Raw genomic sequence first — 142756 nt, 5'->3', positions numbered from 1 at the left:
CCAACTCGTGGACCAACACCCGTAAACAATCCTTTCAAACCTCCATCTCTGAAAGAAGATATGAAAAATTAGTTCAGATAAAGCATAACATTGATCATTTATATCAACACACTGATCAATTCAAACAATGTTTACCCTGACTACAAGTTAATACTATAAGTAAAACTGGTCAATAACATTCGGGCCTTTTCTCACTGAGGTCGTCAGAGAAGAAAAAACCCTTGAACTTTATGTGAATATAATACATCTCAAAGGTATGTCCAGCAGGCACCAGAGCAGAGGGAGGGAGAAAAAATTAAGCTGTTAAGCCACTTGGCATCCAATTTGTATTATTAAAACATGGAGAAAGTCAAAATTGTAACATCTGGAATCCAAATTATGGCATACCTCCACACCTCCATCAGTGTCTGTCTTGTAGTCATTTTCAATGCCCTAACAGGATCCCTCTGCAATTTCAATATTTGGAGAAAATATGATATTAGAATAACGCCAACTTAGCAAATAGATATAAAACAGCTGTCAATTCAAAGAAAAAGTTATTTTAAAGAAAACAAAGCTCGAATGGGGGAAGCAAAATCTCCTGTAATGGCCCCCCAGTTTGAATGATAGAAAATACCAGGGAATTTTAGCGACTTAAAAACAAAGGAAATAGTCATGAGCCAAAAATCTCAGTTGTAGTTCAAACTTCCAAGGGAAGGACACATGAATGGTCTTTCATTATGTCTCTAACACATCCCTATGCAAGAGCCCTATAGGCTTAAGTATGGGTAATACATATGCCCCCACCTAACTTGTCATCAAATTTAGCTTTTTATTACAATAATAGGGGCAACAAAGATCAAACTGTAGACCACCTGGTCATAGAAGCTCTGACTAAAAATCATGAAAGGACAATCCCAAAAGCTTAAATTTTTTGGTGAAGACAAGTAAACGGTTAAATATACCTCTATCTGCCTTCGAGTTTTTGCAACATCTAGTGGACATGTGGCTCCAGCTGCTAAAGTTCCTGCAACAAACCCAGCTCCAAAATTTGCCCCAAGAACACTCAATGCATTGGCATCATCACCTCCAATCAAACCAAGAAGTTTTCTTCTAGTCTGCAAAGCAAGAGTAATTGAGATGACAAAACAAAAAATAAGAAAAACAACTTCATGTGTCAAATGATTCATGGAGGAAACTCACTGGTTCAAGTGTTGACCAACATATGGCAGAGAAGGGTACATCACGGGCAAGTTGAGCCCCCATGCCAGTCCACAAAACACGATAACCTTGCACTGTTATGAAATGAAGAGATTCAATGATAAATAAATTTTAAATGATTTTACTAGTAACTTTGTTAGCATTTTAATTTATATATGTTATACAGTCTTGCACTGTTATATTAATAAATGTTGCAGTCTGCCCAATGCCACAAATGCCACAGATTGAAAAATCAAATCAAACAGATGAGGCATGTAAATAATTCTAGGACAAAACTTATATGCAGTTTCTTTGGTGGTTTTGAAATTGTTCTCCAATCAAAATTAAAATTTCACTTTAATAATATGCATAATAAATGTTTGCACTAAAGCAATAAAACTCTACAAGTTACTTCAATTAGAGGGATTCAAGTTTTGTCCATAATTACATCCCCCCTAACAGTGTTAAATTAACCTAGATTTAAATTACAAGTTCATTAATAAAGAAAAGCAAATGTTAAATTAACCGAAACTTTATGTCATAGTAAACTCTATATAACCATATTATGCTTGTGCAAAAACTTTGTATTACTAACTACTCAGATAAGAAAACACCAGCCAGTTCAACAAATTTACAAATCTATGTACTGTAAACACCAAAGCAAGTAGATTCCTTTTGGTTTACATTTAGTATGGCTATTTGAGGTTCATGTTGTCAAAAAAGCTAAGCACTTACAGCTGTTCTGTGGCGTGTTTGTGCTCTTGACATTTGAGACAACACCTAGCAGAGTCTGGATCACTCCAGGAGGCTTTTTACCAATTTGAGTCTCTTTAAATGCCTAAATCAGAAATGAATAAATAAAAACCCAAGCATTCTCCAAAGAACAGTAAGAACACAGAAAGTTTATGGAATAGCAAATATAGCTAGGAAAAAAAAGAAACAGAATTATTCTTAAAACCACTAAGCATAAAAAAACATTGGGGAAATTAAAATAAAGCGTAAAACACTGCTACCTTAAAACAAATATCAAAAAATCAAATTATAACGAAACAGATACGATCTATAAATATGGAAGAGAACCACATGAATTACAGCAGAACAAAGTGAAATTGTAGCCTATGTTTGGATTGGTGAAATGTGATATAGTAGAGGGGAATGGACCATAAAAGAATGGAATGAACTATAACATAATAGAATAAAATCCCAATAATATTGTTTGGATATTTTATAACGGAATGGAGCAAAACTCTCATTCCATCATTTGAATAATAAACCAAATGGAATGAACTATAACTTTTTTCATTCTTATATAAACCTTTCTTTGAAAGCACTTATCTCCAATTTAGTCCTTATACTTCATTGTATAAGAACTTAAACAATGATGATGAGAAAATGAAAAGCAATTATATGCATACAGATTAAATCATAACCTTTCTTAATTTAGCTAAAATTCTTACTGGCATGTATCATGAATTGAGTTTGATATCTGAGGAAAACTTGATAAATTTACTGCATTTGTTTTCATCTGTGCTATTGCATTTCTTTTACAAAAGCTTTTGGCTTATATCAATTGTTATAGCTAAAACATAGTTTTGATGGATTGAATATTCATTATGTTAATGAAAGGATCATTCCGTAATATAGCAGTTACTGCAACAGCCAGGAACCACTGGCCATTCAATGTCTCTGGTTTTTCCTCATTCTATCAAAAATCTTTAGCCTCTAAAAGAGCTTTACTTGTTGCGACCCTTTAGCTTTGTCGCAATTGCAACTATGGCTGTCTATGATGGTTGTGGGGGTGACAAGGAGACAAAGATAATGCCATCTCACAGGATGACAGGAAAATTTTAAAAAAAAAATGGTAGAGCATGGGGAAAAGAGGAGTGAAAGCAGCCGGACTTACCAAGAGAAGGACAGCTACGACCAAGAAAGTTAAGGGTTGAATAATCAGAAAACTTAACTTTGGCAAGGACAAAACAATAATTTTATGATTTTATAAAAAAACATATTTTAGGTTCCATCCCTTTCCTCCCAAATTGGGAGGGAAGAGAATTTAGAATAAATAAATAATATAATAGCAGGAAATGGGTTCCAGAATGTTCCATTATAATTCACCCTCAGTTTACCAATCCAAATAAGGGAATAAGATGCCACTTCAAGCCATTCCTCTCCACTCCATTGCCTTCCACTAATACAAACATAGCTTAAGGGAAAAAGAAGTTTCCGTATCAGGTATTCAAATAAACAAATATAATATTACCCAGCTACAATAATAATAATCATTTTAAGACAAACAATGCTCATTCAAATTTTGAATTGAACTATGATAAATCGAGGTAACTTTGACTTGGCACTAGTGAAATATATAGAGCAAAATAAACCATGCATTCTTGAAAGCAACAAGAGCAATCACTAAAGCAAAATAAGCCCTGAATTGCAGGTTAACCTGCTCACTGACATAAATAGATTCAAAAGAGGGATAATAACTATGCCTTAAACTTAAAGAAGCACTGCACTTCATGAATAGAAACTCCAAAAGCATAAACTTTTACACATTGGGTGTCAAAATAATATGGATAATTATCTTACAAATACCTGCATACGAGTTCTAGCAAGTTCAATAGGGTAGCAAGTAGCACAAGCTAGAGAGCGTGCCAATGAACCAGCTACTAGAGGTACATAAGTAGTTGTGGTTGGTGCATTTTTAGCTGTAAATTCCTCCAACCAATTGCGGAGTATGTCATAGCAAGGAAGGTAAATTCCCACCTGATTTAAGCATATGAAAGTCATGTCAGTCAATTCCTTTGCTTTCAGACATAATGTCCAATAATTAAACAATCACTGTTGATTGACTTGTGAACCTACAGTTGGTACTGCAAGAGCCAGGCCAGCATTTGTGCCTCTCCATAGCCTAGAAAATCCCTCCTGTAATACCACTCTTGCATTGATAAATATGTAGATATGTAATACACATAAATGTCCATTTCAAGCACAGATGTCCTCAATACACTCAAATGATAGCTTCAACCCATGAAATAAAACCACCAACCTGCTTTATAATTTTGTAGATGACATCTAGTGTTCCTTTGTAGCGAAAACACTCAGGAGGACAAATGGACACTGTGCCCTGGAATCCAGCCCGGTGGCATGATGGTGAACATCTTAAATCGGCAAATATCTGATAATATTAAAAAGAACAAGTTAATTGCATGGGTATGCCAGCATGTTAACAACTAAATTGGATTCAAAATGATGCAGAGTCATTCAACCACACAACCTCTAAAGAAAATACCACACTGCATTAGTTTGTTTTTGTGGCTGCCACAAATACATACAGAAAGAGAAATTCAACGGAATAATGATTCTCTCAAAGAGGGGAGAAACAACAAAATATTGTTCCTCACGTACCATATTTGGCCCAAAACAACCCATTCTACTGGTCATATTACTGAGTGGATGGGAATACGCGACCCCTGCCGCTTGTGCTTGCAACCTTGTCTGATAAATGGGGGAAACAAATCAGAATACACTAAAAGTTAAATAATTACAGTATTGATATACATAAACAGTCTTATATATCAAACAACTAATCAGCACCTATCATTTCTATCCGTTTCTTCCTATCATATATTACATCACCTATGGAACCTATACTTCTCTCTTTCTCCCTCTTAGTGTCAATTACTCAATTAACACCTAGTTGCCCATGGATGATTTTCCATCAATTAAAGTGAACACAGAAAAAGGAGGACAAGAAAACATAACCAAAAGAAACCAGGGAAAAATCACATTGTGTAAAGTATTGTAGTATTGGCACAAACTAAACATTCTAAAACGCATTCAAGACGCTCAACAACGAATAAAAAGAGAGAATAGGAAACCTATATCAGAATTTCAGCTCCATAACAAAAAAAAATTGAGACGGTACCTTGGCAACGTCGAGGGGATTGACAATGATGGCGGAGAGGAAGGCGGCGCCGGCGGCGGAGAAAGCTCGTGCTCCGATTCCCAATTGATCAGAATTAGATAATTTTAGCGGCGGCGGATGAGGAAGAGAAGAGCATTCCCTGGAATCGGCGTTCATTTCAATTGCAGTTTGCTCCGAAGCCATCCACGGATTTTGGATTCGCTCAGAATCCGCCATTCTGGTTTTTTCGATTCAACGACCAAGGAGGACAGAAATGGTTATGTGTTTTTTCTTTATTAATACTAATTAATGGTAATTAGTAATACGCCCTCCAAAAATAAGGAATTAATTTGTGTGCGTTCGATGAACAGAAAAAATATATAAAAAAGAAAAATAGGGTGCCAAATATGTGGGAGGGAAGAGGAGAAGGAGAGAGATGCGTACGTAAGTGCTTATGTTAAGAAGCGCGCCACGTTTGTTGACAAGAATGGGGCACGTCGTTTTCAGCAGAAAAAACCCTAGAAAACGCTTGAGTTTGAGCAAAATATTCAAACTGGCCCTACCTTAGCCAAGCCAGTACCTTCCGGTACTGAGTGAAGTTATTAACAGTCCAAGCTTATTAGGGTTTATTAGCGGCGGACGGAATCGGAATTTTATTTTAGCATCAAACTAGTATATATGTTTTTTCAGGCTCTCTCTTTCTTGTTGCTGTTAACAAATATAGAAATGGAAATGGCTTTGCATTCTTCTAGAGCTTTCTATTGCGTCACCGTCATAAGGCGCCACTTACCATCTCATTTTCTATTATTTTTATTTTCCTATGTCTTTGTATGTATGTATGTGTATTAAGGTGAACAATCCTGAAATACTATGGCTAAACATAAACCTTCTCTTTTATTTCTTATTTTCTTGATTTTCATCTATGCCAATATGCCATCATGTATTTCTAAATTAGATTAGGATGAAATTTTATTCAATTATTGTTTAATATTCTTCCATGAAATCTCACTTTAATTTCATATAATTTGAGTTTCTATTTCTACTTAATGCTTTCTTTGAATTGATCATTAATTAAAGGAGAATGACAATTAGTACGAAAAATTATAACACGAATGCTAAGGATTCACTAGATACCTGAATGGTAAGACAATTACTTTGATGGGTTGTTTTTGAATTTGTATCAATTCATGTTAGCAATATTTGTACTAATTAGCACTACTCTTGATTATAAGTGAGTTGTGGCTCGAACTTCATTGGGTAAAAATAGATTTTGAGTCACTTAATCTTGATTCTTAGAAATGAGATCTTGAACACCTGTATATGTATTGGTTCTTAAATATAATGTTTGTTTTTTATTCATTTCACTTAACGGAATAGGACTTGATCAGGGATAATAGGCTAATTTACCATGAATTTGGGTTTACTTTAAATTTAAGAACTTAAATGTCAATTGCATTGTAAAGATAACATGTAAAATACAAGAACATCGTCAAATTGTGTTTTACAAATTCTTTTTTTATAAAACCAAGATAAAATCAAGTGGGCACAAAGTCCTTAAAATGAATTTTGCTACAAGGACGAGATACATACTAATGTAACGTAGTCCAACAAATGCTAATCAACTTTATATAAAAACAAAGTACTTTATTTTAAGGTCAACACAACAACCCAGAGGTTTTAAGATAAAAACATACCATGGATTATCATTTCTCTAGTAATAACTACAATAAATGTTAGTAGTCTATCCACAAATCTCATGGTTTACAAACCAACTCAGACCTCAGTTTCAAGGGCTCCACAAAAGGGAGAACTTTTAGGCTTTTATTTCTGCACCTCTTTTATTGCTTACTACACCCCTAAATATTCAAATATCTCCAAAATACTCCTTCTCTTAATATAAATTCTTTCTTTCTCTCTCTCTCTCTCTCTCTCCTAATTCTTCATGCCCCATGAATCTACTTTGAAGCTTCTTTCATTGTGTTTCATTTGTGCACAGCTCCACTGTCTTAGCCTCCAAATTAATTCTTCACACCCCATGAATAACTATTCTAAAAGCTTGCTAACAACATATTTTTGGAATAGTTATTTTGAAAGTTTGATGATAGTGTTATGGATTGAATAATCCGGTAATCAACAACCATTTCAGGTTATTTTATTCGGAAGAATGATAACAAGTTTTTGGAATAACTATGCTTGAATATATATATATTGGTATTTTTGAATTACATATTTCAATATTGCGGATTTTGATTTTTGGAAAAGATACATTCCAAAATGTATAAAAATGCATGAATTGCTTCTCTTTATGGACAAATTTGCAATAAATGCTTGGATGTTCAGTAACATGGAGAGTTACTTCTCAATGATGTATGAAACAAGGGGTAGATGTCAAAATTCAAAACAATTGCTAGAACACCGGTTCAAGCTTGCAACAAGGGTTTGGAAACGGGAATATGCTAAATGATAGTGGACTCATACTTGTGCTCCCCATGGACTAGATAACTGTGGAGGAGGCTGTGGATAGGGGTGCTCATGATTTAGGTATTTATATAACTATAACCGTACCTAATAAATAACTAAATTATAAGTGGGTATTATAATTATAATCATAATTAATTTAAAAAATATGGATATGTGACTAGTTATGAATATATTAGTTATATAACCAATTATATATATAACAAGTTATATCTAAAATCAATTACATACTAGTTATGAATGAATAAAAATAAGTTATTTGAAATAATATATTTTTTATAAAACTAGTTATATTTTTATAATTATAAATATTTTTTAAATAAAAATAAGTCATTCTAAATACCCATAACTATAAAATTGGTTATAATTTTATAATTACTTTAGTTGTTAATATTTTTTTAAAACTAGTTTTTTTAGCATCCCTAGTTGTGGAACTATGCCGCAGACGGGATGTTGTCATCGTCAATGGTAGCATGGCAAAGCTGCGGCAGAAGAGATGGTAGGGTTGAAAGGGAGTGCTGAGTACAAACGGAATGAAGGGCAATTGTGTTCAATCACAACCTTAAATGATTCTTGTAGGGTGCAGCAAGCGAAACATGTGTGTAGGAAGTAATTCCTGAAATTTTAATATAATACATTACGGTTGTACAAAAAAAATATTGAGCCCGGATTCTGGATTTCAAAGGAATTCGGGCCTTGTTTTTCTCGGCCTGTATAAATGGATAACTCTTTAACACATTATTACGGCTGGACCATAAAAAAGACGTATGGGTTGCGAGGCAAATGGGCCAATTTCGAACCACAATCCCCTTCCTGATAACAGAGATGTTGACGTCTCAATAGACAATGACCCGATTTTTTTATTTTTTTTTTTAATTCTCCATCATCAATTAATTCATCATATATATGTAGAGTAGTTGTAGGTGTAGCGAAAAAGATTTTCACAAATCTCACATAATCTTCATATATATAACAAGATTGACTGCCTTACTGTATGCCCAACTTAAGAAATTTCAATCACTTTTTTGTTTTTGTTTTATGAAGTAAAAAAGGTACTACCCTCTAATGTAATAAAATCATGGTTAACAAGAACGGTAACTGATCAATGAGTGGCTCAATTAGGATTTTTTTAGGCAAAATTAGGATTTTTTTTTGGTGAGTTTTAGGATTAGGATTTTTTTAATTCATACAAATCGAACATATGTAGATTTTGTAAATCAATTCATCTAGACTCTTTGATTTTCTCAATTGTATGATTAAGGTTAAAATAAAAAAAGCTCTATTAGTAGATCATTTCTAATTTTTGTGTAAAAAAAGATCATTTCTATTTTTACTATAATATTTTTATACTAAAATTAACAGTCTGACATAACCTTGAAATGGACTCTCCTTTTTTATCTTACACTTTTTTCATTTAAAAAAATACTCTTAAATACTAAAGATTTTTCTAATATATTGAGCAATAATTTTCTAAAGATATTTGTATATACATGTATCATTTCTCTTATCACGTGCATGTTTAACTGTTTGACCAACCGTTAATTAACTAAACAAGCTAAGAGTCAATACGTGATTTCATGTGTTAACCATGCAACAACTTGATGAAAGGAATGTCGGAAAGTTTTCGACTTTTCCTTTTCTCCTTTTCTTTGGAACTTTTTGACTTTGCCTTTTTAATTATTCGACCAGCTTGCGAACTAAGAGGCGATGGCCAAAAAAATTAAAATAAATAACAATTAGGAAGTAGAATGCAAAACAACCAAGTAATCGATTTGGACCACATAATTAGCCTGATAACATATATTCACGTACATCTAAACACTTCATTGTGATTTCCCATTGGATAAACATAATTAGAACACAATCAAACCTTGTGCATCGAAGAAATTCTCCTAACTGAATCCGGCATTAAGATATGATCCACATTAGACAACAACAAACATTCCTCCTTTGTCCAACTCTTTTTCAACATTCTCTTGCTCTCATTTTAATTTTTTGTCTTGCGCCTTTAATTTGTTATAGTCTTTCATTAGTCATCTAATGCTTTTATGATCTCCAAAGGGGCTTTAAAGATTGTGTTTTCGGCAGAAATGCAAAGTAGTTGGAGATTAACAAACTCTCTCGCTAAAATCATATAACTTTTATTATGTTGGTGGATAAAGTGGCAGTTTTTTAATATTGTAGCTGACAAATAAAATACAAGTAAAAACTCATATTGGTGTAAACACTAAAATTCTGTTCATACTCATAATTTGTAAATTAAAATTTATTCTCATGGAAATGTTTAAATAATTACTAGATTTCTTTTGGCACACTCTTTTATTTTACACGTTAAATTTCATCCATTATAAAATTCTTTTAAATTGTGCATCCTTATATTATTTACTCTAATGTTATTACAATTTTTAAGAAACAAACTTATTTGTCAATTTATGTCTAAACCTTATCGGTGGATATTAATCACTGAATCGTCTATTCGTCCATTAATTAGGTAATCACATATCCCAATGACCGTTATAAATCATCATTATAAATAAGAGGATACACAACATATAATTCATTTTCTAACTCTATTATTTATTTAATGATTTGGACGTGGAAGTAACTTAATAGATATGATTTTCACCACCCAGAGAAGCTCGATATGCCGAATAGAAGAAGATCAATTTGTTGATGAAGATGAGTCTAGAGAACAGTTCAGAATATGATAATATCAATTTCTAAATTATTAATCTAAAGATCAGTTGCCAAAATAGTTATAAAGAAAAAAGGAGGAAAAGGAAAGGTAAGTAACAGGGTTATGACTATTCCACGTGTTTGCTGATGAGCATGCTGACAAACCCTCATGATTGCCACGTAGACATTCCGGAATGATAAAAAAAGGGTAATAAAATTGGAAGACAGAATGAGTTTGGGCGCAGAGAAACGCCATATGCATTTCACATGCTGGCCAAACCGCTTTGTCTTGCCATTTCTCATTTTATCATCATCTAAGATTTCAAATTTAAATTACTACCATGATAAAGAAAGAAAATATACTGAAAACAAAGGGAAAGAAATCTGATTCAGAACATGTGACGGTCATCGACGGAGCTGATTTTGTGGGCCCCAGGGGTAGCATAAGTCAGAGTTGCATAGGTGTCCGTACGAGGGACACGTGGTTGGGACAGTGTAAATGTTTGAAGAGGAGTTTAGTTTTTGCACTAATGATGCATGCATCCATCGTATTCATGAATCATACCCTATCATACAGTTTGGTATGTGTTGGTGGTATGGACACTGGACATTGATTGTATTTGTATTTGTGAAACATGAAATGAATGATCAACGGTTCGGGTTCAGTGGGGGCTCCAATATAAGGTTGAGATTTAGTGTGTTTAGTTGAATGCAACACAATTTTTTTTATTTTTTTTTATCTAAGGCTGTTTTTACTTCTCCTTTTTATGCATTGGAACACACAAATGAATTTTTGGTGTCTCAAACGACAATTCAAACATGTTCTTAAATCACCCTTATGTTTAAGAATTGATGCTTAGACTTAGAGTATTAATAACTCTATAAAATATTTTTACTATGTTTTATACATATTTCTAAAATAGAAAATAAAATAACGTTTTCTTAATTAGTTATAACAATGTAAGATTATTTACAAATTTTCATAATGTTTTTCTCTAACGAAACAGGCCTTGATATTAAATTCGCCTAAAATGTTATTTTTTTGAAATATTATTTTTTAATTATAATGATAGAAAAGGTAAATGGCCACAAACGATTTGCGTGCTAATTATATGTACACTCTTTAAAGGCGCAGACAGGGATTGGTGGGCCTTCACTTCACCAACCGCAATATCAATCAAAGATTTTTTTTGTAAATCTTTGAAAATTTATCTTCCCTTGCTTGGATTCAGGTTTTGTTTCTTTTTCTCAAGAAAAATATTAACTATATTTATTTTTACTTAAAACACAGTAAACTATATTTAGCTCGACTTATGTCATCCGTATAACAAAAAAAGAATGATACATAGCTAGATTCACAAAAAAAAAATATAGTAAAATATTTGAAAAGAGAAATTTATGGTGCAGACTAGACCAAAAAAAAAAAAAGATTGAAGTAAAAACACTGTGATGGTTGAAGAGTTAAATGTATTATGCTTAACACACATATAACTTGGATGAATGAACAAGACGTGGGGGGGACCAAGCATTGTAACAAGCACAGGGCAAGCTACGCTAGCTGTGGTAAATCAAAGCTGCACAATGTTTTTGTTCATTAAATAGAAGTAGCCCACTGCTAAACTGTGTCGCAGAGTATGCAAGTTGGAGAGATTTCGAAGTCTTTTCTTTTAGTATTTACATAAGATAAAAAGCCTGAAACCATTAGCCGTGACTTGTCCTCAACCCCAACAAGTGGCTTCCCATTTCCCATACAGAATCATCTTATTTTCTCTGACAAACGTAGATTTCTAAATGCTAATAAATTCCGAGATCTAGCATTATCAATACTTCGTATACTGTACATACCCACCCTTTCTAACTTGTTAATTTCTACTCCTACTTGTCAATGCCGCACAATATTTTCTTTTCACAAACAAGTAACCTACATGACTTATATTAGGATAACAAAAAAATGAAAGTTGTTTGAATGGCTCTATCTTCATTTTTTTGTTTTCAAATTAATTTCTTACAAACTAATAGATATTGGTCCGTTCAAGTTACAAACCTTAAATTGAATCAAATTAACATAAAAATTCCTTGCTATTGTCTCTTGTAGTTTATCACAATCAACAATATATATTGTCCCCGCTATCGAAAAGAAAACAGCAGAAAGTTCAAACTGAACGCTGTACATACACTGCTCGTCCCTCTTGTGACTCTGTGCCTTAATTTGTTTATTGTTGTGGCAAAATTTAGCACCTGCCAAAAGACACATTTAATGTAGCCTTTGGATTTTCTGTTACATTTGTTGCTTAACCAAAAGTTTGTGATGGCTTTAAAGTTACTACTAGCTTACAATGTGCCAAGTACTATGCTAGCTGTTAAATGACCGACAATAAGTTGTTGCCTTCCTTCAAATACTGTATTTTTTCAGGTAAATCTTTTTTTGTTACCTTTCCCAAATTTCAAATACTCATCATTGCTGCCTCAAACGGAACCCAACAAAGAAGATAAAAGTGGCTCTCGAATTAAACCAAATTAGTGATGGTAACCTGAAGATAATGCATCTTTTCATTTGTTTTCAAGTTAATCATGTTTATTTTATTACTTACTAGCATGCGTGCGCAAAGTAATTGAACACGACCTGCATTCATGCCATGCTCAAATTTAGTATATAAGAGTCAAGAACATTATCTTGTCAGTTAATCAAATTAGACTGTGAAGCCATTCCGTGAATTACACACAAAGTGGAAATGTGTTAACCAAAGACCAAACCAAAATGTGTTAGACATTCTAATTATTTAATGTATAACTATAATGTCTATACTAATAATTTAAGTTTTTGCTAACAGAATTTTATATTAACGAAAGCAAACCTATTGTCCAATTTCTTTCATGTAATTTAGTATGTAACATTTTTATTTTTATTATTGTTGAAGTTATTATCATCTTTGTGTATATGGACAGTGGCAAGTAACTGTAGTTAGGAATAAAAGGTTGGCAACAAATTAATGTATCACCTACTCCGTCCGGGTTCATTTTATTACTATTATTTTGCAAACCTCTTCGACAAAAATGTAATAATAATTGGCCCAACTTCTACAACATAATAGAACCAGCCTATGGGCTGTGGCAGTAGGGCTATCAATGAAACAGATGTTAAAAATTTGGTGAACTGAACCCAGAGTAAATTAAAGTAACTTCTAAATATATTTAAATCGCAAGTGAAATAAGATATCAGCAGGAATCTTTGACAAGTAAAAATGGTAGTAACAATATTGCATTAAATACTTAAATAAACCGCGTAACTGCAAAAAAAGTAATATTTAAACTTCCCATAAGCTGTTGCAATCATGAAGTAATTATTTGGAACAGGTCCTTTTCCCCAACCATGCCTGAAGCTAATGAATAGTAGTAGCGACAGAGTGCTGGAGGGCAATACTAATACGGTGACTTGCTTTCAACATGCATAATATTGTGTCTCTATGGCTAGCTACCTGGCTCTATGACTGATGTGTACACCTTCTGCATTTCGTTATTTATTTATTACATTATGATCTTCTTATTCATATGTGTCAAGTGCATATCAGTCTAGCCGACAGCTTTCCATCACAATAAAAACAAACTATAATTTTAAACAAACTTTATTGATATTTTCATAAGTTTTAAACTTCGGTTTTATTTTTATTTTTGCCTATTCATGATTTTCATTTTAAAAATTAGTCTCTTTACTATCATGTGATAGTTCATTCTTTATTTGACGCAATAGAAATTTATGGGTTTGTTCATCAGAGTAGTATACAATCTATTAGACATAAAATTAATTTAGTTTGTTATTATAAGTTATTTGAGTAAGTTAGTGTTGATTACTCAAGTTAGTTATTTTTTATCTTTGTATAAATATATCAATTTTGTAATACTTTGAATGAATGAATGAATTGAATGAATCCTAAAACTATTTTTCATCTATCTTTCATTTCTTTCATTCTTAATATGGTATCAGAAGTTTTTGCTTCCGTGTCTCTTGCTTCCTATTGAAGCTATTTATGGTTCTGTCCAGTGGTGTGGATAGTGCTGCTAGCCCTCGCTTTGTGGCGTCGAGCCCTGACTCGAGGGGACGTGTTGCAAGTCCCACATCAGGTGGTTCACGAGGATGATTCAGTTCTTATATAACTGGGTAAACCACCCCTTTATAAATCGTTTTTTAAGGGGACCTTTCGGATGCCTGGTTGGTTCTTTTTTTTCTCTCATGTCCATGGATGTCATTGATGATTAAGTTCTTATATAACTAGGTAGGCCACCCCCTTATGAATCATTTTTTAAGGGGACCTTTCGGATGCCTAGTTGGTTCCTTTTTTTCTCTCTCATGGTCATGGATGTCATTGATGATTAAGTTCTTATATAACTGGGTAGGCCACCCCCTTATGCATCGTTTTTTTTAAGGGGACCTTTCGGATGCCTGGTTGGTTCTTTTTTTTCTCTCATGACCATGGATGTCATTGATGATTAAGTTCTTGTATAACTGGGTAGACCACACCCTTATACATCGGTTTTTTTAAGGGGACCTTTCGGATGCCTGGTTGGTTCTTTTTTTTCTCTCATGACCATGGATGTTATTGATGATTAAGTTCTTATATAACTGAATAAACCACCCCCTTATAAATCATTTTTTAAGGGGACCTTTCGGATGTTTGGTTGATTCTTTTCTTTTTTTTTTCTTTTTTTCTCTCATGGCCATGACTGTCATTGATGATTCTAACCCCTTCATTCTTCTGACAATCTTGGCATTGCTTTAGTTTCTCATCCTTTCATCGTGTTCTCTGTTGATGTGGTGTTGTGGATGAATTGGAGTGGAGCGGTTGCAGTACTCGTTTATGCCACCGCATTGTGGTACCTCTTCGAGCGTGTCGGTTACAATTTCTTATCCTTCATCACCAAAGTTTTTGCCAACAAGCTTTGATGCTTGCTTTGGACTCTTGGAAGCAGTCAAAGATTTCTCGAAGTTTTTATTTTGACCAATGTCTTTCTGACATGTTTCGTTATATTTCATGTTTTCATATTTTTCTTTTCTTTTTTTTTTCTCTTTCTTCTTTAAGGTTGATGTATTGTATTCTCCAAAGTTAGAAGTGTTTTTCAACACATTCCAGCTTGTGGGGGTATTAGACATAAAATTAATTTAGTTAGTTATTAAAAGTTATTTGAGTAAGTTAGTGTTGGTTACTCAAGTTAATTATTTTTTATCTTTGTATAAATACATCAATTTTGTAATACTTTGAATGAATGAATGAATCCTAAAACTATTTTTCATCTATCTTCCATTTCTTTCATTCCTAATACAATCAAATGGAAATCATGTGAGGTATAAGTTTTGAATTTAAATTGAGCTTATATTATGGTTTATTTCTAGTTTTATTTATATTCTAAAATTAACTCCGAATGACTTAGTATTTGTTTAAAAACTCATCTACGTCGGTGCAAATAAAATTTTCACTTTCTAAATATAAAAATGAGAAGCAAATATGTATGACTTTTCCGTTCAACGGATGTTGAGAGGTTTCTAACTAGAAACCAAACACATATGGTTGAAAAGGACAAATTTTACTATAAGTGTAATCAGTCATTTTTTCAAACAAAAATTAAATATTTTATACAGTAATATAATGATCCAAAAAAATAATTTTAATAAAATATCTAACTAATGTTTTTCTTTTATCAACAAACTAATGTAGTTTCAGATAAAATATTACGGACAAGTACAATCTCAACGATCACAACCTTCCAAAACTATAGTTGCATTCTTAGACTTACATATTTTCTGAGATGTAGATATTAAAGAACTATTTTTCATATGAGAGTGAGAATGGATATTAATTAGTTGATATTATGATAAATGGTTAAAATTAAAATATTCATGAGACTTAATTAAATATCGATCCCTTCTAAATAAGAAATGGTATGTCAGTTCATTTTGTAGGATTTACTTGTATAGATGGTAAAATAAAAATAATGTTTCGTGATTTTTTTAAAAACTCGCATAATTTGTTTTAATTTTGAAAATTCATAAATCTACCCCTCAATGTTTTTGCCAGCAAAGTGAAATGATTAGAATTATGTGAGTTTATATTCTCTTGGATGATGCTGGCATTTTTCTCTAATTAAAATTGTAATTTTTACCATAATAACCAATGTTAAACTTATTTATGCTACTCTTAAAAACATTTATTTTTGATAATTATTAGGTGAAATTAATTTTAATTGAAAAATAAAAACATTTAAAATATTTCACTGACTTTAGTCTTATCACCAATTTATGCCTACTTTTATAGCTACGCATACCAGAAAAGATTTTGTTAGGATAGTTATGAATAGTGTAGTGTAGTTGTTCTGGTGAAGGATTCAATTCTGAAGGCGACATTCATATAAAACGTGACAAATATAAAAGAAGGACACTAATTAACAAAGTCTGATATTATTTAATGTTATAATATATATATATATATATATATATATATATATATATATATATATATATATATATATGAATATAATTTAATTTGATTTTTATTAAATAATTGAACTCACTCGCTTTATTTGATGAGCTTACATAATCAGATTTCATCAAATATTATAAATAAATACTAAAAAATGTAAAGAAAATTATTGATAATTTATTATTATCACTCTTATTCGCTTTTTATTTAAAATATGATTTTAGTTTCATGATCAAAATAATTTATAAAAGATTATATAAAATTTAGTTAAATAAGAGTCTCAATACACATACTTTTTTCTTTCAAAAAAATATATACTTTTTTTAAAAGGAGCAATAAATATACTTTAAGTCGCAACAGACGTACACTGAACTCCCTAATTATTAAACAATATATTCATTGTTTTTTAACATGCATTATATTTCTTGTTTGTGGGGAATAAAAAGTAAATGAATAATACGTACGTTATTGCTAAAGATTTTGAATACTTCGTGAAGCATATGACGCATGGAAGTTATTACAAATATTTCTTTTCTATGTGAGAAACCCTTAATCTATTATGGAAGAGATTAATCTTGTTTGTGGTGTATGTTTTTTGTTGGTCTAAGAAAATTTTATAGACAATGAAAATGAAATACGAGTTCTTCCACTAAATAGATTGTTTTTATTCATGTATATTTTATTATGCTTGACAAGTTTATACTTTGACGGATGAGTAGTAAAATTTTGGCTTAATTAAAAGTATATTCTAAAGGATTTTAAAAGACTTTTTTATAAAAAATTTAGTAATATTTAATTAAAATTTTTGAATGGTATAAATAAGTCTTATGATATTCAATTAACATTTTTAGGATTTTTTAAGAAATGTGATTAACAAAATTTGGTGGTATTCAATTAGGATTACTTATAACTTAAAAAAGTCTTTTCATATTAAAAAATATACAAATTTCGATGGACTATTTTTTAAGATAGATTTTAATAGATTTCATATTACTTTTTAATATAAAACACACATACCTTGAAATTTTGTTAGACTCTTTTTTTTTCTACTAGTCTTCAGACTCTATTTTTTCTCACCACACATACCTTATTCTCTCTTCATTATCCAACACAAAAATGAGATTTACTCAATTGAGAGAGATAAGAAACAATTGCCAAAAAAAATATTCTTAAAGATGTGTGTCATATATATTTCTTCTATTCTTTTGGAACTAAAAAATGTCAAATATACTTCTCTCCTTTGCATTTTTCTATTTGCTTTTTAAATTAAATTAATGTTTATCTTATGTGTCAAAACTAATCATATTTTTCTTATATTGACTATGTCCATCAACTGCTCATGCAATAATTTCGTGATTGTCGTCCTTAATTTGTTCTTCGATAAATAACTGAGTAATCCTCCTACAAATTTTCACTCTCTTCTAATATATGTTTATTATTGCATTCAATTTAAACATATCATTAAATTTAACATGAAATAATTGTAGTAATTAATTAATTTTTTATTCTTCAGAAAATCAATGTATAATTTTAAATTTATTATTCAAATCTAAAAGTAACAATGAGAAAATGTTGTTACAAAAAAGATTAGTATAAGAAGACTTAAAGTTAAAAGTAATTTAGCTATGAAAAAATTAAAAAAATTATATTGATTTTACTTCTTTTTTTTTATCCAAACCTCATCTTCTTATAACTTTTTTCACTATATGTTAGAATTTTGAATATATTTTTAAAAAATTTACAGAATTCTTTTAAATCTTATAAATTTATAAAATCTTTTAAATTGTTATGATATAAATTTATTAAATTTTAAACTATCATACTTGTAAATAAATATGATAAATCATAACGTTCTTAAATAATTTTTAAAATTCACAAAAAATATATATTAAAAAAATCTTTTAAAATTCTAATCTAATACATCTTAAAAGAAAATAAAATAGATTAGGTATATGTACAGTAGGCGCTTTATCAGAAAAGCCTTAAAAAATGAACGACACGTATGTTGAGGTAGTAAATACACTTAATTATTTGGATAGTGAAATTATTTTTTTAGGGAAAAATATTACTATCGAAAATTATTCTATTTAATAAATGAGAGCGATGTTTATTATTTGGATTGAAAGCGAATTAATTAATTAATTAAAATAAGAAAATTAATAATTAAATTGACTTAACATTATAAATAAATCTTAATCTAAAGTAGATAAAATTAGATGAAATTGAGTAATTAATCATTCTCATTGTGTGCAATGTTGCACACATTAGAGCATCTCTAGTGCTACTTGTTTAACAAGTTGTTTATTCCTAAATACGGTTGATTAATCTTTTTTTATCATTAGAGGTGATCATGTGATATTGGATTGCTTCAAATTAAGATTTGGTTGCAACGGGTGCTTATGAGTAAAAAAATATTTTTTTGTCATTTAATAATTATATAAGGAGGTAATTTAAGAGTTGTTTAAAATTATATCATTAGAACAAAAATATATATAAATTGTTTAGCTATGATATGACATTATAAAGATCAATTAACATAAAATAAACATCTTAGCAAGAAATTAGTAAAAAAAAAAAGAAGAAAATAATTGCAATCGAGAAAGCAACATATATGTTTGTGTGGCTCCATGTTGGGTAGCATCAACAAACTGCACTTTAGGGACCAATATGTTGATACAATATACATATGGGGAACCTGCACTTTAGGGACCAATGTGTTGATACAATATACATATGGGGAACCTGCAGGTGATCATTTTCCAGATATGACACATGCCATGGGACACCAAAGCAAGCACATAACTATGCACTTATATGTATGATACAAAGACAAGATGATTTTCCCTTTTACCAACCGGCAATCACCACAAAATATAGCCCAACTTCTGCAATGGTGGGAAAGAGCTTTCGGTTCATTATGTCCACACACAACACAAGCTCATGTAAATTTGACCAGCTAATCTAAAGCCATGCCTTTAACTCTGTCATGTGTGTATGGGCATATGGAGCCCATTTGGCAACTTCATCCATCAAATTTCAAAAGCCAATAACTTAAGATATTACTATATCAAATTGAAATACTTCTAAAAGAAAATATTTGCCCCGCTGACTTTCCTATTTTAGGTTCTAATAAAATTTTAAATTTAAGAAATATAATTACACCAACACCAAATTAAAAGAAAAGATTTGAATATCTCCTTTAAATTATTATTTTTATCAGTATCTCCTTTAAATTAATTAAGTTGATCCTGTAACGAATCTGCATAATTTATTAATTTTCACTCAATTTATTGAATTATCCCAATAATTAAAATCACAGTGTAATGGCATAAACTAATATATGAAAAATCTTTAATTGATTTACGGTCTCAATTCTTAACAAATCAATGTAAAGCCAGTAGTTAGTACCTCTAATGATATCAGTTTATAATTATACACGTTAAATCAGTTGATATATAAAGTATTATTATGCTGTTAACTAGAATTAAAACATCAAGTTGGAAACACAATTATGATAATGGAATTGAGAGAAAATATATATGTTTGAGACTTGAGAGAGAGATATATGGATTTTGGCAGCATGAGATGTGTGTGCGCGCGAGTGGAGTAGCTGATAGAGCGCGTGAGACTAATGATAACGCCAATTGGGATTGTAGCATGACGACCATCACTGAAGAGAACAAATGTGTGTAATTCTAATAATCTTGCTTCCGAGTTGCAACATAATCATTCAGTGGAGCTTATCCCTTATTCCCTTTTTGCTGTTGATTCTGTTCTCTCTCTTTCCCCCCCTACACGCACACACACATGTTATGGAGTAATAGTCAAGCAATTCAAATACTTTTATGCTATATGCTCATAGTCTCTCACGAGACATGGCCTCTCTCCCACCACGCATACCACTGTAGCCATGACATAGATACTACTACTTCTTAATTTTCGATATGGCCGCACCATCACCACAACATATCAAATCTTTGTCCATCCATGATGCAAATTCCCTAACGGATATTTCCTGCAAGAGAGCAAAAAAAGGATTCCATGGCTAATCATAGGGAAAATGCTAAACACTTTACTATATATTATTTTTTCGGGGGGATCTAAGAAAGTTCGCGCGTTTAAGCGCATATGATGGTTGTGCGGTCAACAAAACTAATTGATCAACAACGAGATGTATAATGGTAAGTTCGTGGGTGAAATAAATATTGTACATACATACAGTATATTTTATGATTATTAAACTGTAATATCAATGATCAATCCTTAGGTAGAGGTATTAAATTCCTTCAAATAAAAAAAAAGGTAGAAGTATTAAATAGTACTCGTATATTTAGTTTTTTTCAGGGAAAATTTATTAAATTAGGAATCGTTTCCTTGATTTTCACCTCAAAAGGTACAGCTTTAACGGGGTGACAGCAGAAAAAAAATTTCTCTTAAATTTGTCTAAGTTATTGAGATTTATTCCTTCTATTTTAAGGATTTTTCAATTAAGATAATTGTACAGTAATTAAGAAACTGTTAAATAGTATTGTCTTTTTTACAAAAAAAAATAGTCACATTTAAATAAATTGCCCATTATTTAAAATTTAAATAATGTATAATAGCGGAGGTATTCTTCTTCTACTCCAAAAATGAAATCCTTGCAATATATAAATAGTGTTTTAGTTTAATGAAGTGAATGCAGACGAAATAATTCAACCACTGAAAGCAACAGAAGAGCGATACTAGGAATCTCCAATTGTGTCAATTTTAAGCTTCCTCTTTTGTCTGGTACACAATCTGCACCGCAAGGTTTTTTTCTTTCCTCCCTCTGCATGTATAAATAATTTATCTCTTTTACGATCAGAAAAACACTTTATCTTTTATATTGGAATTTATATATTTTTTCTTCTTCAAATTATTAGTATTGCTACTTTTTGACAATATTTAAATTAAGAACAGACTCTTTAATGTTTTAAAAATTAAGGTATTAAAAGAACATTATATTATTTATGACTTCTTACAATTAATTAATCTATTTTTTAAAAGATTAAATATTATTAACTTTGTTTTTTTTATTAAATAATCTCTTAAAAATATAAAACACATACAAATTTAACCATACTTTTAATATTTGAATTGTTATTTTGGCCATAATTTTTATAAAAAATACGCCGTGGTCCTATTAATGATTTTGCGTCATATCAGTTAAACTCATTGTTCATTTTGTGTCATATCAATCGGATATAAATTAAAAAAGAAGAAGAAAATTATATGCAGGATTCACCTCTCCATCATTCTTCGGCCAGCTTGTTGAACCTGACTTTTCAGCCCCACCTTTGCATATTTTATGGGTTGACTGAAAGAATTATAATCCAGTAAGGATTATTTAGATCGAAATACTTCTTACTTTGAAACGCTCCGTATTGTGTGGGGGGTTAAGTGTTAACAAAAATAAACGTATTAATTTGTAACCATCAATTTTAAAATAAAGGCAATTCAAACTAAACAGGGAAGCGGCTGTGTGAGAAGTGTTACATTAAAACGAAATAAATAAATAAATAAAACTAAACAACCATTATAAAAACACTTTAAATGCAATGCACTTGTATAAGTAAAAGCAAATTCAATTGTGCTAAAAAAAAATCATTCAAATTGGTAAATACGACACCATTCATCTTCCAAAAAAAAAATGCAATTATTCGGCATTTTTATGCAATATTTGATTTGTTGAAACTTTTTTTTGTGTGTTTATATACGAAATGGTAGTAGTAATATATTAATTCAAGACTTTTAAATAGCGAGCCATGCCAAAATATCAAACGAAGACAAAGTCCTCGAAAATGTAACTTAATTTGAAGGCAGTTAAAATCTTTGCCGAAATAAATGGTAATTACATCTTAATCTTAATTAGTAATTAGTTATCATTATAATTGAAACGGCTCAATAGATGAAAAGATATAAAATTTTTAGCGCTTAGTTAATTAAAACGGCTCAACAGATTAAAGATTGTAGAAAATTTAGAGCTTAAACAGTTTTTATTCTTCCTGACCGAAAATTGAACAACTCTTGTGCACTGAAAAAGTCCAATCCCGACAATTGATACACTCTTCTTCAGTTCCACCTTTTGATGTACACACTACATACAATACACACACACGCACTCGTTTTTTCTCTTTAGACCTTTTTCTTTGCGGCATGGCTCCAAAGATTTTCTGTTCGCCCCGCGTGCGCTGCGTAACGTTTTAAACATTTTATTTTTTTTGTTTCTTTCGAAAACATTAAGACCAAACCAAAACCAATTAATTAAAGTCAAGTCTCAATTTCACATTATAACATAAAAAGTCATAAACAAAACAACTCTTACTCTGCTGCTCCTCACCGCACCCAACCGGCCCGACCGCAATCAGCGCCCCTTCACCATTTCCTTATTTTCTTCAAACCAGAACGCAATTTATGAAAAATTAGAGGGACAAATATACATTACATTCTCAAGTCTCAACGTACGATCCTACTTATTAAGCAAAAAGATTACAAATATAACTAAAATTTAAACAAAACTTCGCTCACAAGTTCTCAACTCATCCCCCCGTTAGCTATTTGTAACGGAGCATCTAAAACATCTAAATAAATACGCAAATAAAACTATATATATATATATATATATATATATATATATATATATATATATATATATAGTATTTTAATTAAATAGAAACTAGGCATTTTTTTTTTTACCACCGGAAGCAAAAATCTGCCATGAATATTGGGCAAGCCGTGAAGTGGACGATTGACGATTAACGAATGACAGTTTAGTAAGTTTTAAGAGTGTTCAGAGCAGAACGAGAGGATCAGAAGCAAACAAAATGTCTTGGAAGAAATCGTCCACTTGGCACAAGGAGGATGGTGAAGGGCAGGCTCTGTCGAAATCTATGAGCGAGTCGGCCAGCATGATACTGCTTTCATCACTGAACCCTTCCTCCGAGGAAAACTGCACCGTTTCGCCCAACATCTGGGACTGATGAAGTAGATTCAGATTCTCCTCCTCTTGAAACAGAAGAGGAGGGTACTCTGGCGTTTCGAAATTGAACACGTCATCCCAGGCAGGCAAAGGCATGTTATCCAGCGCCAAAAACTCACCCGTTTCCTCGAACAAACTCGTTTCTGTCTCACCCTCGCATTCTCTCAACACTTGTTCTGCTTTCTGCTGAGACTCGGAATTTTCTTCGCTCGAGTTGCTTCGGAACTGGAGAACCGAAGTCGGAGAGGAGAGGTTGTGGTGGCAATGATCCTCGCTGGAGTCGTAGCCGGAGCCGGAGGCTTCTTCGGTGACCACAACCTTCATCTCGCAAACCTCCGCCGGAGTCTCCGCCGCCGCCGGCGGTGGAGACGGAGACGGAGAATCTCTTTTCGGCGGCGTTACGAAGTTTGTTAACGCGTCAGGGCCACGAAGACGAATAGCGGCATTGTCGTAAACCATAGCAGCTTCTTCGGCGGTGTCGTAGGTTCCCAACCAGAGACGCACTCTTCTCGCCGGATCCCGAATCTCCGCCGCCCATTTCCCCCACGGTCGCTGCCGGACGCCGCGGAACTTCTTCCCGGAGTGAAGCTTCGCCGGCCGGCGGCAAGCCTCACCGGCGGGCCTTTTCCGAACAACTTTTTCGGCGGCGGCGGTTTCTATTTCAATCTGGTTAACATAGCGCTTCATTCTTTGGCGAACGAAGGGGAAACCTTCCTCGTCGCTGGAGGAGTCGGTTGCGTCTGGATCAGTGTATGAAATCCGCACTATTCTGCGCTCTGTCGTCGAATTGGTTTGGGATGATTTTTTGGGGGAGATGAGTTTCTTGGTAACGGTGTGATGCACTGTGTGTTTGCATAGGATACTGTCTTCCATATTGCGTTTCTTATTCTAATGTGACGCGAAATGAACACAAATAGGGGCTTGGTTTGGGAATAAGAGGGAGAGAGGGAGAGAGAATCGTGAAGGGGAAGGTTAAACCTTTAGGATAGGCACTCCACGGGTTTTATGTTGGAGAAAGAAATCTTCCAAAAAGGTTAAAAGAAGGAGAAAGCAAGAAAGAAATATTAAAAACGGAAGGGAGTCGACATGGTCGGGACTGATGATAGGAATAAAGAGAAAATAACAACTTTTGACATCATGGGGTGTGTGAGAGAAAAAGAAAGAGAAAGGGAATTATTGAGATGATGGTGATTCCAATAGTGTTGAGAAGAGAAGGTAGTAGCTGTTTGTTGGGAGAGGAGACTTTCGTTGAAACTTCTGGTTGCGGCCTTGAATGGAAAGGATATCTCCCGATTCAAAGTGAAGGCAAAAAAAGTGCAGATTCTGCAGGCTCAAGGGTACTACCACGTTGAATCGGTAAAGAACAACAACCAAGAGTTCAGTTTCTGCTCATAAGTCCGTAACACTCATTTCCCTCTTTTATAGGATCCAACACCCCAAACCGGAAAGGATTACAATATCAGATTCTAGTTAATCAAATTTAATACTGTCAGTACTATACATACACTATTTTTTTTATTTTAATTTTTTTTCGTGTATCAAATATTCAAATTTAATTTTTCTTTTTTCTTAGGAGAAAAAAAAAACGGTACTCAAAGGGAGGTGAGAAGGTAAAAGAAAGAATACGGCTCGCCGCATCCATGCGATTGAAACACGTTGCACATATGGTTCCACATAAGCGATCGACACCAATGATACAAGATCTAACGGTGATGGGTGTGCTGAATAATCATATGCCACAGTGTGATGTGAATCACGTGAGGCCCAAGATACCCGGCTATTTAGCATTAATCGGTCAAATTGCTTTGACTAATCAACCGGGTTTTTTTTTTTCTTCTAATTCCACCTTTTCCCTTCGGCTATGCAAAATCAATAGGGAGGGTGTTTTCGGGTTTTGGCTCTGGCCAACGGAGGAGAACACTTCATTTTGTGCTGGCCAGACACTGGTGGTGGGTGAGTCATGTGTATGTGTGGGTCAATAACTTTTTTTTTTTTTTTTTTTTGTGGCAGTGACAAACTGTTGTTTTTTATATTATTATATTTAACTTTTTACAGCTAGAGGTAGAACTTAACGTGGCGGGCAACCTAGAATTTGCGGCCATTTACAATTCGACTCTGTACGTCTCTGGGTTTTTTCTGCTCAGTGTTACTTCGAGATAAGCCAAAGTCTACGCGCCATATAACCCCGTGATAACTACACTCTTTTCTTTACTGGAAAGTAGTCGATAAGGTCGACTAAAAAAATTCTACAACATTTTTTTGTTTTACTGCTGAGGAGGGTAGCACACTCCAAATTTAAGAAGCATTTGTCCTATTTCTTTTTTAGTTTTCTCTTCTTGTTTTAACGAAAGTTAGATCATATATAATTTTGACTGAACTCTAAACACTATATGTAGTCAAGCTAGATCTTTGAAAAAAGGTCTTTGATATATAAATAGGTCCTAGGTCATATATTTTTAATTTAGATCAGACTCAAGTTTAATAAAGGCTAATTCTTGAATTTTTTGCTCGTCCGAAAAAATAAAATAAAAGAATAACTCTTTTAGACACATGGCGCCTTACAAATACAATCCTCATTCCAAAGCTACAGTACTGAAGATGGCGGAGGTGATGGGCAATGTGAACATTCCACATAGCTAATAGAGGTTTTTTTTTAAAAAAAAAAGAAAAAATTCTGATATATTGGAGGGGGTGCAACCCTAACCATCATGTTTGGCTCAATGATTGGCCAATGGTCATGGTTTATTCTTTGCTTCCATATATGCACTTGTTTCCAGAGCAATAGAATTAACCTAAGCTTTCATAATTGAAACTAACATCTCGAAGTTCAAAGGAAGTGGAATGGATGAGCCAAAGAAAATGGGAGAGCAAACGCTTTAAATGGGTGATACAAAAAGGAGACTTCATGTATTTATCTATGAAGAAAGACACAGGAAAACTATAGAAATCTAGCTATAAAAGTTAACTACACTCAACTCCAATTGAAAATAACAATTATGCAACAAATGGCCATAATTGAATGCAAACTATATCTAACTAACCACCTTAACCATAGGTGGGGATATCTTTGTTATAAAATCCCTTACAAGATGAGTTCAATCTTTTATGAAGACTTTTTTCAATGACCAACCTATGTGTGTCGTCGATTCAAAGTTGAGTTACAAATTTGACAATTTAATTTTGATAACATTGATTATAATGAAAAAAAAAAATTCATTTCATTTTTTTGCTTTGTTTTGTTATGTTATAAAAATATGTTACTATAACTCTCTAAATACTTATTTCTTTTAAAATTTACAACTTTAATAAATTTTTATACAAAATAAAATATTGATTATTATCGTATATGTATATTCTTGTGTGTTAAATTCCACACACTCTAGTATTTTAAAAATCATGGATGAAATAAATAGAATATAAATTACAAAAAATACTTAAAATAAATTAGGCACCTGATATTTGTACGTAGACTCTAACGTGACACAAAACGACATTTATATAATTGTTTTAATTAAGAGGTAAATATCAAACAATATTCATTTTTAAGATTGAAAAGATTTAGAAAAAAGAAAACTCATAACAATCTAGAATGCTATTTTAAATATTTCTATTTCTTTAGTAGAATTGTTGGTGGTTTCTTTAAGGATTATTAGATATAGTTTTTAGATAGAGACAAACCAATATATATTTGTTGTATTAATATCTCAAGTTTCCTTATTCTAAATAAGAAAGTTAAGTATTTGACTAACTAGGTTATATTTATAAGATATTTCAGTTAATTTTTTATTTTTTTTATTAATTGAAAGTTTATTTGATTATTTGATAAATAATTTTTTTTTAATGATTTTTAGTATTTTTTGAAACTCTTCTTGAAATAATATTTTTTAAAACACTAATTTTTTATATTTTTTTTCAATTTTTATTCTTAATATATTTATTCATATTCTTTGTTTTCTTTTTAAAAAATAAATCATAATTTAATTATTTTTTTATTATTTTATATTTTTCAACTATTGAACAATTAGTTTTTCAAAGTTGATTTTTCAATTTTCAGCTAGTTTTTGTCAAACATAGCCTAAAGCCTTCTATTTTTTTTTTAAACTTTTTTTCCTTCTAAGAATGTTGCTTTTAACAAAGACGAAACATTAATCTATTATCTAAAAGTGGTTCCAAAAGATTCACAAACATGTTACAAGAAATACTATTCAACCTCGATCTTGTGTTTTTCAGCATTTTACATATTTTTTATAATGGAATAAGAAAACTATGGAAAAATTTATATATTCTGTTTTTAAGAAAATAAAATCACAGTCATACTAATTAACGTGTTAAAACTTGTACTTATTTTACTAACATTATTGATTATATGGTGGCTATTTAGTAATTATATCCAAATAATTAACTACCTTATGACATGTTTTTTAGGGCGGTGAATAGAAGTACTGAAAATAGGATGGACAATTCACGAGACCTATATAATATATCTAAAGAAATATCTAAAATATAATATATATAAAAAAAAGAGTTTTTCGATCATTTTTTTAGTACAAGTATCCCTTGAATCCTTATGCTAAAGTACATACTTACTATAATTCTCCTTAATATTCCTATAGATTGTTCTTAAAAAAATAATTCTAGAGACAGAGATTCTTGTTGAGTACTTTAGACTTTTTTATGTTACAAACAGTTGATAAAAAAAATTAATGCATGCAGGCTAGAACTTCGTGAGTTATCTGTTTGTTCACCAAAAATTGAGTGAGATCGGCTAAAACGATAAAGTGAATACTTGGAGTTAAAAATAATAAATTTCTTTAAAATTATAAAAAAAGTTTAACAAATGTTTGTGTATACCCTCATCTTATAAAACTATTAAAATTATAGAAATGTCAAATAGTCAAACCAAAAGATGTCATAAAAATAAGGAGTTTTTTTTAACATAAGCTTGTTGGTACATGATATGTGAATGTGATACTCTATTTAATCTTTAAATTACTTAAAGAAGGGAATATTGAGCGATTTTTAACTTTTAATAAGATAACTTTAAAATATTTTTTTTGTTTTTTTATTTTTTATTAAAATGTGTCTATAGAATAGATCAAGTTTACAATTTTCATAAAAATTTAAAACTATTTAATACTTCATTAAATAACTTTAATCTAATGTGTAATATAGTAAATATCGATAGTAAGATTACATAAGTATAAATGTTTGATTTATCTGAAATTCGATAGTTGATATAATATTAAAATATTTAACAGTTAAATCAATAAAAAAATTATACAAGAAGTAATTAATAGAGTTACTTCCAAAGTAATTTGATTCTTTTCCTTCTTAATCTCTTTCTGTGTGTGTATAATATGATAATAGTTCTCATTTTAAGAAAGTATGAATTATTCTATCAAAAAATGTAAGAATTACAAATATATGAGCCATACAACTATCTCAAAATTAAAAGTAAAATGTTAAAAATACTAAAAGCTTGGTTATATTTTGGAATTTGGATCCTCTCCCATTAAAAATAATTGGAGAGTTTCCAATTTGAGAAAAATACATCATTGGATTAAATGGATGGCTAAGATTTGTTTAGTTAAACTCACAGTTTTACTAAAGTCTCTCCAATGTGACTACTTCCCATGTCTCCCCCAGTGGGAAAGGATATTTGGACCGTTAGGTATTTATTTTTTTAGAATGATAGTCAAGATTTTTTTTTGTTGGTGTACTCCTTTATTCTTTCTCCCCACTTTAATTTCTCCTTTCATCTTTCTCTTTCTTACATCCGCAAGACCACAACCATGAACCATTGTCACATTATGCAATTGTTAGTGGTGAATTTGTTTTTTCTGGTGAATTTCTTTCTTCATTTCTTTCGATTCCAACTTCAGATTTGTATATGCATAAATCGAATGGTTTCAAGTCCCAAAATAGATCAAATTTCAAAAAACAAGATCTAAAACTTGGATGGTCACGCGTCGATTGACGACGACGAAGAAGTTGATGAGGGGAAGAGATCCAATTGTTTCGCCCAAACTAAGTTAGAACTCACAAAACCAACCATGGCACAACTAGATTTGCAAAAAAAAAAAAAAAAAATTGTGATAGATGCGCCACACACACGGGGTCGCACTTGCGATGACCATGGGAGGTTACAAGCACAAAGATTGACATATATAGTGCGGATGAGTGGTGCAAGACGGGGTGAAAGAAAGTTGACCGTTTGTGATGGTTGACATATTTTTGGTGGTTATTGAAACAATAATTATTGTGATTGAGTGTTGAGTCACAAAAAAAATAATTAGGTTTGAGTTAAGTGATAGAGTGAGTTTAATTGGTATTTCTATAATTTAATCACAACCGTACACTTGATTCAACGGTGAATTTAATTGAACAAATCTCAACCGTTTATTTGATTCAATGATATATCTTTTTCAAATTGAAAACTCTCCAATTATTTTTAATGGGAAAGAATGCAAATCCTATATTTTGCTGTTTATCTTAAGCCGAAATTAAGTTCAGGGCACATCTACAAAAATATAATAAAAGCCAAAGAAATTTTCGTCAATATTAATTAGTAATACTTTGTATAACTGATCAAGTGGCTTACTTGACGACGGTTGCTTTACTTTCTGTTTATGAGAAAAATCCAACAACAAGCGAACTAACTGCTAGTTTTTTTTGGTGACACTAACTGCTAGTTTAATATATACACAACTATATGAATGAGAGAATAAATACACCTTATGAAAGCAATTTTATGCTTGGAAGTTGGAATATACCAATTTAAGTATAGCCATATATGTATTTTGTCCTGTAAAATGAGACAACCATGGCTAAGCATTGAAGTTTTGACCTCAAATATTCTAGTTAATAACAACTTAAAATAAAAATATAAAACTAAACTTAGAAATTAGAACGTAAATTCATGGGCATAGCTAGACTCCAAGACCGGCTCCATGGAAAGGACACAACAGTACGTGCAAGGCTAACAGTGGATAAAACAAATTGGCCGACTGTTTGGTTTCATTTCAAGATAATAACCAAACCAAAATAAAAGAAGAAAAAAAACACAAAAAAATTGTACTTTGTAAAGTTTAGTGTTAATGCCTGTGACTGGCTGCTCATAGGCCAACTATGACATACGTCTTTATGTGTCAGGTAAGTACTAATTGGTGGTTATGCTTTCTCAATAACCATTAGACATCTTTTAAAAATAAAAATAAACGCAACAACATTTAATTTATTTTTGTTCAAACTTAAAAATAAAGGAACTGCCTTGCCGTTTTGGAATTGAAAGGCAGTTTTGGTTTTTGCGGCATCCGTTCTTGTTAGATGGATGTGCTACTCTAAGCTGAAAGGTATATTAATACTTTTTTTTGTTAATATTACTGGCGGTTTCAAACATATTAGGTGTAACCAAACTTAAATGCATTACAATAATCAGATTGAAATCCTTAAAGAAGATGCATTTTAATTTTAGTTAGTAAGTACAGTTCAGAGTATTAATTAAAAATTTAAGGGTTAATTTTTTTTACTGAAGGGTTAAAATTTTAATAACAGCATAATTTGTTTTATATGTGTATATGCACATAATTGCATTATTAATCGTTAATTTTTCAATTCAGTTTTACAATTTTTCACTTGATTTTTTAAGTAAATTCCTTAGAATGAAGAAGAAGAAAAATCTATAGATTGCATACATATTTGACTTAATTTGTTTTAAAATCAATCACATATTTTTATTAATTTTAATAAATAATAAATAAGATATTACTTTTTAAAAAAGTTAAACCAATCGTTTCCTGTCATGCATTAATTAATATTAAGCAAATTGTACGTGCATGTTGGTCTAGTGGGAAGTATGTAATTGTGTACCTCTGCAGGGGAAAAACTGAAGGGTACGTGGAACTAAAATTTTGGAATGCTGGTTTGTCACTTGATTGTGTGTATATGTAACCATATATTCATATTTATTAGTTCTTGGAATTACTCACATATATCATATTAAGTATTAATTAACACATAATGCATGCAGGAGTGACTCGTCGTACGGTTGTTTGTGCTGTAAATGAGTTTATTTCACGCGGTTCATTTGTCTAAAACAGGTGGAGCTTATTAAGACTGTAATGCCCTTTTAATACTTTTAGATAGTTTATATTGGTTTACTTATTAACTCATGTATACTATAATAATTCTGATTTGTAGGTACTATCATTTAATAAATCATAAAGGTCTACGTTGTTTTTACATTATGAGAAAAAAAATCATTTTCAGTTGAAAAATTACAAAATGATAATAAAAGCATTTATAAGGACATGAAAGTGACAACTTCATATAAACCAATTTGATGATTATATTTAGTCGATCTGTATCCGAATACACACACATTTCTAATTCTGTTATGTAAATTATAGTGGTAGAATAGGGACTTCGAATATTATTGATTTTATTCTGGACAAATAATACAAGCAAACAAAAATTGAGTAGTATAAGACAACAGACGTTATATATACTTGGCATCAAGGAATGGGATAAAGAGGTATCCAACACATCTTTGGTTTGGACAAGTGGACACATATGAGATTTTCCAAAATATAAAATGATGTTTGCTAATTTCCTATCTTGTAAGGCTCTTTCCAGTTTCAATAATACACGGAAACATATTACTTTTTATTATTTATTTACCTCATTTGATAAAAGGAAAATAAAAATACAAGAAAAAACATTTTAATTCTATTTATGGAATAAAAAAAATTTCAAAGTTGACCATCACCCTTTGGAGTTTTTGAGAATGACTTTTTACGCTCACATAAAATTAAGCCTAAACTTCACTCAAACAGTATATTGTGTTTGTGTAAGTTATTGAAAGATCCCATGATATAGGAGAGGTAACCCAATCCAAGCCACCAATACAACAAGTATATATGGATCATCAAAGACAAAATCAGTGTTGAGAGTGATTCTTGGAAAGTGGTCCTATTATCAGTCTCTTCCCCCATTGACATTGAGCCAAGTGAAACAAACCTTTAGGCCAAGGCAGACACACAGCCAAGAACACCGAATTCGACAAATTACTCGGTGGGTTGTGCCCAACTCTTTCATTTATATTAAAATTTAAACTTAAACTCAACATCTCTTATCACGTTCTAACTTTTACATTATTTTATTTACTTAGTAACAAGATATGGGTGTGAGTCAATGAACATAATATCCAAGATATTTTCTCTGATTTTTGGTGAAATTGATCAGACTTAATCTACCATGTATGAATTTAAGTAATTCGTTGTGTGTCCGTATGAGATTCGATGCCCTTGAATTGAGTGTGACCGGCACATCACGCTCCTTTGTGTTCAGTGAATTCAACGCTAGCTAATCTGATGCATGCAACTTGAATCTTCAGCTGCCACCCACTATCCTGCATCCATTTGCATGTCCATAGTTTTCACTGCTTCTTATTTTGTAACTGTTTTCTGGTTTTTTTTCTTCTTATATATCTATTTTTTTAGCCATACATATACATATTTTTTATTTAATACTCATTTAATTCTCTCGTGTTAGATCAGTCCATTTTAAGGTAAAATAATATTTTCAGTTTTAATTCCGTGGTCATGTTTAGAATTTTTTAGGTCTTAAACAAATTTTGTATTTAAAAATTTAATAATTAAGTGATTTAAACATCTCATTCAATAATAATTTATTTAATCAATATATTTGCAATATATGTTATCTCATGTTGATTTTAAAAAATACTTTTTTATTTATTTCTAGAATGACAATAATTTTTACCATTATTAATAATATTATGTAAACATAACATGCATGTAAAAAAATAATTTTTAAATATAAATTAATATTTTTAATAAAATATTTTTTTTGGCTAGTACTTCTTTGATTATGTTTGCTTCATGAAATAATTAAAAATCAGTAATATCAAATTGACATTTACTAAAACTTTTAAGATTAATATAATATTTTTTTAATTTATTTTTTAAAAATTTCAACTCTTATGAACTAAGAGCTTGGAGGGATCTAAGACAATAGTCTTATTGGCCTTGTCATTGCCACGACTTTGCTCCATGCCCAAGTTGAAAATCAAATCTTAAATTTTGGTTAAGAAACTCAAGTATCAAACTTTTAGTTCATATATTTATTTTACCTATGTAATTTTTTAACTAAGATATATTTGTAGTTTCTATTTGATATCTAATTAATTTTATCCTAAAAACTCGACCCGTTTAAAAATAAAGTGATACTCAATTAATTTGAAGCAGATATATTGTTTATTTTTTCATTTTACATAAAAACTATATGCATTTTTCTCTGCTCAACGATGGTTGCATTCCATTTGGTCAAGTTATAAGCTTGGAATTATAAATTACATGGAAATAAAATTATAGATAGTTTAAGAATTGAATGATTTAATTAATTTTCATCATCAGTGCTTGTGTTATTTAGTTTCGATCGAATTAAGTTGGCATGGATTGCTTTACAATATACTATTATTTTATGTAAAATAATTGTATAATTTGTTTAAATTCTATATCATATAACTACTTTATATTTAAATTCATGATATATTAATTATAATAATTAATTAATTTCATCCATTATAAATACAAATATGATGTATACTGGAGTTTCTCATGTTACTGCAATAAATCCCAAACATAAACTAATGAATTATATAATCTGTTCTAAAAAGCTGGGCCAATTGCCGCATAATTTCAAGCTTTAATTAGTATCTTGTCGGTATTAAAATTTGTTTCTCTGTTTGAGATCGAACAACATAGCTCGTATTTCCATGGAAGAAAAAATTTAAGTAACGGTGGCAAGCCTTCTGGGTTGTGAAGCTTAAAATAATACAAATGGTAATAATATTATTACAGAATGGAATGATATTAAATATTATCTTCGCTAAGAACGCGTCCATAAGCTTCTCCCCGAAGCAAGAGATGTTGGTTTCATGTGTCATAATTTTGATCCATATCAGAAAGAAATCAAATAACAGAAAAATGAAAAGTAATTGCTTCCATTTTTTCCTACTTAAGACTGGATGAGAACATCACACTTGTTGCGATGATTCGTTTTCTTTACTCAGCAAGTTAATTTCTATCACGTGATTCTTCGCACGTTCACAAATATTTAAATAGGAGAACAATCAAATCAAGCTTTTTTTTTTTTGAAAAAAACATGACTTACAAAATTTTAAAAAAATCCCTTAATAGGAAGGAATTTTTTTGCTCTTGGAATATAAAGATGCTGCCTGGATGACATATTGCAATGAATATATTTGCTAAAAGTAAACCAAACCAAAAGAAAAGCAAAAAAGTAAAAGAGCTACATTATGAAGTTTTCTCTCAAAGATAAAAGAATCAGATTTGCCTTGGTAAGCTTTTTTCGGGTGAGGGAGGAGGTAGGGTTTAGGTTAACTTCCTTTTTCTTTCTGATATAAAGTTGTTCTCAAACTTCAAATTTGAGTAAAAGTGAAATAAATTTATAAATTTAATAAGATTTTTTTTCTTAAAATATTAATCGGAAGATTTTTTAATTGTATTTTTTTATCAGCCAAAAGTTTATTTAATAAATAGTACGTACGGGAGGTACTCTAAACTCACAAAACAAAAAAGTTAGAAAAGGTTCAAACTCATTTACACACACGACTTTAAACATAAAAAAGGATTGTGAATCCATAGAGAACAAAAACTAACTTTAAAGATGATCAATAACCAAGCATGACCAAGATTTAATTTGTATAAGTTCCAACACTTACTCAGTATTCAACTGCTGTCCCTACAAAATAATCTCATTTCTATAAATCAAAATAAATTAAAAGTTAAAATATATATTTTTTTCTTTTAAAATTAATAAGATTCAAATTTTATATCTAAAAAAAATTTGGTCGTTTTCCTAGAAATATAATATGTTACTCTTATTTTTTTTTTCTCATAGCAAGGTTTCGGTTGTTGGCAAATTTACAATAATAATTTTTTTACATAGACCATTTATATAATTGATATAAATATAATATTTTTTTACATCGATTATACATATATAATTGATATTAAAAAAATTATACACATAGGTTTAACTATGTGAATCTTGCTCTTTTGCTCTAGTCCACTAAATAATGATATTATAAAATTATAAAAACAAAAAACGATAACTTTTTTTATAACAAAAGAATAAAAACATATGTGAGCAAAAACCGAATTAACACTAGTCAAGTCATCATCAAGACCTTCCTTAACTTTCTCCCTTTTACTAATAGACCCCCAATTAATGACTCTGCAAATGAGATCCACGATCAATCAATAGACGAAGTAGGCTCACATAATAACCGTAAATATTCAATCAAACCTGTGATGAGAATTTTCAGCCAAAGAACATGATTTTTTATATCTGAAATATCACCTGTCCACCACATTCTCTATCTCTCTCTTCCCTAATTGCCATGCAAATATGCAATGACAAGTTCAATGGTTTAACCGTTTCATTTGACAATTTCAAACAACCACACTTTTTCTCTCTCAAAAAGTATACTTTACGGTCTAAAGGAGTCTAAATTTCACCATTTGAGTTTAAAGAGAAGAAAAAAATATAATTAATTTTTTTTCGAGGTAATTTTTTTTTTTTAAATTACATCTCTTTAATTTGCGATTAAAAACACAAATATGGACTAACATTTATTTCTCATAAGCTAACGTCCACTCCTCCAAAAGAGCGACTGGCTTATTTGAGTTTTGACTCCTATAATTAAATTTGATAGCCATCTTTTAATGCCGAATTGTGTTTGTTAATAAAATATTCTAAATTATTTTCATCCTTTTGGAAAAATAATTTCGAGTTTCGAATCATGAGATATAATTTAAAACATTAGTTATATATGATCATTTTCAAATAAAATTTGGTGTTAATTTGAACTTCAGTGGGATCAATCCTATTCTTTCACAAAAAAAATTAAGTTGTAATGTTCTATCTTTAAAAGTACTGGAAGTAGATTCATGTCAACTTCCATCATTGTTTATTGATAGATCAAAACCTTATTACACTTGTTGATATGTTCTTTGACTAACTCAAGTTATTACTTCTCTTTTTACCAATGAGCATGAAGGTTTTTTATTCATACGATTAAGGATCTTATCTAGCTAGCTATCCTATGTTGATTGTTCCTATTTTCATCCCCATTATTCAAAGAAGCCTTTTGGTGATAACATTAATTATACTGGTGCTCATATATACATTCGATTTTATACAAATTCAATTCGTAGTAATTTTACCTGTTCATTTACCTTTATACATATAAACGGAATATTGTCAGAAATCAAACCCTTTCCAGTTCAATAACTTACATATATTTAAAAATTAATAAGACCAAACTTTACGAAAATTTTCCAAATATCTACTTTAACTTTTTACACATCTCGCATCAGATTATTCCCGCAAGCATCACGTAAACATTAATATTTGAGTAGATGCAACGTTGAAGCTTTAAATCAAAGGCAATATGCTTTGCATATGCAATTTGTATACAGAATTGGGGGGTACATAAAAGCAGATTGCTGGTTGCTTTATATGTTGGGTTTGTTTGAAGTTTTTTTTAATGTATTGACTGAGGATGAAAGATTAACTTATATTCAGGCAGATCGATCACGTGCCTCTCTATGGAATTTAAGTTACTTGAATAAAAATATCTTGTAAGCATTATTCCAAATTTACTAATGCAAAAAGAGACGTGTATGGGACGTGCGCATGAATGTGTCAAGACGAAGATACCAGTGTTTCAGTTGCACTTAGTCAATCTCACATAATTTATTACAACATCTGATGAAACACACAAAAAATCTTATACTTCTCAGTATAATTTCCCTTTACTTTTTTCCATTCAAATTTTAATGTAGAAATATTTTTCTATTGTTAAAAATAAACAAAAATCGGTTCCTCTAAGGTTGTATTATTTTTATTTTGTCTCGTATAGTATAAAACACTATTATTTTTTTGTCTGATCTAGAAAAGATCGCGTCTGGTTTATCTTATCAAAGCATCCTTGATAGCATAATTCGTTCCCCCAAAAAAAATGCTGGAACGGCTTTGACATGCACGTATCATATATGTAAGTGATCTTAGGAAGATTTCATTTGCTTAGAAAATATATTTAAAATTCAAGGTTTTTGGTTGGTATTAATTTCTAACATGCAGTGCAGTGCATAGTAATACGGTTTGCATAATAATATCTTGTTTTAAATAAAGTTATGTGCACTGTAGAGATAAATGAGGGATGAAGTATGTATGGAGTGTGGTAAAGGCTGCAACTGCAAAATGAAAGTAGAGAAACATGGTCGCATGGGGTATTTGTCTCGAGACTAGAAGACACAGAAGGGGTGAACGTTGAACCGGTTGGCCCCACTGACAATTCACCGTTTATTACCGGCTATCGGCACCGTTTGTGAGTGATACCTGCACTCATAGTGAAAGTGGAGACTATGTGCTTGACATCTACTTGTCCAATCAATAACAATTAATTATTAGTATTTTGGCTCAGCATCATGATATTTGATATTTATGTGAACTATCTATCAGTTAATTTTATTAATAACTAATCTTTTTTGAAGAATTATTTTTAATTATATTTTTTCATTCACATGAGTTAAAATTTAACATTTTACATAAAAAGATTGAGTCTAATATTAATATTATTCGGATGAATGATTTATTGATAATTAATTATTAGCTTAATGTAACAACCAAAATTCCAAGAAAGAGCATAAGGGAAATGGGCTGAAGGGATTAGGACTTTGTGTTGATTGGTTTGGAATTTGGAATCCCAATCTGCTCTGAAAAATAGGCAGAATGGCGAGGATTTGGCGGCAACACAAAATTTTCTGCATCAAAATGGGGGTGGTGGAAGGAACATGCTTTTGCTCTCACTAAACTTTATATTAATCCCATCATCATTCAATAATAGTAACGGATATGTTAGAAATTGGGTTTGGTTACAGACACTTAGAATATTGTGATGTTTATTTTGGTGAATTACAAGAGAAGGGAAAGAGGCAAAAGAAAGGAGAAAAATTAAATGAAAAAAGGGAAAGGACGTGGTAACAAAGAACAAAACGAAAGAAAGACAAAAGTGAACTCAGAGAATAAGGGGATTTGGTAGAGGATAAGCTCAAGTCCAAAAAACCTGTCCTGCAAAAGCATAACTTGCTCGTGCTTTCCTTCACGGTTTCTGGTTTTGTGTTTGAGAATTAATTGCCTAAATGAACCAAGCTTTATTCCCTTATAACAGCATATTGTATCATTAGTATGCCGTTTCCTATAAACTGCAAGACATGTGATTTTCCTTTTCTTGTCTCGGGGAAAAAAAGTTGGTTCCCACTTCAAACTTGTCACAATTCATTTAATTAGTCACTATTATTATTAGAATTTTTGAGTGGGCTGCATGAGAACCAACTTCATTCCTCATTTAATTGTTCGGGCCAATAATTTCAAGTGAAAAGCTATATAAAATCTAGATGATCATGTTATTAATGGAATAGATTACAGCTCTTAATAAATAATAATGACAAATTATATAATAATAGACGACAGTTCCAGCTAAGGAACTGCATGCATTGACTCAAAGTGATGACTTCAAATGACAAGTGAAATTCCACTGATGAGAGAAATTCAGGTAGCGAAAAATTCAACCGTGCATTGTGGGCTTGTCCTCACAAAGAGACAAGGCCACTAGCAGTTCATGGAACTGAGATTAGGTATTTGGGTTTTAGTTTTTTCTAATTAATCATCCGGCTTTTCAGGGGCCTTGCTCTCTCTCGAAACCCACCCGTGGGCACGACCCATTCGCAGAACAAAAATTAATCATATTATTAGAGAAAAAGGATTATATATATATTTTCAATGTAAAAATATTATTCTATTCTTTAATTATAATCTATCAGCTATATTATAATAAATTTGTTGACTTTATATTAATTATACTAAAAGATATATTAATTATGAATTGTGATTAAATAATAGAATAAAAATATTTTATTTTGTGAAAGTTTTAAACGGACCGTTTATAATTATTAATAAACTCATATTATTACTATTATTATAAAAGTAGAGTATCGAACAGATTCATGTTCATGTTGGACACGTATACTTGTGAATATAAAAATGAGATATTGAGTACCTTCACTCATTAAAGAAAATATAAAAGCATACACGACATGGGTCACGATGTCCCTAGATATTTATTAAACACCCAAATTGTTGATATAGTCGGAAAAGCTATGCTATGTCTTGGCTTTTTCTGAACAGCGGCATATATATAAAATAAAGCACACAAGGAAATTGGAGTTTGAATTCCCAAAGTATGTATACCATCGTTACATTGTTAAGATACTTATCATTTTTCACGAATAGCAAGGCGACATAATATATACGTATAAATTCAATACAATAATAACGTATATACATATTAATGCATAAGGATCGACTAATACTATAAATTCAATTATTTTGTTAGCTTAAATTTGTTACTTATTCGCTATTATACAAGAGAAAATATCATATACGTTTAAATATTAAAATAACCTCCAGTGTTTTAGCTACTCACACATGACATATAACACAATAACCCATACATATTCTTAATTAGGACTGCGATCTAAAATTTATATATATTTCAACAAATACATTTTTAAAAGTATATATTTGGATAAGTTAATTACTTTATTCAAAGCATCGCAACTTTTTTATGAATTTTTTTAAAAGTATATAAACTTATAATTCTATATAATCTTTTAAAGATGTTTTTTCAAGATTATAACTGTATCGGGACAAGATTAGATTTTGTTATTATTTTCCTTTATGGTGTTTAATTGTTATAAATTATAAATTTAACAAACTTTAACTCGAGGATAAGTGTTAGATATCTCCTAGTAGGTCTTTTATGGGTACTTAAGTTTTTTAAAATATTTTCATAGGATTTCATTATATATCATAAAATCGGTAAGTTATATACTTAAGGAAACAACCATAGTTGCTACTTCCTCATCATTTTATTTTCTTAAAGATATATTTAGTCAGAGTTTGTATTTTTAATTATTATGTATTATATCAGTACACACTACACACCATATTTATTCAAGCTAGTGGCCCGGCTTAATACAGACAAAGGGGGCTGATGATGAAACTATACTAATCAAGCCGAGAGACCTAGAATAAGGCAAACATGCCAGTAGATCAATCGTACGCCCACTTTTATACTCATATATCATTAATGATAAATGATTAATGAAATTATTTACCTTACATAACATGATAATATGTTTATATTGATCTGATTTGTTTTGAACTATAATCTATAAAACTTGTTTTAGTTACAGTTTCACATTTCTACAGCTTCTGACTTAACTATGCATAAAGGCTCATTTTATACATTTTGTTTAAATATCAAGTCAGCTCAGTCAATGGGTAGAACACGACTAAGTTAGGTTAATATTTAAAAAATTAAGAAGCTAAATTATCTCTTCTTTTTTTTTTTCCACTAGGACAAAATTGTAACTGATGCGGCACCTGTGGTGCCATTACATAATATTATTTCTTTGCATTAAAAAAAAAAACTAATGGAGAAAAGTGTGTGGATGATACAGGCATAAATGATAGTTCATTTTTTTTGTAATATTTTTTTTAGCTGTAAGAATTAAAGACAATTATTTGAGATCCATGGATTTATTTGAGCTAATTTTTTTATTTCTTATAATATAGACTAATTCACAGTGGCAGAAAGCGAATCCAGTTTAGTTAAGTTTCATCAGCTAATTTAGTATATATTACACATCATTAAATAATAATATACAAAATTCGAAGATGCTTTGTGAAGACTGATTAACTGTTTAGAATTTACAACTTGTAGGTTGAAGCGAAACAAGAAACATAGTTTGGTTTGGTTATACTCTGCTGAATATGTCATCTTTGATTAACTGAAACTTTCTATCTACTACATGAAGAAAACAGCATAGAACCCATCCATGAGTGGTTAGAGGGGCAATTCCGGCTAATATGGCGGATGTCATTTGATGTCGCCGCCAGAATGTAGCTATCCTGTTTTTTTATACTTTAATTGTATATTAGATGGTATGTCCTTTATTAGGTTCTTAATTAGTCCTTTGGAAGTTGGGGCATCAACGGTTCCCTACTCACATAAAATAATGCTCATTGTCTCCCCAATCCTCCTTTCACCATGTAAATGACATGGCACGTTGCCTATTCTTAGTCAACAAATTTTGTTGAACAGAATTTATGGAGACAAGTTAAAACAAACAAAAGATAATCAAAGCATTTGAATAAATACCTGTATACATAGTATCTTTTTTTCAATATCTACTTTTTTATGAAAAAAAATATTTAAACAGTTTTTAGGTATTTTTCTAAAAATTATCTAATTATCTTAAATTTTTTAGACATGTTTTTAGTTAACTAAGTTTATTTTGCTTTGGAGAGGAAGAGTTTTGTTGTCTTGTACAGACAAGTAATATCAATATGGAGGAAAATGTATTTCCACACAAGATTTTAGTACAAATGCTATTGTAAATAATCAAATAAAATTGCTACACAAAGTTTTAACACAAAAATAAGTTTTAAAACATGTACTATGTACCACTTAATTGCTCAAAGAATTACATCTATGATATTTTACTTTAGCAACAGTGATATGAAAAACAAAATAAAAGAGGTATTTAATATTACACCAATGTTATTGCAGAACTTTATATATGTTGGCCGGTGGCTCAGTTTTCATCTACCTCCCCTGACATTGCCAGGCAATGCAGGTGAGGGAGTAATTGAACTGTTTGACAAATTTTTGGATTTTACATTGCCAAAAACTTCTCTCAGAATTCAAAATAACTTCACTATAGGACTAGGATCGAAAGTCGTTGTTGGTGTAACTAAACCCGTTTGGGATTGATTATTTTAAGGCAGTTGCTTCTTACACCTCCATGAATTGCTTCCTGCACTTATTTGAAGTCACTTGAATTACGTAAAAGGTTCAGTCCAGTTTAGCATGGGCCCTGACCCAAAAAAGCTCACTTGCTATTTACAACTTCGGTTTGCTAACTACACTCCATACCCCGTTTTACCTCTTGATTACCTTATAGCTTAACCGTGCCTTTTGTTTTTTATATTTTCGTTCATGTATGATTTCAATTTTCCTAATTTTAATTTTTTACATTTAACCTTTTTAGTATTTAAAATTTATGTTTATTTTCTCAAAATTTCATTTAATTATTAATAAAAATATGTTGTATCATTAATTTATATACATTAATAAAAAGAAATGTATATCTAAAGTAACTCAATTTAGAAGATAAAGTAATTTTAACAGTCAATGAAAAATTAATAATTGATGTTATTTATATATACATAACAAATTATAAATATATTGAAATATCAACTATTAATTTTCTCTTCAACTATTGAAATTACTTGTTTTTTTTTAAGAGACAACCTTATAAATTTAAGCAACTGTTGTTATCATGTTAAAGATGCTTAAAGGTGGGTCTGCTTAAATTTGTCATTTTTTGGTACATATTATATTAGTCAATTAATTATTTTAATATTTATTTTACAATTTTTTTATTTTTCATAATTACATCCAGGAACAAAACAATGTTGAATTACCTTAATGTCTCCTTATAAATCTCACATCACCAAAGGCCTAAAACAATAGAGTTTGTTTCATATATTTTACCTGTAACTGTAAATTAAAAGCAATTATCGATCAATGTGGTTCACTATAATTATAATTAGAGCATAGAAATTAAACAAAACAAGAAACAAACAAATCAGGCATGAATTAATCCCAATGTTTCTAACTTAGTCTGCTACATAAAGGATGGCGCAGGGGCGAGTTGCGACGAAGTAACAAACAGCAAGAGCAGACTAGAACTAGCAGAGTTCCGGAGAAAAGGGGGAGGGAAGCTTATGACATAATATCATAAACATATTATAACAAGTGAATGAATAATGGGACGGAACTTGAAGGATACACTCCTTTTTTAATCGACTAATGTTAGTGAGGAATCTTTTTTTATCGACCAATGTTAGCTTTTGTTAGGGATAAAATTCAAAACCAGACCTTTACCTCAGTCCCTCATCCTTTCTCCTTTCTCCCTTTGCCCCCTATGTTAGTTGAAGAAAAATAATAGAAAAAATGCATTATTAAAAATTAGATATTTATTTGTAAAATCAGACGTACTTAAAGGTGCATTTTCCGAAAGTATAAAGTTGTTAATGAAAAACAATAATTCATTAAGGCTCAAGTTCATAAACGGGGAAAAAAATTAAACATGAAATAATGGCACTAATAGAACGGTTAAAAATTTGAGCATATTTGATTGGGGGCAACATTTCACTGTTCTAAATTAACATTTGCAGTACAAACAACAGGAGAAACGTTTTGCTCCATTAATCTTCAACTGGAGGGGCCTTATTAAAAACGACAAATATTCATACAAGGGCTGAGAGGCCTAAACACTGGGAGTAGAAATGCTCTTCCTCACACATACCACAGGTCACTTAACCCATGGCATATTTCTGGGTCCAGCTTCTGGCAGTTGACTCGTACTTGTTTCTGTCTGTCTTGTACATGTGGGCGATTTCGGGGACCAAAGGATCATCAGGATTAGGGTCCGTCAACAGGGAACAAATCGAGAGCAACACCTAAACATGTAAAAGTCAAAGTAAACAATGCTTAGTTGCAATTTAACATCTTGTTCTGAAAAAGGAGTGTACTTAGACTGGTGATGGTTAAAACTCCAACTGCAAGAACTAAACAACTGCTTGAATGCTTGAAAGAATCCACTATCAAGCTACATATTGTGGTCCCCAAAATTAACAATATTTTTTTTTTTTAACTGCAAAATCAAAATTAACAATATAATTGCAAACTTCATGCAAAATCAGCCATTCAGAATTCATTTCGGAGAAATACAATGATTTTAAGTTTGTCTACTAACAATTAAAACGATTTTACACCGTCTTTCAATTCTGTGTTAATATATCATAAAAAAAAAATTGACTACAATACTAACTATCTAAGAGGTCAAACGTCTTTTATGAGGCAGAGACACATGATTACATAACTTCAAAAACTTATAGCCTTATACATTGTAAATCAAAATTGAATACAGGTATTAGAATCATGAGCCCAATAAAAATATTGTTGGCCATTAAAGCTGTGAAATTGTCACATCTAAGTTTAAGCGGTTTACATTGGAGGAATGATTAAAACATAGTTTCAGGAATAAGAGCTGATATGAGATAATCAAGAAACATACCTTTGAAATAGTTAGTGCAGGGCTCCACTGCTCCTTCAATATGTCAAGGCAAATGCTTCCATTGCTATTTATATTTGGGTGAAATACCTTTGTCCTGAATGCAACCTGAAAGGCATTTACAATCAATGAGTATACACAAGATCATCTGAAGGAGCTCCACAGTGTTCATCATGGCATACAATATAGATTTTTTTTATATACACAGAAGGCAGAATTCTCATTAAATCTTTCAACAATATAAATGCTGGAATTTGTACTGCTTTTGAAAATTGAGATTAAACATAAAAAATTAATTCTTGTTAGGAAATGAGTGTTTCAAAGAAGCAGCAGTCACTACTAAAAGGATCCCTTAGAACATAACACCTCCAAATAAGCCAAATAAGTGGGAAAATATGACATTATTTTTTAAGAAATAATAACCGGTACAGAATTAAAGGAAATGTAGAAACATTACAGAAATAGACACCTCAATAAATACAAACCTTGGGTGGCTTGAAGGGATAATCTGGAGGGAAATGAATAGTGACTAGGAAAACACCTCCAGCATAAGGACTGTCTGGAGGACCCATAATTGTTGCTTGCCAGTGAAACATGTCTTCAGCAACAGGACCTGCAATGTTTTGGAAAAAAAAGAGACAAAATATGGGATAAGCACAAAGTCCTTCAACTTCTAAATGACAGCGCCACATAACTATACTGGACAAATTCCTTTGTCCTAATAAAAAAAATAAGCACAGAATAAAGCTACCGAGAACAGTTTTATCCAACTAGATTTATAACTTAAAGACTAGCAACACAACTAGGAAGCTACGAAATAATATACTTCTTCAAGATAAACCAATCCAAATACACATAAGAATTAAAACATTAATTGTCTCTCTAGCAAATAAAGATATAGGTCATACGAAAAACTTAAAAGAGATATTACGTAACTTAGCAGAGAAATAAGTTTCAATCACCCTCCAATCAGGTTACAGAATAGCATAAGCAGAGATCCAAAATGAGAAAGAAGAGTCATAATAGTGCAGAACATTAATGATCACACAGATTGTTGGATCACACTAAGACGGTAACAACTACATGTACAATTGCAACACTTATCAGTCCAAAACTGCAGTAATTCCAAATTCTTTATTGCAAATTTGATCATGAAGCGCACAAGCAAGGCAGCACATAACAGAGGCATGATCCAGGCAATAACATTATCATTTATCAAGCAACAAAAAATAAACCATATAAGCTTAAATAAAAAGGAAGAAAAGCACAGAAGTCCACAATAATTTGTTGAGAAATCCACATAGAACCACCCGATCATCATAAGTCCCTCATACAAGTACACAGATTTTAATTATTAACACAAAATCAGAACAATCGATTCACCTACAGCGTCACCAAGTCATGCTTAGATCATTGTTAACCTACACGGAACTATAGCATATGAAGGGCTAAAAAATTGTCCGAAAATTCCCAAAATATTACACACGATCATTCAGCGATAGAAATCAGGGATCGTATAAATCGTTGCATAAAAAAAATACCGGCGCTGCAAGAGGTAGGAGGATCCTTCTGGAGATCCTTGAGTTCCTTCAAGATCCGTTTCGATGCCATCGCGAAAACCTAACCAAAATCCAAAATCAGATCAGAACCTAAACACAACGCAACGAAACACAAAACAGTTGAATAGATCTCGGTTGATTGGTATGATTATTACCTTCTTCTTCTTCTTTTTTGTTTTGTATTATTGAGCGAGGGAGAAAGGTAAAAAAAAAAAAAAAAAAAGATTGGAAGAGTATGAGCGATTTGAGGGAAGGGAAAGAGCTTTTATAAATGTCTGGTGCTGCTGAGGAATCGATCCACTCTCCTTCCTTGCCTTGCTTCCTTCCCCTTTCCTTTTTACAATTCTAATTCCAATTCCTTCTTTCTCTTCTCCCTCGTCTAATTATTTATCTATCGTTCTATGGCTATTGCTATCATTATTGTTCCTCTTTTTTTTTCTTAATTTCTTAATTATTGTATTACTTTCCCAAAGAGAACGGTTGTGGGTCCTACTTTGGCGTTTTCTGTACGAAATCCATTCCTTTTTTCCTACCCGAGGTCAAAAAGTGGCACCCCAAAAGGAACGGTCTTTCCTTTTTTCCGCTTCTATTATTCCTTAATCAAAATATCAACTGCCTATGCCTAACCGTATTCTCTCGTCATAATGCTTTTTTAACAAATTCATAGTTTTATTAGTATCATTTAAAAATCTTTTTTTTATGTAAATATGCAATGAATTACTATCATTTTATAACATTTTATGGATTATATTTCTTAGTAACATGATGATGTCTTCTTCTTTAACTCATTTTAGAGATAACTAATTAAAATTATCATGTAGTATTCACTTATTTGGTACCTTATCTTTATCAATTTATGTTTTGGATCAACGATAAAAGATGTAATTTTATTTTTATCATATTCTTTTTTATATTTTTAATAAATCAAAATTAGAGTAAGAAATCTACTTTACAATACTACGGACGGTACATAATTATTACTGTAAAACATTAAAAGTTTCTCGTGCGCGTGCAATAATGCATTATTGAATTTTATTGATAGATGCATGTACCATACAAAGAGCTAAGGAATAAAATCATTAGGTAAAAAACAAAATACTACGCATTTAATATTATTTATAAATCTAAACATCATTTAATACTTTTTAACCCAAACTCATGAGTTCTAACTTATAAATAAAGCATGTGATTATTATAAAACTCTTAATATCATGTTTAATATTAAATTGATATTGTATTTAATTTATACGAATAAAAAATTAATACAATTTATACATGCATCGTTTTCTACTTTTTTTTTCTTTTCCATATAAATAAATATGAAGCATGTGTTCTTAATTTTCTACCTTATCCCTGTGTTGATTGTTATTCTAGCCTAGAAACTTTTATTTCAATTCAACTATTACAAATCAGTGGATTTTGATAGGAAGTAGAAATTGGTATTAGTATTTACAATTTTTACTTTGCTCAATGCTTTTACGGACAATTTTACTAATAAATGCATAATTTTATTAATTTTATCTGCACGAATGATTATTATGAAAATTTTTTAATTTTATTTTTTTAGCGGAAGGTGGCGGTCACAGATAGAAGACTTGGTAAATTTTTCTTACAAGGAGATGTGTGTTCTTACTTTTTTATTAAAAATTTATTTTAATTATTTTGTATAAAAGTATACAGGTAATTAAAAAAAAATCCACATAAGTGAGAGCACTAGAAGTAATGAGCTAGAGCCAGCTGGGTGGGGTCCACTTCACTAGACCAAGACCAACACACGGTTGAACGCGGGCGAGTTGGCTCATTGATCTCAACTCGTAACCACATCCCATCTTCTCAGCCTTTCTTTTTTGGCAAACACGGTTGAGAATGTCGAGGCGGGTCCAAATCGACGATGCCAAAAACGACGACGTACCAGACGGTGATTCCTCTCCGGTTGAACCGGACAAGCTCCGTAAACGGGACCACATCAACGTCCCTTCTCACCCCTTCTTGATGAAGCTTTTGAACAAGCAAGGTTAATATATATGACTTTCTCTTAATTTTAATTTCGTGTCTTTCATCATTTAATTTAAGAATGTGGTTGCAATTCAATAATGCATTACAATTCTGAATGATCTTTTTTCTTAAATGTATATATATTATTATAATTGATTAATGAAGAAAGCGAGCCCATAGAGCGGCGATTCGTGAAATTCTTAAATGTTTTTTGTTTTCAGGGGACCAGATTGTTCTATTTGCGGATAAAGTTTTGAAGTTCACGGGTTCAGGGAAGATGAAATGCCGCATTTTGTTGATTACGGATTTTGCGATTTACATTGTTGACCCTGAGACTGATTCGCTTAAGCGGAGGATAGCCCTCGCAGCGGTTGAGAAGATTTATCTCAGTGAACTAAGTGATAACTTTCTTGCAGTTATAATTCCGACAGAGTATGATTTACTTATAGCTAGCGCTAGGAAAAATGAAATCATCACTGCTTTTGTTGAAGCTTATGAACTCGACGTGGTTTCTTCCAATAGGTAATTGGAATTTACAACTATTGCTCTTACATTTCTTCACCCCTTATCATTATTTGTATGTGATTGCTTACATGATCTAGCCACAGGGCATGTTTAGGTCGTGCATTTCCACTTCCAAGTTTCAACACAAAAATGCTCAGACTGTGGAGCAAAAGTAAAATAAAATAGCGATGCCTTTCTGGTCTGGATTAAAGTAGTGTTTCCCTGAGGATTTCTACAAAATGTGTCTATAATTTTGTATATACATTGCTCACAAACAATTAAATTTTTTTGGCAATCCTTCATTTTGAAATTAAAGGGAAATGTTAACCTTTGTTGTGCTGGTATTTCGTCTTTGTCTATCTCCGGTATGTAGGATTATATCTGGTATGACTCTTGTAGCTGTATAAAATTATTGATTATGTATGAGAATTATGGTGCATTGCTAATGGGAATTCTAAGTAGTTTGTTATACCATTTAAAAGATATTCTTTGACTCCTATAAAATAAAGCATGCTCCTCATTAAACCATTTCTGAAGTTCTAATACTTGCAAGGTAGGTCCTGATGTGCATGAAAATGACACCTGGGTATACACACACTATATACCTGCATGGCAGATGTATGCAACACCACTGCATTCCCTAATCCCTTGACTCAAGGAATTATTATATAGTTAGAATTGTAATGACTTATGCCTTTTTGTAACATTTTCTGACCCCAAGTTTAAAATTGTTTATACAACTTTGATTAGTGTTTTCTGCGGTCTTCATAACAATTTTGCTGATTCGTATTGTTTTAACAGTTACCGTGAAACTTCCTCGACTTTAAATCTATCACTAAATACATGTTTTGCAATTCCTTTGTAGGTTTGAGTATAATGCAGCATCTGACTTGGTTAAGGAAATTGAATTTGAGGAAGTTGAAGGTATGTGGCTTAAATTTTTTTCCTTTAGTTTTTTTGAAGATGCAGTAGGTGCTTGGAAGGGGAATTATCATCTGTTGCCATTCCATGCTTTCTTATTTCTCTGCTTGGTACTACTTTTTGCTGTATATTTCTGAATCTTCTCTTATTTTCTATTTTAATTTATTTCAGGGGGTGTCAAAACAAGAATTTTGAGGAAGTGAACTTCTTTTACATTTTCGTGATAACATCTGTAAACTTGGTAGGAGGTACGTACAGGAAGTGATTGTTAAGCGATTGTGTAGGAAAGTTTCTTTTGGTATAGTGTTTCCTTTCCAAAGGTTAATTATGCTATTATTCTTTTATTAGAAATTTTAGAAGAACAGAAATATATACGTGATTTAAGTTGTCACTGAAACCAGATTCAGCTGGATGTATGAAATGGAATTAAATCAAACTTTTTTAGCTAACACGATATCATATGTAGTTTGTTTCCTGTCTTTAGTCTTTTACTCTTTAGGCGTTCGTTGCTAAACTTCACGACTTCCCCCAAAGTCCATTTACATTCAATACCTTCCCCATCTCCGTTTTGTGTGGACCTTATTTTTATGATGGTATCACCAACCATGTTGATGTTTAATATACTTTAACTTGCTTCAGCACCCCAATATAAAGGCTGAGTCTCAATTTGCCTCATCTGATCTGAGTTGTTGCTAACTGGAATGATATCATTGAAGTTGTGAACGCAAATGGTGAAATTACGTGTGCTAAGTCTTTACAGACGGAACAAAGCTATCAATTACATTGCAAATCGTTGAAAATGCTTTGCATTTCCTCCTTCAACAAATAGGTGGTTCTGTTGGTTTGGAATTTGTGATACATATGATGCTAGCACATATTTTATTATACTAATAAAAATTCCCTCTATTTCAGTTCTATAACGATAAACTTTTTGTGGCAGAGGCACATGAAAAAATTGGTAAAATTGTATGAAGGCTGAAAAAAGAAAACGTGCAGGTTTTAAGTATGCTAGTATATTTCTGATTTCTTCCTTTCAAATGTTTACACAAACTGCCCTGGTGAAATTACCATCGTATGCTTTACAGTGTGTTTGGATGGAGCAATTTAGCAAGAGAATTCATTTTTTCAAGGAATTTAAAAGGATTCATGATAAAATAGCTTGTTTGAATAAAGTATTTGAAAGGAGATTTAATTATTGATATTTTTATGAATAATTTTGATTGACTAAAACAGTGAGATTTCAAATTCTCTAAAAAAATATAGAATTTGAAATTCTATTTTCAGAGATTCTTACTCTAACTCACGTTCTGGCTTGCGACTCTTTCTCGCTTAACACTCACAATTACGGGTGACCAAAGTTTTTACGACCGACATCAACATAAGTTGTTTTTTACTGATGTTGATCGAGATTTTTTCGATCAGAATTTTTTTGTATGATGTCAACCAAAGTTACTTTTTGGTGATATCGACTAAGATTTTTTTTAGATGATGTTAGTTAGGGTTATTTTCTCACTGACGTCAATCATGGGAAATTTTTGCTAACGTCAACCAAGGATTTTTTTGTCCGTTGTCATCTAGGTTTTTTCAATTGATGTTGACCAATGATTTCTTTTGTCGACGTTAGTTAGATTTTTTCTATTAACATCGATCATGACTAACTTTTGAGTAGGCACCTGCTAGGGTTTTTTAGTCGACGTCAGTTAGATTTTTCCAGCGAACATCAGCCAAAGTTACTTTTTAGCCAATATCGGCTAGGGTTATTTTTTAGCCGATGTTAGCTAGGTTGTTTTGGCTGATGTCAACTAGATTTTCTTAGCCGACGTCAGTTAGGATTTTTTTGTTGGGTTTTCTGGCTGACATTAGTTAGAGCTATTTCTTAACCACATTAGCTAGGTTTTTTGGTTGATGTTGGTTAGGGTTTTTTCTGCTAACACCAGTTAGGTATTTTTGATCGATATTGGACATGATTATTTTTAGTCGACATCAACTAGGTTCTTACAGTCAACATCCAGTAGAGTTATTTCGATCGACATCGGTTAGGGCTATTTTTTAGCCAATATCAGCCAAGGTTATTTTATAGCCAATGTTGGGTAGGGTTTTTGTCTAACATTGGTCAGGGCTATTTTTTAGCCAACTTCGATTAGGAATTTTTCAGCCAACGTTGACCAATGATGTTTTTCAGCCGACATCGGGTTGGCATCGATCAAGTTATTTGTTAACCGATATTGGATAGATTTTCTTGTCAACACCTGCTAGGATTTTTTAGACCGATGTTGGCTAAAAATAGTCTTGGTCAATGTCGTTTGAAAAGACCCTAATCAATGTCAGTCAAACAAACCCTAGCCGACGTTGGTAAAAAAACCTAGCCAACATCAATTGAAAAATAGACTCAACCAATGTTAGTCAAAAAATAGTCCCGGCTGATGTCAGCTGACAAATATTCCCAGCATACTTTGACAAAAAAAACCTCTATTTGATGTCGATCGAAAAATAGTCTTGGTTGATGTCGGTTTAAAAACATCATTGATTGTAGTGAGACAAAACAATCCTAGTTAAAATTATCAATATTTTGTATTTATATATTATTAAAAATTGAAAAATATTTTTTAATTAATATTTTAAAATTAGATTGTGTTTATTTTCTATAATGTTTAATATTAAAATTTCATCTATTTAAAATATAAAATTGAAATTTTGAATATGGAGGAAATTGAATTGCCCTATCCAAATAAAGAATTTAAAATGAAAAAAGTTTGAATGGATTTATCCAAACAAAGCATTAAAAAAATGAAGGAAATTAAAATCAAAGCAATTCAAATTCTAAGCATTTCAAATTCCCTGGAATTTTGAAATTCCTGATCCAAACACAAGGTTAATCTTTTATAGCATGTTTGGATTACTGTTATGCATATGCTGAATGTATTTTTGGAGAAGAATATTCTTTGTATCTTTTACTACATTACTCTAAACATACTTTTTGAAGCTTTCAGAGGGTAATGCAAATATGCTTTTAGACTCCTTTTGTATTGAGTTGATATTGATGGATTGATAAGTGCAACAATTCGTTTTAAGTAGTAAAGTTAAAACGAAAGTTTGAGTGTCAAATATGAAAGTTAAAACAGTAATTTAAATTGACATAGAATTAAATCAAACAACGAAAAATTAAACATGAATTTAAATTAATTAATTAATTAAAAACAGAAAAGTAAGGAAAAAACAATTATTATAGAAGTTAAATTTAAAAGATGAGAATATTGGAAACTTAACCTACCAGAGCTACCCTTTGATGTAATGTTAATAATTTTTCTCTATTTATAATTATTCAAATTTACACCTATATTTACTAGTATACTTTAACTTTGGTCTCCCGCATGAAAAAGTCTATTTTCTCTTCCAAATCCCTTTCCCTAGTAATAACTTTATTTAAATACTCTCTCTCAATTCTATTAGACAATAATGTTTCCCAACGCTATCCTTAAAACTTACCATGCAAATGAGTGATTAAGTCATAAACAATAATATTAAGTACAAGAAAAAATAATGCAAATGTAATATTAAATATATAGGAAGAGAAATTACATAAAGAGTAGTTGATTGACAAGTTTACAACAAAAGAAGTTTAGTCTCTGATTGTCATGAAAGTTTTACAATTGCAAAAGGAAAATATTTAGTAAAGAAAAATAAGACAAGAAAGGGAATGGATGGAAGGAATGACTCCCAATGACTTCCAACTATTCTCTTTGAATTTTTGTGTTTTTTTTTCTTCTTCTCTCCTTTTTTTATAGGTGTAGATTAGCTTAGTTAAGCGGATTTCTCGTGCTAAGCTCGCTTTTACTGTACTACATTAACTTGTTTTCCTTAATTAGCATATTTTTCTTAATTGTCGTTGCTTTCCATGATTATCTTGCTTTTTTGGGGTTTTATTTTACTCATTAATCATCATAAATTCATCAATTTTAATATTTTTAACGCAAAAATTTAAATGATGTTAATCTAACAATTATTTGCTCAAAAAGAAAGAATTATAAGAGAAAAATTACAAATTCTTATATAATTTAACCCCAAGATATATTTATAATTAGCAACTATCAGTTGAAACTACGTTCGTTTAAGGCAAAATTATGTAGCTGCTGTTTGACATGGGTAAGAATTCTTGCAACATACAATCAGATGTTAGTTGTCTCCTATGTCCTAATTTTTGTCCCGGTGGCAAAAAAATTAACCAAACGGGCTACTGCAGCCCCCAAAAGTCTGCATCCCTTTCCCCAAATATAGAGGAATTAATAAATTTTCCCTGTGTTTGTTATTATGGAAGTTTATACCGATCTGTGAGCGTTAAAATAAAACAAATCTGGCAGTTGGCTGCAATGTTATTTTTCTTATCCCTTTTAGCAATTTAGACAGAATGGCAGATATTGATTTTTCGAACCACTTATTAAAAATATTAAATTTACGGTTTAGTTTTGATTTATCAGAAATTACAAATTGGTGAAATTTTAGCTTCGTGTTAAGGTGTAATAAGTTCTACCAGATAAATTCATAAAAACAATTCATGATTAAGAACTCCAAATATAAAGAAGAAAAAAAATAGGAAGTATGAGATGTTTTTTTTTTTAAAAAAAAAATATTGACTAGTGGACAAATCTTTCATTGACAGAATGACTAGTTTTAATCGATCAAAGTGGTCTGAGGGAATTACTGAACGTATTAGGTGTCCTATGTGCAGTTCATGACAACACTAGTCAAGGTAGTTTTAGACTATCATGTGTCTAAGTGTCTATACTCCGAGTCTCCGACTAATGTATATATAAAATGTATTTATATTTTTCAATGTTTGAGAAAGAATGAATAGCAATACAATAATCACTTGCAAAGGGACCCAATTTGATACGCAATCAGCTAAATCTGGTAGCTTAACTACTCAGCACCAATTTGTTTTTACTAACTTCCAAGGACCATAAGTCCATTAGATTGGTTTCATTTCTCCTGTTATGAATATGATTGAATTGATTACATCTTAACAACTATTGAGCAGAACAAAAGAATCTCATTGTTGAACAGAGGTAGAAGGAATGTCAACTGCACGAGGGGTTGGTGTAGAAACTTCTGATCTAGACTCAGTGGATGGTGGATTTGGCGTATTTACTCGACGAATCTCCTCTATCATTCTCACCAAGTCAGGCATCTTTGGTCTCTGATCCGGTATTCTTGCAGCACAAGCCATCCCTATTTGTAGCATCACCACCATTTCTTCCTCTATGTTTGGATACCTCAACAATTCTACATCAAACACTTCTGCAGTCCACTCCTCTCTAACCACAGAATTCACCCATCTAACCAAGTGGACAACCTGCTCACCTTCTGTGCTGTTTATGGGGGATTTCCCAGTCAGAAGCTCAAGTAGCAGCACCCCAAAGCTGTACACATCCGATGCATGAGTTGCTTTGCGCGTGTCTGTTACTTCCGGTGCACGGTATCCAGTTGCTCTCATTGCTGGCATGGGTATTGGACTCATCAATGTTGCCAAGCCAATATCAGATATGCATCCATATCCTTGTGAGTTGAGGAAGATGTTTGAGGCTTTTATGTTTCCATGAACGAGTTTCCCTCCATGTTGAGCGTGGATGTGAGCAATGCCTCTGACTGCACCAATTGCAATTCTCAAGCGGCTATCCCAGTCTAAAGAACTTCTGCATTCCCCTCCTTTGCCTGCATAATGCGACAACATGCTCACATTAGCCATTTCCAGAAAATTATATATGTGAAGAAAGCCTCATAATTGAATCCAATTAATTTGTTAGCATAACTTATAAGGAAGATACATTAGGAAAACAAATGAATATTAGCCAAAATCAACACAGTGGCAGACTGAATTGCTTCCCTGACTTATGCACTGTTTGGACAAACTTCTTATAAGTGGAAAATAAGAAGGTAAAATGAATAGAGCTTCTACAAAAGTTAAGTGTATAAGTTGATTTTAACTTGTCAAGAAGTTTAATGCATTTTACATTCTTATTTTCTTCTCCCATAAATACTTATGGAGAAGCTTATCCAAACAAGGACTTAGTAGTATTCATGATTCATTAAGTTAATGCACAGTCAGTGACAAACTTTAATTTAAAACATCCCTAATGACATACTACTAGGTCCGAATTCTTCTACTGCTAGGTTAGGTTGACATGTGAGACAGAGACACTACATAGGAGGACAAAACAGTTAGTTGTAAGTTGCATTATATACCAAGTGGTTTAGACCTGGGCATGCTGAATAAAACAATTCCTATTATATGATTGCAGAAAACCACATTTCCAGTTTGTAACCCTGTTGTGAAAAATGAGAGAAGCTGAAGATAATTTAATTAGATAAGAGAAAAGGTTCAACATACCATGTAACATTGCAGAAACACTGCCTTGTTGATAGTAATCATATACTATGAGTTTCTCCTCCTTTGAATAATAATATGCCCTCACTGCATCCACATTTTCGTGCTTAATTTTCCCCACCACCTCCATCAGCTGTTCAAAATCTCGTTTTCCAACTGTGACCTCCTTCAACCTCTTCACCGCCACAGTGGTTGCATCCTCTAGAGCAGCCTTATATGTCATGCCAAAGGTACCCTTTGCAAGAATTTCAGCAGAAGCTCTCAACAAATCCTCTAGATCAAATGCAAGATTGCAACCCTCAAAGAAGACAATTTTGTTGTTTTTGTCTTGACTTCCAGAAGATTCTGTTTTCAGAGTGGCTTGTTTTTTCTTTGATTTTACTGCTTGCGCATTTACACCAGCATTCTGATAGCAGCACAAAATCATGAAACCTGCAATCACCACAAATCCCAACACACAAGCACCAATGATGATACCCAACAGTGCAGGTTCACCGAGTCTTTTCGATTTCTTTGCTGGATAGGCAGCCGGTGGCTCCATAGGAAAAGCTGGAGGGAGAGCATCTGCTGATGTAAGATTGTTACCGGCAAAGGCCGAACTAGGAAATCTAAGAAGGGATTTAGGCACAGCCCCACTAAGGTTATTGTTGGCCAAATTCAGCTCCCGCAGGCTTGGAATATCGAGATCAGGAATCTGACCCGAAAGGGAGTTGTTGGCAAGGACTAATGAGGTGAGATGAGTCAGTTTTGAAATTGAAAAGGGGATGTTCTCATTGAAGGAATTGTTTGACAAATTGACAACACTAAGGTTATTCCAAACCGAAAAATCCAATGGTAATTGTCCAGAAATGTTGTTGGATTGGAGAAAGAGGCTGGTCAAGTTTTTCAGCTCAGAGAAACCATGAGGGAAAGGGCCACTTATACCATTTGATCTAAGACTAACAACCTCGAGTGCCGAGAGGCGACTCAGAGTGTTGGGAGGGATTGGACCACTCAACCCAGCTCCAGGCAATCGAAGTTCTATGACTCGGGACTTGTCGGAGTTGCAAATCACTCCTCTCCAGCTTTGGCAAACAGAAGAGTTCTCATCCCAGTTGACATGAGGAGAGTGACTCATGTTGTCAAGGAAATCAAGCAAAGCTTGTTTATCTTCCACTGGTTCAGCTCCAACACTAACCAACAACACTGCTTCCATCACCAAGGCAGCTGAAAAAATGAACAAGAGGGGCAGCTTCTTGTCCATTTTCGGCTCTAACAGAGAATATCAACAGTTCACCACAACTTGGACGTAAAGTAGTGCCTCCACTAAAGATATTGGTCACCTTTACAAGAAACCAAAGTGTTGAAATAACGAAGGATCAATTAGACAATTAATAAACAGGACTACAGGAGTGTTTTCCTTATATACGCAAACTTGAACCAAAGACAATTGTGTATGTGGCTTGTTTGTATGTACCGTGTGCATTTTACTAAGATTATGCTAAGTGTCTGTTGAGTCAAAATATGCAGCTCGTGTAATCGTGTTTGACATGGACATTAACCCTATTAACATTTTTTTCATTCGCCTACTCGATTGGTTTTCCTTAATGACTAGAACAAAAACGATGCAAACCTAAACTTGAAAGCTAAAAGTCAGTTTAATAGGCAGCCAATAATAAACTGCTGATGACCAAGACTTTTGACAGCAGACAAATACACCATTATATGGAACCAACCAGAAACATGAATAGCTGAAATATTTTTTATCTGTATAGTGTATAGTGTATACAGAAGAAAAGCATTAAAAAAATTAAAATTTTGGGGTTTATTCTTTCCTTGCATTTTGGAACTAATCCAAGTGAACACAGATAAAAAGCTAAAAGGCAGAGCACTTGCCAGTTGACACTTAGCATAAAGAGAAAAAAAAATGGAATACTTACAACTCACTTCTTGATCCCAAAATTGAGCAAACTAGTTAAAGATCCACAGACAGAGAGCATTGTACGAATCTTCAAGAACAAAGAAAGAGTGATGAATTTGGAGGGGTTAGCTAGAAAAGCATGCTGCAGTAGGTCCAGGACCATATCAGACACATGTCCATCTTGTTTCAGAAGCAGTTAGAGGAAGGAAATCTAAACTGTGGTCGTTGCAATGATGGTGTATTGGTAGTGATGGAAGATGAGCTGTATTTGCTTGCTAGAACAGCAGTGCCACATGCAATTGAAGTCTGAGAAACTCATTCGGTAATCATTTAGAAGCCTGATAACTGATAAGTTAGTATTATTTTATGCCGTACAATTAGGAGAGTGCATTTTAGAGTTATGAAAAAAGTGTTTGGTTGACCAAGATTTCATCTCTTAGATGCCATTTTTCTATCCACAAAATTTTAGACCCAACTCATTATCATTTAAATCAACTATTGGTGTAATGAAACAATTATGCAGTCTTATATATGTATTATTTTTAATTTTTTTATGCACACTTATATATGCATTGTTATATAATTTTTTTTTAAGCAAGCATTGTTATATATAATTCAGTCACTAACTTACACGTATAACCTTCCTATAGGCTAAAATAAAAGGAATCCCTGCTGGTTTAACGCATTTTACGTACGGATATTGCTTGAATCAATTATAGGTTTGTTTGTTGGAAAGAATGCAAATTGCAAAGGCAATCATAAAAAAAATGTTCTCACAGATTTTTGAAAAATTCTTACATTTTTGTTGGGGAAGGGATCTTCACTGTTCCTTTCTACCACTCACCTTTTCTCCCTTTTGTCGTTAAAATCTATATACTTAAAGAATCTTAAGATTAAGATTTTTCTACAATACGAGAGAGGTCATAAAAATTTCTCCCAACCACACTCTAAAATAGTAGTATATGATGGAGGGTCATTAGATTCTAACCGACCAAAAATAAAAAAAAAATATTAGTCAAAGAATTATCATGGCTGTATTTACCTTTGAATGAAATATTTATATTTATTTGACATTTATGCTAATTAAATCCTCATGGCTGTATACTATATATAAGTAAAGAAACATTTTAAATAAATTTCATTTATAATTGATTTTGTTACTAAATTGTAATGATATGAAATAAATTGAAGTAACAAAAAAAACTCTTCAAGGCAAGTGCTAAAATACTATATAAACTATAAAGTATTTATTGAAAACGAAATCAGTTATTTTACCGAAAACAGAAAATATATTTAATATTTGTTTCTTAAGTAATGCTTTGTTTTTTGGTAATATTTTTATGTTTATCCATTCCAGTACTTTTAAAAAAATATTGAAGGAGATATTAAATTTAATTAATATGTAAAAGTAATGTTTTATTTAGTAAGAGAACTAATAAAAAAATATTATAAGAAGAATTATAAATATTTTTTACTCATTATTTCTTTTCATTTATCATTTAAAATTAAAACATATAAATATATAATTTAATCAATATTCTTATTTATAAAAAAAATAATTTATGTTTTCTTAATATATTTTTTATTTCTATTTTTTATTATTATAAAAATATTTTTTACAGCATTGTTTTATCTTTATTTCTTGATAAGTATATGACATAATTAAAAATATACTAGTAATTATTGTTATTTTAAAATAACAAATAGGAAAAAAATGTTTCAAACAAATACACAAATCGAAGGGTGAGCCAAAGTAATTGAATGCATTATTTAATAGGATATATTAAATACTCTTTAATCAATTCTTTTTGTTAGCAGTGTGAAATATTTATCGCGGATGACTTGTATTCATTAAGAAACCTAGTTGACTACTTTTAAAGAGTCTCCTCTCTTAATTATATTATTTTTCAAATTACAAAACTCAATTTGAGACCTAATTATTGACAAAAAAAATTGGGACGCAATTAATTAATAGATTCAGTTCCACTTGAACGTATTGGTAACTTTTTAAGCAATGTGTTGTTTTATTGTTAGCAAAATAATTAATGTTATCAATTCCCAAAATTTCCTTTTGATTATATTATATTAAAATATATTTATTTCTAAATCTATGTATGATTTATAAAATACAATTAACAATATTTTGAAAATTTTTATTATTAATAGAAGTTTAAAAAAAATTAATCCTTATAAAATACAATTTGTTTTAAAATATATTTATTTCTAAATCTATATATCTGTGTGTGTTAACCAACAAAAATTATAACTATGTAATATTTTAATAATAACAATAATAAAAAAGAAGGGTGGGTAGGAGATGCTGTAGGTAATTGTATTAATCGATAGTGGGATGGCCTCCTTACAAGTCAAATAATTTGCATGCATTTATTGTAATTATAATATAATTGGTGACTCGTGGGTGGTGCTTAATTGGGGCCATGACAAATGCTGCCCTCCTTATTATAATTATAATTAAACAAAAAAAGGCAGTATAATTTATATATGCATGTATGCTCGCATAATAAAACACCGGGAATCAAATGAGCAAATAGATCATGACTTGACTAAAGGTTTTGAAAGGAAATTTATTGAGAGATTTGTGTAAGACTTTGTTAATTAACGATTAAAATGTAATCATATCAAGCCCTTCGAATCTTTCCTTTGAGAATTTGTATATACCACCATTGAACTCTAAATAAGAGAGGTTTTATTTAATTTTCTCTTTTTTTAAGGGCGTTTCTTGCTGCATCTTATAAATCTCAAATGTCACCTTCTTTCCATTCTAAAAAAATAATCCGAAACGTAATTCTATTGGAAATTTATAGAGTTGCAACTTACAAGAAGTTGCGACCTCTCTTTTTTGGTTGCAATAAAGGTACGGGCGGAAAACAAAAAGTCCAACAAGATGCTGAACAGGGCAAAAAATAAACTAGCCCAACAACAAACAATATCACTAGTCCACAAAATGGTGCAAGGTTTCCAAGCTGTATAACTTATGATATCTATATTCTTTTTTATCCACGAGTGTTAGTTTATTAATTGTAATTTTTTTGGATGATTCCAACTCATGACATATCTTATCCTTTTCACTTTCATAATCAAATCAATCTTATAACCCCTACTAAGATAGGCAATTTGACACGTCTTTTATTGTTTTGGGCACGTTTTGATAAATTTGTTCAAAAGCATTTATAAGAAAATAAAATTAACTTCCTCATAAGTTAAAAATTAACTTATGTATAAGCCAATATGCAGAAGCTCTGTGATATTAGGCTTTCTAAAAGATATGATTTTCAACTTATACGTAAAAATAGGTTAGGTCATACCATATTTTTTAGTAAATAAATTAATTTAAAGCTTTTATCGAAACCTATTTAGTTAAAAAAAAAATCAAGATCCAAGTTATTTAGAAAGTCTTATAGACCTGGTACTAACATGCTAACTTATTTAAAAAAAAAAAATTATCATCCTATTAATACGAAATATTTATAGACTTTACAAATAAATATTTATTGTTAGTATTTATCATTATATTAAATTTGTTATAATTCACTAAATGTTACATTTATTTATCTTTTTAAATGTTAAGTATATTGATCTACATAAATCAAGTTAAATTTTATAATTTAGTTTATTGAAAAATAAATTTATATCTAATTTATAAGTCTTATTGCAAGAATATATATTATAACTTATCATCGTAAATATTATATTAAACTTAAAAAATATACTTATATCATATAAACAAGTTAGATTTAATTCCAGTAAAATTTAACATACATATTTTTCACATTTATCTTAATATTAAATTATCAAAAATAATTTTTTATTAATAAACTTGTTGGTCATACTAAATTTTTAGATAGGTCAAGCTAAACCTTTAAAAAAAAATTAATAGGAAAATATTATGTCATGTATTTTTAACAAGATAAGGTTTAGTTTAACTATTTTCACTTCTAATAATATAATTTGCTAACATAATTCAATTAAAAAGCAAATGGGTGTGTTCTAATTATATATTTAATTAGAAAATGCTAACAAGTATTTTAAGAATATTAGTTAAGAAAAACAATTTTTTGAAAAATAACTTCTTCTTTTTTTTTACTGTACTTCACATTAACTCACTTCATACGAGGTAAATCCTCTGGTCTGATGTAATAATGATTTGTCGCTTCATAATCATACATAAATCTTCTGCTTACCGAATCCCACCTGGTTATATACCAGTGGTTAAATATGCGCGAGATATCGCCGAAAGGAAACCCAACACAGACACAGAGATGCTAACAACCAAACCAAAAGTTATACTATAAAATAAAAAAAATCGAAAAACGAGAAAATACAAGAGAAGATAAAAAAAAAAGTTAGTGAGAGGAGAAAGAAGAAAAGATAAGAACGAAGTTACGCCGAAGCATAAACCCTAGTTCGAAAATATCGCGATAAATCGAAAAAGTTATTCAAATCTGCGATCTCCGTTTATCTCTCCGTCGGGATTGACCAATCTCTCACTCCCCGTAAGCTCCAAATTTCTCGCTATCTCATTCTTACCCTTTTTTATTTGTTTCGTCTTTTAATTAGTTTTAAATGCAATTGATTTTCTGTATCTATGAAATGAAATCTGTTTTCGCAAAATAGATTTAATTCACTGTGTGATTGTGAGGAAGATTTAATTCAATTTATGTGGTTTCAAAATGAATAAAATGAATGATTATTTGAATCTGATGTGTTTTCTCTTTCTGGTTCCATCCAAGATTCTTGAGTTTTTGACTTCACTTAATGCTTTTACAAGCAAAGGAAGAGTTACAGTAAGTGATGGAACTCTTTGTCTCTTGAGAAAATTCACTAAACCACTTAAGTTTTTATTCAAGTGCATTGCTATAATAATTGAATTATCACTGTTGTGCTTGAATGATGTGGTTCATGTTAGTGTGTTGTGTTTCTGATGAGATTCTTACTCTATTTTCTGGTTTGATCTTTTCGTGTAGGTTTTCATATACTTATATTATCCGGTGGCTACGTTACTGCATCCTAAAGTAAGTTGAAGCTTATGTTCCGCTATATTTAAAATAAAACGGATGCTAATTGCATCATTAATGGACATAGCAGGATAGTATCACACCACAGTTGCACCTTTTTTGATACTCACAGGAAAATCCACAACACAGTGGGTGAAACGGCTGCAACAAGCCACAATGTGCTTCATAGTCCTCACACAATTAGTTCTTTATTCTCCCTCTTTATTTTGTAGATTTAGGAGGGTTAGATATATAGTAAAATGATAATGAGCTAGTAACAAGGGAGAGGTGGAATTTGGGAGGGAGAAGAGAAGAACAAGAGATGTACAATGTTTAAAATGAGTCACAAATCACAATGAAATATATTTGGTGCAAACATAAAATAAATTCACGCTGCAATGGCCATAATAAGCATTGCAACAACCACGATCACCGTGGCTACCTATGAAGCACCGATACTGGCACAGACACCGGACACGTGGACACCTGTCAAACACATCAAACTCAACCCGGACACGGGCGTCGGTGTCATGTCAATGTCGGTGTCGTGTCAGACACCGGACACGGCAAGGGGCTGGGGTGTCCGTACTTCATAGGTGGCTGCAATTGCGGTGACATTTGCAACTACAACCGCAATTTGAAACCACGAGACCTAGTATTAACTAATTATTGTTTATATCCTATAATCCTAATGACTTCATCAGCTTCTACATTATTATTTTTCTTACCATATGAATGCCATTTTCTTTAGGGGGCCTTAGATATCAATTTTTATTTTGCCAATCCCTCATTTTTAATTTGAATATTTTGTTAACTTACTCTTGGTTACTCTGATGCAAATGTAATAAATTAATAGAACCAAAGAACAACTTATCATATAATGTGCTGACTTTTTTTTTTTATTTGAACTATGGTAGTGGTTCGAGAAAAAGATGTCTGTTGGGAATATGCTGAGAAATTAGATGGAAACAAGGTAAGGTGTAAATTTTGCCAAAGAGTTCTGAATGGTGGCATAAGTAGGTTGAAGCATCATTTATCTCGATTCCCAAGTAAAGGGGTAAATCCTTGTAGCAAGGTCAGAGATGATGTTACAGATAGAGTAAGGGGTATAATAGCATCAAAGGAAGAGGTCAAAGAAACTTCTAGTGCGAAGAAGCAAAAAATAGCAGAAGTCAAGTCTCCCAGTAATCTTTCAGCAAGTAAAGCTCTTGTATCTTTGGATGCAGCATCCCCTGTCATGAAGATTTTCCCTACTGGCCATCCTATGACCCCTTCCTCTACAAATAACCAAGAGATTGCAGAGAGGAGTATTGCTCTATTCTTTTTTGAGAATAAGCTAGACTTCAGTGTTGCACGGTCTTCATCCTATCAGTTGATGATTGATGCCATTGCTAAGTGTGGTCCTGGATTTACTGGTCCATCAGCAGAAACCCTAAAAACAATATGGTTGGAAAGGATGAAATCAGAAGTGGGATTACAGACAAAAGATGTTGAGAAAGAGTGGGCCACCACAGGTTGCACCATTCTAGCAGACACATGGACAGATTATAAATCAAAGGCCATAATTAATTTCTTAGTCTCATCTCCATCCAGGACCTTTTTCCATAAATCTGTGGATGCCTCTGCGTACTTCAAGAACACCAAGTGGCTGGCTGATCTTTTTGATTCTGTAATTCAAGAGTTTGGCCCAGAAAATGTAGTACAAATTATTATGGACAGCAGTGTTAACTACACCGTTATTGCTAATCATATTGTGCAGAGCTATGGAACTATATTTGTATCTCCTTGCGCCTCTCAATGTTTAAACCTAATCTTGGAGGAATTCTCCAAGGTTGATTGGATTAGTAGATGTATTTTACAAGCACAAACCATATCAAAGTTAATATACAATAATGCTTCATTGCTTGATCTTACGAAGAAGTACACTGGAGGCCAAGAACTTATCAGGACTGGAATCACAAAGTCTGTATCCACCTTCCTGTCTTTACAGTCTATGTTGAAATTGAGAACAAGATTGAAGAATATGTTCCACAGCCATGAATATGCCTCAAACACCTCCTATGCAAATAAACCACAGAGTCTTTCCTGTATTACAATTGCTGAAGATGGTGATTTCTGGAGGACAGTGGAAGAGTGTGTGGCCATCTCTGAGCCTTTTTTGAAAGTATTGAGAGAAATATCAGAAGGGAAACCAACTGTAGGTTCCATATATGAGCTAATGACCAGGGCCAAAGAATCAATCAGGACATACTACATAATGGATGAGAATAAGTGTAAGAAATTCTTAGATATAGTCGATAAAAAGTGGAGAGACCAACTCCATTCACCTCTACATGCAGCTGCTGCCTTCTTGAACCCCAGTATCCAATACAATCCTGAAATAAAATTTATTTCTTCTATAAAAGAAGACTTCTTTAATGTTCTGGAGAAATTGCTTCCTGTACCAGATATGAGGCGTGACATCACCAATCAAATCTATACTTTTACGAAGGCACATGGCATGTTTGGCTGTAGCCTAGCAAAGGAGGCAAGGAATACAGTTGCACCTTGTAAGTTTTAAATAGTTTTCCTTGATAAATTTTCTCTTAGAGAGCCAATTTTGTGATGAAGTTCATTTTAAGCTATATCTTTCAATCTAACATTAACTTTTGTAAATATTAGTGACTGACTTCAACATTGATTTTTAGGCAAAGAAAACCTTGTATTTTGGGAGTAAAATGTGCATCAAGCTACTGAGCCCAATTCTAGGATGAATGATGTTCCAGTTTGGAAAATGTAGTTTCGTTTTTTATTTTTTTGGTGAGGGGACTCGTGGAAGACTAGTAAATTAAATCATAAATGGAATGCATTTGAAACGAAGTTCATGTGAAACTAAATGAAGGCCTTTTTTAGTTCATTTCTGGTTAATAAGATTCTTTTTTGTTTCATTCACTGGACAACTAATTAGCAAATGAGTTCAGTTGCACTGAGAAACTTGGGTTCAGCTGATGTCAATCATGGGAACAACTTGCCTCATTTGGTTTAATTGTTATTTATGTGTTTTTTTTTTTCTTGGTAGGGAGGACCACATCAAATTGAAATGCATCTGTCACTATGCTTTGTGCTTTTGGTTAGTTTAGAGAACAACAGAACAAAAACATCACAACAAAATGTTTCTGATATGTCTATTTTTAGCAAATGCTGGACCATGCTTTGATTCTCAGGCATCATAACAATTGTATTACTGAAGCAGTGGCAGAGATGCTGATTATTTCAGTCTGTTGTTTACCTTGTACAATGGATTTTGAGCATGTTCTGATAAGAATGTGATTTTTGTTGTTTACTATTTGCTCTTTTCGACTATTTTATTTGCAGATCTGCTGGTGCCATTATACAGTAGGGTTAGTTATTCTGCAGACTCATTGCGTGCTTATTCGTTGCAGGGCTTTGGTGGGAGCAGTATGGTGACTCTGCTCCGGGGTTGCAACGAGTTGCCATTAGAATATTAAGTCAAGTTTGCAGCACTTTCTCATTTCACAGGCAGTGGAGTACCATTCGGCAAATTCACTCTGAGAAGCGGAACAAGATTGATAGAGAAACATTGAATGACCTTGTTTATATAAACTACAATCTCAAGTTAGCTAGGCAGATGAGTGCAAAGTCTTCAGAAGTTGATCTGCTTCAATTTGATGATATTGACATGACTTCTGAGTGGGTGGAGGAAAATGAAACTGCAAGTCCAACACAGTGGCTGGATCGTTTTGGTCCTGCCTTGGATGGCAATGATTTGAATACAAGACAGTTTGGTTCTTCTATATTTGGTGCAAATGACCCTATATTTGGATTGTAATTTTGTATTAATCATGTACAATAGCAAGTGTGCTTTCTAGTTCTAGGTCGTGTTCGGCCTTGATGAAGTAGCCAAGTAGGTCTTAGTTTTTTTTGTAGGAATGTATAAGTGATGTAAAGACAGGACTCTATTATTTGTCTCCCTTTCTCTACTCTCAGCCAACATGTGGGAGCATAGGATTGTTGATTAATGTGTTGTAAACTGTAATTTTGTTGTATTGGAATATAGAAATTCAACAGTTTTCACATTTGATTTTCGAGTTACAAGTTTAGCAGAAATTATCCGTTTCACATTGATAAGTTAAAAAAAATATGATATAAATCAATCTTATAAGTCATAACAAAGATGATTTAAACTCATAACTTTTTATTCTTTCCTTTATCATCAAATCAATCTTATAAGTCTCATCTGATATTAATTTTTGATATAAGATATGATGGATTGTGTATGATATCATAAACATAAATTATTTTCTCAATTTTATGGTAAAATTTCTATTAGATTTAAATATGTTTTTGATCTTTAATAAATATTCAATATTTGAGTTTGTTTCTTAATAAATTTTTGTTTTCCATTGAATATCTAATAAAGTAATATAATTTTTATCTTTAATATTTTGTTTTAGTCTTAATAAATTAACAAATTTTATATTTATTTCTTATAAATTAACAAATTTTGTTTTAGCTCTAACTAATTACAAATGAAAAAATTATAAGGAGTAAACAAATTTGTTAATTTATTAGGGACTAAAAAAAATATTAAGGATCAAAAATAAAATTATTATTTTATTAAAGATGTAATGCAGAAAAAAATTATTAAAAAAATATAAAAATTGAATATTTATTAGACATAAAAAATATATATTAAACCTTTTGATTATTTTAGTATTTTAGTTTATGAAAGATTTATGAGTTTAGACAGTTTTGTAAATATTTGAGGGTAAATAGTCATTTTTGTCCTTGAACATGTGATTCGCTAACAAATGTGTCCCTAAAAAATGAAAATACAAAATTTAATTCTCGAAAGTGTAAAAAGTGCAACAAATATATCCGACTGTTAACTTCTGTGTCCTTCACCGTAAAAAGTGTCCCCTTCACCATTAATAAAATAGCCTACATGACACAAATAGACGAAATTGTCATTGAAATGATTGTCAATGTGATCATCTTTAATTGTCAACATAAGGGCATATTTGTCGTATAATATTTTCTTAATTTTTCGTCTTCTCACTCGGCTGACAAATGTGTCCCTAAAAGATAAAAATACAAAATTTAGTTCCTGAAAGTGTAAGAAATGCAACAAATATATTCGGCTGTTAACTTCCGTTATTCATCGTTAATAAAATAACCTACGTGGCAGAGGGATGAATTTGTCACTGAAATGATTGTCAATGTGGTCATCTCTAATTGCCAACATAGAGACATATTTGTCATATAATATTTTTTTGACTTTTAGTTTTCTCACTTCACTTGACAAATATGTCTCTGAAAGATAAAAATACAAAATTTAGTCCCTTTGAGTGTAAAAAATGCGACAAATATACTGAGACGTTAACTTATGTCCGTTACCGTTAATAAAATAGTCAAGATTTGAAGTAGTGAAATATGAGATATATTTATCTTTTATTTATAGATTGTGACTAATTATTATAATTTGAAAAAAAAAATTAATGATTGGTAGACTGTTACAATGTTTATTTTGGTAAACTAATACAATGTTTATTTTCGATAATCTCTATTGTAACAAACAAATTATGGTTGATAATCAATATTATCATTATTAGTGTGTTTGTTTTAAATTATGTTTGCTAGTATATTTTTTAAGTGATTATTGTAATGTTATATTTGTAATGATAAAAAATGATAAAAATTTACTCTAAAATTATATTTTATTCTTGAATGAAACAAAATTTTGGATCTAACAAATTAATTTAATAGAAACATAATGATATTTAGGTTCAATAAAAAAACAAATGATATTTTCGTCCAGTAATAATAACTTATTGACATTTTAATCCAATGGAATGCACTAACATTTAGGTCAAAAACAAATTATTAATATTTTCCTCCAATAAAAAATATTGACATTTTTTGTTCAATAAAAAGTTATTAACTTTTACATCCAAATTCGTCCATTTATATTACGTAAACTATTTTATTAATGATGAACAAAAGTTAGGTCGAATATATTTATCGCATTTTTCATATTTTTAGAGGCTAAATTTTATATTTACACGATTTTAGCTCTCAATAATTATTTTAGCACTCAATTCAACTTGATTAGTCAAAATTCAAATAAGCTACAATAATTATTTTTATTTTGAGTAAATGTTTTGTTTGACCAGTCAAAACTCAAAAGTCAGAACAACAAACGCGCAAAACTTAAAAGTTAAAACGCGTAGTTGTCATCCGAATCCGAAGTGGGAAGGCACACGCTTGTTTACGCAACGCAAGCGATTGTTAGTTGTATTCGATGGACTACGATTTCAGAAGCAGGTCGGGCCCACAACCTCCGATGTACCGTCCGCCACCGCCACCGTCACCGATGTACCGTCCATCACCGTATCAACAGAATCCTACTCCTTCTTGTAATTTCGAAACTGATTTTAGGGCTCTGTTTTCATTTGTTTTCCGTTTTTCTTGTAATTTATGGAATTGGAAGGAAAAATTAATTTTGTCGCTTTTTCCCGGTGGAGAAATTGATTTTTCCTACTGAATATGCAGCAGGACTTGGCGTTAGGGTTGGTATAAAGCCGGAATATAGGATCACACCGCCGGTATGTTTTGCTTTGCTCGATTCTCGTATTATTGGGAATAGTTCAACTCAAATTCGATATAAACCTTATTTTAGCTCCAATTAGATTCAAACTCTATACGAGAAAATAGTTTATGCACTAACGGTGTAAAGCAATTTTACGTGGTCATTTAATCACAACGGTTGCGGTGAGTGAAAAAACTTTTACGATGCAGAGAATTGCGGTTAATGCGGCCACAATTTCGATCGCAATGCGGTTGCAGTGATTCAAAATATCTCTACGTTGTGGTAGCAATTGCGGCTGCGGACTGCAATTTAAAACCATACTTAAAGAAATAATAGGTGGCCAATGCCAAAACTGAAGCATCGTTAATGCAGATTTCCTATGGTTATTAGCCTACCATTTGCTTGATGGGCACTCTGTTTAATATCACAGTTTGTGTTAATTTTCGTTTATGCATGTAGCTGACCTCGTCTAGTGAGATAAGGATTTGTTATTGTTGTATGAGCCTAATTTAACGTCAATAAATTGGTTGAATGCAATGAAGTGGGGCTTCACATGCTCTTGCTAAAGAACATGCACCAGAAAGAAGTTTATGGTTTACAGGAAAAAACCAGAGAGCTTATGTTGTGCAGGAAGTTTGTGGCTTATTCTTTTGTGTTTAGGTGGGGCAAGGGTAAAATAATAAGATTATAATAAAATAGAAAAAAGAAGCCGTTCCATCACATACCTCCTGATTTGGGGTAAGAAAAAAGGCTCAAAATAATGGAATAAGATGGAATGAGCTCCATTAGTTTCCATTCTATCCCATTCTTTATTTTTCAATCCAAGCAATGGACCTTACATCTATTCCATTTCATCTCTTTCCATCAATCTAAACATACATGGTTTACCACTCATGTTTGGGAATGTGAGAAGTGCTTAACTTTGTCATTTGCATCTGTTGTACCTCATTAATTCAATGGGGTTTATTCATATTAGTTTTAGCAGATTTTTTGCGTAAATTTCTTTTTGAGGTTTTTCTTCTCCATGCCAAGTGTGTGAAAATACTAAAGCTTTGCACAATTGACTTGGGTCTGTTCCAATAGTTGAATATGGCTTTTTAATGTTTTGACAATTTTGCAGCCTCATTTATCATCACTTGCTGGGGATAATCCACGGAGCAACTTCCAATTTGATTTTGGATTGGAGAGAAAAATTTTAGCTGAAGCAGAGAAGGATAACCCAAATTGGAGCAAATTTGGATCAGAAAATATTCCAACTAAAGTTTCTGATTCATCAACAGCAAAGGTTTGTTCTTCATTTAGAGCGAGTTCCAATTTGTGCTATTGTAAACTAATAATTTTGTTTTTCCTGAATTTATTGTACAGAGGTTATAACTTACTATTTGTTAGTTCATGGTTATTTTGGTGCACTGTTTTTGTGTACATAGATAAATCAATTACTGTTTCCAACTCACTGTAAAATGAAACATTTTTGTTCAGGTTACTGCTTTGGATCCCATTGTGAGCAAATTTATGGCCATGGGGCTTAGCCGAGAGGCTGTTCTCATTGCCGTTGAAAATTATGGTGATAATCCAACCAAAGTATGTTATGATCCCTGTAACTCATTATTGACATGATGTTTCAGATAATAGAATTGCGGAAAAAGTATGATTATGTTTCTGAAAAATATTGTCATACATCCTTCTCTCTGTATTCTGTAATGACCATTCTGATTGAATAATGCTCTGAAACCCAAATGGTTCTTCCCTTGATGCTATAATTTCTCTCCAAATTATTAGTGTGACTTGTTTTGGTCATCAAGTTGATTGTTTTTCCAAGAATGATAGAAACTCATCAGTGTGATAAGATGGTTACCCTAAACATTGAATACAACTTTGCATGACTTCCATGATTTGATTTTCTTCCTCTGGTCACTCATCCTTCTGTGTTGGTAAGCAGGGTAGCTTTGGTGTTCTGTGGAGTCTATAGTTCCTTTCATTTACAAGCGATAATGATCAATATGGGTTTGACATGTTATGCTTTAAGCCTAAATGGAAGAGTCTCTATCTATGTTTCTATTCAACTAGCCTAGTTGTTGGCTTCTTGTTTGCATTCTGTTAAAGCTTTTCCACCTCTCAACCTTGAAGGAAAGACCTTAGCATGAGAGAATTTCAGTAGCTTTTCCCAGCTTGGATCTGAGTTCTAAGTTTTTCGCTTTGTCATTCCTATGATGACCAGGACTAAACTGCCCTAAAGGGGTGTCGTACTGAAAATTACATACACTGAATGGTTCTTTGTATTGTTTGTACTGTGACCACATTGGCTGCATGTTTATGGTGTTTAAAGTAATCATTGCATTTTATTTTCTATTGATTTCAATACCATCTGATGGGTTAATTTTTTCTTATTTAGACTATTGCTAAAATTCTTTTATTTTACAATTTGCATTGCCAGCAGCCACAGTTGTAGCCAGAAGATTTGTCACTCTTTACAGATTACATTGTTTTTCTGACTTGATGTATTCATTTGAAGGTTCATGAATTTGTCAATGGCTACACCCTTTTGCGTGAAATGGGATTTTCATCAAATAGCGTTGCTGAAGCCCTGGCTATGAATGACAATCATACGGACAAGGCACTAGCACATTTGCTTAATGGCTCGTCGTGAGACTCCTGAAGCAATATGTTGGGTGTATCGTTTATTGATTAAGGAATGTGTTAGTTCCTTTTGTATAAATGATAAATAATGGTCAAATATAGGTTGGAACATGGGCAATATGTTGTTGTCTTTTGTTTTACATACATATATGTTGAAGAGTCGTGGAATTGGTTTGAATGGATTGGTAGTTCTTTAGAGATAACAAATAGAATGTATGATTCCCCCTATGTTATGTTTGCTTTTGGCCAAGACCTTAACTTCCTAGCTATTCCGTTGGCTACTATAGAGCAATGGAAATGCGTTTTATTGCTAAACCAAAGTGGAAGAAGAATAGCTTGGGAAGGGCTATGGTGGTTTTTTATTTTTGTATCAACCAATTTTAGTAGTTATTATGTTATCTTAGTGGTAAGACTCAAATCCAAGACCTCCTTATCACTCCAACTCTTATTCCTCTCCTCCCAATCACAAGATCACCTTATATCTCCCAACAGCTATGGTGGTTATAAATTAAATTTGGAATAATAAAGGTCTTTGAAAATTTTATTTTAAAAGAATAAAAATAGAACAAGGGAATGGTCAAACGCAATGCATAAAAATCCAGTGACAATGTGAACCTCTTGTTTTAGATGAATGAAAGTATATCGTTTGAACAATCAAAGAGTGCATTCGGGGTTTATTTTAGTTTCATTTTCATAGTAACTTAAGTTTATCTAACTTTTCAATTTCATTGATAAGAAACGGTGGAAGAAATAGAATAAATGATAAATCGTTGAATTGTAAAATTTGTGTCAATGATATAGAATCACACTGATTTATCCGTGTATTGCAAGATTCAAAGTTAACATACGAATCGTTGAATAGCTAAATTATATCAAACGATTCTGTCAAAACTATATATCAAATGATGAATTATATGATTCAAATTGCGAATTGTATGAATAAAACATAATTACGACTCAAATTTCCCTGCCTATTTCATATACAAAAACAAAAGTTCCCTTTGCTGCAAGAGAGATTGTCGTTCCTATAAATATCACTAGTACATTTTTGGAAGTTCTTCTACTCAGGAGTCATCTTCCCCTACGCTCATGAAATGAAGAAAAGAAACAGAGTATGATAGAAACCAACTTATAGGTGGCCAGCTCTAGTAAAAAAAATAAAAATCCTTATAGGCGACAAGCTGAATTTTTTTATTTGCTGTACGACGTTGCATGCCTTTAGTAATAGCTGCTAGTAAACCTTCAACCGCACACCTTGCCACCCGTGCTCATAAGCTAATGAAACTATATTGTTCGATGGACATCAAGTCTATAATCAGAAGCAACTTTTCAACAGACATCTCTATGAATCACTTCGCTTCCAGTAGATATTAAAAAATCTTAGGATGCAAACCTTCTAACAATTGATGACTCCTAAGAATTACGTTTGTCGTCTGCTCACAAGAATGCACTGGAATCAACTCAAACACCGGCACAGATTGCTCCTGAAAAACGTAATCATGTATATCACCTTAAGGTTGCAAAATAAAATTTGACGTATATGTCAACCATTATGCTAAGTAAATTCTGTATTATATACTTTAAGTCAGGCCATCTATTCGATGTCTATAAACTAATGTTGTGAATTTTAAACTAGCATGCATGCACATGCAACACACTCATGGAGAGAGGGAAACCTGTCGACCAAGATGAGCAACAAAACTTGGCCTCATCAACATGCTTCACATCAAGCCCAATAAACCAGGATCCAGCACTCACATCATCGTGGGCATAGGTACGAAGAATAGATCTGTCAAGTCAACAGATTTGAGATTGATGCATAAATGGCAACCAACAGTACAGGTGCAGCTAAGAGTGTATCTGACCTGTTTATTGATATAAATTTAGCCAAAGCTCGTGATATAACATACATTTCTCCCGATGCATGACGAAAGTATCTGTTGAACAGGAAATTTGATCACCATTTCAAGAGGAGATAAATAGATGACATGAAGAAAAATATTTATGATACTTAGTGCACATCAATGCATTCAGAGTTGTGCATCAAAATGCCTAGATACAAGAAATATTCAGCTCGCACATGATAGGGATACAGTCTAGCTATATTCCGCTGGGACTGGATATTTTAGCACTATAATGTATATTCATGTCATATAATGGCTTCTGCCATAAAGATTGTTTTATGAAGCAAAAGTAAAAAACACGTATTGCAGTTTTTCATATGGGATCAACAACTCAGCTGCCGAATACCATGCAAAAAACCTTTGTTTCACCAAAGATCCACTTGTAGCTATTCAAAATGGGTCAATACTGTGTCATACATGACTAATTTATTAGAGTTTGACATGCAGTAAAATTAATGCAGTTGTTCAGTCATATGAAATAATTGTTTGCTTGGCTTACGATTTTTTGTCACCAAATTTCCACCACTCTGGTTCATACCATTTATGGTTCCTGTCATATTTCACAGATACCAGTATGAGAATCATAAAATATTCTCTATAAAGCACATAAAATAAAAACATTTTAAACAACTTAAGGGGCTCACAGCTCAGAGAAAACTTCGCCTGATTTCATGCATCCCATGTAAACACGAGGTTTGTCCAAATGAGTAGCAAGTGTAGCTCCCAAGGCATCTGTGCAGGAAAAAACAAGTCGTGAGACATATATACATCTAAAAATGGGAAAAAATTTCTTTGGAATTTTATTAAATAGGGGGAAAAAGCACAGAATAAAATGTTATCATATAACCATAAAAAGGAAGATGCTTACTTTTCCTTCTTAGAAGATGAGAATATACAAGGATCAATTCCGGGTTAGGAGTTAGGAGACAGTATTCATTTATACAATTTTTTCCCTCCTAATATATGGCCCTTATTCTTGTTGGCGCTTTTATAGGATACTGGAACTTAGTAATTTTGTGGCTTAAGCACTTTGTTGGTGAGTAGTTTCCAGGCAGAGAGACTCTTTCAGCATGAAGATAGTGTTTAAAAAATTGTGATTTTAAGATAGCACAAAAAAGTTATTTCTTTTTTTTAGATCTTCTTTTAAGGATAGTGGTTGTAATTACAAAAATTCATCAGGTTCAATTTTATCCATAAAAATATAAAACCTGATTGCCAATCTTCTCTATTCTATCGCAGTGAGTCTTTTAAGCTAAAAAGTGTAGCTTTAAGAAAAAAAAGTGATAATTTAAGGGCTTCTCCTTTATCCTAAAAGCCCATCCAAACACTCTTAAGTAACTTCACTTTTAAGAAAATGTAGGGTTTAAGTTAAGTTCATGGAAACACTCTTAAGTAACTTCACTCTTAATGTAGGATTTAAGTTAAGTTCATGAAAAACCATTTTTTAATGATAAAAAAGCACTTTCACTTTTAAGAAAAGCCCATCCAGATGGTCTACTGTTACAGGATAAAAATAAATGGTAAAATTATCCACAACTCAATGAAAATGTTATTAAGCACCACCGTATGTTGACAACAGGAAACTCGAGGTCATATGATCATATTCCAATTTGTACCAACTAAATTTTCTAATGCATGGAATGCTTTAACAGAGGAGTTCAATTAAGAGATGAAAGGAATATTACAATAACAATGAAATATTAGATAAATTGCATTTTTAACAATTATCACCTCATCAGCAGTAAAAACAAACAAAAATTTATCACCTCATTCAGTCAAAGAAAAACTAACCAATATTTACATAGACATCATCATTGACTTTTGCATAAAACTCAGCATCCCATTTGTCTGCAGCATGAGCAAAGAACAATTTGACCTTCTTTGGGAATGCATCATTTGTTTCCACATGATTATCCTGTCACCATAACTTTTGAAGGTGAGCAATCAACCTTATACTCTTGAACCTTATTATCCACTCAAAAGAAGCCACAACATACAGAACATACTAACATAGTTATGAGCCCCAAGCATGTTAAGCAACTACAACCACAAATGAATTACTTTTAATCTCATATCTACCTGCTTATCTAGACTACCGTTTGAAAAAACCGTACAGAGTATAGCATGCATATAATATAAGAATTGATGTCAACTCAAGATTGGTGACAACTCAAATATAGATCCATACAGAAGAATAAAATATATGTGATTATAACCATTGTCCATTGGAAGCACACAAAAAAAATTAAAAAAAATGCTCATATGTAAAAAAATACAGAAGTTATTGAAACAGGTTTTTCTTAAACTGCTTGGTCTAACTTTACCAGCACAACTGATGAGTGGTGACAAATTGCTTGCAACAGAATTCTCAGTGGTGAAATTTTCCCCTATTCTATATTTTATGATTTTATCAACTTGCTTGATTCAATTTTTGCATGAGCCTTATTGAATCAAATCTATAAAAATAAACTCTGGAGGTTACATTTCAATTTTCAGAATGAGACGATTCACTAGGATTTTCATAGAAAAGCAAATGCCAAATGATATACCTAGAATGTCCTGTCAAATTTGCAGTTCTATAAGATAATAAGTTTCAAAGCACATGAAGATTGAAGAGATAAAAAAATCCTTAAATTAACTGAACATACGAGAATTAAGAAGTCATTAGTCAGCCTATTCTCATGATCAATGTCTTTATCTTGACTGTCTCCACGATTTTCACTGCAAAAGTGGATGTAAACTATAAGCAATGTTCCAATTGACAAACCCCAACCCCAACAAGTTTAAAAGTAGGAACTTGAACCTTCTACCAATAACAAATCGCACAATGATGCCCTTTCCTTCTTCAATTTTCTTCAAAGATGCACCTATAAAGATAGTAATGTAAAATTTAAACTTCAATCTTAGTGCAGGAAGCTGTAAACTAACTCTATTAAAGCAAGATACATTTGAAAACAGTTTTTCAATATAGCTAGAAATAATTTCCAGAATCAATGAAATAAATCATTACATGTGATATACTATAAAACATAATAGCATTATAGAGTTTTCTTATGAGTCAGGACTCATTATCAATACCAGATATTAAGGTAAGGGAATACTGACTCTTCTTTCTAGAGTGGAAATGAAGAGAAGAGCATTCTCCTTAGAGGTAGAAAAATAAAAATTGAAAGCTCCTCTTGTTTCTTTATCTGTACCTTATGTCCTTAACTCATTATCAACAGGTGCTGTGCAGCAGAAGTATAGAGTTCAGGCTTCACATAAATTCTTTACATCAAATTTCATATTTACTGCTATTTTATTCATTTTGAAACCAACACATAGACAAATGTATACTCAAGACAAGTGGCACCAAGGAAGACAAAGCAAAGAATATATTTACCACTCCCCATCCATGCCTTGCGGATTGCATCTCTATTCTTCTGGCGGCCAAACTTTGTCAGTATACCTATCACGACCAACGGCCTTCTCGTCGAGTAAGTTCCATTAGTCTCTATCAAGGGATTTGAAACAAAGCCCTCTTGCCTAGCTCCAGCAAGTTCCGTCTCAAGGGCATCAAGCTTCTTATGTTGTTCCCTACAATCAATCACCATAATTTAATGTCACGGCCACGAAAGAAGTGAACAAACGTTCGAAATCCAAAGGAGATCATCAATAAAATCGAACGGCAATCAAAAACCTTTAGGAGCACATTTAAGGAGCACATTTAAGTATAATTTAATTCATACCTGCAGGCTATGATCTTCAATGTATCATCCACAGATATAGCAGATTGTCCCTGGAATGAAAATCTCGCAGTTAAGCTAGCTAGAACAAGAAGTAGAGACACGTGTCCATCTCCTAATAAATTGAATTATATAATACAGTATTCCACAATTGATCTACCACAAAGAGTGAATCCTAATTCCTTAATAATAAATAAATTAATTAATTAATAATAATACACACGCGATCAACCAGTTCTCAAATTCAGAAAATCGCCAGTGTCAGATCACATTAAATCATGAAAACGCATTAATTGAATCGCGAAAATTAAATCCGGTGCGAGTGATTCGTCCGTGCAGAAATTGCGATAACGACGAAATTGAAATTGAAATTGAAATTGCAGCGAAAGAATTTGAAGGATTGCAACAGATCAGAGAAGAAGAATGTGAGGAGTGAGTGGTGGTGAGTAACTGACCTGGCCGGTGATCCTATCAAGCTCTTTGATGAGATAAACGCGATTCTCTGCGTCCAGCCACAGCCTGAAGAGGAAGAAAGTTGAGAATGATTAAAATAAAGCGCAAGGGAAATTATTTAAGGAGGAGAAAGAGAAGAAGAACCTTCCAGCAACGTAGATAGAAGCGAAAGCAGCGAACATGGAGATGAGGAGCGCGGGAATGCGGGATCGATTATTGCCCATACTGGAGACTCTGTGACTCGATCCTCTGCTCTGCATTTTTTAATTCAATGCAATGCAATCCTATTAACGATGGATGCAAAGCAAAGGAAGAGAAAGAGAAGACACTTTGCTTGTGTGGTTGGTCAAGAAGGTCACCACTCATTCACTCTTTTTCACCTCTCTTAAATATGATAAAAATAATTTATTTTTTTTTGGGTAAAAAAACTAAAGTACCTATTTCTGAAGTAGAAAAGGAGATTTCAAATAATTATACTTAAAAAAGTACCAAACTATTAACTGAATGTAGAAGAAATATGTTAAAAATAATATGATTATTTATAATTTTTATGGTGAAATATGATTAAATATTGCAGTTTATTGAAATTATTTATTTAGAAATTTTCTATAAAGTATATTTCAATGTAATTTGTAAGCTTTTTTTTTTTATCTCTTTCAATGATAAAAATCGCCAACTTTTTTAGCAATGTAATTCTTGCTAATAAAATATATAATTAACTGTGTAGGAAAAAAATAAAGATAATGCTATTAATTATTTTTGTGAATTTTATTTCAGCTTTGATATATTTTTAATAATTTTCTAATTATGCCAAAAAAATTATTTTATCTTGTTGTTTTAGGATTTTATAATTATTTGAAATCTCCTTTTCTACTTCAGAAATAGATACTTTAGTTTGATTATTGTTTGGATTGGATATTGATCTTATTTCAATTTAGGAAAGTGTTGGTTTAGTTTATTTATTATTTGGATTGGCCTACATGGGGAATTTTTCACCCAAATGATATACATTAATAATTATTTCATGCATGATATAATTTATTGTTCATAAGTGAAAAATTGATTTCCCGTAAATCAAGTTTTTATCCCGATATTTTTTTTTTCATTTTTATGTTAAGAAATTAGTTCATAGGGAGGAAATCAATTTCTTAACGTGTTATATATATTTTTTTGGAATCAACCTTACTAGGGTGAATAATTATGTGTTTTGTTTTTTTAATCCTTTTGTATTTTTCTGTTACAATTTTTTTTAAAAATTGAGTTTTTTTATTTAAATATTTTTAGTTTACTAATTTACATATATTAAAAAAAATATATAATTTATCAACACTTATGTCAACTTGAATTTAAAAATACATATTTAAACTAATTAATAGAACAAATTAAACTTTTAAATAGATTAAATCAAAATTAAAAAAAAAATTTTTTTTTATCACGGAATATAGATGAAACTCAATTCTTACATTTTTTCCTAATTATTAACATTTTTTTTTACATGTTTGTTTTGTTATCATATCATAAATCTGATAAAAGTTATATTTTTTATAATTATTTTTTTCTCTCTTCCTAGATGTCTTATAATAACATATAACATTGTGAATGTTTATCAAATATTTTTTACTATGAAATGATATTACTTATGATACTTATACATATCAAATGTTTTAAATTACTAAGAAGAGAGTAACATTAAATAAAATTTTAAAGCTCACTTTTTAAATTACAAAAAAATTTAAGTTAATAATAAAAATAATTTTATCTTACTTTCAAAATTTTAATTTAATAAAAGAATTTAGCTTATTAAAATTAAGTGGAAAAAATATAAATGATAATAAAAAGAAAAAGAGTATGTAGCAAACAATCAAAAGAACATTAAAAATATAGCAACAAGTTAAATTTTAGATAAACAAAAACAAAAAAACTCAATAAATAAACATAAAAAAGTTCGTTTTTAAATAAAAAACTAAGTAAAAACAATTTAAAAAAACAAAAACAAAAAATGTCAAATAAATAAATACAAAAAAAATGAAGAAAAAAAACACATTCTCAATTATGTTTAAAAAAAGGTATTATTACAACATCGATTCCCCCAAAAATTGATGGACTAAGGCTGGTTCAAAAAAATAAAGGTTAAATTACTCATTTAATTCTTATAGTTTCATTTCATGATTCTTACTTTTTTAGTCTTTATAGTTTGAAAGTGGTCTTTTTATTTCTCATGATTTATATTTTAATTCTCTTTTAATCCTTGTAATTTTTAAAGTGATCTTTTTAATCCCTATAATTTTACGATTCTTACTTTTTTAGTCCCTATAGTTTCAAATTACATGAACTAAAAGAGAATTAAGATGTAAACTATAGGGACTAAAATGAACACTTTTAAACTACAAGAACAAAAAGAGAATTAAAATGTAAACGGTAGGAACTAAAAAAATTACTTTCAAACTATAAGGACTAAAAATATAAAAATCATGAAACTATAAAGATCAAATGAGTAATTTAACCAAAACTAAAATATAACATGGTAAGAAATCGGTACCATAAAAATGAAAAAAATTAATCTAGAGGCAAGAAATCGATTTCTCACCTATCAACAATTAATTATATTATGCATGTAAATTGTTGGCTTGTATCATTTGGGAAAAATTTTATTTTATTTGTATTATTTGAATTAAAAATTCACTATTTGGTTTTTAGATTGAGCTGGTTGCTTTTTAGGTATGTATTTTTTTTATAAGTATCTTTTATTAGAGATAATGATGTTTGACTTGGGTAAAATTGTTATATAAGAAAATTCTTCCTTTAAGTGTTTAACTTAATTACATATTTAAATTCAAATTTAAAATTAAGCTAAAACAATCCCAATAGTTAATTCACTTGCTTGGGGTGGTTTAGATTTACTTAGTTGCTTTGTTTAATGTATTATTTATTATTGTATGTACTTTATATGAAATCCACCGAATAAGAATGGAAACATATTAAATATGAAATTAAATTCGTATATGACATTTAAATACTATTAAAAATTATGTCATTAATACATAAAAGAAGAACATGATATTAATATTTTGGCAATTATGTCATACCTTAAAAAGAACTTTCAAAATATATTTAGTTTTTTTTCTTGTTTTAAAAAAATCATTCAAAATTTTTTAATTCTTAAAATAAACAAATAGGCCCTTGAGAAATTTCTTGTTGTTTGTTTTAACTCTTATTTTTTTAGATTTTTAAAACGATATTTAAATGAAAAATTATAAGCAAGAGGGGAAGGAAAGGCTTTAAGTAAAGGGTAAATCTTAACCTAAAGAGTCCTTTTTGTAGAGAACAAATAGTAGGAAAATGGAGAGGAGTGAGGGAAGATGCGGAATGAAGGGTGTTTGGTATGATGGGAAGAGATAAATAAAAAAGATGTGGATTTCATATGTTTATAATTTTTCATTCGAGTGAAAATTCAATAGTAACAGTACATCTGAGAGACTTTGTTGGTGATTTAATTTATTTTTATTAGTTAAAAATCTCTACAAATTGTTTAATTAAATGCATTTGACAAATGACAAGTATAACAATTTTATTACAATTTAAAATTGACAAAAACACATAATTGTATTTGATTGAAGGCTGGGTAAGCTATTGCATCATAATATACCACCTATGTAGGATCTCAATTAGGTTGGCATCGGATATTATATTGGTTACATGAAGATCAGTCTAAAAATAAAACAACTAAAATTTAAATTTTAGGTCTATAAAAAAATACTATTAGTTTTATAAAATAAAAAGTCTCATCATAAAAAATTCATGTATGTTGACAAAAAGCCTACTAAATCTCTATCACATTTAAAGTAAAATATTTTGGTTAAATTTTACTTTAATCTCATTGGGCATTGGATACTTGGGTCACATACAAAGCACGCACTAATTTTAAAATACATGCTATGCTCAATAGTGGCCCTGACAGGAGTTGAAACCTGGGAAAGTCTAAAAGCATCGCATAAGCAGTAGCCAATAAACTACATGAATCAACATATAATAATTAATCGATTGTTACCTTCAACAATTAATTATATTGTAATTTTTTTATATTCTTTTTCCTATTTCTCTCTTTCTTGCTATATAGCAATACACCCGAGACAAAGTTTTTTTTTGGAGGGGGGGTATAGAAACAAAGAAAGAAAAAGAGAAACTTCATCCCTCTCAGAAAATTAAAGCCACAAACAGTTAGCTGCAAACCAACTTCAGGGGGAGGGTTATCAAAAAACATAAGCTGTAAATTCATAAGCATCTTTCTTGGCTAAGGCATCGTCACATTAATTAGTTGCCCTCTCTATGAGTGTGCTTGATTTGGACATTCCACTGATACTGAAAGCTGCATACTGATGGCAGCAATCAACATGACCATAGATTAGCTCAATATGTTTAACTTCAGGGTGAGTGTCTTTTCATTGTTATGATAATATATACAGATTTAACTATTGAATTAATAAAAATAGGTAACAAGTTATCATTAAAAATACCATTTTTCCAAATTTAGTTGATATTTGGTTCATGTGATTATATTCCAATTATAAAAAATTACTCATATGAGAACACTTCATTATCGTAAAAAATGACATTAGTAAATATTATAGACCATTAAATCTTATTTAAATAGTTAAAATCTAAAAATAAAAACACAAATTTTTAATAATCTTGCAATCACTAACTTTTTATTTATTTAGATAATCTATATATAACTGCACATGCTAAATTTATAGTTATCAAATTACTAAATAAAAATTATAGTTTATTTTATGTATTATTATAGTGTAAAAAAATTATACTATCACTCAATTAAAAATCATCATCAATATAATTTTTAAAATGTTATTATAAGATTCAATAATCTTATTATATATAATAGTCATTCAATGATCGACGGCATAAAAATATTTACATTGTTAATATATTAATTTAAATTAAATTCTAAAAATTAGTCACATTATATAAAACAAAGTTCTGGAAGTCACTGATCCAGTCAGTTTCTAACTGATGCCAACTAAAATCTCACATTTGTTTTCAATTATTTCCTCTTTCAAGCACTAGCCATTATTATAATGCCAGATTCATCTTGATTTGATGACTTGTGTTTAACTATTTACTAATTAAGCATGCTTTTTTTTTTTTACATCTCTAACTGCTCCCATATCTTGCTGTCAATGAATTATAAAATAATACAGATCTAGACAAATTTTGGTTGAGTTTTGTGTTAAACTTTTGACTTTGCGGTTCCGAATAAGGATAGTGCATGAATATACGTCTCGTACGGGGGAAGGAACACGACATGTTTTTTTTTTTTTTTTCAGATTGAAAGTGCTCGTCATTTTGCATTTCTAGAAGCCGGGTAAGTAAAATACCTCCATTTTTTCCCATGTAAAGTCCGATTCTAAAAGCCAGTCTAATATATGGTTGTGAAACTAATACTCTTTGAAAATTAACTGCTTTAAAAACAAAGTTATAGTTGATAATATTTCAACACCACATGTCGAGAAAGTTATAGCTAAAATTAGAACGGTTTAACTGCAATACCTGAAGACCTATATACAGATGTTAAAGAATTAATAATAAAAAGGTAGAAATGAAAGTTGTTTTCGAGTCTATATATGCCAATTTGATTGATTAGAGGTTTCGGGTGCTTAAAAATTGAAAACGTTCGTAGGGTCAAGGGATCTGTTACATCTGTCACATCTCTGTATACGGGGGCTTCTCCTATATATATGCATGCATGGGGATTTAACAAACAACGTTTTTTTTTCTTTCTCAATTAATTAAGGATCTATGTTTCTTTCTTTTTCCTTTTTTATTTTTTTTTATTTTCAGTGTTCTGAATTGTTAAATGGTTATTGTTATTGTTGTTGAAAAACCTTTGTATTGTGTAACTGGTTCAAAAAAGTAAAAGAGAGAGAGAATATTATTCACTTATTTGGTTTTTGTTCAAGAGAATGGAAGAAAGAGGGAGTCTGCAAAGAGGGGGTCTGAAAAATATATAGTACCATACCTTTACAGATTACAAACAATGTAAAATAAGATCTTAGCCAGGGCAATTTAATTCATAAAGTCCAAAAATATAAATTGTTTTCCTTCTTGTCCATGCAAGTCCGAAGAAACAAAAATATAAGAGTAGGGGATTTTGGCTTCCTTTATTTTCCTTTCCATCTCACTTGATATTTGACCCAAACAAAGTAAAGAAAGTGGAATATTTTTTGGAGGATAAAGAAGGGAGAACACCTTTTTTTTCGCTACAAAGAATTATATAATGTTTAGAAAAATAAATAAAAGACTAAAACAGTAAGTTTATGTTAATCTATCGTTTCTTATTGTAAAAAATCATTAAATTAGATATATTCATTAAAAATAAAATAAAATTTTATCCTCTTTTCTCTATGACTTTAAAAATCAAAGTCACAAATCCTTACGATCACGCATGCATGTAATCATATATATATATATATATATATATATATATATATATATATATATATATATATAATTACTAAAAAGTATTTTATATATTAATGATTAATTTGTTCATAAAGTTTGCTCCCATTCATATAAATTTTATTTTACAGAAATCAAATTGTTAATATAAACCTTATTTGTTTACACTAACAATAAGCATATAATGAATCGTACAATGAAAACGTGATGCACCAATTAATGGTGTATATTACTTTCATATGCCCATGAAATTGGAAGTTAGTACTGTACTAGACTATTAGTATATGCATAGAAGTATGTGATATTTATAATACTATTAGTTTCATTTCTATTATGAAGAAAGTTTATACCAGCAAGGCTTACACCAAACAAAAATTAGTTTATTCCAACGAGAACAAACATTGTTTTTTGGTACATGGAGATAAAGAAAAAGGAAAAAGAAAGACAAAATACTAAAATCCGTCAAATTTAAACCAACTTCTTATTTATCAAATAGGAGAATACTCCAGAAGAAAAAACACGTTTTTTTTATATATTTTACTTTTGCATTACTTTGCGTTGAGTATTCGAATTTTTTAAGCACATATAATCTTGGATCTCGTCACGAGATTTAGATATGGGTATAAAAAATATTGAAAGAATTCGTTATTTTTATTCCAAAAAATGATATTTTACCTAATTAAGATGATATTCCAAAAGCTAAAAGAATGCAAATCACGTTATTTTACCTATAAAAAAAACAAATGACGTTATTTTTCTTCCTGAGTTTTTTTTTTTGCTTTAAGGGTTAATTACAACACCCCTCCAGTCCAGTCACTCCACTTTTTCAACCGCAATTAATATTGCACAACACATGTATTAATGACTCACCTAATTCTTATTCCAAAAAAAAAAATGACCCACCTATTTAGGCCGGCCATATATATAACTGCAGAATACTGAAATAAAAAATTTAGAAATGTATGGTAGATTGTCATCACTCTAAAAAAAAGTAAGGTAGATGCTTTCAATGATCAAAGGTTGCCAGATTAGCATACATGTGATTATCTGATCATACAAAGAGAATATAAATGGGATTAAATATATTTAGTGCCGACATGCATCAGCAAACTAAACGCAATGTACAATACATGCCAAAGAATGATGTCAACGGCGAAGGCCATAAGAAATTCGAGAGCACAAACATTGCCCTAAAAAAAGAAAGAAAAAAAATTTCCAACAAAGAAGTTTCCAAATTGCAGCTATCTAGAACTATAGTCACCGAAAGAGCAACAAATTCCACTTTTCCCCCTCCTCTCAAACTACACAATATAACTCGACAAACCAATCCTTATCAATCTCCGTTCGAATCCAATTTTTTTATCAGTAAAATAAAAAAACTAATCAAATTCAACAATAAACGCCAAGAATTCGAATTGAAGGTCGAATTTGCTAATCTAAGAAATAGTTGAATAAGTCTATAGAAGGAGTATGCGGTGAAACAAAACTGAAGTTTGAAGAAGGGCTAGGCAAGACGAAAGAACTACCACCCTCCGTAAAATTTCTTCCGCTTTGAAACATAGGACTCAAATCACGAAGGAAGCTAATCATGCTTGGATCCGAAGAAGACGGTGGAGAGAAAAAATTCGAAGGAATGGGAGATAGCGAAGCTGGACCCGGGGACAGAATCCCTTGAAACATATTTTGTTGTGATCTCTCAAGTACACCATCACCTATACTAATCTCTATCCCTTCCACATCGCTTATAATATTGTTCACACTTGGAAGAAGAACATGTTTTTTCCCCATAGGGGACATGGCCTTCTCTATGGTGGCGTAACGCGCCGCCGGCGACACCATTCCGCCGCCGCCGTTGTTGAAAGGGTCGACATGAGTGGTGTTGTTATTGTTGGACATGACCACTTCAGCAGAGGAAGAAGAACTGGACCCAGTGAGGCGTTGGACGAGGTTCATGAAGTCACTTGGGGTGGTGTGAATCACCTTGGGGGACACGGTGTAGATTATTATAGGTTGGCGCGGTGGAGGTTGATGAGGGTGTGAAGGTTGTGGTGCCAACGGTGGTTTCTTGATTTTATGAGAGTCTTTGTTTATTCTGAGAGGTGTAGGGCGTGGACCTTGAAGTTGGAGTTCTCTTCTAGGTGATCTTTCTGTGGGGATGATGTGTGAGAATTGATGATCCATGTTATTGTTGAGGTTAGACTTAGAGGGGAAAGATGGTGGTGGTGATAATAATATTGAGGACTGGACAAGCATAGTTAATTTGGTACTTTGGTTGTAATTTATGCTGGAGGGATAACTATATAAGGGGTGTGACATGGGACATATAAAGAGATCTGGTCAAATGAAAAAGGAGGGATTATTATAATGAAAGATAACAAGTTTTTGGTAAAATTTAATTTGGCTTCTTATGAGGTAAATATTTTTTTTAAGGTTTTTTCATACCTACCGCCGGTTTTCGTGATGTTGTGGTTGTCTGAACGCGTCTGGGGAGAGTTGGAAAAGGTCCTGGCCCCTTCTCCTTATTCTCCTCTTCCTCATGTTAGCATGTGATGACGTGGGATGCAAGTGGATAAGTGTTGACAACTTGACAATGGCCCATGTATGTATGTTGTGTGTGGTTTGTATTAGTGTCATTCAATGTGGGTTAAGACTTTTAGAGTGCAAGAGGCTTATGCAGTGAATCTAACGGGAAAGCCATCCCTTGAACCACTAGATTTCTTTCTTCCTTTGGTGGACATTAATAAGTGATTGTATAATTGGGTTGGTTTGATGGTTAATTTAGGTTATTAATGATTTGTCCTTATTTACACATGTGCCATTTGTATGATTTGTCAATATTTAGTAATGAAAATGAGATTAATGGGCATCCATCAATTACTGAACTTATGAGGGAGGATGTGTATAATTTTCACAAAACAATTTTGGAGGGAAAATACAATTTGGGAGGGAAAAGAGAGTTTTAATTGTGTTAAAGTTTCAAATTAAAAATTAATCTCATGATAGATTAAAATGACTAATCCTTGTGAAAATATCTTATAGTTCTTAGAAATTATTAACTAGACGAGAATTATCACATGTCCATGATGTTAACCAATTTTTATATCATATGTATTTAAGTTTTTTGATTTTTTAAAAAATAATAATACTTGATTATTTATTATGAGAAGATTAGTGGAGAGTGAGGACTATAATAATTTCATACGTACCATCTTATAATAATTTCTCAGAAGTCTCACTGTGGACACAAAACCCTAACCATCGTGGTTAAAGAAAGTATTTAACAATTTGTTACACTTTCTATTTTATGAGTTCATATATTATGCTTATGCAACATCATTTTTATCATTTTTTTTTCATAATTTTATTAATTTCAGTTATTTATTTTACATTTTTAATTTCCTGGTTGTTACCTTGTTTTTTTATGGACTAGTTGGTGAGGGAGGGAGAAGGTTACAATGTTTAATTTGTGGATGGACTTGGTGGCATGGCGAGCTGAATGATTTCTGTAGCTAGAAGGGGAGTGAGAGTGAGTCCCATCGTAACTTTTATTTCAGTCTGGCCTGGGTCCAAGTTAAGTCTTCATCTTACGTGTTCTTTTGATTTGTAATTGGAGCAACAATGAAACCAAGAAAATCAATTTTAAATTTATTAAGTTCAAGTATTACGTTTATTATTATGTTGCAGTGGAGGTTTGTGAAATCTGTTCAACAAGATGATAAAAGAAATATACTACTTTTTTCTTTTATAGTAGTATTAACAAAAACACACCGAGCAACCTCTAATATTTATTAATTTTTTTACAGACTCAAGAAATCTTTTCCTCATAAAAATCACCAAAGTCGATTATGTCTCCTTCGGTAGAATCTTTTCATATGCATGGTCAGGAAAATCTTTCTAATTTCTTGAGATCGAGTTAATCTCATAATTTTTTTATATAAAAATATCTTATTTATATTTATATATATATATATATATATATATATATATATATATATATATATATAAAACATTAGCTTAATTGTAAAAATAATTTTCCTATTTATCTCAACTCACTAGATCGATCTATTTGCATTTTAATTTATTATTAGAGCCTTCTTTAATTGACTATTTGAGTTTTCATGATTAAAATTAGATGTTGACGGTTAATAAAAAGATATTAACGGTATGCATGCATAATGAAATTTTAAGATAGACGTCATTTGAATCCTTTCGACTTTCACATTAATTCTCCCCGTTTTGTTTTGGCAAAAATAAGACTCGATACAGCCTATTTAGAATGTATTTTAGTCAGCACGGCATTTTAATTATTGTTTGGTAAAACGTGTAACTGTGATTTCTCCCACATATTTGTTAAAAAGTTATAATAATCTTCCTTTAAATTGATGTTGGTGAATCAATCAGGATAAATTTAATGTTTTTTTTTTCTGAATGAGATAAATTTAAGGTATAGAAGTAATACAATATTTTTTTAACGAAGGAATTTCATTAAAATTTATTAATACTATTTTAAATAAAATTCAGTAGCTTGATTATATAATATAATTAAACAATTCACTCGATCATATGTATTGGTCCAAGTGAGGACGGGAAAAGAAAGAAGGAGCTTGTAGATTTAAATCTCTCGTTTTAAAAAAATTAATAATTAATGTTTACTTGAAAAAATGTATTGGTCCAAGTGGATGGAATTCTAATATATTGAACATATTATTTTAGGTTTAATCTCGAAATTCATATATATATATATATATATATATATATATGTATATATAAATAAAAGATTAGTTTCATGTAAAGTTAAAGATAATTAAATAATAATATAAAAAACAATAATATATGAAATATTATTTATAGAATGTTGTACTATTACTCTATTATGTTACTATCAGATCTTCTCTGCGTGCCTTGTCCCTTTTGTTCCCAGGACATGTAATCATTTACAAAGATTGCAGTTGTATTAGGCAGCCCTTAATTAGGAACTCTTATGACTCTCAGAAAAGTCTCGTTTTGACGGCTTTACTTGAAACAGCATGCATGATTTTGCATTTATAACATACACATCTAATTATGTAGTGGTCAGTAGTCTACACGTTTTGGGCAAGACTCTAGTCTTTACTTAAATAACGTCACGAATACAGCATTTATTTATCTTTAATAAAGATAAAAAAAAAAACCCCAATATTCGATCCCTACCTTCAGTAAACAACATCCTCATCAAATTGTGCTGGAGACTTGATTTTTTTTTTGGTCTGAATTCATCAATAGAGCAAACAAAAAATAAAAAACATTTTGGTTACATATTTTGTGAACAATATATTTAATGGTTTTTACTTTTTGGTTTTTTAGCATTTGTTTTAGCAGACACTTTTTTTTAAAAAAAAAAAAAACTTACACTTGGCGTAATAGTAATTTTTTTCTTCTTCTTATACTTGGCCTAACTAAAGAAACATTTTTTAGTTAATTGTTATAACTCAGTGAAGGGGAAGATCTAATTAAAGGCATGTACATGAAAACATTTTTTTTTTAACTATATTAATTTCGTTGAAAGCAACAACTCACTTAACTACAATGAAGTTATTGTCTATATGAAAAATAAAAATAAATTCCCTTATGTATGTAGGTCATGTTGAAACCGTGTTTATTTCTCATAAATGTTCAATAGGTCCACCTATTTAATTAATGTTTCCAAGAAAAAAGAGATAAAATGTTTTAACGCGATCACTTTCTCATATTTATATTTGAAGCAAGAGGATCTATATATTCTCATAAAAAATTATATAATCATCGAACAAATTAATCATAATCAATTCAAAATTGTTATGGAGCATAAAAAATCGTTTACTTAAATATGTATAGGAATTAATTTATATTAGTATAAGACGACTAAATAAAAAATTCAGTGAAATGAAAACTTTTAATGTAAAAGTATTACTCTGTGTGTGTCTGTGGCTTAAGAAGCACCTAATTAGCTAGGAATGATTTAGTCTTCTAGATGATCCATTTACTAGTTAAGAAAGAACACCAGGGCATAACAAAATGGAAATAGTAATCGAAAAAAGGTCTTACTCCTACAGGTCAAAGTAGTAGTAGTTTAGATCAACGAGAATCTGGAGGTTGATTAGTGGGACCATATGGTACCAGAACACTTGGAAAGGACATGGTCATGTGAGAATTGCTGAAACGGTCTCTCTTTCATAGTTTCAATTCATGTGTGAATTTAAGAAATAGTAACAATACCAATATTTAACTTTACTCGTCTTACGGATATCAATTATGGCATCATAACCACACTTTACCAAACCTTTCACCAGTCCTTCTCTCGTTTACTATCTTACCTTATTGAAGTTGTCAATGAACTGGACCAATCAACCATTTAATCAGTTGTTGTGAAATGAAACAAGCAAGTAGCTTCAAATAAACATAAACATTATTTGACTTTGACTTTCGGCCTAGAGGATGAATGTCAATGAAATTATTACTTAAAATGTTACGGAATTGAGGCAGAGTTCAACCTTTTTTTTTAATAAGAAAGAAGGGCCATTAAGAAACGTAACTAATGAATATGATGATGGAGGACAAGAAAATCTTAATTAAACCACATATGGATATTAAAAACTCTGTTGGGGGGGGGTACTTGAAGCGGCTGCATGTATGTGGTTAGAAACATGTGGGTTTCACTAAATCGTCCCTAGGAACCTTTGATAATAGACTTTTCCAGATATTTTAAAAAGTTGTTTATGCTTTTTTTTTGGACGTCAAAAATTGTATATGCTGTGATATACAACATATGATTTTTTTTGTTTTCTACTGAAATTGAAGATGAAAATTAGGCAATAATCATTGCCGCCTAAGTTTATGTTTGACGATAGGTCAGAAAAAGTACGGAAAATAGAACAAACCACAATGAGCTTTACAGTTAATCATCAATTATCAATACTGAGGAAAGGTGCCTTTGTTTTATTGTTAGGCCTTTACAAAAATTCTTAAAAAAGAAAAAAAAAACTGACTTTTAAAGGAATTTTTAAAAAAATATCTGTAGTATTTTTTTTATATTGAAAAATCTGTAGTATCTAATCTAACTCAAATTTAAAGTAGCGTATGGGTTTGAGTAAAGCCCGGCAATAGCCCAATGAGTGTATAAAGTCCAATACTTTAAAATTTTGGTCTACCTGGAGCCGGATCAAATAAACGAAGCTCCAACATGCTCCCACGTATACTTACTTATTATCTATATTATATTAAAAATTTATTTTATGAAATAATTTAAAATTAATAATTCATGTAAGTTTTAAATTTGTCGCAGTATGATACTTTAACTTATTAAGTTAATAGACTAATTATATTAAAAAATAATTAATGTCATTATATATAACGTTAAAATTTATAATGTATATTTAATACACATATAAGTTTACATAATTAATTTTGTAACACTTAATTTTGATCTAATAATTAATGTATTTTTTTATATATATATATAATTTTTTTATTAAACCTATAATTTTTATTTAAAATTTATATAGGTTAAAAGATACATTAGAAAGTCACAGGTTGTATGTGCATTAATTGTTACAAAATTTATTATGTAAACTTATATATGTATTAAATATATATTATAAATTTTATTATTATATATAACGACATTATTTTTTTAACATAATTGACTTATTAGTTTAGTTGATCAAAATGACATGCTAATAATATGAAAAATCACATATTTGAAACTTGAGCCATTAATTACTCATTATATCCTTTTTCCTTAAAGGAACACACTCCTTCGACCATCCTTTTTCTCTAAATGTCTTTTCAAAATAACATATACATATATCAGGAAGAAAAAAAACCTTAACTTAAAATCAATACAGGAAAACACACAATTACATGTAATATACACAATATTATATAATAATAAATATGGATATATAGTTTTAAAATTAGAGTTTAAAGAATAATAAAGATAGGATACAAAATAAGATTTTAATTCGGATTTAAAGAACAATAATGATAAGATGGAGAAACATAATAATTTGAGGGGGGAAATAATAACTTTTGTTTAAAATAAAATAAAGTGAAATAATGAATTGGGAAGGTTATCCCAAATTAATACAACTAAGTTTTACATGGAAGGTTATCCCAAACGCATCCTCATAAAACATGAGAAAACATAAGAGAGAGAGAGAGGAATATATATCCATCATATGGAGGCTATAAAAAAGCAAAATTTGTATGGTCCGAGATCATATATGATCTCCACCGATCTCCACCGAATACTAATCACACGTTTTAGTACAAAAATAACAAATATATCACATAAAAGATTAGTCATAGTTTCGAACCTACAATAATTTGTCTGTGGAACGGGTAAAATTAGCAAATTATTTTAAGTGGAGGCTTATATTTATGCATATTCAACGCCATGTTTGTGATACGCAACTGCATGGGTATCAATTCCGGCGGGGTGGTATTCCAATTGTTCGTGTGCTTCATAGTGAATCAAGAATTTATATGCTACTAAATATTTAATAAATAACATCATAAAAATTATTCTTTATTTGATGGTCAAATTGTGGTTTCTTATTATATCAATCTTGTAATTGAATTTTATAATCAAGAATGATATTGACACTCTCCTTCTTGACATTTTTTTAACACTATCTTTGATGGACTAGAATTTATTTAAAATTATCAATTTTAATGAGTTTTATTTTTAAATTAAGAAAAAATCATTAAATGAGAATTGAGATAAAGTAAATTGATAATTTTCAATAAATTTTTATGAATCGCAAAAAAAAATCTTAAAAAAAATGTCACTAACAATTTTCATAATGATAATTTCGAAGTTGCCTATATCCCAACTGTGTCCTCGAGTACCCATAGGCCATTGGGACTTATAATCTCTCACCGCCCTGATCTGTAGTCTACAATCATGGTATAGTGGCTTTATTTTTACTTCTGATTTATGAACTTCAATATTCATCTAGCTCCATGCACATGTGCCAACTGCCATGTATGCTACTATCATATAGCATGGAGCTACATAGCTCGCTCATTAATATGTTGATGCATGCAAGTGGACGTATGAACTTCAATTTGATTTTTTGGAACATCGTTAGCTATCATTATTTGACGGTAGAGCATTATTTTTCTTTCTTTATTTTTTTTTGCATATATATTACATTTATGAGGTGTCCATAAATAATACAATAATATGCTTTGATACCATTTTATCCTCTTAAATTCTAGGTCATTCTATTCCCATTGTACAGATTATAAATAATGTAATCATTATTATTATTGAAATACAGAATTTCATACCAATTCTCTTTACCTCTGTTAAAGTATTATATTGTGTAGACAACTATATGTAGACAATTGTATTGTATAGACAGCTGGTGTAGGTGTAGATAACTATATTGTGTACTACTTGTATCTTTGTAAGAGTAGTCTTGACAGGTTTTGAAAAGGTTGTTATTAGTATGGATTCTGAAAAGCCTAAGTAGGAGCAGGTTCCCAGTCTGAACCTATCTTTTCTTCTTTCTTATTGTACTCTTTTTGTTTTATATAAATATATACAATGTGTGGCAGAGTAATGGAACTTAGCACTTCTCTAATGTAATATGTATCTCAAATCCTTCAACAATGTAGTTCTTAACTTTAACATGGTATTAGAGCGGGTACGATCCCGTTTTGACTGTCTCCGGCATTGCCACCGTCTCTGACCATCGTCTGCCGCCGTCTTTTCTTTCGACGAACCCAGAGTTAGGTGCGCCTTGAAGAGCACGACCCATCCCTAGAAGTCGCATGGCCTGAATCTCTATCACACGCCTCCACGCGCCGTCACAGTATCACGCTAGATCTGGCACGTGAAGCTCACACGCCGTCCTCCGTTGATCAGAATCTTACTGGACCAGCCCAGTAGCTTCGTTGGTTCCTTCTGGGCACATTCCAGTCCTTGTTTTCATTTTTGACGCACTTGACCGTTCTAGCTGAATCTCGTCGTCTACCATTGTCTCTGCTGGGCATGTGTGATCATGTTCCGCTGTCTTTGTTGCTTCTCGTCATCTATCACTGTCAGCCACCGTCGTTAGCTGCTCAAACCTATTCTTTTGGCCCTTCTTCTTTATCTACAAAACTATGGCGTGTTCTGGTCCTGTTTAAGGCCTCGCCTAGTTTCTTGGCTCTCTCTTTTGTTACAAACGACAACATTGTTACCAAGCCAGAGAGTACCCATTGCTTTGGCTTCCTCAAAAGCAGTTGCTCAGTTTAGTATGGCTTTGAATGTTGCCAAGGCTCCCCTTCCAGCTGCCTTCGAAGTTCCATTGTGTTCTGGTTCTGAAAAATGTCAACTTCAGGCCCCGTTCTTTCTATTTCTGAGACATCCTCCATTGGACTTTTGAAGAAAGATTGGTAGAGATGCTACTATTTTTAAGTTCTCTTTTAGTTTGGCAAGAAGTGCTCACAAGGTTTTTGTGCATATTCCTCTTTGAAGAAAAATTTGAGTTTGTTCAGTTTGGGTTTGGAGTTTCTACCATGCTTGCAAGATGTTTGAGGTTATTCCCTCCTCATTTGTCTTTCTTAACTCTTTGTTGTGCAGCTTCATTGTGTCCTGCCCTTTTATTCGTCTGTTGTGTGGTCTGTTGTTTAATATTGTTGTCCTCTTCATTCATCAAGAGGGTCTCAAGTGTTTATATTAAAAAAAAGAGTCATTAGTTGATCTTGTTGTCCAACAACTTCTTCCTTGTCTTTGTCCTTGAAGCAATTATTGTCCCCGGGGTTCAATCTGGTCAAGAACCCCTACTATATATTAAAAAAAAATCATTAAGCTTCTATCCATGGTGGTTAAGCATTGATGTCAAGCTTCTACCATGGATGGTTAAGCATTGGTGTGTTGCTTATGCCTTTATAGTGGTTAAGCATTCAAAAATTGTGTTTTGCTTCTGTCTTGAGTGGTTAAGCACCATGTTTAGTATATGCTCTTGATGGTTAAGCTTTGTTGATTCTACCTATATGATGGTTAAGTACTTGTTGTCGGCTTGCTTTTGTCTTGAGTGGTTAAGCACCATGTTTAGCTTCTGCTCTTGATGGTTAAGCTTTGTTGATTCTACCTATATGATGGTGTTGTTGACTTGCTTCTATCTTGAGTGGTTAAGCATCATGCGTAGCTTCTGCTCTTGATGATTAAGTTTGGTCTGCTTCTACCTTTTAGGTGGTTAAGTGTGTTTGCTTCTGTTAAGTGGTTAAGCATTGTGTTGTGGCTTCTGCTTAATGGTTTAGCATATTCCAATTGTCTTTGAATGTTTTCAGTCATTTTTAATATGTTGCCAATGTATTTCCGGCATGTTTCATTGTCTTTTTTTCTACTTGTATTGTTCATCCCAAGCTGGAAGGTGGAGTCAGCTGGAAGTGTTGACTCCACCTTCCATCTTATGAGGGGGAGTGTGTTGGTTGTCTCCTAATCAATACTAATCATTTTGAAGGCCAACTCCATTGTGTTGTTAGCTGAATTTGAGGATCTCTCCTTGTTTTGGTCTAAGGAAGTTTATCATGGCTTAACATCTGAGTTTCAGTCATGGGTTTCAATCAAGCTTCACCGCAACATCTAACTTAGAAGAAGAATCTTTCTGATGCTTCAGCTCATGTTCCATGCTTGGAGCATTTAATTTATATGCTCCAGCTTGAGGGGGAGCGTTAAAGTATTATATTGTGTAGACAACTGGTGTAGGTGTAGACAACTGTATTGTGTACTAGTTGTATCTTTGTAAGAGTAGTCTTGACAGGTTTAGAAAAGGTTGTTTTTAGTGTGGATTCTGAAAAGCTTAAGTAGGAGCAGGTTCCCCAGTTTGATGTTAGATGGCACCTCCATCAATTAGATGTTAGCAACGCTTTCTCATACGGGGACCTCAGGGAGGACGTTTACATGGAGATCCCTCATGGCTTGCTTGGTTACACATCAAGTCAGAGTTGCAAATTGAAGAAATCACTCTATGGATTAAAGCAATCAGACAAAAAATGGTATGAAAAATTATCTAATCTATTGCTGACTTATGGTTATTCACATGCCCATGCTGATCATAGTCTATTTATCAAGGCTCATAATTTTGAATTTATTGCTCTAATTGTATATGTTGATGACATTATGCTAACCAGTAATTCCCTTGCTCAGATTGAACGCATTAAGCGTATTCTTCACACTAATTTTCACATTAAGGATTTAGGGAAATTGAAATATTTTTTGGGGATTGAAGTTGCACATTCTGATAAAGGAATTTCATTATGTCAACGTAAGTATTGTTTGGATTTACTGAAAGATTCTGGTATGCTTGGGTGTAAGCCATCCTCCACTCCTATGGATAGTTCTCTTCGACTCCATAATGATTCCTTTGGTTTTCTTGATGATCCTCTATCTTATAGACGCCTAGTTGGAAGACTGGTCTATTTGATAAGCACACACCCTGATATTGCCTTTGCTACACAACAACTAAGTCAATTTATGTCAAAACCAACAAAAGCCCATCATGCTGCAGCTGTCCGCGTTCTTCAATATCTGAAAGGGTGTCCAGACAAAGGCTTATTTTTTCCATGGACTTGCTTTCCTCATCTACTTGGATTTAGTGATGCTGATTGGGCAACATGTATTGACTCTAGGCGCTCTATTACTGGTTATTGCTTCTTTATAGGCAATTCGCTTGTTTCATGGAAAACCAAGAAGCAAACTACAGTCTCACGTTCCTCTTCCAAGGCTAAATATCGAGCACTTGCTTCTGCAACTTGTGAATTACAATGACTTTCTTACCTTCTAAGAGATCTACTGATTCCTTTTTCCAAGAATTTTGTACTTTACTGTAACAATCATAGTGCTCTTCACATTGCTGCCAATCCGGTCTTTCATGAACGCACCAAACACTTGAACATTAATTGTCATTTAGTCCGTGAAAAGTCCCAAGCTAGACTCATGTTATTGCTCCCAGTCCCTTCTTCAAATCAACTTGTGGATATATTCACAAAGGCTCTCCCTCCTCAATCCTTCAGCACCAATCTTTCCAAGTTGTAGTTACAAAATATCTTTGCATCTCCAGCTTGTGGGGGGCTAACAGAGAAAATATATAATCCTAACTTAAATACTACATAAAAACATTATTTAACAGTAGAACATTATATGACAGCATAGCATTATTTGACAGTATAACATTATTTCCCTTTCTTTGTTTTTCTTGTCTCTTTCCTTATTTTTCTTGCAAATATATTACATTTATGAGCTGTCCATAAATAATACAAGAATATGTTTTGATTTCATTTTATCCTCTACATTCTAAGTTATTCTATTCCCATTATATATATTATAAATAATGTAATCATTACTATTATTGAAATACAATATTTTATCCCAATTCTCTTTGCCTCATTTTCCTTTTCTGTCAGTTAGATTCAATCAATTAATTAAAACTTTACTGAAACATAGAAAACAAAACAAATACCGAAGGAGTTTGAGACGTGGAAGCCACCGATCCTCAAGTATGAACACGTATGATAGCATCTTTCGTGAAAGCAACGTTAAACCCCCCCACGTGCCTCGAATGTTCTCTTCAGATCGAATCTCCACTCTACGATTGCAACCTTTAGCTGCACCTTGCTCATTATGTTCCTTTGATGTAACATCAATTCCCTTCGAACTTTATTGTATTTTAATTCCATATAGCATCGCAATGCATGTATGGCTAGCTATTATACATGAATTATGGCGAAGTTCCCCAATTGTATATTTTTAGATCACGAGTACAAGGTCACTTGGACTCGATCGGTTTCAGTGGAGAGGGATTTATATTTTTAGAAAAAGTCCTATCATGTGTGGCAACGCATATATATAATAAATAGATAACACACTTGTCACATATTCTTTGGACCATACGGGTGATGATATCCATTAGAACAGATGACAGAATTTAAGAGTAGTATTGTAGTGTTGTTTTTTTTTAATCAAACGTAAACATTAGTTAATTATTAAAATAAAACTTTAGTTTTGAATAAAAAGCAACACTAAAATATTGTACTTTTATCTTAAATAAAAATCTTCAATTAATATATAGTTTTAGTTCAAAAGGTTAAAGCCATAGGACTTCTAAAGCAAAAAAGTACACTTTATAATCAAATGTATGCTAAAATATACAAATGTTACTCTAATTTATTTTGTTTTAAATTAGTTTCCTAACTTTTAAAACTTCTAAATGATACCTTTATTTAATTTATGATAAATTAATCATTTCAAAAAATCGATCATTTTTTTTATTTTAACACAATTTTAAACATTTTTATTGATTTAAGATTTAAAATTTATTTTATTTAATTAATCTACATGAAAATTATGAAAATCATCAAATATTTGACAAAAAAAAAACAACATATAAGGTGAATTTTTTTTTTTTTTTATTCATGAAACTCATTTTTCACATAATTTTTATTATATTCATGATTTTTTTTTTTATTTCAAACATGAGTTAATTCGTATAATTTTTGTACAGATAAATCTAATTAAACAAAATTTGTGTCTTGAATTCATAAAAAAAGATTCAAAATTATATTCAAAAATAAAAAATGATTAATTTTTTAAACGGATTAACTTGTCAAGAATTAAATAAATAAATGAATTAATTTAGAATATTTAAAAGTTAGGGGATTAATTTACTAAATTTAGAATAAAAAAATAAAATAAGGAATTATTCCTATATATTACCCTAAAATATATTCACAATAAATTATAATACAATTAAATACATATCCAATAATATAAAATTAATTACAATTTCAACTATTATTTTTTTTAATTAATGATTTCTGTTGTACTTTATTCTTTACTATACACTCCCCTGGTCAAATCTGACAACGATTATGTTATTGTTTAGTTTTGATTGGATTGAATCTTTGAAGGTGAAATTCTCCAAAAACTCCTAACACAATTTTGAAGTCAAACAAGTATGAAATTCAATGATGTGGAGACTTAAAAGGTCGACCACTATAAGGGTGGATTAAACAAAAGAAGAATGCACATAATTGCGACGAAATCTATGGAGATTTGCGGATTCAGCATTAATAAATAAATAATCATAGGATGAAAAATGTGCCACGTATCCAAGTTAAGCACGTGCTCGTGCTTTCCATGCCCGCAACGCTAGCCTTCCATGATGTGTACACATTACTGTATATAGTATATATGTGAAGCTTCTTCCATAAACCATAATTCCCTCCTCTGCATCCTGCACACATTCTTGCCGACTTTTTTTCAAACTCATATATATGTTGGGAAATCACACAATTGCCCCCGTCCCTCAGCTAGCTAGCTGGATTTGTTAATGTAGTGCTAGCTGAATTTAACCAAGATTGTGAATTAGCAATAATAAGTTAATAACTCATCAAATCTCTATCAACTTACCCTATATACATAAACGTCTCTGTTTTTTAAACTTTTAAAATAACTCCAAGTCAATTCATATTCTTTAGACTTTAGTGGTCACAGTCACACACTACCAATATAAATAATTTTACAATCTTTTGAAATAAATAATATAAAAATCATATAGGTAGTATATGATCTATTCATTTATTTTTTCTTTATCATACTTATAAAGAAGCCATGCATCACAAAGTAACCCCATGGAAGTGGCGAAGGAGACACGCTCCATCCGCCTATGAAACAGCACACCATAACATGAAATTCACATCAACATCGCAAACTCTCACACACAACTTACACATGCACACCCTTCCTTAATTCTAACGATTCCCCAACCACCCACGTTCTTCCCCTACGCCTCCCCCCACACATATATTCACACTCCCCTGCCCCACACACCCACCTTATATCACAATCCCCCTCCCCCCAAATTCATTCCCATCCTCCAAATTCAACGTCCTTTGGAACGCGTGTGATTCGTATAAAACAAACACACATATCACATAATGTTCCCGCAGAGTTTTAACATTAGTGGCGGTGGTGCCGGGCTTGAACAACTGTTGCAGCCTCATCACTTCCCATCTCCAATGGAACAACAACAACAACGTTCCAGGTGGAAACCCAGCGTCGAGGTGGCACCCAATTGCCCTCGCTGCGCCTCCACCAACACCAAATTCTGTTACTACAACAACTACAGCTTGTCCCAGCCGAGGTACTTCTGCAAAGGCTGCAGGCGATACTGGACCAAAGGCGGCTCTCTCCGCAACGTCCCTGTCGGCGGTGGCTGCCGCAAGAACCGCCGCGGAAAATCGTTGCAGTCGTCGTCGTCGCGGCAACAACGCGCTTCTAGCTTCGTTTCTGGGGACACAGAGTCATCATTTAGTGATGCCCAACAGATTAACAACGGGTCTCGTGATATAGACATGGCTCTCGTGTTTGCAAAATTCTTGAACCCAAAACCAACCACTGGTGAGGATAACAATGGCTCATCTTCGACTTCCAACAATTTTACACCGGAAAGTGTAGAAATTGAGAATGATGCAGTGGTTCAGTCTCAGAATAAGGCTTCATCCGATCCTGTTATTGTAGAGTCTGAGAATTTGAGTTTGGGTGAGATTGATGAGTTGGAGAGGTTATTAGGTGTGTGTGGCGATGAAGATGGTCTTTGGTCTGATGCTACCTTGTCTTCTTCGGTTACTTGGGAACCACCATTGAAGGAGTTGGAATACTCGATGCCGTTGAATGAGGATGATGATGATGCTCAATTGTTACCCATCATCACTTCTGCATCCACAATGATCAGCGACTCTTGCTGGAGTAATTGGAGTTCTTTTGATCTTTCAACCATGGAAGCCTTCTCATCAAGTCCTTCTTAATCAATTGGATCTGATTTTAATTACATTTACTTTTTATTTATAAGTTTATGATTTTCTTCTTATTATTTGTAAGAGAAGAGAAGAAACAGAGAGAGAAAGAGAGTTACCTTTTATATGTTCCTATCGATGAAGTTAATTAATTTTAAAAAATTAGAATGTTATAGAAATTGACTATGCATAGTGGATGTAGAATAAAGTTGTATTTCGGCTGCGTATAGGCCATATCATGGAAATGCAGTTGAAATATTAAGGAATACTCTCGGATCTGGAATTGTGTTCACACGGCCAATCTGTACCTTTTGGAATATACGAATGATATAGATACTATAAATTTGAATATTTTATGTATTTTAATTTTAAGTCTTCGTATCTTACATTATGTATACTTGCATATGTTGATTTTAGTCAAAATTTTAGTTACAACTCAATCTGGCGTATGAAAAATGATGGAGTAAATTATCACTTCTGTGAAAGTTATGATGCACATATCGAATACGACAAAGTACGGTGACATATCAATTCTTAAAATATAGAATACAATATGTTTAAGGAATTTAAATTATTGTTGGCAATAATATTAACAACTCTTTTAGGTATATTTTTTAGATGACTGAGGTGGGTTCGTGTTTAGGGGTCCAAAGTAGATGAATTTTAAACAGACCCATGTGCATGATGAGAAGTGGAATGTGGGCAGCGATTAGTGGTATAGTTGTTTGCGGCATGCAGTGGAGGAAAACAACCAACCCTACTACATAGGAAGTGGATAATTTTGTTTAGGGAAACTGCTAACATATAATAACCTCTATAAATAGGCTTCATAACGATGTAAAAAAGGTCCTTGACCCAAATCACAGAAGCTTATCTTTCCTAGCCATTTACTTTTATTTATCACCTTTTCTACTTTTTCTACCCAAAATGTGACATTGAACACGTAGGTCAATGGAGCTGCCACTATATTTTATTTTTAGGAAAAAACTTGGATACAATACTTTTGATATTATTTTCCAATCAGAATTAAAATTTAATCTTAGTAATCTACATTGACAAACTTTAGTTAAAAAAAAAAAAACTCAAAGTGAAACTCCAATTTTAATGGAAAACAACACAAATCAAAAGTAGTTATATAACGGTATCTAAGTTTTGCCTTTTTAATAAAAAAATTAACGTTTTCAATTTTCAATTTTATTTAAACTGTATCTAATCACAAACTCTTTTTTGGCTATATATTCTATTTGTTCCGACGCCTCTCTCTTTTCTCTTCCGATTTTTCTTATTCCCCCTGGCTCTCTGAATTTTATCTTGTTAGTCCTGCTACCCTGGTTCACATTAAAAAGAAGTTACTCTATCCTATTTATGAATCACACAAATAAGTTCTTGAAAATAACATGAATTTCACGCGCCTTAAGTTTTTTATTCGAGTTCCATACAAACATTTTGTGATTTTTTATTACGACAGTTATAGGTTTGATTCACGAGTAGCATCCTACCACGTGAACATGATGCAAACGAATCATTGGATGACAATGATGAGAAAAATGTTCTCTGTTGGGTTAGAATTATATATTACATATTTACCAATGCATGTCGTAAAGTAAAAGATAATACGGGAAATTAAGAGTCTCACCATCTAACTTTCTTTGCTTGCTTCCATCGTTTTCTCTCTTCTACAGACTACAGTACAGATGGAATCAGCTCACTCTTTAATATCACTTACTTACCTGCGTGAGTCACGTCATTGGAATTGTTGCAGCTATCGTGCACCGACTATATATGATATAAAGTAGTTATTTCAATCTAATTTTAAAATGATCTTTATATTTGTTATTAAAATTTTAAATCAAATATAATAAATAATAAATCTCATGTCTAAAATGAATGTAAAGATTGCAGAAGAATAAAGTTGAAGGTCATGGGAAGCAGATAGTGTAAGAAAAAAAATGGAAAAAATGAATAAGTGAAAGAGAGAAAAATAGAGAAAAGAAAAAAACTAAATATTACTCAAATGAACAAATCTCCTATTTTTATAAATACATTAAGTCTTGTATAATGTTAGTAAATTGTTATACAATTAGTTATAATAATAACTATCTTGCAAGTAAGTAAACTAATAAATAAATCGTTATATAATTAACTAATGCTATCGTGTACCAACTACCGACTATATATGATATAATGTAGTTATTTCAATCTAATTTAAAAATAACCTTTATACTTGTTATTAAAATTTTAAATCAAATATAATAAATTATATATATATATATATATATATATATATATATATATATATATATGCTTTAAATAAATTTAAATCTAACACATTTATGACATTGTTAATTTATAAACTTATAAGTCTGGTACACTTAATTTGTTAAGTTGATAAAACACAGACAAATTTTTATTATATAGTGATTTGGATAATATTTATTATATATATTGATTAATTTGTGTAATATTATTCAAAATAACACAATAAGTTATGAATAATAATTTGTGTAATGTTATTTTTCATTTTAAACTTAATACACTAAATAATGTACAGGTATAATGTTGGTTGGATTGTAAAATATCCATACTTACACCAGCTAACCCTGTAATTTTTTACAAATGAATACTCATACCTAAATTTAAACTCTTTTAATTTATTAGATAATTTTTCTCTCAGTTTTAAGTATTTTTTGTAACAATATCAATTGAACATGAGTCCAGTTGCCATCGCTGATAGTATTAGCAATTTTATTAGTTTCATTACAATACGGTAGAAAGAAAATGGTTTCAATGAGATGTTAAACTCGAGTCAATTAAAATGTAGTTCACTTTTATTTTTCAAATTTTGTAAGCAAATGATGGATTTCATTTATATAAAGAGCATTCTGGAAACAATCGGGGATTCTCAACATCAATAACAAATCTTTGAATTTTATTGTCCAAAGTGAGAGAGATTCCTTGAGAGGAAAATGTATACTTATAGTTGTTGATTAGAAAATCAACAACATTATGATCGAAAACACACATATATAATAAATTATAAAATCCATAAAATCTTAACATTTGGTTTTCTAATCTATAACTATAATTGCACTTTATCCTCTAAAACATATTGTTGTAGAAAAGCAGATTTTAACTCATTTAAAGCATGTAAAGGACTTCCTCGGTATTAGGAATGAAAGAAATGGAAGATAGATAAAAAGTAGTTTTAGGATTCATTCAATTCATTCATTCATCAAAGTATTACAAAATTGATGTATTTATACAAAGATAGAAAATAACTAACTTGAGTAACCAACACTAACTTACTCAAATAACTTCTAGTAACTATAACTTGAGTAACCAACTAATTTACTCAAATAACTTCTAATAACTAACTAAATTAATTTTATGTCTAATACTCGGTTTCATGTGTGCTATCAATCGTCTTGAAAGGCAGGAGAGTTAAGCAATGCTGCCAAACACCAAATTCAAATTTTATTTTGTTAGAATTAAAACTAATAAATTATTATTTGTCAATAAAAAAATATTATACCAACTTGTTAGCACAAAAAAAAAGAATTATATCATACTATACAAACTTGTTACGGTATTAAAAGTTTCAAATTCATATCAAATATTTTGTGTGAATTTTTAACTGAAAATAAAGAATGATGTCTAAATATTACTATTTCTATGTTTAAAATTCTAAGAACTAATTATTATTTTTACGTATACTCTTATAAAGATATATGTACCTTTAGCCATTGGTGAATAGCTGTCCAAAAACGTACGAATTGCTTTTAACATATTATCGTGTGAGTTTTACGTGAATATATATCACTAGACACTACTTAAAAAGAAAGCATGCTAGCTTAAAGCTTAATTACGTATCAGATTTTCATTACTCTTTTTCGAGCTGGCTTATGAATCCTCGTGATTGTTTCGGTTTTTGGTAGATGGTGGAAACAGAAGCAGGGTAATTATCAGTGGGATGGTATTGGTATAAGCAGTGGAGTTATACTATAGTTCAGGATTAAGAATTCAATCATGAAAATGTATCTAAATCAAGTTAGCGGGGGTTCAAAAATAGGCTATGTAATAATAAATTTATTGATTTTTATAATAATTATTTAAAAAGTTATATTATCGATAATTTCTAATTAGTTAGAATGTAAAACTTTTTATAGTAACAGTACATTACCATTAAACCTTCATTCCATAAACTTTGTATATGTTTGAGTGCTTCTGGTACTCTGGTAGAATAAATTTCATTTGCTTATAGAAAAGTAAAAGCAGGATTATATATAGGAAGAAAAGCAAAATTTTTGCCTTGGTTCAAATGGCTTTAAGTTTTATTTTTCTTTTTCTTAATACCATTTAATTTTATATTCGAATTTAACAGAACTTCAATTACTTCTGTTGTAACAATAAATAAATAAAAGGACAAAATATTGAATGAGGAACATACATACCAATACTAGTTCACCTGGTTTTAGTGGAAGTTCCTCCAAGCCGGTTACCTTGCTGCACATAGCCACACGCAATCATATTTGCCATTCAATAAAAAGTTAATTACTTTAAAATCTTAACATGTGTTAGAAATTCTGGATTTTAATGATCAAGCATAGGGTTTTGTTAAGTACAGAGATATGGCATTATGTTATATACCTAATAATCAACCTTCCTTCTTTATCTTCTCTAAACCAAAAGAATCTGCATCCTTTTGTGAAGGGCAGTTTCTTTTTGTCGTCCCCCCACTCTGCAAAGAATGTGAGGATATTCTTTAATCACACACAGCCAATCAAATTATATATTTATTTTAATTCATTGAACAATTAATCAAAGCTAAACACAAAGTATTGGGCTGTTGTTAGAGATCTTTATTGAATCCAAGATCTTGATAACGACAATTACTTAATGCACACTACTTTTAGTTTGGTGCACCCCAAAATTCCTACTCCTTCTTACCCTTCCTCTCTCCAGCAAACCCTAGTAACCTCTCCCCCAAACCTACATGACCACCAAGCCCCACCTCCACCCAACCACCCAACAACACCACCACACGAAACACCACCAGAGCAACCACCTGACACCACCTCCACACCGCACTAAATCCACCATTGTGTCACTACCCAACCATTCACCACCACTACGTGCATACTTGTGACCCACGAACCTTCATGTTGCACCATCACGCCACATCACTCTCACATAGTTTTGGATTGAGTAATGCTTAATATATTTGTATGTATTCGGAGATATTAAGAATTTTGGGGGTCTACTATGCAAAAAAAAGGTGCATTAAGTGATTTCCCTTGATAACTTGGAACAACCCTGAACACCGGAGTGAAGTTGACCCAAAAAAAGAGTTTGTGAAAGTCACGTACCGAAGTGGCAAAACACAGTAGCCATAGGTTTGCTCTCTTTGACATCTTTCACTTTGACTTCTTCCACCCTCACATCTTCCACTCTGATACCTCCCTCTACCACAGCAATTTTAATATTTGGACCCAACGCATCCATTACCTCCTGCCAAAATTCTATGACGTGTTCCTGAATGAAAAGGAAGTGGGAGGAATTCACCATGTTTATTGACGGAAACAATCACCAAAGTTATTGACGATATTAATCGGCACCATCAAATTCTAAGCATTCTATAAAGTATAGGCTCGTATATATTCTATACACAATTGTATTGATTGGTGTTAAATATAGAATAATTCAATTAGGATCTTACAAGTTAACCTGGTTTGCATTTCTTAAACAACCACCAGCTAATCCAGAATTATTGCTTCAATATTAACTAGGTTGAATTCGTGAATTTGCTTCATCTTGATATCATTAATTCATTGTACTATTCATTCACTTATTAGGATGTTATTAATGAATACATCAAGAACACTGATTAAAAACAATATAACATACTCTGTTAATAGTTTTGTTAATTACTTACCTTATAATTTAATTTTCTTAAACAAATGCGCAAGAAACATATAACATACCGTATTTATTAAACGCAATTTGACAGGAAGAAAGAGAAAATGTTGAAGAGGTAATCCTGGTACTCGCATTCATCTGAAACTAATTGCTTCAATTTTTCAATGTCTTTTTTATTGAAGGCATCGTAAAACTCTTTGACAACGCTCTCTACATCTGAATGTGACAGGAACTCAGGATTTTCCCCGGCCCGTGCTTTCCATTTTTCATTTTGGCACTGTTTCCATAACTCTATTATGGACCTCTTTTTTCCAACAAATGCATATGGAAACAACGTACCTTTGGTAATTTGGTGATTTTCAACTAAGTTGCTGAAATGACTACTCTTATTGTTGTTGTTTAATTGGGCAATACATGGTCGTGGGTTGATAATCTTGTTCGAGCCCATGCAAGCTCCTAATGTGGTAGACATTTGGGGTAGTGATGCCATGGCCTAGCAAAGAGAATTTGGAAATTGAAAGAAGCTAACGGTAATTTTATTATTATAGTTACTTGTCAAGTGGTCTTTGCATCTAACTAGGGTATATAGTTTTCCATTTCAAGAAAGGAATGGATGCCTTTCGAGGCATGTTTTTTGTTTGTTTCAAGTAATTTAATTAAGTTCCACATCTTTACAGGTTGCATATATATATTCTTTGGGTACATTAGGAGGCCATCTAAGTAAAGAAAAAAATACTCCATAAATTTATTGAAATAAATTTTAAAAAATCATACAAAAACTATAAATTACTTTCATGAAATTTATATCATCCATCCTCATAACGGACTAATATTTGGTAGACTAAACTGTTGACCTAAAAAGAATAAAAAAAACTAAAAATTAAAAAAAAATCAAACTATTTAAGTTATAAAATATTTATATTTTAGATTATCTAACTCATAAATATATTCCACAGAAGATTCTGTTTGAACAAGAATATTCATGATATGGTAGAATTAATTTATTTTTCTACTAATTCTTTTTCATGCATATGTAATAGTTTTTTTTTACTTAATTATACTTTTAGTTGTTTTATTATCTTGATCGTGTGATTTTACTGTATCAGATATTCATTATATAAATTGAATCTTCTATTTATCTTAATAGTACAATTTTGATTTTTATATTTATTTTTTGTTAATTTTTAACGAATTTTGTTGGTTAATACTACTGAATGATGTGACCATTGTCGTGTCGTGTTATCTGATATATAAATTGAAGTGTCTTAATTATATTTTTTTATCCTTCATAATTACAACACCTAATAAAATAAAAGTACAATTTAACCATATATGTGTTAGACACAACACAATAACAAACACACCATTAATATGTCATTGTCTAATAACTCATCCACCCAATTTATTAAATATTTAATAAAAACTAACAAAGAAACCAAAATGGTAGATTTGCATACTTAAAATCCAATTTGTAAAATTAGAACTTAACATACAAGAGAAAAATCCATACATAATTTGAAAATTAACACGATTAAAAAAATCAAAATTTTAATTCAGAGATTCCACTTAACTTATAGGTGAACTCAACTCATGGTTTAAATGGCTTAATTAGTTACAAAAATTACTCTACATTTCATGTTATATTAAATTGTAAAACAGCCTATCGTTTGAGTAGATTGACATGATTTACCTAGTCATTTTGACAACTTTAGAGGCATACTAATAAGTGGATGTATTCCGATATTCATAAACGAATAAATGGTGTATCTTAACATTTGTGATTGGAAGATTACATGTGTCAAACAACTTGCTAGAGCAAAATCAAAGTGCACACTATTATTGTTGAGCCAGATAATGCAACGACAAACAAGGGACCCTCAATCATAAATTATCATGTCACAAGAATGTTTGCTTTCCTATTTTCCATCCTCGATTTAATGAAGGTATTCTCGCTTGCTTCTTCTATTGTTTGATTTCTGGGGAAGTAAAACTTAATTAATTAGTTCAAATGCTACAGAAAAAAACGTTTCTGTACGTATGACCCATCTGCGCAGAGCAGTACACACACATGCATGGTGGGATAATGGATATTATTGTATATTCGTTTGTTGCTCATTTAAAAAATTTGCCCCATCCACACACATTAATTATATATATCTGTACAGTTTCTATATCTATATAATTAATAAAATTAAATAAAATCAAACTTTAACATTTTTTTTCAAGGATAATATCTTCCTTAAATTTGTTGTATCATATCTTTCTTTTAATGACATTGTCACAAGCCATTTTATATATTTTATTTAAAAAAAATATTTAAAGTATACGTTAATCATGTTTTTATTTAACTTTCATTTTACATTTTCATGTTTTTATTGATATTTCATACTTTTGTAAATTTTCAAATTTTTACAGTTACATTTCTAGCTTTTTTTAAAAAAAAATATAACAGTCAATTTACAATAATTTTTAAAAAAATTGAAAATAAATATTTAATTCAATATATTAAATATCAAAACTAAAAAATATACATTAAATTAGTCTATAAAGTATTTTGTATAAAAGAACATAAAAATTAAAAATGAAAGGGGAATTAGAGTAGTTTGTAATATATAAAAAAAAGTCAGTAGTTTTTTCTGTTTCTTTTCGTCAGAAATAGTGGGGAAGTCAATATTTTAAGGAAGGGGTAGAAGGACTTATTACATAACAAAAACAATGATTGTAAAAATTAGTCACTAATCTCTAGTTGTGGTTAGGGAATCAGTTGTCCCCACCTTTCAAATTCCCAACTTATCCTAACCCTATGGCCCACACGATCCCTAAACAGATACCCAACTTGTTTTCATCCCCAAATCACTCAAAATCTCCTTAAGTCCTGTGCTACTCAAATATTTTCTGTCTTTCAATTTTTTCTCTGTCTGCTTTCTTCACATTAAAGTTCTCTTTGCAGTTTTCCCACAATTATTTTCCAATATTTCACACAGTAAAATCAAGGTCACCTATAATAATTTAGTATTGATACTGATTATCTCAACCCTTCTCCTAGACCAATCACAATCCCTCACCCACATACCTCTAGAGTCTAGCTACATCCCACCATGGGATATTTGTATGGACCAAAAATCCAAAATAATACAATTAATTAAATAAGGTGCACAATTTTCATTTTCAAGAAAAATTGGTCTGATTACTAGCATAGGCTATTATTAAAGGAATAATTGTCTTCACATCACTATTAGTTGGAATGCGAAAAGTGTTTATATGTTAGAGGAAAGGCATACATACAATGCACCTATATTTTCTTTTCCCTTGGAAAGGTCGTCGGCTGACTTTCATGATAAGGAACAACTTTATCAAATACAAGATGATTTTGAGACCTCACCATGCATATATAACAGAAAGGTTGTAGCTATGTGGCTTCTACCACTTTTTACTAATGTGTTCATCATTTTTTTTATTAGGTGCTGCTTAGTCCATCTCAATGCTTGGATTCTTATGCCAAATTAGATGCACCATCATTATGATGACTTGGGAAATTCTCAGCAACTCCTGTCATTTGCACCTAAAAGGAAGGAGAAGAATCGAAAATAGAACTGTTGTCATGTCATTCACATAATCACATGTGTATAAGCAGTTTCTGACTTTCTGCTTGTACCTTTATACAGTAGTATATAGGAAAGGGATATACTCATTGGAAGAGTAAGACTCACACTTATTCAACTTAATTTTCAACTGATATTATTTTGATAATTATATATGTTAAAGTTTATACAAATTAAATATTTATGGATACAAAGAAAAATTGTATCTAGAAATTCTGTCAATAACAGGCCGATTTACAAAATTATATAATACAATCAGAATAATAAATTATGTTTCCTTATATTTTTATACAATTTAGAGATACAGATTCATGGATTTCATTTTCTTCTGTACATGTTGATTACATACAGGGAAAGCAGATTAGACTTCAGACCACCACCTTTCAGGATTGCTAGATACATTTAGGTCTCAATTCTCTGTTTTTTTTTTTTGAAGAATTCTCAGAGTTTATCCACCATAAGAATGTTCTGTCAAATTATAGTATTTTTTGCCTTTTCTATAGTCCAAATTGGTATCTCGCTACCAATAACAGCACATGCACAGGACCCAGTAGACATTAAAAAAGCCAATCCAGTCATTTTCCCAGCGGATATTCTCTTGCATAAGAATGTTGTTACACTTTGTGAATGCTTGGATCGTTTATTTTAGATAAATAATTGTTTACTTTCTAAAATTTCTCTAAAAAAATAGTAAAAATAAACGATTTTTTTTACACCTCTATGAGCATCTTTAATGGTGCAACCATGGAGAAGTTGCTTAACTCACTTTTTGTGGATGTGAGCCCTTACAATGCCACACGAGATTTAAGACCTTGAACAAATTTTCTCTCAAATTGTGCAATTAGTAAGAACTCAAAAGGTGTTTCACAATTCCTAAGAACTGATGAAAAATGTTGTTTATAATAAACAATTATTCTTATATAAGAATTGTCACGTCAATTACTCAAATGATAAAACTGCATAAAAACTAATTCTTAAGTTAAAAAATATCATAAGTAACTCCCATTGAAGATGCTCTTAGTTCGTCTCTGGTTATAAAGATTACATCAAGGAAGGGTTAATAGTACATAGCCAACTGAAGTAGAAAATCTTGTACTACCATATCCTGTTTACCCATCTGTCTGCTTAGTGCTTCTAATTTGTCTGTTTCTTTCTTCAGCCTTTGCTGTAAATTCACCTCAAAACACAAAAGTGAAACAGTGTTTGAAGATTAAGGAACGGTCTACATCTTCATCAGTAACCTTAAATGGAAGATAAGAGACTTTCAATATCCAACCATGATGCTAAAGAGGGCATAGATAGTAACTTAGAGATTCTAGTCTAGTGCTGCTATGTTTGGATGAGATAGAACAGTGGCAGAAACACCACCTCATCATGTCAAGCAATGCATTAACTCTTTTTATCTTGTTTCTTAATATTTCCATGTGTCCATCCATCTCTGTAGCTCTGAACCAGGAAGGCCTCTCTCTACTTTCATGGCTTTCAAGCTTCAACTCCTCCAACTCCGCTACGGCCTTCTCTTCATGGGATCCAACAAACAAAGATCCTTGCACATGGGACTACATAACATGTTCCAAAGAAGGGTATGTGTCAGAGATCATAATAACATCCATTGATCTACGTAGCGGCTTCCCCTCACGGCTCAATTCTTTTTACCACCTCACCACTCTTATCATCTCAAATGGAAATCTCACTGGTCAGATTCCAAGTTCAGTGGGAAACTTGTCCTCTTTGGTCACTTTGGACCTTAGCTTCAATGCTTTATCAGGAAGTATTCCGGAAGAAATAGGAAAGCTATCTAATCTGCAGTTGTTGCTGCTGAATTCAAATTCCTTGCAGGGTGGAATTCCAACCACAATTGGAAACTGTTCAAGGCTTCGGCATGTGGCGCTTTTCGACAACCAGATCTCTGGAATGATACCTGGAGAAATAGGCCAGTTGAGGGCTCTTGAAACACTAAGAGCAGGAGGAAATCCAGGTATTCATGGAGAAATCCCAATGCAGATATCAGACTGCAAGGCCCTTGTTTTTCTGGGACTTGCGGTTACTGGGGTTTCCGGGGAGATTCCACCAAGTATAGGAGAGCTTAAGAATCTCAAGACAATTTCTGTCTACACAGCACACCTCACAGGTCATATCCCAGCAGAGATTCAGAACTGCTCAGCCTTGGAGGATTTGTTTCTGTATGAAAACCAGCTTTCTGGAAGTATTCCTTATGAATTAGGCTCCATGCAAAGCCTCAGGAGGGTGTTGCTGTGGAAGAACAATTTAACTGGCACCATTCCAGAGAGTCTTGGGAACTGTACAAATCTCAAGGTTATAGATTTCTCTTTGAATTCTCTGCGGGGTCAGATACCTGTGACTCTCAGTAGTCTACTCTTGTTGGAGGAGTTTCTTTTGTCTGATAATAATATTTATGGAGAAATACCTTCCTATATTGGCAACTTTTCCAGGCTGAAGCAAATAGAATTGGATAACAACAAATTCTCTGGGGAGATTCCACCTGTTATAGGGCAACTGAAGGAACTCACACTCTTCTATGCCTGGCAGAATCAACTGAATGGAAGTATACCAACAGAACTATCCAACTGTGAGAAACTTGAAGCACTCGATCTTTCGCACAATTTCCTTACTGGTTCCATTCCAAGTTCACTCTTTCATCTAGGGAACTTGACTCAGTTGTTGCTGATATCAAACAGACTTTCAGGTCAAATTCCAGCAGATATTGGAAGTTGCACCAGCTTGATCAGGTTACGGCTGGGATCGAACAACTTTACCGGTCAAATTCCATCAGAAATAGGTCTTTTAAGCAGTCTGACCTTTCTTGAGTTGTCAAATAATCTATTCAGTGGAGATATTCCCTTTGAGATAGGTAACTGTGCTCATCTAGAATTGCTTGACTTGCACAGCAATGTGCTGCAAGGAACCATTCCTTCCTCGTTGAAATTCCTAGTTGATCTTAATGTCTTAGATCTTTCTGCAAACAGAATAACTGGAAGCATTCCTGAGAATTTGGGCAAGCTTACATCTCTAAATAAGTTGATTCTGAGTGGAAACCTTATCTCTGGTGTGATCCCTGGGACACTGGGGCCGTGTAAGGCTTTGCAGTTGCTGGATATAAGTAACAATAGGATCACTGGTTCTATTCCTGATGAGATTGGTTATTTGCAAGGATTAGATATCCTCTTGAACTTGAGTTGGAATTCTCTTACTGGCCCCATTCCCGAGACCTTCTCAAATCTCTCAAAACTATCCATCTTGGATCTCTCTCACAACAAGCTCACAGGTACACTCACAGTACTGGTTAGTCTTGACAATCTTGTGTCTCTAAATGTCTCCTACAATGGTTTTTCTGGTTCTCTTCCTGATACGAAGTTCTTCCGGGATATACCTGCTGCTGCATTTGCTGGTAACCCTGACCTTTGCATTAGCAAGTGCCATGCAAGTGAAAATGGTCAAGGCTTCAAGTCAATAAGAAATGTTATTATCTATACTTTCCTTGGGGTGGTTTTAATTTCTGTTTTTGTCACTTTTGGAGTAATTTTAACTCTCAGGATTCAAGGGGGAAATTTTGGAAGGAATTTTGATGGAAGTGGTGAAATGGAATGGGCTTTCACTCCATTCCAAAAACTCAACTTCTCCATCAATGACATTTTGACGAAGTTGTCAGAATCAAACATTGTGGGAAAGGGTTGCTCGGGAATTGTTTATCGTGTGGAGACTCCAATGAAGCAGACTATTGCAGTGAAGAAGCTATGGCCAATAAAGAAAGAAGAGCCACCAGAGAGAGATCTCTTTACTGCAGAAGTTCAGACCCTTGGATCAATAAGACATAAGAATATAGTAAGACTTTTAGGATGCTGTGACAATGGAAGAACTAGATTGCTATTATTTGATTATATATGCAACGGGAGTTTGTTCGGATTACTCCATGAAAATAGATTGTTCTTGGATTGGGATGCAAGGTATAAGATCATACTGGGAGTAGCTCATGGTCTAGAATATCTTCATCATGATTGTATCCCTCCAATTGTCCATAGGGACATTAAAGCTAACAACATCTTGGTAGGTCCACAATTTGAAGCTTTCCTTGCAGATTTTGGCCTTGCAAAACTCGTGAGTTCCTCAGAGTGTTCAGGAGCATCTCATACAATTGCAGGTTCTTATGGATACATAGCTCCTGGTGAGCATAAATGCTTTTGTTATTCTAAAACAACAGTTCATTTTAGCAATGTCCGTTTAAGAAAACTCAGTCTTACATCATTGTTTTGTCAAAAAGTCATTAAAAATTTCAGTGCCTTTATACTTTTAAGACATTCCTTTTCTCTCTCTTTTGGTACATTAAAAACTGTGTGCATGTCTTTAAGACATTCTTTTTTTTATTTATTTATTTCTAAATAGGCTGTTCTTTCTATATATAATAATTTCCTGAAACCATATTAGAATTAAGATCTATATTCTACTTGACCTTTTTTCTTCATTTGTTTTGTATTTATGTCCATTTTGGGTCATTTTCCCAAACTCATTGTGCCTGCTAACTAATCACAACTGCATTATCTGTCAAACTGCAGAATATGGATACAGTTTAAGGATCACAGAAAAGAGTGATGTGTACAGCTATGGTGTTGTGCTCCTTGAGGTCTTAACGGGGATGGAACCAACTGATAACAGGATTCCAGAGGGTGCCCACATTGCCACATGGGTTAGCGACGAAATCCGAGAGAAGAGAAGAGAATTTACATCTATCCTTGACCAGCAACTAGTATTGCAGAGTGGAACAAAAACCTCTGAGATGCTTCAGGTTCTAGGAGTGGCTCTCCTATGTGTGAATCCCTCCCCGGAAGAACGACCTACTATGAAAGATGTAACTGCAATGCTCAAGGAGATCAGGCATGAAAATGATGATTTCGAGAAACCAAATTTTCTCCATAAAAGCGTGGTTACCACCAATCCAAAAGCAGCAGTTCACTGTTCAAGTTTCTCCAGATCATGTGAACCTTTAATAATAGAATCAACATCTTCTTCTGTATAGCCACCATTTCGATTACTAGATTTGTTTTCTTTTTTCAAGTGACAAATTATTTGTGTAGATTAGTATACATATGGATTTGGATCATTTTCTGTACGAGATATGGTCCTGTTAGAGAGGGTAAGGCACAAATACAATTAGTGGAACTACACTAATCATGGTGAGTTATTGTTTAATAAAAGTATGTCTTTCTCTCTTTAATTGGAGACTATATGTCCATATCCTGTTACTTTGAGTCTTGTGGATCAAAAAGATGTCGTTCAAAGGAGAAACTCCACTAAAGGTAACCAATCAGATTCTTAATAGAAAATATTCATCAACAAAGCTGGTAGTTACTTCACATCTATTATATGGTAGCCAAACAAAAAATATCCTGTTACTCAAGAACAAGATATTATATCTTATGACAATTCCACTATACAGTTATGTTCTTTCTGTAGATAAACTCTTCAGTTGCAAACAAGTCAGATAATGCCAGAAACTTTCATCTTCAATGAGAATAGAACAACGTTCTTGCAATATGGTATCAAATTGTTACTTGTTATTGCACTAAAATCCATGAAGAATATGCTGTAGGACGTAGTCCCACTCACAATCTAGGAGCCTGCTTTTGCCGACAACTGTGACAGAAGTAAACAAATTAATAGTGGTACTGTGCCTTAGACCTTAGGTCCAATTCACCTTGGCAATAATGACTTCATAGAGAAGGGACCTGATGAGTATACGAACATAGTTGCTTTCAAGGGACTGGAGAGATGGGCCATTGGAAAGCAAGAGTTGAAAGTGCCTTCTTTCCTGGCATAAGCCTCTAAAGAGCAAAATTATAGAGAGAAGAAGAGAAGCACCTGGACCACAACCCTTCATAAATGTTTCAAACAATTATTTGTGAAGAGATAGAGATAGCTCGTGCCCCATGTTAGTGAAAAGAGGTCTTGCTTTTATTCATGTGATAGGAGACCATCCTTGGCCCACAGATATATAGTTTGATAGATCTTATATATCTCCCTGGTTACAAAGCAAGCAGCCATCAACATTAAGTAATCACTATTAATTTTTTCCATACAAGAAACCACTAACCTCTATAATTAGAAAAGATAATATATCTAGTTCTTTGCGCAATAACAAAAAGATACTGTATGCAGTTCAGTTCATGCAGAACGGCATTATTTCATAATGGTATGTTATTTTCGGTTACTTTATAAGATTCTGTTATGATAAACTTCTACATAAATATTTTCAAAAGGAAAAAATGAAAAAATAAAATGGATTGAACTTCTAACACCGAACTCAATTCATTATTTCAGGGTAATTAATTAGAACCAAAGGAAAGAGGTCTTTAGGATGAAAATAAAAATGCAAATATAGGTTCCTTTTTTTTAACACTATATTTTTACTTCAATTATTGGACTGATGAAAGAATAAAAAAAATGATATGATTCAACCTCAAACTCATTTAAATGTAGCTGATAATAGCAGCAAACTGATAAGTTAAAGTCAATTTATGTTCCTTGGCTTTTAGAGAAGTTAGAGGATCCCAGGTATCCTCCCTTGAGATCATTGGTTAAGTTAAAATAATCTTGTGCCAGTTGATTTATGTGTTCAGTGCGGTGGTAGACGTCGCTTTTATTAAGGTTGAAGTGCATAAGTTGATTTTAATACGTGAGAAAAAATTAATTCATTTTAACTTCTTATTTTCTTGTCATGTAAGAACACATTTTTTAAAGCCTCCTTTTGTATAATACCCAACAAAAACCCCCGGTCCACCATTGGAAACAAAAAAATTATTCATATAGTAACATACAAAAATATAGCATCCAAGGAATATTTCACTCAGTACTAAAAAATGGCAGATAATAGAACTGCGTACATCAACAACAAATGGAGCACAACAACCATGTTTGGAGGAAACAACAACGGGAGACAGTGAGAGTGAGACACAGATGAATCTACTCACAAGATTTTGGGACAAAACGGAGTAACTAGTGTGTTTGTAAGAAACAAAAACACACACACATACATAAACTAACCCTACGTACATTACATGTCAGGATAAGAGCTGAAGAACTAAGAAACAGTCAAACGATGAAACGATAATGACTATGGTTCAAAGACAAGGTGTGAATAATGCTTCTAAACAAACTTTCTGTATGTAGGTGCGTGTGTTACTTTAGTTTAGAGTGCACACACATGCATTAAGGCTTAGATACTTTTACGTCTAGTTTCTTTATACTTAGTGGATGGTTTGGTTTTTTTTTAATTTTTTAATCAAATCACTAAAAATTGTTTGGATTTAAAAACTAAATCATATTCTTCTATATATAAAACCGGTTTGGATTTTATTGAACTGGTTTTGAACCATAAATTGATTTTAAAACCAGTTTTAAAAGTGATTTTATGTGAAGTTTTATTATGTGAGATTATGGCTCTTAGAGCATATTAGGGTTTGTCTAGGACTCTTAGTAAATGTTTCTCTTTTCAATTAGGTTTTTTCATTCATAAAACTTGAAGCTAAGATCTTTTTTAAAGTGATTTAAGTTATTACTAAAAGTGGTTTAAAAAAAACATTTTGGTTAGGAAGAAAGACAAAAGTAAAAGATACGATAGGTGAAAGATTTTTCTCTCTTCCACTTGGGTACAAACAGAGGGTAAAAAAATTAAATGTCGAGGAATTATTTTTGAATGCCTTATTGAATTAGCATAGCTTCTGCTCTTTTTATATCTGGATCCAGTGAATTCCCGAGGGAAGTTAAGAAAAAATAAACGTAGAAGCCAAGACTTCATTTGTTTACTATAAATAAGGCTATTAAAAAAAATTGGTGAAAATAAAGGCTACTCAAATGATACCTTAAAAAAAGGCTATTCAATCACAATTGAAAAGACTAAATTTTCCGGCATAAAATCATTTGGACTAGAGTAATAAGGGCACAAATTTAAATTACAGGTAAAGAAGGTTTTTCCCGTAAAGATGACAACTAGATAACGCTGGATCAGTAAAAAAAAGTGGAACCAAGATTAGTGGACAACTATAATACATGTAAATTAGTCTAAAAAGAAACAGATCGAGCAAAATATCTTGGTACTTTTTTGGGGTCCATGGCTTCATACTTTAAACTTTAAAGTTACTACTTCGTTCACTTGTTTCGCCACATTAAAATGATTAGGCCATTTACATTCAAAGAACTGGACCATGTTAATGATGATATATTGGTCTTTAGCAATCTGGAAATTTGGAAAGTATCAATTATGAGACGAATCACACGGACACCCCATGATGATTTTTCAATGATGCGTCTAAAAAAGAGAGGTGACAAACATGAGAGAGGATGTTAGTGTAATTTAATCTTCTATTGTATCTACATATTTAGAGTTTCATTTCTATATATTATTAATGTAAAGATTTGTATTTTTTTATGGAATAAAGATTTGTATATCGTCAACTAATTAAAAATATGATTTTTAATAATATAAAAGTTAATAATCTTATTATATATAATCAGATGACAAAGTAAAAAAAATTACATTGTTAGTACATTTAATTAAATTCATATTTTTAGTTGCAACTCTAGGCATGAATTTAAAAAACTAGCATTATTTTAAAGGATATGTAAATAATCAAATATCAAATCCCACATATTAGAAAATATCATAAATAGTTTATCAAAAAATAAAATATAATAAATATGGTTGTATTTCTAGGAGGATTGCAAAACAAATTCCCTTGTTATTACAATTAAAATGTATTCATTAGCGCGCACTATAGTATGCAACTTATTACTTATGTGAAATACACAGTAACTATAAGAACCACAAATGACACCATTTCCTTACAAGTCACACTGAATGGAAAGAAAATAAGGTGTAACAGTCTAATATGGTTAGTGACATTACATAAAGCATAGCAAACCTGAAAAAGAAACTTTTAATGAACAAAATAATTACAGTTTATCAATCAAAACTTCTTCCCTGGGTGCCACTTTATGCTGCATCCAACACTTCATGCAAATAGAGAAACAATGACCTTAAGCACGTGAATGCAACAGAGACCTAAACTTGAAAGATTCTTAAACAATTAAAAGGAGAAGAATATGAACAAAGTACCTAGGTTTTTGCTCTGATGGTACAGGTTGGCCACTAAGAACACGATCTATTGCCAAGCTCAAGTCTCTTTATGTAGAAAATCAAATGGTTAGTTGGTTACTACTGTCGAGAAATTAAAAACGGTCAATTAATTGTTCACTGCTAATACAATATAAGAAACCAACAACCTTCCAGTGACCGGTACATTATTACTTGGGCGTGAATCATCAAATTGACCATGATAAACCAGCTCAAACGGCCTTCGACCATCCTGTTACCAATCAATTAATTGATAAATATACGATATACACTGACATTTGAGGGCTTACTTTAACCCCAAATCAAAGTCATGCTGATCAATGAGCAATACAATGAACAATACTGGACATTGGCTTAATTTTACCTTTTTGAAAAGGTAAAATTCTGGTGTACAAACTGCTCCAAAATGTTGTGCAACATCCTGTGACTGCATCAAAATACATTCCATCAAATATCAGTGTTTTACCAAATTACAGACAAATATAACATCAGTTCTTCTAAGTCGGTTGCTTGCAATTAACTCCAGGAGCCAAAAAGTCATCCACAGCAAAGATTCAGTTCAATTTGAGTAATTGCTATCGGAAAAGTGCTTCCAGTTTTAGGATAAAAATGTTAATTGTGATATTCACATCATAAAAATAAACACATTAGTTTTTCAATTAAATAATTCAACAAAAACAATACTTGGTTCAGTTGGTTTCCACCTAAAGAGCCAAAACCTACACCTCCCCACCCTCCCCCATTTTCATTTAAGATATCACACCTGTAAGGACACATGTTTTAATAAGGAGAAACAATTCAGATTGACCTCCTTTTTCCATGATTCTTATGAATTTTCACTTTTCATGATTGATAACTACAAAATTTGAGTTAATTTGATAGTTAATTTTGACTAAGAATGATAATAATTTTTTTACTTTAACTTTGCAATTTTTTATCAGGCTCAGCGCATCACCTTGCATAGTGGTCAACTCACGCACTTATGCGAAGAAGATCCACGAAGAAGCCCAAAGGTGTATTTAGCGCGAAAACTCGTGTTAAGCACGAGGTCACGTGAAAATTAAACTAACTTAGGCTAAACCTATAAAAGGAGTAGGAAGAAAAAGAGAAAGACACACTGAGACACCAAGACTTAGAGCTCTCTAATGAATACATCTTATTAATTGTTATTCAGGAGCTTTCAATGCATTAAAAATAAAAGATAAAGTAGCAATATACCTCTAATTTATGGTTTCTTTTGCGAGATTTGTAAATAATTTATTTTTGTGTGAATTTATACAGTGGAAATTCCAATTTTTGTGACTAATGTTGAATTTAATTGGGATTTTAGACTAAAGAAGAAAAGATTTTGAAATGTTGCTGAAGGGCTCGCTCAACGAGCTAGATCGGCTAAGCGAGGCTCATCCGCTTAGTGAGGGAGCCAGACTCGCTAAGCGAGAACAAAACCCTAGAGAATGTTGAACCAGAGAGCAACGCGCTTAGCGCGCGACCAGCCCGCCTAGCGAGGATGTTGTCTCTTCTCTCGCTTAGCGCGTCCAAGCTCACTTAACGTACAACCACTTACTCTCGCTCAGCGAGACATGCTCGCTGAGCACGCTTTCGTAAGCTGAAAAGTCTTTAAAACACAGAGAATAGAGGGAAGTGAAAGGACAAACAACGTGAGAGGAAAGGAAGAAGACACTAAGGCTGAAGAGAAGACATTTTCTTCATACTTTTACCATTTTCTTTCATTCCAACATCATTTCACCTTTGTATTAAGCCCTCCTTGCTAATGGAGAGCTAAACACTTCATCGTTGGGGAGTTTTTCTACTGAGCACTCTTGATGTAAAATTTCTAACTATCTATTTAATGTTATTACTAGTGTTCTTTGCTTCTATCTGTATTTATTTTACATATTTGTGGCTTGATCACCCATTTATATGTTTTGTTAGGTTTTGAGTATTGGAAAATGCTTAAAGTCCTTAGAACTTGGTAGAGCAACTAGAAGTCTGCATTTCTAGGAATAGTGTGCAGTAATCTAGTAAATGTTGCATCTTGTGCGTAGTGCAGCTCGCTTAGAATGAGTTTGTTGAGGAATCCAGAACAAAACTAAGAGGATTAGACTCTTTCATGTGAGGAATTACGGTTAGAGTAATTTGACGGTGCAAGAACATTAGAGTAACATTAAATAGAGAAAAACCTATAGAGTTACGGCAAGAGAAAGTTCAGTAGAATACACTCCGACGTTTTTATCTTGATATTTGTTCTGTTATACAGTTTTGCGTTTGTTTTGTTATGTGTTTTTAAGTCTATAAAAATTAATTAAAGAATTTGAAACATGAATGAGTTCCTCTGCTTTATTTTACTGCAATTCAAAATGTTTTCAAACTGAATATGCGATATCTAAGTATAACAAATTCCCTGTGGACACGATATTCGGTCTTACCGTTTTAATTACTACTTGTGCAAATTGGTACACTTGTCAATTGAGCTAACAATACATCCTACGTATCTTAAATAGGGGAAACTCTCCTTCTATGTCTATTATCCCTTTCTCTTCCTTTATCCCTCTCTTCCCTTTTTCTATTCACATTAACCCCTAAAGTGTAAAGTTTTTCATGACAATGAGAGGCTAAACTCCCTCTGTTGAGCGTCTGATAGTCAATGCCCTTGTAATGCTCTTATTATCTGTTAAATGCAATTTCTGTTTCTATGACCTTTTTTTTGTTTTTCATCTTTATTGTATGGTCTGATCACCCATTCATTAGTTTTAGGGATTATACATTGGAAAATGATAAGTTCTAAAAAACTGAAAAAGTGCATCTAAACAATTCATTGTTAGGGATAAAATGATTTTGTTTTGCCTCTACATGCAAAGGGATTTGGGAGAAAAAATAGATAAATTATGCTCTTCAGGTTGAGTGTTCGTGGAAATTGGAATAGCATTAAATAGGAAAATATCTTAACATTGCATCAAGGGTAGTTAGGCATACTAGGCCCAACATATTTTAAATTCTGAATTTACCTTTAATCATCATCTTTATCATCTTTTAATTTAAATCTTTATCTTATTTTTTTACCTCTCTTTATCTTTTATTTTAAATTTCTTATCTTTTGCTTGTAAATTGGGTTTGCATCAATCTAAGTTCAAACAAAGTTCCTATAGATTAGACACTCCGACTTCTGATTACTTGAGACACTTTGGTGTACTTGTCAATGAGTTAACAATGATAGAGTTTGGAAAACTCTGTTTAACATGATTTTTAGTAGTAGGTTATAGTAGTTTCATACTCTCATTTATCAACATGAAATTCACCCCCACATTACAATGCAAACAAAAATCTAACTGTAGGCTAAAGGAGTCCAACTCAGATAATGTCACTGAAGAATGTAAAAGTATGTCCATAAAAAGGATGATTTTCATGACTGATCAGATAATAATATACAATTAGACAGGCAAAGCTGTGTAGACATCTGCGCATCTAATAAAGCAAGTGAACAAATAAAACAGATTAAGATTTACTTAAGCATACCTCATCATATAGGTATGGGAAAGGATAACCAAACAGTTTAGCATCTTCTGCCATGAATTCTGGACCATCCTGTGAGGCACAATTCCAACTTGCACAAATCATTCAATACTTTAAATGCAGCTTTATTCCAGGATATGAAGTTACTAGAACCTGGGGGTGTGTGGCTACGGAATTTGAAGATATGGCAATGACGGCAAGTCCTTTCTGTAGAAAAAGGATAGAATATTCTTATAACGGATTTTACTTGTGCAAGTCCAACCTGCTCCTGAAGAAGGAAAAATATTTCTTCCAGGGTAATTGATTTGACTACCTCCATATAGAACTTTGTAAGCTTTACAATGTCTTTTTTCAGGTGCTTAACAAATGGACAGTGATTGCATATAAACATAACCTGCAAGGCCACAAAAAGAGGAAAAACTGAGCAGGTAAAAATATCACAGTGTCACTAAATTAGCAAGAAGAGAAAGGTTTTACTAACACTCATGCTTTATGCATCATAATTCATAAGGAAGAGCCACTAAAACAGTTCATAAGACTTAGCCATAAAATGGTTTCCCTTAATTTTTGGTGCCTATACAACTCGGCAACTGGAACTAAATATCTTACATAAGTAAAGACATAAGAATCTCATAATTAAGCAGACAGGAAATTACTTACTAGCTGGTATTCATACATAAATGAATTATTGCATGAATATAGAACTTGCATGGAAATGCTACCACTGTGACAGTTAAATCTACTCTTTTCCAATTATATATTTAAGGCTTCAAACATAACATAAGAATAATCAGTGAAGTGAGAAAAACAAAGAAAGTTGATTAAAAAAAAAAGAAAAAAAAAAGCATAAAGAATGGAGACTAAGTGGCATCCTACCAGTAGAGCTGGATAAGCTTCAAAATCATCCAATGTCCAGGTCGTCCCGGTAAGGGGCTCCGGAAGCTAATTCAATTTCAATAAAAATTAAAATAAATAATTCAATTATTCCATGTTTCAAAGAAAATATTAACCAAAAAAAAAAGTTGGAATGGGGAAGGTAAATACCTGAAATTGTGGGGTCCTGAAACCCAAGGTAACACCTTTGGACTCAATTCTAGCAGCCCGAACAAAAAGCCTTATTGGGTGTGAATTTTTGTTGAGTTGCAAGCGTGGTGGATGAAAACCAAGTTTGGAAACAGAGCATGCTGCACTTGCAGAAGAACCTAACTGCAGAAAAGGTGACCCAATTGAAGACACTTTGAGTCTCAGTCTCAATGCCATTGCTGTGCTGGGTTACTCACTCCAACTCCAACCTCAATTCTCCATCATCAATATTATCATCTTCTTCTTCAATCACTCTGTTTCTTTTCTGGTCTTCGTTTTTCCACACTTTTGGGTTGTGCTGGTCCTAGTAACCACTCTTAATGGGCCTATTTTGTAACATGGCCCACTTATTAAAACCCAAGTACTTCGATTAGAAATGAAACCATCAGGCTCGATAAAAAAATAAGGAAAAAAAACTCTTTTTAGCTTTAACCCATGAAAATATATAAATTATATGTTTTATTTTAATAATTATTAATGCAAATTTTACACTATTTAATTTTAACATTTTTAGATTATCATGATATCATATGAATATTTATCGACTATGTCCATCACTTTATTCGTTCAATAAATTTGATTAATTATTTTTAATAAAATATTTTTTAATCATATTTTTTCATTCACAATAATCAAATATGAAATTATGCTTAAGCAATTTCAACTCAATTTTACTTGGATTAAAGACATATTAATATTTAGTTATAATATGAAAACATATATAATTAAATGATGTATTGTTTTTTTTATAAACCATAAGAATATTCTTTAAGAGATATCGGGTAGGATTATTATTGATAATAAAAAATTTTATTTGAGTATTTTATGATGCTTATATTGTGTACTTGAATTTAGACTCATTTATTAAGCTTAAATAACCTCGTGTCATTCGATTCGCGGTGGTGATATTAATTGATATTATTTAAAAAGTTTATTATGACAATAAACAAAAATTAAAATAAAATAAAATTGAAGCGTATAAGTTTCAAATGAAATAGACGTAGAGGAGCCCATTGCACATGCCACAACAACCGCATTATTTACAGGGAAAGAACATATAATTAGTCAATTAGATTAAATACGAGGTTGGTTTCCTTCAATTTACCAGTAAAGGAAGGTGGGACCACAGTTTGGACTTTGGAACTCCTATTGAAAATACTAATAAATTTGTAAACTCAACTGGGTTTATATTTTTTGCCGACAACCATAAATTATCATTTGTTTTTGGGCGGAGATATTGTTTTTTGTTTGTAAACAAACAATGGAAAAAAAGCTTCATTATTTAGGACTCACCTGATTTAGTTAGATTGATGAAAGACAATGTTGTTTCTAAAAAGCAAACATCATTTTGTCTTAATTTTTTTTTAAAAAAATCATCCTTTTAATTAAAAAAAAACATATTCCATGCTATTTTTTCTCCAATTATTTCTCTTTATTATTTTTTTTGAAAAGAATTCATATTTTGTCACCATTATTATCTCCCCCTCCACAATAATATATTTCATTTTCACTAGCATAAAAAATATCTATTTCATCATTTCCCCCCATAATTATCTCTCTACTTTTTTTATAAGAAAAATTATATTTTTATCTTTATTATTGGCCTCGTCTTTTACCATCATTGTTATTTTTTCCTCCATTATTATTGTTGTTTCATAATTTTTGTCATTATTATCAAACAATGATGTGATAACCATGATAATGATAATGACTACAATAGAAAATGTGGAGACAATGATAATAATTATAATAAAAACATTAATAGTGATGGTCATAAAGGCTATCATGACAACACTAACAATAAAATTAGTAAAAGTAAAATTGATGTCAATTGTCAATTGATGATGATAACAATGATAATGATGTTTATGATGATGAATTGATGATGATACTAATGGTGAGCGTGGTGATGAAAATAGAGATGACCACAATAGTAATAATAAATAATGATTTTATTTATTTTAAAAAATATAATAGGAGAGATAATTGGAAAAAAGATAATGAACAAGTTTGTTTATTTAAATTGAAAAATGTCAAATTATTTATTAAAATTAAGACAGAAATAATAAAATTCTTAAATCAATGGGTGTAACAAAACTCATAATATATGCACGCATGCAAATGTTAGCTAAACCCATTTATTAAATATTTTTTTAATATAATTTTATATTATTAAATTATTTTTAAATATATCATATTTTAGCTTCTCAAATATATATATATATATATATATATAGTTAAAAAAATATCTTAGTAATTAATACTTAAATTGCTTCAATTAATATTACATACAATAAATTATTTATAAGTAGTCTTTAAAATTGATTTTTATTAATTAAAATAATTAAGACATTTTAAAATTAATTATTTCTGAATGTACATGTTTTAAATACTTTTAAATATAATTTTCGTTATCTTTGAAATAAATTTAGGTTGATTAAATTAATTTATTATTTTTATACATGTAATCTCTAATTGAGTGAGACAATTAATTTTAAACGAATTTAATTTTTCAAATATTTTATCAAAAAACTTTTAATTTGTGAGTGATTAATTTCAAAATTATTGGATCAAATCTCAAATGAATTTCAAAAATAGTTCGAGTGATTATTAATTACTTGCAGTTTTAATAATACGTGAAAAGTAAATATTATTGTGATGATATCGGATTGCCGTCTTTAGATATTAATTTGTATTAATGATATTTTGTAATTTAAAATTCAAACTGAAACTAGTGTCATCTTTCCCGGATCAGTAATTAAATAAATCAGAAAAATATAATTAGGCTAAATTAGTTTTTTTTCCTCTAATTTATTATTTAAGTTTAATCTAATCCTTTAATTTTTGTTTTGTTTAATTCAATTCTCTAATCTTTAAAATCAATTCAATTTGATCTTATAGTTTATTTTGGTTTTAATTTAATTCTTTAATTTTTAAAATTGATTATTTTTTTTGAAAAATATGTATTTTATGGCAATTTAAAATTACTAGGTGATGATTTTGAAAAGTGTGATTTTTTATAAAAAGTGTGATTTTTTATAAATTAAATTAAATGATCAAATTAAATCAATTTAAAAAGTTAGAAAATCAAATTAAACTTAAAAAAATTAAAAGACTAAAAAAAACTAATTTAACAATATAATTCTGCAACTTCCAAAAGAATCTAACACGTTCACACACACTTCCATATCCATATATATACATGTGTATGTATTATGAAGTCCATATCCATATATTACACATATATAGAATTGTATTTTCTATTGTAGATGAATAGCCCGTACGTAATTAATATCAAAATTTCAGCAAGTTATGTTCTTTCTAACGTTTTACGTCATGGATGACGGACGACTTTAATAAAAGGCACACAAGAAATATAATTCTGTTCTTTAAGCACATTAACATATTTCCATTTGTCTATCTAGCATGATTTAATAGTACGTTGATTAAAATTTATAAACTTAAGTTTAGGTTATAACTAAGTTTATAAATTAAGTTTGTAAAAGTATTTTAAGTTTTGTTTATCCAAATTTAGTTTTTAGAATAAATTTTATTTTGGGATGTAATCAAGTGTATGTTTGTGTACCATGATTTAATAGTACATATTTTGGAAAACAAACATGCTCTATATATGACTTTCAAACATATTTTTGAAATACTCTTATCGAAAATTTAAACATACCTTTACTCTTATTCTTTGAATGCTATCGTTGGGTCGATTTGATATAAGACACCCGCAATTTCAAAACTTATCCAATTAGCATACTTCCATTTAAATTTTTAAAAAATAATAAATATATTTTTAGTGTAATTTTTTATACCCTTATTTAGTTATAGATTATTATATATAATGATAAAATTATTAATTATTATCTTAATTATTATAAAAATCATATATAAATTATTTATAATTGATTATTACATTGTTAATTGTACATAAAAATTAAACTCTTTTAAAAAGAGAAAAAAAAAATATACACACCATACATTTTATTTTGTGTATTGATTTTAAACTTTTAATTTGTCCTGACTGTTTTTAAATAAATTAATTTAAAATGTATCGATAGTGTACATATTTTTTTGAAATAATTACTTCAACAATTGTATCTAAACTATAAATTGATTTTAAATTATTTAACAATAATCTATAGTTGTAGTTCATTCATATATATATATATGGGGACCTAATTTATTTTAACTCAAACAAACTTGTCTTGTCCTTGTAATGAACTATATTTTTTCTGTTCATCAATCATCATATGCCACGGGCCTAAGGAGTAGTACATTCTCCCCCAATTTTGAAAGCATATCCTACTATTGTCAGTCCTGACGCAAGGCCCAATATTTAACACCAAAATGTATAAATTCTAAGTAGCAGTAACAACTAGTGTTAATGCCAGCAACAGATAAACGGCTAGAATCTTAGGCCTTGTCAATTTTCAGCCATGGGACCCATACAAATTTGATTTATTCGGATAATGTTTTATTAACACAAGGTAAGAGAGGGATTGATGATAACTACAAGGTCAAATAAAAAGTCACCATCAATGACTTACAGGGGAAACTGATAGCACAAGAATATTATTAACAAATCAATAGAATGGAAAAAAAAAAAGAGTTGAAGCCAAACTAGCTGTTTTACCAGATGTGAAGAACAATTAAATAATTGGCACGGTGGGCAAAGCAAGATTCAGTCATTGGTTGAACCACTTGATCAAAATTTTGAAAATTTCTCTTTCTATCTCTCTCTATCTGGGAGCAAGATAATATATAATTGAAACAATTAATTGCAGTTGGAAGTTCAAGGTTTCAAGCTAGCTAGAGGTATTTATATAAAGCCCAATTGGGTGGTATTGGAAGCTATACACTAACATAACATATATGTTTGTATATAAGAGAAGTGGAAGAGGGAGAGTGAGGGAAGGTAACAATAAGGGAAATGAAGAGGAGCAGAGATATGGAGAAGAGATCAGAGATTAAATCTGCAATTGAAGAGTTGTCTATGCTGGTTATAGTCAAACCTGAAGGAAATCATGTCATGATTGCTCACATCCCCACCAAGCCTTTCCTGTCTCTATGTCACTTGGTTCTACAAGTTCTTGGTGGGTTTACACACTTTGTTTATATTTGAAAACATGAATGTGATGTAACACCAAACACATTGTCATTATGCTTGATTGATGCTCTCTTGCAGATAAGATAGGACCAACGATGGCCGTTTTGAGACAAGACGTTTCCCAGAATATTAAGGTACATGCAGATTAAATTCTAAACTCTTAATTGAATCAGTTCACTTGAAGGGAAACTATCTCTGTATGAGGTGTATTGACTGGTAGTTTTTCAGTTAACATATAATTGCACATTGATCGAACAGCCAACTACCAATTATTGGCTTATGCTATTAAGTTATGTGTCACTGCAGAGGTTGGAAGTGATGCATGAATTGAATCCCTCAATGAATTCAAATTTGGTTGAAATATTGAAATCAGAAGCTAGCAAAGGCAAATCAAGGAAGAGGTCTAGTTGTAGTAAAGCCTTTCTTTGGCTCACTAGGTAAACATATATTATGTTGTTGCTTTCTTTTCCTATTATGTTATTCCCTCATACTTGGGTTTAGGTTGTTTCATCAGTTTCAGCTCTAAAAATTGTTGAGAAAAATAAAACAGGCTAACAACTGTTACTCAGATTAAATAACAGCAGAAATAATCTTTCCTTGTATAGTGTATACTTTCCTTATGTGTAAATTGCTTAATGAATACAGATGTGCCACTCTGCAGGTCCCTGGATTTCTCCTCAGCATTGTTAAAATCACTAGAAAACGATCCTAAAAAGGATATGGAGCAAATAGTTCAAGAATGTTATGATGTAACCTTGTCACCATGGCATGGATGGATTTCGTCAGCCGCTTTCAGAGTAATAACCATTTGTTCCTTTCTTCATTTGTTCAATCATGTTTATGCTTTTGATGGATTTTACAGGCTAACCTATATGTTTCATCTCAGCTTGTCTGGTCCAGGGAAATTTATTTATTAATTTTTTTACCTCATGAAATTCTGTGCTTTATGTAAAACTTGCCTAGTTAAGATCAGTGACCAAAATTGTGCAATTGGTTCTTGCTGAACTAACAGAAATAGTACTGCAGGTGGCTAAAAAACTAGTGCCAGATAGTAAAACTTTCATGGATCTCCTCAAGGAAAAAGATGAAAACTGTGAAACCCTAAAGGAGAAAATGCAGATCTTGGTTTCCCTGCTTGTTCCTTTTCTTGAGGATGTTCATTGTATTCTTGTAAGCATAACTTCATGCTTCCTAACATAACATCAATCCGTCATGTTCATTCAATTTCCTTTCATCTTACTTCATGAATATTTATTTTGCAGAAAGTGTATAACTTGGACAGGATTAAGTCAACCTGAAGATAGAAGAACTAATGTGCAGTTTTGTGTAGGGTATATTTTGGCTTCCTTCCCCCACTGTTTTCATGTAAATAGCTTGTATAGTAAAATCTTCGTCAACACAGCTATGTCGTAATTACAAGTTTGGTTTCTGCTGCTCGATATAGATTTTATACATCAAATTTGTAAATGTTGAATTCCAAGTTTTATTGTCTACTTGAAAGATCTAATTTATGGCCATGTTACATCCAAGCATGTAAAGTTTTTATTTATTTATAAATGTTAGTTTATTAGTTTTGTTAGAAATGTCAATTGGAGTAAACATGCGACTTCTTCTCCATCCCTTCTTCCTTCACCCTTTACCAACCACTAGACTGACCTAATGTCTCCCCAAAACGTGCAAAGTTAATTAATGTTGAATATGACAAATGTGAAAGTTAAATTTATACGCAAGAAAGGGTGAATCGTGATACTTCTAGAAAACCACATTGAGATAAAGTTAGCTTTCAGTTTCATCCACAGGCTTACATTCCCTGCATTAAAATTTCATCTAAATTTGAAGGATGGAGATTTTATGGATCAAACTCATCCGTGAGATCAAAGAGATTCATGCTATTTCAATAATGATTTACAATACAGTTAAAAAGAAATCCACTGCTTGATGGTCATAGTTGAGTGATGTCTATGAGCACAACCATTTCTTCTTATATTGGGTAATAGAAACTTAGAAAGGGCATGCTTCAGTGTAGTGCTCGCACAAATTTTCAAAGATAAAAAATGATAGGTCTGCATATGGTTTAACTTATTAACGGAAGTCTTGTGATTGCAAATACGTCACTCTCTTTTTCACTTTCCTAAGATTTGTTACTTCCACAGACAGGATATTTCTATTTTATTTAGAAGAAATGCCAACCTTGAAGATATCATTAAACGTTCCTCCAAATAAAGTGGTCCGCACGAACAGATTTTTTTTTTATTTTTCACAATAATTTCACGAGTGAATACACTCAATTGAATAATCATACATTCATTGCGTAAAAAATCTTATATTTCCAGGTCTTTCCTCACACAAAATTGCATGGTAGTTGAGTGAACTTTACATTAGATGACAAGTACAGCATGATTAAAATTCCATCAATCAAATGATTGATGTTCAATGCACATGTTCCAATGGACATGTTCAAATATAGATCAAGTCCATCCCCACAATGAGTTTTTCAAGTCACGTGAATTATAAGGAGGATCTTGAAGTGCAATAAGTGCTGCAACTAAGCCAGCATTGCTTGCTATGTTTGGCTCAGTGAACTTTTGGTTGGTCCTTTGATCCACGAAATTGTCATTAGTGTCTGGTCCTCCCACCATGGCTCCCAAAAGAACCTGTGGATTTGGATCTTTAGAGTTTAGCCATTTCTTACCATCTTCACAACGGTAGGGTTGGTTATTCCAAGGGATTGATGCACTTCTGTGATGAACCTGGAGAGGAAACCTGTCACCATAGCCCACCAAATAACTCATTTTCATAGGGTTTTGCCCCAAGATGTAGCTAACCTGAAGAGCACATAACAGAAGGAAGCATAATTAGTTTTTTTTTTCCCAATTTTTAGGCAACAATGCAAATAGTGATCAGGAGGCTAGGAATTTGCCTGAGAAGTAGCAAAATCGTGAAGCATTTCCACCGAGAATGCATCAGTCTTGCAACTTGCACCAGACATTTTGAGATGATCAAGGTAATCACTGTACAATTTACTGAGAAAGGATGCTGTAGCAGCATACTGGAGTAATGGACCATTATCTGGTTTCAGGATAATCAATCCACCTACCATTATGTTTAATATGAATCATATACGTAGATAAATGAAGCAAATAATTCAAAACAAGCTAATGGTGTGTGTTACAATTGATCAGAGAACTATACCAGGTGTCCTGCTAAAGTATTTATTGAATAGATAAGAACACATGAGGGCATCGGTAGAGTTTGATGAGAGTTTCAAAGCATCCTCATGTGGGAAGCCAGGATCACGGAAGAATCGAATACCGGTAAGCAAAATCTACAAAGATCAGTTTAAAAAGAAAACTATGCTAAGATTTCTTCTCAAATTCTCCTGAAAATTCAGTTTATGTGTCTATTAAAGTTACCTCCACAGCATTGAGCTTGTTATTCCAATAAACAACCCCTTTGTCAACACTTGGTTCATCACCCTTGGCTGATAAAAAAATTTCAGTTGCAGTTGCAAGGTAATCAGCGTTTTCAGTAGCAAGAAATAACCAAGTTGCTCCCCAAGCCAACTCATCTTTGTAGCTAGTTGAGTTATAAAGCATTCTTGCTTGTTTTCCACATGCATCAACCATGGTGTAGGTCCCGTGTTCTGTAGGATCTTCACTTGTGATCGCCTCAAAGAGGCTTTCTGCTGCTTGGATAAGTCTCCTTGAGTAATCCTTGTCTTCTTCAAATACCATCGATGATGCAGATAATGCTGCCACAATTTCACCAGCTAAATCTGAAGCAGAGGCATCACAAATTGAAACTGGTCTCTCATATGTCATATCTTCAGGTCGTTGCCAGCAACTCACATCATTTTGCTCATTGTTATTATTACTAATGGTACTTCCAACCTAATGAAATTGAATAAAACAAAATAGAACAATTTCTTTTTGTAGCTATTTGTATGTAATAAAGAATAGGAGTTATGGTACAAAAATGATAATGAGTCTTCTCATTAGTCTCATGTCATATTTTAACATGATTTGAGAAATGGTACCAACACTCTCTAATACACTTTTTTGAATACTCTCTAGTCTTCTACTATTGATTGAAATTTATGTGAAATTACAAAATTTTGCAGGTTCTACTTATACAATGAGTCTCATTTTGAAATTTCTACTAAATTTTAACCCATAATAAAGAATGTATTGTTAGCACTTTTCTTTGAACATGACTGTCATATTATCATATAAATGAGAAGATCCATTCCCTACAAAAAATTATAACTTGCCTGGGAATACAGTGTAAGGTTTGATCCAGCTGTTGAACTTGGGGGAATGAACACCTTGAGCAGGTAGTCACTACCCCATCTGATGATGTCCCTCACATGATCAAGCTCACCAATATCAGCATATTTACTATGATATTCAATAACAGTCCAACTCAACAAGGTCATAGTATAAGCTGTGGTGAAGGTAAACTTAATGTTGTTGCCAGAATCATAAAATCCACCAGTAAGATCAGTCTTAGCCAAATTCCCATCCTGTAATCCTGAATCTCCTCTAAATTTCACTGGACTGTTCCTTGGATAGTGTCCAGCTGCCAAAAATAAAATTCATTGTTGAACTACACCAAGACAAAAAACAAAGAAGGAAATGTGTAGCAGCACAAAGAGAAGTAGTACATTTTTGAGCATCATAAAACGTTAGAGCCTGGTTTATTGCCAGTTTGAGATTGATTGAAGACCCTTGATGCTTGTGCTTCTGAGGTAAAAAGTGTGCCAGCAGAACAGCTGCCAAGATGGCAAAAATTATTGCTACCAAAACAAAAATAAAAATATGAAAGTGCTTCCTGTCAGTGATAGCAAGATTGAAGTCAACAGATTTTGGATATTGTGAAGGGATAGATTCATAGGCGGTGGAAGAATTAGGAGCAAGTTTAAAGTCTAGTGCTATGGAGTTCCAGCGGCTCGCTGAAGGAAGAAGTCGACCTGACTCTGAAACTGTGTGCACATATCTCACAGGTTCCCTCTCAGACTCAAAAGTAGATGACACTGTTGGTGGCATGATTGATGAAGATTGCTATATTTGGATGTGTTAAGGTAGAAAATGAAATGAACAAAATAAATCATGCACTCTCATAGAAGAATTTGGCTTCTAGGTTCTATCTAAACTTACTTGTTTTGCCAATAAGATAAGTATATGCAGTTATGCACATACAGCTGGTTGGGAAACAAGGCTGAGAAATTTGGAGAACACGATCTTATTTGTTGGTATATGGTTTATGAATGATACTTTTCTGCAAAATTCTTACATCTCACAACCAATCACATTAATTATACCATTGCTTTTATCTGAGTTTAGCTCCGACCTTTTCCAAATAAAAGGGTTCCAATTGGCTGTAGAAAGTTAGAAAATAATCTCTGTATAGCGTCCACAACCATAAATGTATATGGTCTTGGTGTGGAATAGTATATATGTTGCTCTAATGAAACAGATGAATTTCAAAGAAGTATATTTTTTAAGGTTAACATTGGCTATTTTTTATTTTTTTTATCCATTGAAATAAAAAATAGTATGAGAGGTTCTACACAACTTACCCATTCAATCAATTAAATTAGACCTCTTGATTAATGTTGGTTATTTTGATAAAGTATATATATTTATTTTTTTTAACAATGATATTCTAATATATATTATTGTGAGACTAATTGTAACTTAAGATTTTTTCAAAAAATAATCTTCTCCAAGGGTTTGATATAGTAGGCCTATTTGGTTCACGTAAACTAAACTATGCTAGTAGCTTAGCACACTACAGATTATCTGATAAAAACAGTTAATAAATAAAAAAATTGATGCTATATATTCATTATTTGTGTGTTTTTGGTAACCGTAGCATGTTGGAATTGGTTTGGGTTGATATTCCAAAGCATGGGTTTGTCTTTTCTGTGCCGTCCAAATTCTAGCATTATATGGATTATCCCTAGAGTAAAGCCATACAATTAAAGGAGAATATTTACTTATAGCTGCCAAAATTGTAATAGTGTAATAGTAGTAACAATTAAGCTAAAAAAGTTGAAGCAGAATGAACAATGCCTCGTCCTCGGCAGAAATATGAGACATAAGAACGGGGAGTAGACGAGACAAAATAATTTGAACTTTGGGACGCCTATCTTCTCGACCAGTTCCTTTGTTTGTTACTTTAATGAGAAAATTTTGGTTTGACCAAATTATAGTGGGATTTTTCTTAATATGTAAATAACATGGTAAACATCAAGAATTTAAGATATTTAATAGATAATTTAAATTTATTTTATTTTATCTCCACTCTAAATATCGAATCATTTCTTCACTCAATTTTGGTAAGGGTGTGTTAACTTATAAGTTAGCTGAAACTTATAAGGTAACAGAAAAGATAAAAACTTATAAGTTAACTAATTTAATAAAAAAAAATATTTAATAAATGTAAAATGATGATCGGATGATGCAGCAGTGGTGTGACAGTGGTAGCTGGAAAACGCAAAGATCACCATGGAGTGTTGGAAAAAAAAGGGGAGAATGGGGAAGATCCAAGTGGGCCATTTATTTAGATTTGAGTCAACTTAGCCAACATAAGGCATTAATTATGCTTTAGGAAAAAACTGACAATAAAGCTTAATTAATGCACGACATATTTTGAATTAATTTCTAACTTAGCGTTAATTTTGATAAGCCGAATATATGTAGTTGATACTATCTGCAATTAATTTTAACCAATCAAATCAATTAATATCATTAATTACCATGTAGTGTTGACCAGGTGAACACTACCATAAATATCGCTATTAGTGTTGGCTTTGTTGATGCAAAAACAACACTGATTTGAAATTAGAGTTGATTTAAGTCAATGCTAGATAGTTTTATTTAAATATTTATTTTTGAAATTTTGTGTTAGACTTGCATTGGTTCAACTTATGCCAGTAGTGTGAGAGTCAAGGCTGATGCTACTTAATGGATGTTTTTTTTAGGAGACTTAATGGACGTTAAAACATGCGTGTAATTTAATCACAAAACTTTACAATCAAGACTCAAAAATAAAGGATAGCTTGAAAAATAAATTTATAGAAGCAACATGTCATACATTAAGGGAAGTCGTAATCTATCCCTGTACATCCCTTTGTCTAATAGTGGGATTTTATTTGTTTTACTCACAAGCTGTCATTTGAAGTGTATTTTCTAAATCCTCTAGTGAAAAATTCAAAGTGAGAAATACAAAAATCTAGTATAGTAATTACCGCTGTTCAATTTGAATTGCACTATGCCTAATTGTATTTACAGTTTATCTGAACGGTTAAATAATATTAATGAACTAAACTCACACTGAACTGAATTGATTGATATTAAATTGTTTTGAACTATTCTCTAAATTACTAGTCGAACTGTTCCAAACTGTTTTAAAATGAATGGAACTATTTTTTAGGATCATTTATTTTGATAAATGTTAGGGAAGTGATAAGGAGCTGCAGAAGACATACTCAAGGAGAAAGAACCAAAGGTGCAAGCAGGGGTGCAAAAAGAGGGAAAAAACCCAAGAGAAAAATATCAAAACCTGCATACCTCAGTGAGTATATCTGAGGGGTGATTTTGGCACTGCAAATCCATCCTTAGTGATATTGTCGGGAAGCAGGGAGCAAGCATAACCAACTTGATTCTGTAAATATTCCTTACAAAAGATAAGAAATCCATTAGTGAGGAATAGTATAAATAAGCATGCAATAATACTATCAGAATCATGAAATGAATGAAAAGTCTCCCTTGCCTTTTTCTTCTGTTCTTCTTCCTTGGAGGTCTCTGCCTCGAAACCAGACTTGCTTGATAACATGTAACAATAAACAACTTTTTATTTTTACTTTTAAGAATGATTTGATGGTATATTATTGAGATAAAAATATCTTTATATACATTACATCTCATTCCTTATTTATTTTATGTATTGAATCTTAGATTTTTTTTTATTATAGTATTTTTAATTGAAATAGTTTGTATTTTAAATACACCAACATAAAAATTTGACATAATTTACCAATATAAAATTTTAATTTTTATCAAAATATAACATAAAAACAGAACAAATTATCAATTATGAATAATTTTATTAATATTTAAGAAATTGCTCATATTCATTACGACTTTTAATTAATGCCCATTACGTATAAGTGCAGAGACATCATCCTCCTAAAAAAATGAGAACAATTTTCTCTGGCAATCTAAGAAATTTCATTGAAAAGTGTGGGTGAGTAGGGGCGATAGGATTCCGCAGTGGGCACCATGCAGTCATAGAGCCTTTACCGCTTTATGTTTTGTTCTTTTTAAATGTCAGCACACTGATTTTCAGTTCGTAACTAAGTTTATAAGTTCACTGAACAGTTCCTTTTGGTAGTTCAGTTTTTCTTACAATAGATCAGTTTTTTAAAAAGCAGTTCAGGGCAGTTCAGTTTATTTTGAATAGACCTAATGGTAATGCAAAGTAAATTTTTAGAAAATCCGTAGGGCAAATAATAGGACCGCCCTCAATTTATTTTCCTTTTTATATACTTGACCAAAGAAACATTAGACAACCACTTATGCATACATTCACTTGCTTTAGAGATTAATAATTTCCCTGATTTTTTTTGTTTAAAAATAATTTTAGTATCTGATGAAAAATCTTCAGGTAGTGATAATCCCCCTAAAAAAAATCTCGTGAGGTTTGAGTTTGTGTTCAATTTGGTTAGGTAAAACTTAGAAATACTTGGCATATCAACATTTCATAATAATCCCCACAAAAAGGTTGGTTCCGATTATTTTGGTAAATTTAGTGAAAAAGGAAGAGTTGTTGTGGGAGGAAAAAAGTAAACATCACAACATTGACATTTTATTTTTGCCATCATTTCAAATATGCTTCAAAGTATTCGTTTCCAAATTTGATTGCTAAATCCAACTGGCTGCTACAAAAAATTTTCCACAGTCTCTCCAAGTCCCACCACCAACTTGCACATCGATTTCATAAAGATAAAATGCATTTGAGAGATGTGAGAAGAACAATGAGAATGAAAAGATATTTTTGAAAGGATGAGAATGAAAAGATATTTTTGAAAGGATGAGAATGAAAAGATAGATAGAGAAGATAAAAAATTTAAATATCAAATTCTCGTCAATAACTTCAAGATGAACGCAATTGGAGTCACTGATAAATAAAAAATATAAAAAAAAAAATGAACGCAATTGGAGCTTCTTTCGGGTCAATTTAAAAAGCAAGCATCACAACTCAATTTTTTTCTTAACCTACTACGTGGGCGCATATATTATTGGTAGAATGGGAAAAAACTTAGTGGAGCACAACGGGACTTATTTACATATATAATCATCTAAACTACCTGGGCTAATATAAAAAACAAGAATCACATCTAACCATAGTAGTAATTTTATTATGATATATTTTTCTCTCAAGACCCTTTAAATTTGCATTTAAACAAAAATGAATCTTCGCGTATTTGGCTCCTTATTTGTCGAGAGTTCTACGTTTAAGTAGAAGCTACCAATAGTAATTTGTGTTTCTCTACCTCAGTTCCGCCACTAGGTGGACTCTAGTAGTTTTTGGGTTTCTCTTTCAAATTGATGCAATTTTGTATGGATTTTCTTTTTATAGTACAAATTCATGTGATTTTTTTTGTCAATTTTCACGTAATATAGTATTAACATTTTACAAAATAAAAAAAAAAATAGTTATCTGCCTGATCGATCAAGAAGACAAAATCTTACACTATATGCACGTCGTGAACACGCTCTGTTGGATCCAAGCCCCCTTTTCTTTAATTTGTATGAAAATGGAATTCATGATGATTGAATATATTTGAGACTTTCAAGAAGATTTTGGAAGGCATTATCAGGAAATATTTTATAATTGACCAAGCTTATTATTACATGGGGGAAAGGGGGGTGGGGGTGTTATTGATTACAACATTAATTTGCTTGGATTTGGAGAGTCTGCAGTAAATATTACCTACAGATATAACTGTAAAAACTAAAAGTTAAACAAGCCATTGATGCAACAACTGCAATTAAACCTTTACTTCAAAGGTTAAACTTTTTGAACTTGTGCTGCTCTAGCCGGTGTTCCTGAGTACAGGACAGCTTGCAACAGCATCTTCAGCACTGCCATCAAACTTGGGACCTTTCAGGAGACCTCCAAGCAATTCGGCAGGATCATAAAAGAACTCCACCTTCACGATTTTTGAATTCTCATCCAACTGCATGTCACCCAAAACAATCAAAACTAAAATACATTAAAATTGCTGAATGAAAAGAGCAGTAACAATTACATCTACATCAGCCTCTTTGGAAATCTTCATAAAAAAAATCTCTTTTGTATATATGTTCGTCAACATTAACCAGTATTGGTGTTATATAGTCATTGTTCAAGTGTAACTCAGCTTCAGCTCGGTCCTCTTAAACAAATTTTCAACTTAAAATCATGTGAAAGAAAAAAACGTGATTAAGAAAGAAGATCTCAATAAAATATTCAATCAAATTTTTTAATAGAGATTAATCATCAATAAATCTTTTGCATCAATAACATGGTTAATATATATATATATATATATATATATATATATTAGTGGAAAGGTATGTTACCGTGAAAATGGCCATCCCATAGACTTCAATTTTGTCTCCAGTGGGGGCGTGGCCTTTGAAGGGACCCTCCATGTAGCCCCAGTGCCTGAACTTGTACACAATCACGGGTGGTCCAGAGTACACGTGCAGAATTTCCAAAGCAAACCCACGTGGGAATGTTGTCGTGAAGGCCTTATGGGATGAATCTGCTGTTTCTTCATATGGGTTGTAAGGCCTCAGTTTCTCTGGTATAGAGGTTTGCAGCAGTGGAATATACCCTCCTCCAAGCTTCCTTTTCTCTTCCAAACTAATAGGCTTCCTTCCTGTTAATAATCACAAATATGATAGGAATATAAGATAAATTGAATGGTTAAGGAAAAAAAAAAAGAAAAAAATTATAAATTAGATCTCTTCTACTAACAAAATTAATATTATAGTAATTAATATGTTCCTATAAAAGAAAAATCACAAACATGAAACAACTAATACTTAGGAACTAATATGCATGAAATTCAAACCATGTAAAATGAAGAATGAGTTTGCAATTCTGCTTTCTCAAGACAAAACGCTACCGTTTAGGCTGAAAGTGTATTTCTCTGGGTCCACTGATCTGTTATCCTTGAAATCCTCCTTGTGGAACATTTCCATCTCCCAATTCTTCACTAAAGTCTGCACCTTTTCTTCAAGTGAACCCGGAGGCCATACCTGTCAAGAAAAACATAATCAAATTGTTCGATTTGGCATGAACAACTTTTTCTTTCTTCACTGGATAAATCATTTATATGTACACTCTTAATTGACACACAAAGAAATCAAGAAGAGGAGACCTTGGTTCTGCCTTCATCAAATAATTTGTTGACAACGTCATAATTTGGAGGGGCACCATATCTCCATTTGATGTTCTTCTCACTGTCTTCGCGCATAAAGGGGCGGTATTTGTCCTCCCTAACACTTGATGACGCCATCTTTAGTACCCTACGATCATTTGTTCAACTCGGTTTGTTTTATTTATAGGAGATAGGTATACTGTGCAAACCTTATGTTATAATTGTTTTACTTAAATTTTATTTTAATAATTTATTTTTATTAGTGTATGGCTGATTAGTCATACCATTTACTAATGAAGCTTTTGACCAAACATACCATAAAGCTTTAGACCACCGTGAAAGAAAGAGATACGGATCTAACAAAAAAATATGGCAACTCCCTAACCGAGATGTATGATTTTTTCTTTTTTTATAGAAATGATATCCTTCAATCTTTTATTTTTCCATATTATCAAATTTATTGATTATTATATTAATTTGTCAGAAAATTTGATCGGTTATTTTTAATAAAATTTTCTGTTTTAATTATATTTTTCTCAAGCATATTTATAAGACTCAAATTCGATACATTATTTAAAGAAATCAAATATAATATTATTTAAACCAATAACTAATTGATCCTTCAATTTTATTTGAATTGAATAAAATTATTAACAGGGTAAACTTTTTTCCTTCAAATATTTAAAATTTTAATTTAATCTTGTAAAATATTTGAATTTTAGAAATTACATTTCTATACTTCTATAATAAACGTGCGTTTAATGACGGATATGAATCATATATTTAATATTTTGAATATTTCATATCACTATCATTATTTAAATGAAAATTTAAAATATTATTTTTGAAATGAAAAATATTCTTCACTGAAAAGTTCAAGAGGACTAGGAATCGTAATGGAACTCTTTGATAGAACAACTAATTTTCTTTGACTGGATTAGTCCACCCATGCCGCGGACAAATGAAAAATCAATTCAATTTTAATAAAAACTAAAAATGTAATGAACCTAATATAATGTGGTTCACTTAGTAAAAAAATATAGAGAATGGTTGACA

General features: G+C 31.6%; 17 protein-coding genes across 24 annotated transcripts in view; 7 read left to right on the top strand and 10 right to left on the bottom strand.

Annotated features, from left to right (window-relative positions):
* LOC114415516 (mitochondrial carrier protein MTM1-like) overlaps positions 1 to 5777 on the bottom strand; it is a 6164-nt gene extending 387 nt beyond the window's left edge. Inside the window, exons 1-11 of the mRNA XM_028380241.1 lie at positions 5531 to 5777; positions 5108 to 5324; positions 4588 to 4677; positions 4229 to 4357; positions 4045 to 4104; positions 3775 to 3945; positions 1915 to 2017; positions 1183 to 1274; positions 945 to 1097; positions 388 to 446; positions 1 to 48 (exon numbers count right to left, since the gene is read on the bottom strand). The exon at positions 1 to 48 is cut by the window's left edge and continues 387 nt beyond it. Of these exons, the coding sequence (XP_028236042.1) occupies positions 1 to 48; positions 388 to 446; positions 945 to 1097; positions 1183 to 1274; positions 1915 to 2017; positions 3775 to 3945; positions 4045 to 4104; positions 4229 to 4357; positions 4588 to 4677; positions 5108 to 5323 (1121 nt within the window). The 5' untranslated portion in view covers position 5324; positions 5531 to 5777. The remainder of the gene's footprint in view (positions 49 to 387; positions 447 to 944; positions 1098 to 1182; positions 1275 to 1914; positions 2018 to 3774; positions 3946 to 4044; positions 4105 to 4228; positions 4358 to 4587; positions 4678 to 5107; positions 5325 to 5530) is intronic.
* Positions 5778 to 23172: 17395 nt separating this feature from the next.
* Positions 23173 to 25150, bottom strand: LOC114415515 (pathogenesis-related genes transcriptional activator PTI6-like). The gene has a single exon (XM_028380240.1). The coding sequence runs from the start codon at positions 24581 to 24583 to the stop codon at positions 23522 to 23524; it is 1062 nt and encodes a 353-aa protein (XP_028236041.1). The 5' UTR covers positions 24584 to 25150; the 3' UTR covers positions 23173 to 23521.
* An 18881-nt stretch (positions 25151 to 44031) lies between these two features.
* LOC114415514 (ubiquitin-conjugating enzyme E2 10) lies at positions 44032 to 46986 on the bottom strand. 2 transcript variants are annotated; one of them, XM_028380237.1, is made up of 5 exons: positions 46742 to 46986; positions 46569 to 46647; positions 45513 to 45640; positions 45031 to 45135; positions 44032 to 44413 (listed from the first exon to the last, which is right to left on the bottom strand). In XM_028380237.1, the coding sequence occupies exons 2-5, from the start codon at positions 46636 to 46638 to the stop codon at positions 44270 to 44272; spliced, it is 447 nt and encodes a 148-aa protein (XP_028236038.1). In that variant the 5' UTR covers positions 46639 to 46647; positions 46742 to 46986; the 3' UTR covers positions 44032 to 44269. The 2 variants fall into 2 exon arrangements, with proteins under 2 accessions (XP_028236038.1, XP_028236039.1); XM_028380238.1 differs by having other exon boundaries at positions 44061 to 44413; positions 46569 to 46650; positions 46742 to 46972.
* Positions 46987 to 48335: 1349 nt separating this feature from the next.
* Positions 48336 to 51012, top strand: LOC114415513. 2 transcript variants are annotated; one of them, XM_028380236.1, is made up of 5 exons: positions 48336 to 48600; positions 48803 to 49103; positions 49951 to 50009; positions 50178 to 50254; positions 50646 to 51012. In XM_028380236.1, exons 1-4 carry the CDS (start codon positions 48453 to 48455, stop codon positions 50207 to 50209), a joined length of 540 nt encoding a protein of 179 aa, XP_028236037.1. In that variant the 5' UTR covers positions 48336 to 48452; the 3' UTR covers positions 50210 to 50254; positions 50646 to 51012. The 2 variants fall into 2 exon arrangements, with proteins under 2 accessions (XP_028236037.1, XP_028236036.1); XM_028380235.1 differs by lacking the exon at positions 50646 to 51012 and having other exon boundaries at positions 50178 to 50480.
* Positions 51013 to 54802: 3790 nt separating this feature from the next.
* LOC114415512 (probable inactive receptor kinase At4g23740) lies at positions 54803 to 58622 on the bottom strand. Its single transcript, XM_028380234.1, has 3 exons — positions 58308 to 58622; positions 56392 to 57710; positions 54803 to 55715 (listed from the first exon to the last, which is right to left on the bottom strand). The coding sequence occupies exons 2-3, from the start codon at positions 57629 to 57631 to the stop codon at positions 55054 to 55056; spliced, it is 1902 nt and encodes a 633-aa protein (XP_028236035.1). The 5' UTR covers positions 57632 to 57710; positions 58308 to 58622; the 3' UTR covers positions 54803 to 55053.
* A 3915-nt stretch (positions 58623 to 62537) lies between these two features.
* LOC114415511 lies at positions 62538 to 67382 on the top strand. Of its 3 annotated transcripts, none has more exons than XM_028380233.1 (4): positions 62538 to 62802; positions 63274 to 63321; positions 64221 to 65852; positions 66658 to 66942. In XM_028380233.1, coding segments are annotated over exons 2-4 (1767 nt in total). In that variant the 5' UTR covers positions 62538 to 62802; positions 63274 to 63320; the 3' UTR covers positions 66792 to 66942. The 3 variants fall into 3 exon arrangements, with proteins under 3 accessions (XP_028236034.1, XP_028236032.1, XP_028236033.1); XM_028380231.1 differs by having other exon boundaries at positions 62543 to 62802; positions 66726 to 67382; XM_028380232.1 differs by lacking the exon at positions 62538 to 62802 and adding an exon at positions 62885 to 63093 and having other exon boundaries at positions 66726 to 67382.
* Positions 67383 to 69526: 2144 nt separating this feature from the next.
* On the top strand, positions 69527 to 72903 carry LOC114415510. The gene is made up of 5 exons (XM_028380229.1): positions 69527 to 69719; positions 69856 to 69908; positions 71013 to 71177; positions 71372 to 71473; positions 72405 to 72903. Exons 1-5 carry the CDS (start codon positions 69605 to 69607, stop codon positions 72537 to 72539), a joined length of 570 nt encoding a protein of 189 aa, XP_028236030.1. The 5' UTR covers positions 69527 to 69604; the 3' UTR covers positions 72540 to 72903.
* A 506-nt stretch (positions 72904 to 73409) lies between these two features.
* Positions 73410 to 78979, bottom strand: LOC114415509 (hydroxyproline O-galactosyltransferase HPGT1-like). 2 transcript variants are annotated; one of them, XR_003667363.1, is made up of 13 exons: positions 78756 to 78979; positions 78614 to 78677; positions 78162 to 78211; positions 77816 to 78009; positions 77237 to 77300; positions 77082 to 77154; positions 76225 to 76348; positions 75078 to 75165; positions 74933 to 74983; positions 74395 to 74466; positions 74206 to 74318; positions 73923 to 74013; positions 73410 to 73838 (listed from the first exon to the last, which is right to left on the bottom strand). XR_003667363.1 is itself a non-coding variant. In XM_028380228.1 (12 exons), the coding sequence occupies exons 1-12, from the start codon at positions 78869 to 78871 to the stop codon at positions 73991 to 73993; spliced, it is 1032 nt and encodes a 343-aa protein (XP_028236029.1). In that variant the 5' UTR covers positions 78872 to 78979; the 3' UTR covers positions 73410 to 73990. The 2 variants fall into 2 exon arrangements, 1 of the variants encoding a protein (XP_028236029.1); XM_028380228.1 differs by having other exon boundaries at positions 73410 to 74013.
* A 7116-nt stretch (positions 78980 to 86095) lies between these two features.
* On the bottom strand, positions 86096 to 87388 carry LOC114415508 (protein MKS1-like). The gene has a single exon (XM_028380227.1). It carries the CDS (start codon positions 87336 to 87338, stop codon positions 86517 to 86519), a length of 822 nt encoding a protein of 273 aa, XP_028236028.1. The 5' UTR covers positions 87339 to 87388; the 3' UTR covers positions 86096 to 86516.
* A 9611-nt stretch (positions 87389 to 96999) lies between these two features.
* Positions 97000 to 97866, top strand: LOC114414321 (uncharacterized mitochondrial protein AtMg00810-like). Its single transcript, XM_028378596.1, has one exon. The coding sequence runs from the start codon at positions 97000 to 97002 to the stop codon at positions 97864 to 97866; it is 867 nt and encodes a 288-aa protein (XP_028234397.1).
* A 2842-nt stretch (positions 97867 to 100708) lies between these two features.
* LOC114415506 (dof zinc finger protein DOF3.5-like) lies at positions 100709 to 102242 on the top strand. The gene has a single exon (XM_028380226.1). The coding sequence runs from the start codon at positions 101034 to 101036 to the stop codon at positions 101901 to 101903; it is 870 nt and encodes a 289-aa protein (XP_028236027.1). The 5' UTR covers positions 100709 to 101033; the 3' UTR covers positions 101904 to 102242.
* Positions 102243 to 105251: 3009 nt separating this feature from the next.
* Positions 105252 to 108291, bottom strand: LOC114414128. Its single transcript, XM_028378472.1, has 5 exons — positions 107873 to 108291; positions 107258 to 107423; positions 106539 to 106629; positions 106343 to 106394; positions 105252 to 105342 (listed from the first exon to the last, which is right to left on the bottom strand). Exons 1-5 carry the CDS (start codon positions 107939 to 107941, stop codon positions 105283 to 105285), a joined length of 438 nt encoding a protein of 145 aa, XP_028234273.1. The 5' UTR covers positions 107942 to 108291; the 3' UTR covers positions 105252 to 105282.
* Positions 108292 to 112468: 4177 nt separating this feature from the next.
* Positions 112469 to 116639, top strand: LOC114415505 (receptor-like protein kinase 2). The gene is made up of 2 exons (XM_028380225.1): positions 112469 to 115592; positions 115981 to 116639. Exons 1-2 carry the CDS (start codon positions 112784 to 112786, stop codon positions 116439 to 116441), a joined length of 3270 nt encoding a protein of 1089 aa, XP_028236026.1. The 5' UTR covers positions 112469 to 112783; the 3' UTR covers positions 116442 to 116639.
* A 3500-nt stretch (positions 116640 to 120139) lies between these two features.
* On the bottom strand, positions 120140 to 125427 carry LOC114415504. Its single transcript, XM_028380224.1, has 9 exons — positions 125109 to 125427; positions 124941 to 125006; positions 124378 to 124458; positions 124218 to 124271; positions 124068 to 124136; positions 120919 to 120981; positions 120704 to 120786; positions 120537 to 120602; positions 120140 to 120430 (listed from the first exon to the last, which is right to left on the bottom strand). Exons 1-9 carry the CDS (start codon positions 125322 to 125324, stop codon positions 120388 to 120390), a joined length of 741 nt encoding a protein of 246 aa, XP_028236025.1. The 5' UTR covers positions 125325 to 125427; the 3' UTR covers positions 120140 to 120387.
* Positions 125428 to 129852: 4425 nt separating this feature from the next.
* Positions 129853 to 131833, top strand: LOC114415503 (glycolipid transfer protein 3-like). The gene is made up of 6 exons (XM_028380223.1): positions 129853 to 130249; positions 130342 to 130397; positions 130570 to 130700; positions 130925 to 131060; positions 131290 to 131433; positions 131526 to 131833. Exons 1-6 carry the CDS (start codon positions 130087 to 130089, stop codon positions 131559 to 131561), a joined length of 666 nt encoding a protein of 221 aa, XP_028236024.1. The 5' UTR covers positions 129853 to 130086; the 3' UTR covers positions 131562 to 131833.
* A 655-nt stretch (positions 131834 to 132488) lies between these two features.
* LOC114415502 (endoglucanase 25-like) lies at positions 132489 to 135721 on the bottom strand. Of its 3 annotated transcripts, XM_028380222.1 has the most exons (7): positions 135420 to 135706; positions 134927 to 135034; positions 134534 to 134841; positions 133677 to 134153; positions 133456 to 133588; positions 133184 to 133356; positions 132489 to 133088 (listed from the first exon to the last, which is right to left on the bottom strand). In XM_028380222.1, the coding sequence occupies exons 1-7, from the start codon at positions 135457 to 135459 to the stop codon at positions 132732 to 132734; spliced, it is 1596 nt and encodes a 531-aa protein (XP_028236023.1). In that variant the 5' UTR covers positions 135460 to 135706; the 3' UTR covers positions 132489 to 132731. The 3 variants fall into 3 exon arrangements, with proteins under 3 accessions (XP_028236023.1, XP_028236022.1, XP_028236021.1); XM_028380221.1 differs by having other exon boundaries at positions 133184 to 133332; positions 134927 to 135721; XM_028380220.1 differs by having other exon boundaries at positions 134927 to 135712.
* A 4409-nt stretch (positions 135722 to 140130) lies between these two features.
* On the bottom strand, positions 140131 to 141862 carry LOC114415501 (pathogen-related protein-like). The gene is made up of 4 exons (XM_028380218.1): positions 141701 to 141862; positions 141446 to 141578; positions 140895 to 141196; positions 140131 to 140509 (listed from the first exon to the last, which is right to left on the bottom strand). Exons 1-4 carry the CDS (start codon positions 141836 to 141838, stop codon positions 140366 to 140368), a joined length of 717 nt encoding a protein of 238 aa, XP_028236019.1. The 5' UTR covers positions 141839 to 141862; the 3' UTR covers positions 140131 to 140365.
* Between the last annotated feature and the right edge of the window lie 894 nt (positions 141863 to 142756).

The sequence above is a fragment of the Glycine soja genome, chromosome 6, assembly GCF_004193775.1.
Source record: "Glycine soja cultivar W05 chromosome 6, ASM419377v2, whole genome shotgun sequence".
In the NCBI taxonomy this organism is placed as follows: domain Eukaryota; kingdom Viridiplantae; phylum Streptophyta; class Magnoliopsida; order Fabales; family Fabaceae; genus Glycine; species Glycine soja.
This window is presented reverse-complemented; position numbering and strand designations above follow the sequence as displayed.

Excerpts from the sequence above, each read along its gene's own strand:
- LOC114415510 (XM_028380229.1), top strand. The coding sequence starts at position 69,605 with ATGGACTACGATTTCAGAAGCAGGTCGGGCCCACAACCTCCGATGTAC. Across the intron at positions 69,909-71,012 it reads AATATAGGATCACACCGCCG|CCTCATTTATCATCACTTGC; the intron begins GTATGTTTTGCT and ends ACAATTTTGCAG. Across the intron at positions 71,178-71,371 it reads CTGATTCATCAACAGCAAAG|GTTACTGCTTTGGATCCCAT; the intron begins GTTTGTTCTTCA and ends ATTTTTGTTCAG.
- LOC114414321 (XM_028378596.1), top strand. The coding sequence starts at position 97,000 with ATGGAGATCCCTCATGGCTTGCTTGGTTACACATCAAGTCAGAGTTGC.
- LOC114415506 (XM_028380226.1), top strand. The coding sequence starts at position 101,034 with ATGTTCCCGCAGAGTTTTAACATTAGTGGCGGTGGTGCCGGGCTTGAA.
- LOC114415508 (XM_028380227.1), bottom strand. The coding sequence starts at position 87,338 with ATGCTTGTCCAGTCCTCAATATTATTATCACCACCACCATCTTTCCCC.
- LOC114415504 (XM_028380224.1), bottom strand. The coding sequence starts at position 125,324 with ATGGCATTGAGACTGAGACTCAAAGTGTCTTCAATTGGGTCACCTTTT. Across the intron at positions 125,007-125,108 it reads TCAGGACCCCACAATTTCAG|CTTCCGGAGCCCCTTACCGG; the intron begins GTATTTACCTTC and ends AAATTGAATTAG. Across the intron at positions 124,137-124,217 it reads CCGTAGCCACACACCCCCAG|GATGGTCCAGAATTCATGGC; the intron begins GTTCTAGTAACT and ends TGTGCCTCACAG.
- LOC114415512 (XM_028380234.1), bottom strand. The coding sequence starts at position 57,631 with ATGGACAAGAAGCTGCCCCTCTTGTTCATTTTTTCAGCTGCCTTGGTG. Across the intron at positions 55,716-56,391 it reads TGTTTCTGCAATGTTACATG|GCAAAGGAGGGGAATGCAGA; the intron begins GTATGTTGAACC and ends CGCATTATGCAG.
- LOC114415509 (XM_028380228.1), bottom strand. The coding sequence starts at position 78,871 with ATGCAGAGCAGAGGATCGAGTCACAGAGTCTCCAGTATGGGCAATAAT. Across the intron at positions 78,010-78,161 it reads TTGAAGATCATAGCCTGCAG|GGAACAACATAAGAAGCTTG; the intron begins GTATGAATTAAA and ends GATTGATTGTAG. Across the intron at positions 76,349-77,081 it reads CTAATGACTTCTTAATTCTC|GATAATCATGTGGAAACAAA; the intron begins GTATGTTCAGTT and ends TTATGGTGACAG.
- LOC114415514 (XM_028380237.1), bottom strand. The coding sequence starts at position 46,638 with ATGGCATCGAAACGGATCTTGAAGGAACTCAAGGATCTCCAGAAGGAT. Across the intron at positions 45,641-46,568 it reads TCCTACCTCTTGCAGCGCCG|GTCCTGTTGCTGAAGACATG; the intron begins GTATTTTTTTTA and ends AAAACATTGCAG. Across the intron at positions 45,136-45,512 it reads ATCCCTTCAAGCCACCCAAG|GTTGCATTCAGGACAAAGGT; the intron begins GTTTGTATTTAT and ends AATGCCTTTCAG.
- LOC114415515 (XM_028380240.1), bottom strand. The coding sequence starts at position 24,583 with ATGGAAGACAGTATCCTATGCAAACACACAGTGCATCACACCGTTACC.
- LOC114415503 (XM_028380223.1), top strand. The coding sequence starts at position 130,087 with ATGAAGAGGAGCAGAGATATGGAGAAGAGATCAGAGATTAAATCTGCA. Across the intron at positions 130,250-130,341 it reads CTTGGTTCTACAAGTTCTTG|ATAAGATAGGACCAACGATG; the intron begins GTGGGTTTACAC and ends GCTCTCTTGCAG. Across the intron at positions 130,701-130,924 it reads GCCTTTCTTTGGCTCACTAG|GTCCCTGGATTTCTCCTCAG; the intron begins GTAAACATATAT and ends GCCACTCTGCAG.
- LOC114415502 (XM_028380220.1), bottom strand. The coding sequence starts at position 135,308 with ATGCCACCAACAGTGTCATCTACTTTTGAGTCTGAGAGGGAACCTGTG. Across the intron at positions 134,842-134,926 it reads GTTTTATGATGCTCAAAAAT|CTGGACACTATCCAAGGAAC; the intron begins GTACTACTTCTC and ends TATTTTTGGCAG. Across the intron at positions 134,154-134,533 it reads ACCTTACACTGTATTCCCAG|GTTGGAAGTACCATTAGTAA; the intron begins GCAAGTTATAAT and ends CAATTTCATTAG.
- LOC114415511 (XM_028380231.1), top strand. Across the intron at positions 65,853-66,725 it reads AAGGAATACAGTTGCACCTT|GGCTTTGGTGGGAGCAGTAT; the intron begins GTAAGTTTTAAA and ends TATTCGTTGCAG.
- LOC114415505 (XM_028380225.1), top strand. The coding sequence starts at position 112,784 with ATGTCAAGCAATGCATTAACTCTTTTTATCTTGTTTCTTAATATTTCC. Across the intron at positions 115,593-115,980 it reads TTATGGATACATAGCTCCTG|AATATGGATACAGTTTAAGG; the intron begins GTGAGCATAAAT and ends GTCAAACTGCAG.
- LOC114414128 (XM_028378472.1), bottom strand. The coding sequence starts at position 107,941 with ATGCGAGTACCAGGATTACCTCTTCAACATTTTCTCTTTCTTCCTGTC. Across the intron at positions 107,424-107,872 it reads AATTGCGTTTAATAAATACG|GAACACGTCATAGAATTTTG; the intron begins GTATGTTATATG and ends CTTTTCATTCAG. Across the intron at positions 106,395-106,538 it reads GAAGGAAGGTTGATTATTAG|CAAGGTAACCGGCTTGGAGG; the intron begins GTATATAACATA and ends GGCTATGTGCAG.
- LOC114415501 (XM_028380218.1), bottom strand. The coding sequence starts at position 141,838 with ATGGCGTCATCAAGTGTTAGGGAGGACAAATACCGCCCCTTTATGCGC. Across the intron at positions 141,579-141,700 it reads TTGATGAAGGCAGAACCAAG|GTATGGCCTCCGGGTTCACT; the intron begins GTCTCCTCTTCT and ends TTTTCTTGACAG. Across the intron at positions 141,197-141,445 it reads ATACACTTTCAGCCTAAACG|GAAGGAAGCCTATTAGTTTG; the intron begins GTAGCGTTTTGT and ends GATTATTAACAG.
- LOC114415513 (XM_028380236.1), top strand. The coding sequence starts at position 48,453 with ATGTCGAGGCGGGTCCAAATCGACGATGCCAAAAACGACGACGTACCA. Across the intron at positions 48,601-48,802 it reads GAAGCTTTTGAACAAGCAAG|GGGACCAGATTGTTCTATTT; the intron begins GTTAATATATAT and ends TTTTGTTTTCAG. Across the intron at positions 50,010-50,177 it reads TGAATTTGAGGAAGTTGAAG|GGGGTGTCAAAACAAGAATT; the intron begins GTATGTGGCTTA and ends AATTTATTTCAG.